The 111,363-nt window shown below is 36.3% G+C and overlaps 3 protein-coding genes across 5 annotated transcripts; 1 reads left to right on the forward strand and 2 right to left on the reverse strand.

The window, feature by feature from the left end:
- Positions 1–4,168: 4,168 nt before the first annotated feature.
- LOC5571747 (inosine-5'-monophosphate dehydrogenase) lies at positions 4,169–39,139 on the reverse strand. The gene is made up of 6 exons (XM_001653725.2): positions 38,938–39,139; positions 38,679–38,777; positions 23,568–23,718; positions 18,100–18,741; positions 4,700–5,256; positions 4,169–4,637 (listed from the first exon to the last, which is right to left on the reverse strand). The coding sequence occupies exons 2-6, from the start codon at positions 38,759–38,761 to the stop codon at positions 4,532–4,534; spliced, it is 1,539 nt and encodes a 512-aa protein (XP_001653775.1). The 5' UTR covers positions 38,762–38,777; positions 38,938–39,139; the 3' UTR covers positions 4,169–4,531.
- Positions 39,140–49,622: 10,483 nt separating this feature from the next.
- Positions 49,623–73,062, forward strand: LOC5571756 (carnosine N-methyltransferase). Its single transcript, XM_001653726.2, has 8 exons — positions 49,623–49,654; positions 49,709–49,909; positions 61,741–61,990; positions 68,211–68,329; positions 68,394–68,534; positions 68,592–68,754; positions 72,575–72,808; positions 72,887–73,062. Exons 2-8 carry the CDS (start codon positions 49,803–49,805, stop codon positions 72,995–72,997), a joined length of 1,125 nt encoding a protein of 374 aa, XP_001653776.1. The 5' UTR covers positions 49,623–49,654; positions 49,709–49,802; the 3' UTR covers positions 72,998–73,062.
- LOC5571753 (protein KTI12 homolog) lies at positions 73,040–100,749 on the reverse strand. 3 transcript variants are annotated; one of them, XM_021849510.1, is made up of 3 exons: positions 100,688–100,749; positions 88,238–88,844; positions 73,040–73,345 (listed from the first exon to the last, which is right to left on the reverse strand). In XM_021849510.1, exons 2-3 carry the CDS (start codon positions 88,799–88,801, stop codon positions 73,064–73,066), a joined length of 846 nt encoding a protein of 281 aa, XP_021705202.1. In that variant the 5' UTR covers positions 88,802–88,844; positions 100,688–100,749; the 3' UTR covers positions 73,040–73,063. The 3 variants fall into 3 exon arrangements, with proteins under 3 accessions (XP_021705202.1, XP_001653777.1, XP_001653778.1); XM_001653727.2 differs by lacking the exon at positions 100,688–100,749 and adding an exon at positions 88,899–88,953; XM_001653728.2 differs by lacking the exon at positions 100,688–100,749 and having other exon boundaries at positions 88,238–88,934.
- Between the last annotated feature and the right edge of the window lie 10,614 nt (positions 100,750–111,363).

Consider the following 111,363-nt stretch of genomic DNA (forward strand, 5'->3'; position numbering starts at 1 on the left):
AGCATTTTCACAAACTGGGACCATTTTTGTAACCTAAGTCAGAAATTTCCATATAACGTTAAACGCCTAGAGGTATGCAATGCCCTACAAATGTTCGTTATTCATTCAATTTTGTTCGATTCATACTCCATTATCAAAGTTACCTCAAAACAGAAAACCGACTTTCAATTATATGAAAAATTATATATCCATTCAAAATAAATCTTTCGGCAAGCTATCAACTGCAATCAATTGCTAGGATGCCAGTACTTGTTTTAAAAATATAAATTATAATTCTTTGAAACAGCATGCATACATATTCAAGTTTTCTTCGAAAAAACTATCAAAGTTACCGCGTTTTACGGTACCTTGTATCTTTGAATTCCGCCCTAATTACTTATCTATCATAGATACGCGTATTTCGACTACCACTTGCAGTCTTCTTCAGTGTCAGTTACTCGTATCTGATACAAGTAACTGACACTGAAGAAGACTGCAAGTATTAGTCGAAATACGCGTGGCTGTGAAAGATAAGCAATTAGGGCGGGATTAAAAGGTACAAGGTACTCCAATCTACTTTTTTGGATGTTTTGGGAAACCCGCGATTTTTGCGACAGAATTTCAGTCTCTCGCGATTTTCGCGCCTGGCGTACCAAATCCGCGAAAATCGCGAAATCCGCGAGGATCGCGAAATTTGCGACTGTTGTAACAGCCCTGCAGGTTTTAGTTAAATAGTTCATAATTGATGAAAACCGTCTACCAAATAATAAATCCAGCCTTCACAACAATTGTGCGCCGCTAGGTTTCTTTCCATTTATGAGAAAATATGTTGGAAATATGATCACATTTGTATGATATTATGCAAAAAAATACAATAAAGTCGCATTTCTGCCTACAGTAAATCTCGAATAACTCCGAAACGCATAAAATTAGGATGTGTGCTCGGCAAAGCTTTTCATTACAAAATTTCCCAATCATAAGTAAAGAAAAATTCTAGCGTTACGTTTGATACCCACTTTTGATGATAAAAAATTAAAATGTGCTGGAAAAATCATTGTTTTAGAACATTTAAAAAATGAATGTGCAAAATTTTCGTTGAAAACATACAGTGAATAATTTTCGTTCACTTAGCTCGGACCCCAAGCTATCTGCAAAAAAATTAACTATGGATTCTAAGTAATTTAGCTGAACTAGAAATTTGAATTTTTTTTTTAATTATCATCGGAGCAACCTCTAAACGTCATTTCTCAGAGTTTCCCCCATACAACAGTTTGATTGTAACATCCATCAAGTGAAATTTTGGGACAGCTTTTGTTCAAGCACCGTTTTTAGAAACGCCATTTTGACAAATAAATTGTCGAACAAAACCGTGGGAAAGACAGGGTAAGGGAACATTAAAAAATACGTCCAACATTTGAGGGAGGAGATCTACGAAAGTGTGACAATCCATGTATTAGGTATTGGAAAAAGCGTGACGGGGCTTATCCGAGTGTACGAAGGTACGGTGCTGCCATCTGGGAAAAGTTTGCTCGATGCGTGAAGCGTCGAAAATTTAACCCGGCAAGGTATAGGAAGTGAAATTTCAAATCCTCATATAAAATTAACTACAATAGTTATTTAAAATCTTTTCAATGTATGTTGATATACTTTTGATGGGCTACATTATAGGCATATAATTTTGAGTTTTATATTTTTTCTCAATATGCTGCTGATTCTATACTGCCCCTCTTTGCACAACAGTCCCATGTTGGAAAACGACAAACTGAGAAAAAGACGATTGAAATGTGGAAACAATTTCGCTCCATTTTGAGTCTCTATTTGGCCTAAATTTAACACAATTTCTACATATCACTGTTTGTTGAGTACAAGAAAAAAAACTTATAAATTTCTTTTGAATTGAGTTTGAAAATTTGCTTTAAAGTGCACACCAATCGTAGCGAGACTGTTATGCGATTATATACAATATAATATACAAATGTATTTGCATACCAGTCCCATCATGTTTATCGGCTCGTTCGACAGCTACTAAAACACTCATTGTTTTTAATGCACTGGTTGTTTTATTTGCTATTTATGTTCTTTGGCCGTAAAAATTAGTTATTGTAGTACAGTCAACTCTCCGTAACTCGATATTAAGGCGACTATCGAGTTAGGGAAATATCGTGTTAAAGAACACAAAATCAGGGTAATTTTGGGTCAAGGGACCATCGAGGTATCCATGAAAACCCACATTTACTACAAATTCTGTAACTCGATATCGAGATACGGAACAGCGAGTTGAGGATAGAATACTGTATGTCCATGGATGAATCACCAGATAAAAAAACGGATTGAATGCTTTCTCAAAACACACGTCATGATGTGGAATGCGCTTACAGTCATGAAAGACCCAGATGATCATCTTTTGGATAATGCGGAAATGGAATCCGATGGAAATGATTCGAGATGTTCCAGAACAACCTGATTCAGGACGAATCTAGCTAATCTGTTATATGGGAAATCCAGAATGACGAAACAAATTTTTCAGGCAACTTCTGTAAGCCGTGACCGCAGATCTAAAATACAGTGGCTCGTGGGATGCGCCGAGCCAAAGTTTTTCTGTATTTTCCCAATAAGCAGATGAAGAAGACGATAATTGCTAATGGTGTTTATATGGAAATCTTGCTTTCGCGTTGACAAGTTCATTTTGCACACTTACAAGCCAGTACTCCTTAAGTCAATTTTACCAGTTATCGAAAAACGCAAAAATAAGTTTTAGTTCGATATTCCTGAGCACCAGCAAAGAATCATTACAAAATTTAAATTAAAAAAAAAATAAAATTAACTTAATTTTTTGTTGTTGCTAATTTATTTTTATTTCTCTCGTACCACCCAAATGATAACCTACGGACCTAAAAGAAGATTAATAATTGCATAAGCCTCATCTAAAATGAAAATCTGTAATGCATCGTAATTGAAAATACATAATTATGTGTGATACCCACTAATTTAAAAATATTTTCGTAACAACGTGAATACATGACATTTACAATACCGTAAGCAAGTGTGCATTAAAAACAGTCAAACCTCCATGGGTCGATATCTGAAGGGACCATAGACTCATGCAAACATCGAGTCATGGAACAGAAATGCTTTGAAAAGCTATTTGAGCGAATAATCATAGTTACCATGAAATTTTGTTTAAGTATGATTCCATGAGTCGATATTAAGACATAGAACATCGACTCATGGAGGTTTTACTGTATAATTGATTTCCCTTTACTTCTCTACACATCAGTGAATAACTAGTAGTACCGAGAGACCGTATGTAGTGCTCGAAGTGGTACCCATTCTGAGCCCGACCGTTGTACGGACTTTGATGTGACTATTATGCGAATATTTTCAAGATGGGACAACACAAATGGGGTTTGTTTTTGTACAAGTTTGGAACAAAGGCTACTTTTTTAGCAGTTTTTATCGATCTTCTGACGATGTTGAGTTGGTTTATGCAACAAACGCAAATCGGTCAAAATTCGACATGGGACTGTTATGCGATTATGGGCAGTATAGTTGATCAATAGTCTAATCCCGTACACTTAACAGAATTTAATTAAAAAGTGTTTTGAGTTGTTTAGAAGCATTTGAAAATTGACTTCCTATGCTTTGCCATGTAAAATAATCGGAGCTTCACGCATAGGGTCAACTGTGGTAATTTCCTTCGTAGACGCGAATTATTATTATTATTAGCTTTATTAGGGAGATTTTCAGCCCGTGGCTAATTCATCTCCATAAAGCACCACCCTTTCAAAGTTTAAATATGCCGAATAATGGACGTAATTTTTGAATCTTCTTTAAAATCCTTTCTTGGGGGGTCTCGTAGCCTCGAGGTTACGCTTTCGCTTCGTAAGCGGAAGGTCATGGAAGACAAGAAGCGTATGACAAAAAAACATTAATATTGCTTACTGAACTACTATTTGTGACCGAACGTTTGATATGCTCACTATGCCCCGCCTACCCATAAGCATTTGAAAGTTGACTTCCTCTACGTTGTCAGGCAAAATTTTCTATGTTTCTTCACTAAACTTTTTCCAGATGGCAGCATCGTACGTTCGTGGACTAGTTGTGCTGCTGTGAACATGAGCGAGGAAGGTGATCCATTGCTTTTTGTTGAAGGGATTTTCTGTCAGAAGATTGGAATAAAGTGCTAACATTTGGATCACATTGTTTTATTTGATACACAATAAAATTATAAAAAATTACTATGAACTGTTACTTCCTTAATGCTCATGTCTAACTAATAGTTTTGCTTTTCAGAATTATAATTCCAATACTTTGAAAATGGTTGGTCAGAGATTTTGAAGCCAAGCGTCTTAAATTTAAGTAGATTATTTCCTGTCAATTTTATACCTAAATAATGTAATTTTACGCTTAAAAAAATCCTGGAAATATCGCTATTTAAACGGAATAATTTTAACATAATTATTTGACACATCGATTCTGCATGATATATTAACTAAACGATATAGAAAAAAACATGATTCGTATCTCTTCAGACTCATCGTTTAACTGGCTTTCAGAACAGTCTCTTCTCGTAGGAAAATAAGCTGTGGACATTGCCTTCAGCTTGCGCCGAATGAGTACGTCTCATAAAACGTAGCTCCCCACTATAAATCATTTTCCTGAAAGAGAAATAAAGACATATTTTAGTATTAGATAACGAAATCTAAATTTTAAAACATACTTCAAATTTTGTAAAGATTTGGTGCCAATGTCTTGACAGCTGTGTTGTAAACCGCATTGAAGATATGGCAAGAATCGTAGAACAGATCCTTTGTCAACTATGCTACCACTAACTCCCTGAGCTACACGCAATTTGTCCATATCAGTATGAAAATAACGTGCACCAGCAGCTCCTTTCGCATCTTTCCGCTCCATCGCTTCTAGACTGCCCATTCCGCGATATTTCTTGAGACGTACGCCATCGCTGAAGAAATATTCACCAGGTGCTTCTGATGTACCTGCGAGAAGTGATCCCATCATGACACTAGATGCTCCCAAGGAAAGAGCCTTCATGATGTGCCCAATTGATTGAATTCCTCCATCAGCGATAACAGGAACACCAAATTCCCGAGCTATTCTGCTGACTTGATACACAGCAGTGGCTTGAGGGCATCCACATGCCATAACCTCTTGCGTAATGCAGATGGAACCGGATCCCATACCGACACGAAGTGCGTCACATCCAGCATCTATCAAGGTTTTAGCCTGTTGTCGCGTTACTACATTTCCGGCGATGACCTATAACGGATAATGAATGAGGATTACTAGGTGTAGGAAGGCAGCAAACAATGGTTTATTCTGTGGATTTTATGCGCTTTTTGAATAGCATCTAAAGCGTTGATTTTAATAATTATAACGATTATTCGGAGAAGTTTCTTAGTAAATTGAAGCGCATCTATAGATCCATTTTGTAAACAACCCACCTAGCAGTTATACTATCGTGCAAAAGTTTGGGATCACCCCTTAAAACACAAAAGTGTTTTGTCCATATCTCTGTGATTACAACTCCAATTGAAATTCTTAATGGCGCATCCGAAAGCCAATGAGTTTTTCTTACTTCGTAGGTATTTTTACAAAAACATCCCACCTAGCAGTTATACTATCGTGCAAAAGTTTGGGATCACCCCTTAAAACACAAAAGTGTTTTGTCCATATCTCTGTGATTACAACTCCAATTGAAATTCTTAATGGCGCATCCGAAAGCCAATGAGTTTTTCTTATTTCGTACAAAAACATTTTTTTTAATTTTGTTTACTAAATTTTTACTTAAATTGTGACATTTTTCAAAAAACACACTGAAAAAACATGACTGATTTCCTCAGCATTGGAGACCAAAATTTTAAATCAATGTGTCATTAGAATCGTAATCTTATATTCTTTGAAGGACGCTCACGAAATGTTTGCGGAAAAATCTAAAAACTATTCAAAATCTGAAAATTATTCAAAATCAATGAAACAATCATCCAAGTCATCGTGCAAAAGTTTGAGTTCATCCCTCAGTACGGTCACAGACAAACAGACGTCACACTCTCACCATTGTCCATCGACCACCTTTTTAACGGTCGATACAAAAATATGCTAGGTGGCCAATCCGCCACCCGCAGCGCTCGCATCGTTTTTGTTCGCGTTTGACGTTTACACACTACCGCCATCTGTTGGTCCGTCGGCCAGACACACTAATTTTAGCATTGGGCGTACATGTCTTCGTGACTATGATTTAGATCGAGATTTGTTCTAAGTGTTACGTCTGTTTGTCTGTGGTATGGTGTTTTTTTTTAGGCACTCCGTGCTCGTGGCCACTACTGTACCGGAATCAATTTGTCTGTATCTACTATACCGATACAAATCTATTTTTAACTAATCTATATTTACATCTGCTTTCACTCTCTTCTACTCTTATGTCGTTTTCGTTTTTAGGAACTGGGTCGGTGATCAAGACATAAACAAACAAACGTCAAGCAAATTGTAGTTCGGTCGAACCTGAATCGGGTTGGGGTTGGAACTGTGATTCAGAACGGGTTGCGCCAGTTCCAACCTAGGTTTAAAAACGAATTCGACATTACTCTCATATCGATCAGGTAGGAGAGAGCTCTGCTGTTCAGTCCAATCGATTTCCATAAGCCATAGTCCTTTGCTCTTGCGGTGCGGTGGTTTTCGTTTTGCCGTGTTCCTAAGTCGTTTGAGGCTAGCTGCCTACGAAGAGGGTCAGTTTGTCTCAGTCACCATCTGATACTGACGGAGGATGGATGTGCTCCCCAGTCCTCCGTGCGGCGTCTTCTGGTGGCTGGAAGGGTTTTTTTTTGTGGAGGGGCTGGGAATTCAACCCATGACCTTCCGCTTATGAAGCGGAAGCGTAACCTCAAGCCTACGGACCCCCCTTTCCTCAGTATGGTGTATCGTGCAAAAATTTGGGTTCACCTGAACTTACTTAAAACACGAAAATTCAGTGAAATCTCAAACCAATCATGTATGCACCGTTATTTGCATTTGAAAAAGCTTTGGAAAATTAAAATCGGTTTTAAAATGGCGGATATATGGACAAAAATAATTTACGTGCGACTCAGGTGATCCCAAGCTTTTGCACGATACACATCATATTAAGGAGTGAACCCAAACTTTTGCACGATGACTTAACCCGTATAGGCCTGAATGAAAGCAAAAATACTAAAACCCTCACCACTCAGCGAATACTTAACGGATTGAAATAATATTTTGTCAGTATACTGGCCCACATATCTTGTTTCTAGAAATGGCCGGAGGAACTCGGGAATACTCATGTAGCCGGAGTTTTTGTGGTGGGTCACTGGGTCAAGTCGGGTAGAAAAAGGAGATTTTTTGGGACATGCCAAGTTATCTTTATTTATTTCCAATGGCATTCATTTTATTTTGCATAAATCATTAAGATCCGATATTCAACATTATAAATGAACGTTAAGCACCGTTTAGAGTGTACCAAATGCGGCAACTCGGGCTTAATGTCCTGAAGAACAGGCTCTAGATTTGTTAGGTTTTGAACCGTTTCAAATCTCTAAAAGTATAGATCGAACATAATAGTTCACTAAAATGCGTTCCCATACGCTTGACACAGATGTTGAGATACAAATTGTACACTTTATCATAAATTTGATGCATCCCGGGGACCCGAAAATGGTCATATGTAGGATCAATCAAATGCAGTTGACATAATCATTCAATTTAATCGATTATCAGATGGTTTACGCTGATGCGTTTTTCTTAAAACTCCTTGATATAGTTTTTTTTTTGTCGGTGGCGATAGGGGTAGTACTGGCACTCTTAACCCTTTCTTTCCCACGAGGTTTTTCGTAGTTTTAAAATAGAAAATGTGATATCTGGATAAATCACCAGAACAAAAGATGTAAAGTTTTACTCGAAAATATGAATAGAAATGAAAAAAATATTTTTTGTGGTGGATCACCTGTGATCCATTGGGAAGATGACTGCAACTAGGGTAAGAAAGAAGTTGATGTGTTTTCATTTTGAGTGTATCCATTTTGCCTTACGCATACACGCAAAAAAATTGTGCGGTAAAAACTACCATTTTAGGGGGTTAACTTAAGCGCTCGCACCGGCAATTTTCAGCAGACCAGAAATGCGCTTGATTTTACCATGTCTGTTGTCGAAATCAGATTGTTGTAAATTATTTCTGTCAAATGTACCAGTAATGTGGTGGGATGTACCGTAAACATAGTAAATTGGTCTGAAATTCCATGGTAGTTTCAAGAATGGGCGTAGTCAGCTACAATAGTAATTTTTACCACAGAATTTTTTCCCGTGTACTCTGATATAAACGAAATGCGATGTTTTCAAGAACAATCAGAAGCGACCAACGAGAGGTCTGTTGGTCAAACGGAAAAGAAAAATAAATCATTACTATTCGAGTGCTAGCAAGAAACAATTGTCTATCTCTTAACCCTATCCCGCCCATGACTTTTATTCATGATTAAAAATAGAAATGTACACTTTTGCGCAAAATCGTAGAACAAAACCTTATTTTTGAACTATCAATTAGTGTTCAAGGTAACTTAAAATCATATATGAGTTGGTGCTCTGATGCACCACCAGGAACTTGGAGTACTTTATGGCTTCATCGTATTTTTTTCAGATGAGCTTTCTTCAAACGCTTTTGTAATTGTTGTTTCTTATCTTTTCATTTACCTAGCTCGTTACATAAGTATAATCCAATACTTCGATGTTTTCAGACAGCGGAAGAACCGTCAACTGGATTACTTCATCGTCATCATCGCTCATATCCAAATTCTCATCTTCTGTTTCATCTCCTTTGGGACAATGATAAAGTGCACGATATCGGAATCTGTAATATAGTTCTATATATTTATTCCGCTTACGATACGATTCTAGTTTTGAACTTACTTCTAGATCTAATCGATTTCGGAGTATGCTTAACGATTTTCGCCACTTTATCGGTAACTTCGTCAAATCCACTCAAAGCATCAGAGAATCTTCATCGGAATATCCGATAAAATCACTTTCCGCACAACTTTTGTAAAGATTTACCTTATTTCATGCCGAATTTTCAGTAAAATTGCAAAATGAGCTAATAACAACAATTTCATGTTTAATGTAAACAATAATGAAATTTGGATATTACGCTTTTTTGTGTGCCGTACGCCCAGTGGTGCACATGTGCACCATACAAGTTCCATCAAATTCAATGATTGCGAATTAAATTGTGCATTTCTGAACATATGTTAGTGCTAATAAAGGGTAAATCTATCGGTAAATATTTTTATTGTTACTTTGAGGATAAATTCTCTTTGTTATATCAGGCTTCGAAATCATGTAATATTTTTTGACCGGTAAAACCCATTCCTTCATACATATGTTTTGTTAAAAAACATGTTAAATTTGTAGGCATCCCTAAAATAAGGCATTGAAGTGAAAGAGGAGATGTGTAATTATGAAGTAGCGTGAAAACAATTTAATTTTGTTTGTTATTTTTGAAGATACAAAGGTTGAAAGTTTTGGTGCTCTACAGACACCATGGGCGGGAAAGGGTTAAGCTTAGTAAAGCAAATCTAACAGAAGTATCAATATTTTTCTATTTCATTGTTTTTACTCATACAATTTATTTGAACAGTGTGTTCGGCACACCTCTCGTCAATTCTGGAATAAAATAAAAAGCTGGGAAATAGTTTTTGTATTTTTTGAGACACAAGCAAACATCACACTTAATGTATTTAAATGAACTGAATGATTATTGATATTTGCACAGAACGGTATTCAACGGGCCAATGTTTTACTCCGTCATACCGTGCTTATAGCTACTGCTGAGTATTTTGGTTTGTTGATCGCCCACAGCGTCTTACAATTTTCTTTCCAACTTAAAATCACTTTCCAAGACATGATGATAGTTTTGTTTTCGAAAAGAGAGGTTAGAACAGAATTGACGAAAATGTCGTTTTATTCCCAATGGATCACCAGTGATCCACCTAATTTTCCGCAAAATCAATAGTTTTGTGTAAAGAATATTCTAAAAACTCAACTGAATCTTGGAAAATTCAATTTAGCTTGTTTTTTTGTTTGATGAAAATCATGTTTATATTTCTAAATATAGAAGTTTGGAAATCCACTTTATTTAAATTAGAAAAAATGCTGACTTTACTTCGGTTATTATGCTTTAACTGAAAATCCAAATGATTATTTTTTATGAAACTTTGTACATTATTTCATGAAACATATGTGAACATGTGGTGTAAAAATGGATATGATCTAACTTGTACAGTTTATATACGACATACGCAAAGTGGTGGATCACCTGTGCTACCATGGGAAGGAAAGGGTTAATCTGCCCTAAGCTCCATCCCAGCATTTGCTTTTATAAGCCTCTATTGCGTTCATCACATAGACGTTCCTAAGCAATGTTGCTCAAATGGTCACTGTGTACGCTAGCAGCAATCAGCCCTTGCCGTAGTTTTGCAGTCTAGTAGTTCAGACTACTATCAAACTATGATAAGGCCTGAAATGCTACTAGAGTGGTTAAAGTGAAGAACGAAATAGTTTTATTAAAAGGTCCTCATTCCCCATTTCATTTCATCACTCACTATCGGCACTTTTATTTTCGACAATATCACGTATATCACCGATTATCACTCATCAACTTTCGTAATACACTTCAGATATACTTTCCATTATATCACTTTTCACATCACACCATTTTCATATAAATACCATTTACCATCTGTTAGCATTACTAAGTAATTAAAAGATATTCAATTTAAATGTATCATTATTTTTGTTGCTGTAGAGTTATTACTTTTCAAACTACGATTTAGCACTATGATCAAGAAAGTTACAGTAAAAAAATCACTTCGATCCATTCTTCTGCACTCGCTGTAATTATTAACACTTTTATTATGCACGTTTAAAGAACTAGGCAATAAAGTTTATATTCAGAGAAATGATTGCACAATGTATTATGACCATTATAAAATTAGTAGAGTTCACATCATTATTTTTTTTTTTTTTTTTTTGTCGGTAGCGATAGGGGTAGTACTGGCACTCTTAATCTGCCCTAAGCTCCTTCCCAGCATTTGCTTTTATAAGCCTCTATTGCGTTCATCACACAGACGTTCCTAAGCAATGTTGCTCAAATGGTCACTGTGTACGCTAGCAGCAATCAGCCCTTGCCGTAGTTTTGCAGTCTAGTAGTTCAGACTACTATCAAACTATGATAAGGCCTGAAATGCTACTAGAGTGGTTAAAGTGAAGAACGAAATAGTTTTATTAAAAGGTCCTCATTCCCCATTTCATTTCATCACTCACTATCGTCACTTTTATTTTCGACACTATCACGTATATCACCGATTATCACTCATCAACTTTCGTAATACACTTCAGATATACTTTCTATTATATTACTTTTCACATCACACCATTTTCATATAAATCTGTTAGCATTACCATCTGTTAGCATTACTAAGTAATTTAAAGATATTCAATTTAAATGTATCATTATTTTTGTTGCTGTAGAGTCATTACTATTCAAACTACGATTTAGCACTATGATCAAGAAAGTTACATTAAAAAAAATCACTTCGATCCATTCTTCTGCACTCGCTGTCATTACATTAACACTTTTATCATGCACGTTTGAAGAACTAGGCAATTAAGTTTATATTCAGAAAAATGATTGCACTATCAGAATCACTTCCACCTTAATTTTCAAATTTTCATCACTATAGATTTAATTATAAAATCACTATTAGCACCTTCACAATCACTAAATTTAATAACGACGAGTGTAACGCACAGTTTCACCAAACACCCATTCTTATGTTGCATTATAAACCGATTGATCACACGTTGGCTTCGAAACTTAACCACCATTGCTGATTAGTACAAAGGATGCTACAGCTCGTGTAAACGAATTGAAACATCAAACAACCAGCACTGGTTTATAAGTAACTAATGAGCACTGGCGGTCCCTCCGTTCGAAGAGGACCTGATAATATGCCGAAACATATTAACAGATCCTCCGCCTGAATGCAGCCGTTTCATGATAAATCATGAACCGTTGGAGGTGTGCCAAAGTATTGGGAAGGTGATATGTTTCACAGACGGGTATTATTATGGTGCACCTTCTACTTTGGCACCGTCAAACCCAGTGATCGTGGCCAGGGGAGTTCACATCATTATTATTATATTTTTAACAAAACTATCAAAATCACTTCCATTTCAAATTTTCATCACCATAGATTTTATTATAAAATCACTATTAGCACCTTCACAATCACTAAATTTTATAACGACGAGTGTAATGCACAGTTCCACCAAACACTAATTCTTATGTTGCATTATAAAACGATTGATCACACGTTGGCTTCGAAACTTAACCCTCTCTTTCCCATGGTAGCACACCGATTTTCAACGAACGCGGGCTAAATCGAATTGGTACGAGCAGCTCAATAATAATTGGAATAAATTTATACGCTCATTTGTCTTATCAATCATCGAAATAAGTGACCTAAGGGTCAAACTATTGAAAAACAATCAACTAACTATTGAAAAACAATCAATTTTTTTTATTGTGGTTTTGAATAATATAGCTTATTTGGAACAACTTTTGTTCAAACACTTTTTTTAGAAACGCCATTTTGATAGTTAAACTGTCAAACAAAGCTGTGGGAAAGAAAGGGTTAACCACCATTGCTGATTAGTACAAAGGATGCTACAGCTCGTGCTCGTGTAAACGAACTGAAACATCAACAATCAGCACTGGTTTATAAGTAACTAATGAGCCCTGGCGGTCCCTCCGTTCGAAGAGGACCTGATAATATGCCGAAACATATTAACAGATCCCCCGCCTGAATGCAGCCGTTTCATGATAAATCATGAACCGTTAGAGGTGTGCCAAAGTATTGGGAAGGTGATATGTTTCACAGACGGGTATTATTATGGTGCACCTTCTACTTTGGCACCGTCAAACCCTGTGATCGTGGCCAGGGTCTTAAAACTCTTTGATATAGTGGCCACATTATTGCCGATTCTTGAAATTATCTGTGACTTGAAATTTGCCTACCTCCAGGGGCACAGAAGCACAAAACCCTAGTCACCCGACCTGACCCAGTGATCCACCGGAATAACTCCGGCCACAGGAACAATCCCGAGATTCTTTTACCACTTTTAGAAACTAGATATGTGTACGAGTATACTGACAAAAATAATTGAAATCCGTTAAGTATTCGCTGAGCGGTGAGAGTTTTAATTATTTTTCTTTTACTCAGGCCTATACGGGTTAAATGACTGCTTTATTGATTTTGAATAGTTTTAAGTCTATCCACCAAAATTTGGTGAGCGCTCTTCAAAGAATATAAGATTACGATTCCAATGACACATTGATTTAAAATGCTGGTCGATCCAATGCTGAGGAAATAAGTCATGTTTTTCCAGCGTGGTTTTTGAAAAATGTCACAAATTTAAGTAAAAATTCGGTAAGGTACTGTGGGGCAAGTGGGTAATGAAAATCGTATAGTTGAGATTCTTCAAGCTCTAAAGACTTCAAATTGAAAAAAAGAGGTCGTGTATACCTAACATAAGCGATATGCTGAAATTGATTTTTATGTAAAATTAAAGAAAAAATACAGAACTAGTTTTTGGAAAACGTTTCACTACTTTTCACTGAAGTGAAAAGTTTGTCGTTTTGAACAATAAATAGATAAACTAACGGTTATATTTACGATTTCTATTAGCTTTAACATTTATTAAGGAGTCCCAATGTACAATAACATAAGTGACATGTAAACAAAGAAAATTTTATGCTTGTCAATTCGATTTTCTTGTGTTCGGTTATTTATAGTTCAAATGATTCGACAACATTATAACTGCAACATTTTCAATGTTAGTTCTAACATCATGGGACAGCAATTGTATTTCTGCTCTGTAGAATTTCCACCGCTCGTTATTTGTTTTTAAGAAAGTCAGATATGGAGAAATCTCTTCATGGAGTGGAATCCTTCAATAAAGTATTTATAATCTTTTTTTTGTGTGGATAGAGCCATAGCCATAGCGTTCTCTTGTATTGGAACTTTTCAATCAACGTCTTCTATTCAATCGGCTATCCGAAGCAGACACATTAATATTGTAATGTTTGGCAACCTCTTTCAGAAAAGTTCCATTATTTCTAATAGCTTTTTACGCTTTGAGTTAAATCAGGCCTGCCCAACCTTTTTGGCTCTTTTTTCACATAAATGGTTGAAGCGTTCGCAAGAATAGACCGATATGAACAAAATTAATCTCAAATGATAGCTTGGTAGTATATTTGTCTATTCCATGCTGCGAATTTAAAATTTATTTCATCCTCTTTACTAACGGTGCAATTTAGTACAAAAAATGATCCGGCCCGCGGGCTTGCTTGCATCGCTAGCGAAGAGTTTTATATAAATTTAAAATTTTCAGCATGGAATAGACAGATATACTACAAAGCATTCATTTGAGACTAATTTTGTTCATATTGGTCTATCCTTGCGAACGCACCAACCATTTATTACGAGAAAGAGCCAAAAAGCTTGGGCAGGCCTGAGTTTGTATTTATTTGTATTTATTATTTAATCCATCTGACCCAAGGTCTCAATGAAAGCTTAAAACTAATTCAAAAGTAATACAACATGACATTATATGCATACAAACCAAAACATCAATAATTCATTATCATAACAATCATCATCATTGAGATTTCACAGAAAAAAAAAATCAGTACATGCAAACATTTACAAACATTCAACGCGATTACTATACAATTTTAGGGCTTCCATGTATCATTATGTCGATTAACAAATTCACGAAATTTGACTCGTTTGGGCCATGTAGCTTCACACATAGCTAACTCTCTATAATGTTCTTGCAAGGGTATTTTAAAAGAAACATAATCAAGTTTAGAGCAAAGCTTTTCTTTTGACACCAACTTTTTAACAACTAAATTTTCGACCGAATTCATACCTAAGCAACGAGCTACCATTAAACTGATTTCTTGTTCGGTCACAATTGGATCAATGTTCGTTAGAAATAAATCGAATGTTTCATTAGAGTCGTGTGGTGCATGATGTTCACTTGGAGCACACACATCAGCTTTAGAGTAATCGCACAATGAATTTGTTGCTTTACGAAGATAGGGTGACGACACAGGAGTAGAGTGACGTTGCGTGTTCCCATCGGATGAAGGCTCCTCAGAAACAGTAATAGCAGCTAAAGTTTCCATTATAGTTGCAACTTTGATCTTCAACTCCTTAATCTCCTCGTCTACGGATCGAGTTGCGATCTGCACCGGTTCCCGACGATCGCGGTATTTGCAAAAATCCGCCATACAACAGTCACAAAGCCAAATGACGTTATTCGACAAAGCATTCCATTGCTGTTCATCGATACCGACACATGAAGCGTGAAAACGTTTGGAACATTTGCCTTCACACACGGTATACATATCTCCTTCGGTGATGATTTGCGAACACTTGTGGCAATCCATTGTAAATAGCGAACACAATGGAGCAGTTGCAGGCAAGGAACGTATACAGCAGAATTTTGGATATTTCAAGCCGAATTTTGATGCTTTAACCACGGGAATACAATTTTCAACGTTTGGTACTTGTAGCTCACATGTGAATAGTTGTTTATTTCAGCACAGTCTTATTAAAATCGGCGTAAAAACTTGAAAAAATAGCGTTTCATCAAAAGCGTTTTGTAAACACGTCAAGCAACAAACAACACACAACATTGATCTATATATATATATATATATATATATCTATTTAAATGTTTCTTGAATAATCAGCACGCTCATTTTTCTTATGATAATTGCGTACTTTGTTTGCTTATAATTACCTAAAAAGCAAACACAAATTTTATTTTTTGAGAAACTTTTCACTTGCCCCACGTGATTAGAAAATCGACGGTATTTAATTTAGTTATTTTTTGGTCAACATCGAAATAATTCTAAAACATTGTTTATTTCAGTTTGAGACTGTCAGAGAGGACAACTTAGAAGTGGTACAGGAAATTATTTTCCGCAACTTTTTTCCACTGAAAATATTAAAATAAGATTGCACGCCGCCAAGTTGTTATTTATCATTTCAGAATTATGATGTTTGACTGTTAGAATCTTCTTAAAAAACTATATTTTCTTGCACGAAGTGTTCATAAATACTAATAAATTTTAAGTGTAGTAACAAAATAGATGAAGTTTTAGATTATATGATATTATTTTGCAACCAAAAATGGGGTGCTCATATCACCCCATCAGTAAAAAATCGACTCGAAGAATGACAAATTTTGAAAAATCAATCATTCATCCGTGAACTTTAAAAAACAAAGGAATTCATGTGGATCTAGTGTATTCATCTAAAATCATGCAAACATGCGAAAAATTTATAATATTTTCAGCACTTTTATCGACTTTTTCTTAAGGTGGCCAAATTGCCCCACTTTTCCCTAAATGATAATGTTGAGTAAGCTTCGTTCAGGATCAGCTTTTACTCTTCATTGGTTTATTTTTACCTTTTCAACAGGGTTCAGCAGCGAGCACCGCCAGTAATGGCTTGCATTTTTTCGATTTGCTTACAATCGAGACTGCAATGTTAGAAGTTTAACTCAACTCAACCCGATAGTTTTGTCAATGTGCATTTGTGTAGAAAAAAAAACATTGTTTTCAGTAAATGTAATTCGGATACCTCCCCAATCAATGAAAACAAAATTCCAGAGAACAGCAATAAATGATCCAAAATTCAACGTCATTTTTATTCAAAATTTCTGAAAAAAAATACTGGGAAATTGTATTGAACTCAATAAACGGCTCAGTAGAAGGTACGCATACAACACGTAGCTGCTACGTGAAAAGTTCATCAGTCCGTGTGTTCATTCGCTGCCACCTGTGAATCACGTTAGTGCTACGTGAAAAGTGCGACCGGTGTCGAATTCACTCGTTTCCATGGTTACATAAATAAAACGGCACCGTTCAAACGTCAAATAGTGAACTAGTGTATTGGTCCATATTTTCACGTAGCCTTGACGTTTGGATTATTTTGAGTGTATCGCCACGCAGATGGAGGGTGGCTTCAAGAACTAGCGCTTTTTTCATACATATAAAAAGAATGTCAAATGTGTCGCTTGTTACCATCACAAATCATGTGAAAATATGAATATTATTGCATTCCGACTATATATCGCGTAATCGGGCATGGACACAAATTTATGTAGGTTATGTTTTTACACGATTTGTAGTGTAAATTTGCGATAAATCTAGCATTCCCTTATGTGCATGTCAGTACTGAGATTATGATGTAAAATTCGAAACTCTCATGGATTCTTACAGAAATACCTTCTCAAAGATATCAAAATAAATTTTAAAGATCAATAGCCGAATCAAATACCGGATTTTTTTTTTAAATATTTCCACAAGAATCCCAGAATGTCTATCGGAATCCCATAATTTCTTCAGAAATACCGGAATTCCAAAGAAAATCCGAGAATCTTGGATGTCACAATTCTGACATAAAGTTCAGTATTACTTTATAAATACCTGAATTTTCACAAACATCCAACGATTCCTAAGAAATGACATAATTATTATTATGCCAAAATGCACGCTAATCTTACCGGATTCGCAAAATTCTTTTGGAAATCTCAGATTTTTTACGAATATCTCAAAATATCTTTCGAAATATCAAATATTCAATAACTATTCAAAATTTGGAGATTTTCAGAAAATTTCTAAACAAATCCGTTTTTTCAATTAACGATCAACGCTCCGTCATCGTAATCATCGTCATCATCGAAACTTCAAAAGCAGTTTTTCTATTCAAAACTAAAAATTATTCGATGTAAATGTGTTCACTGTGTTTCGGTTGGAGAATACAATACAGTGAACACATTATCCTAAAAACATTCTTGATTTTAAACGAAAAAACTGCTTTTGAAAATTCCGAAATCAATGACGGATCCTGCCCCCTTAAATTGGTTATTTTTTATTATCCCCCCCTCTCGACCGTTCGAAGGTCGATGGGACAAAGAAATATTTGTATCGACCAATCAAATAAATTAAAATCCACCTACCTGCAAGTCGGGATACTTTTGTTTGATGTATTTGATCATGTTAATCTGGAAAGAGGAATTTCCCTGAGAGGAATCTAAGACTACAACGTCGACACCATTCTGCACCAAAAGCTCCAGTCGCTCCTTATCATCATCTCGCGTTGAAATTGCAGCTCCCACGAGCAATTGTTTGTTGCTGTCTTTAGATGCGTTTGGGTAACTTCTGGCCTTTTTCAAATCGGTTCTGGCAATCAGCGCGACTAATTCTCCATTTTTGTTCACAATTGGGAGTTTTCCTTTTTTGCTTTTCTCCAGAATGTGGTTGGCTTCCTGCAATGTCACTCCGCTGGGCGCCGTCACCATATCTTCCACCTTCGTCATGATGTCCTTTAACTTAAGGGCGACATCTTCTTCCCGAAAATCTATGTCTCTCGATGTCACAATTCCGAGCAAACGCTCCCCAAGACGGCCGTGCTCAGTTATGGGATATCCGGTAAAACCGTTTTTCTTCTTCGCCTCCAGGACATCCGCAACGTTGTTCTCTGGGCTCATAACCATCGGATCACGGATGAACCCATGTTTGTACTTTTTGACCTTGTGAACCTCGTTAGCTTGAAATTCAGGAGTACAGTTATGGTGAATAATGCCAATACCTCCGCAAAGCTGGAATGAAACAAAAAATATCATTTTTTTCGGTTCAGTTTGTTTGAATAACAAACATAATCTTAAGACACGCAATCCCTCGAAACTTTCGGATCCGTTGAAGAAAACCTACGATACGGGGCGCAAGGAATGCCGTGATCCACCTAGCATCCGTATGAAATTCGACGAGATTAAGGGCAAAGATTGATAGCCTATTTATTTATTTTTTCTCTAAGGATGCCTTCGAAATTAGCCTGTTTCTGAATAAATTCTGGATCTGGTGAAACTCTTGTTGGATATTCCAAGAATTTATTGAAGATTTTCCCAAACATCTTGTTAGAAACTAGAAAAACTACCATCTTAAGACTACCTTAAAGGCATAGCCATCTGTTCATCAAAGATCTCGCCATGAATTCATTGAAAAAAAAAATGAATTCATGAAAAAAAAAATCCATGTATGCTAGACGAGCACTCACCAACTGAGCTACTGATCCGCTTGCTGAACTCAGAATTGGTACCTTCGAATTCAAGTCCCAATGGCCATAAATCCATCCATTTCATCTATTCACACGCGCGCAAGAGCAAGCGACCTTCTGAGTTAAATACCAGCTCAGTAGCTTAGTTGGTAAGGCGCTCGTCTAGTATACCAGAGTCGTGGGATCGAAATCTCACCGAATAGCTTTTAAAAGAAGTATATTTCCGAAGCGCCGAGAGGCGTGTGTCGCTCTCTGATATCAACGTTCGTGGTTCAATAATCTTATAAAAATTATGAAAAGTATTTTATGAGAATTATACATTGTTCTTATAACACAAAACTTTTTCTTGTGTTTAAATTTCATATTTTTTATGATGTTCTTAAGATCGGTTTTATTTTCAGTGTGTGGTAACTCTCGTTTTTGATTTTCAACCTTATAACTTTTTTTTCGAATCAATTATTACAGGGGATAGGCAAAATGATTGAGATAGGCAAAATTTTGCCTAAATTCAAATGCTTATAACTTTATGAAAAATTGATGAAATTGGATGCATCCGAGAGCAGTCGACGGCAAATTTGGTCTACTTTCAGGAACTTGCTTGGCATATTGGCCACCGGACACCGGAGATATTCCGGATTTTCCGAGGTCATGTCCAAATGGCATTTTTTCTGCCGCTTGTATTTTTGTGCGGTGTGAAGTTGTATAGATGTTTACAATTTTCCTAGAAACTAGAACTAATAAGAAGTTGAATGCCGGCGGACGCATTAGGATTCGTTGAAAATCTTCAGAATTATGACCGTTTCCGTAAAACTGGTCCCGGAAAATATGGTCAGTCATGTTAATATTACCAATCATGTAAATATTATTTGGAGCTGTATCCAAGTGCCATCAATCTTCAAAATGATGCTTCCAGCAGCATATTCAGAACCATTAGATGCCCTGACCACTCTATAGTAGGTTCCAGGTGGCCTGGGGGAAGTGGTCAATTTGGAACATATATGGAGCCATATCAATATGGGCATCAAACTTTAATATTTTCAAAGGTGATGCATTTTCAGCACCACCGGCTGCCATGACCACTCTATAGAAGGTTCCAGGTGCCCCGAGGGATGTGTATAATTCGAAGCTTAGCGGGAAACACATCAATATGGGTAAAAAACATCAAGATTTTTGATGGTGATGTTTCTGGAAGCATTTACAGAGGAACTAATTTCTATGACCACTGTATAGTAGGTTCCAGGTGCCCTGGATGAAGTGGCCAATTGGGAATATGTCTGGAACCATATAAATATGGGTATCAAACTTCAAGACAGTGTTGTGAAAAACTCAATTTCTCACAAATCACGGTTGAGATTTTCCATGCGTGAGTTGTCAATCATTCAACTCCGCAGTCAAAAAATTATGGATGAGTTGGCTCACCTTTTAAACTCATTGTCGGGTATTTCCACAGTTTACTCACACACGGCAATAATTTCTTGTTAGTCTGGTAAAATTATGTTAATCCTTTCTAAAGTAAACAACAACATTCGGGTTTCACGAGTTTTTGCCGGGTTTTGCGACTGAATCATTTTTTTTACGGTTTGAGTTGATTGAGTTAATTTTGCATCAAAAACTCAAACATGCGATTTGCGAAGCAGATCTCTAATGAGTTTGCTCTCACGGGAGAGCGTATTGATTGAGATTTTGAGTGTGAGTCTATCAACACTGCTTCAAGATTTTCGAACATGATGCTCATGTGGCAATTCGGAAGCATCACCATCTAAAATCTTGATATTTGATGTAAATCCGGAAATGCTTTCTCGGGGCATCTAAAACCAACTATAGAATGGCCATGGCAGCCGATGGTGCTGAAAATGCTTCCAGAAGCATCACCTTTGAAAATGTTAAAGTTTGATGCCCATATTGATATGGCTCCATATATGTTCCAAATTGACCACATTGGCCACCTGGAACCTACTATAGAGTGGTCAGTGCATCTAATGGTTCTGAATATGCTACTGGAAGCATCATTTTGAAGATTGATGGCACTTGGATATAGCTCCAAATAATATTTACATGATTGGTAATACTAACATGACTGACCATATCTTCCGGCACCAATTTTACTGAAACGGTCATATATCTGAAGAGTTTCAACGAATCTCAATGCGTTCACCAGCATTCAACTTCTTATTAGTTCTAGTTTCTAGGAAAATTGTAAACATCTATACAACTTCACACCGCACAAAAATACAAGCGGCAGAAAAAAATGGCATTTGGACATGACCTCGGAAAATCCGGAATATCTCCGGTGTCCGGTGGTCAATATGGATCGCTTTACTCTTAAATTTATTACGATAAGTAATTCATTTTATTCAGACCTCCAGCCAAATAAAGAAGTGCGATTAGGTAATTACTATTGTCGCAATTTTCATTTTCCACATGAGAAGGTAAATCTCAGAGAAAACATCATGAGGAGCGAAATTACAGATTTTCGGTGATCAATTACCAATCGTTCGGTTATTTTGACAGCTGTGCTCGAATCCGCAAGTTACCGATCAATCAGTAATCGGTTGGTTTACCGAACCGATTACCGAACAGTCAGCTGTTGAGATTTCGGTAAACCAGTTACCGAATTCGGTTATTTGATCTAAGTGTGTAATACATCTGAATAACGCAATAAAGAACTTGAGCAATCAACTAGTTCCATTAGCCCAAAGATTTAAGCAAATGAATAAAGTTTATGATTGCCGAACAATAGAAGACACCTATGACCGTCATTAGGCTGATACAAATATTAATTTTCTTTTATGTCCGAGACCATTTGAAAGGTACGAGGGGGGGGGGGGGGGGGGGGGGTGACAAAAATTAATAAGGAACAAAAAAATAAAATTGAAAAAAAAGTTTTTTTTTTCAAATTTTTATTTTTAACGATAGTTGTTAAACTTTTAGCAATTGTCATCTGGATCATTATTTCACCTATTTTTTTGCATTAAAAATTAAAAAAAAACTAACTAAGGTAAAAAAATGATGAATCTTTTTTTTCTCCCCTTCAAAATTTTCGGATTTTTGAAGGGGGGGGGGGAGGTGACATAAAAGAAAATTATATTTGTATCAGCCTTGAACAACCGTTCGGGCGCTTCATTCGTTCGTGTTTCATTTTCGGATGTTTCTCCCGACGCTATCATCGGGTGATTTTCCATCGCTCGGTAATGTGAATGGTACGATCTACGCTGCCTGCTCTTCGCGAAGAGCAGGAAAATATTCACTTCGATCATCTTCATGCGGGCTCGCAACAAGCTGGTGCGCTATGAAAGGCGTGTTGTCATTGTTATTGCTGTGTGCGTTTGAAATGCAAATATCAAATGCGGGAACACCAAATGTGGTAAGATTTTTAACAAGGAAGGCGATGTCAAAGTTTGATTTTCTTTGCTGGGTTGGCGGTGATATGGATCATGGTTGCTAAGTATCCTTTGGTTACTTTGTGCTACCGCGTTTGAAGCTCAGTTGGGCTGGATTTGCACGTCAAACGCATACAGCAATATTAATTTATTTATTTGAAAGAGAAAATTGAGTTGCATGTACCTACTTTGGTTTATTTAAATACAGTCGACTCTCCACATCTCGATATTGAAAGAACCATCGAGATAGGAAAAGACCGAGGCAAAGAACGCACTTTTAATGAATACTAGATTGACAATCACTCCGTTACCAGGAATATAATAAAAAAGCAGACGTCACTTCGTGTTCCCGAACAATTTTGAATCTTTGAAATTGGGTCTAGTAACCTTGGGGCATGTCGACATATGGAGAGGCAATCGAGAACGAAAATCAACTAGGAATACATCGAGATAGGGAGATATCGAAATACGGAGAGTGGAAATGTATGCAGAATGAAGGGACCAAAGAAATCGTCGACATAGGGAGATATATCGAGATATAGAACATCGAGATGTGAAGAGTCGACTGTAGTAGAAAACCTGAAATCGAAATCTTCCAGACCTCTCATGTTTTTTCAACAATATCTGGGTAAATTTAATTCAACTCAACAACAAAATAACAAAAGCTTTTTTCTATAGTTTGAACAGCGCGTGGATAAATGAATCCTACGAGTGGAAAGGCTTAGTGAGCCACTATCGGTGTGTTCATTTTGCTTCTTCGGCGTTGCATTCGTTCGCTTTTTGCGATGCTATTTGTAACGCAAAAATGAAAAATGTATGTTAGCGAACGTTGGATCGCGAAGATGCGTCGATTATCGTTCGCGAAGAAGATCCATCGCAACACTGTCGAAATCTATAGATCATTTCATAGTTTTACCGACTTGATAAGAAAAAAAGTGCCCCTACGAAAATGAAATTGAGTCACTGTATAACTAAAGAACTTTTCACTTACCGCCATTGATATAGCCATATCAGCTTCAGTAACTGTGTCCATCGGCGATGATACCAGTGGTGCCTTCAACATAATCTTCTTTGTAAGAGGCGACGACAAATCTACATCATCGGCCGTAAAGTCAATGTATCCGGGAAGAATGATGAAGTCACTAGAATAGAATAATTGGTAAATAAGGTTATCATGTTCAACTTTTAGTTCGGGTATTATAATTAGCTTTCCGACAGGGAGAAATATACAGAATTTTTTAGCTTAGGATACAGTGGCCACCTACTGAAACTAGCAAGTTCTGGGATAAGTTTGGTGAAACAATTTCATACGACGAATCGAAATTTTCAAATTTTCGTTTCAGAACAAACATGAAGGACGTTTAAAAAAAATCAAATTCGTTCCGAAATAACGAGCAAGCATTTTATTTTCATTTTGCAGCATTTGGTGGTGCAATAAGATCGCAAATCAATTCAAAGCCGATGATAGGAGGGATAATGGCTGAATAGTCTATGCTGACCACGCAAACGCAAATATAATAAATCAGGAGGTCAAACAATTCTATTGAATATTTGAGAATATGTTTTGAACATATAAAAATAAATCGGTAATGGAAAACTTATATTTTTCAATTAAATTAAATTTATGAAACCAACTAATCAAACCTAATAAATAAAAAAAAACTCTTAGAATAGTAACATGAAAGATGTTAAATGAAAAACATCTACTCATGTAGCGAAACAATTAGTAAATCAATTAATCTGTGATCTCGTAGCTATTTATCAGAACTGATTCCTTCATTCATTCATTCAGAATGTATTATTGTTTGTTGCACAACCTTTTTGATTCATTATACGGAGAGCTTCAAACTCTACTTTGTATGGGAAACATCTGTTGCTTGCATGTTTATGAGCGAGCGACGGAATCCGAATCAATTGTGTCCGGTTCACGTTGCGCTGATGAAAAAACATAGTGTGCGGCTGATAAACAAAACGCGTCAGTAGTGTTTGGCCCGTTGAATCTGTTGCTTGCTCCTTTGTGGGCGAGCGACGGAATCCGGATCAATTGTGTCCAGTTCGCGTAATAATCGCACTATCGGTATCGGTCACCCGTGTATATGCTCACGTATTCGTTTCAAACTTTATCGTTCACCAAAACGAATCCTTTCGCATATCCAAACTCCCAGTGTTTACTTGTATAAGTGCAGAGGACTCCTCGGCTTCCGTAAAGCAAGTAACACGTCAACATTTCCCTCACATTCCCAAATTGACCTGCATTCGGACGCAGCCGGCGCCGGTATTGTTTGTTATAATAATGAGAGCACCAGTACTTACATATTGAAGATGATACTGATCCTGAGTAGCATATGTCGGTTCCCTGTGTAAGTACAGCTGTTCTTACAATAACGGAGTAGCAACTGCGGGCGGTCAATCATGCTCATGAAACATTTCACACGAAATGTTTCGAAATTTGCACAGGGTGTCCATTCAAAATAAGTTTTTCAATTCCCGGATTTTTCCCGGATGCCTAAAAATTCAACACCGGATAACATCATAGTTCTGCGATTGCATATTTTTTAGAATTTTTTGATAGAAAGTTGTGATATCCGATACGAGTTTCAAAAAATCTATTCGTTTTTAAGGTGAAGATGCATCGAAGTCAAACCTAGAATTTTCAAGAGCACAAATTTAGAGAACTAGACAATCATTGGTGTTGAAAATCTGATCGATTGATCACTAGCTGGTGACGACCTGTAAAATTGAGGTTTGGCTTCAATGCATCTTCACCTTAAACTATGAATTTGGAAGAAATATCTTCAAATACAAAAGTTTTTTTTTACTGGTCAATAAGTCTGAGCATTCAGAACACCATTTCATTTCTTTGCTAAATAGGGTTAAATATTAAAACAAATTAGCAATACCATTGCAGTTCCATAGATATTGAAAATTTAGCGGTTAGATCAACCACTAAATCTTAAAAGTGTTTTGTAAATTCACCAGCTGCTTTTGGATATCAAATATTGATCAAAATTTGATGAATTGGATCAAAACATTTGCCACTTTTTAGTTTTGTCTTATGAAACAGTCAAATTTGGATGTCTTACTTTAAGTACATTCTGATACTTTGGGATAAATGTTTTGAATTTTGAAAGAGTTGTGGACACACAGGTATGAAAGACTAATTAAAAATCTAACAGACCAACGCTAAAGATGTTTTACGCAAACTTTCATGAATTTTCAGAACATAATGTTTGCTGAAGTTACCTTTACACCTGGCTTATCGATTTAGATATATAAATTAATTTGTTTGTCAAGATATCGCATTTAACTTTGGAATTCATTGGAAAAAAGTGATGTGATAAGTACAACCTAGAGTATTTATTTTCAAAATACGGAGGAGATGCAAAAAAAAAAACATTTGATTTATTGCTTGCTAAAAAACGACATAAATACAAACAAGCATCTTTCCGGGAATTTATTAAAAAATTGGCGAAGTTTGTCGTCAATAAATAAACAAAATCAGACATACAAAATTTCGTCAAGGACCTTGCAAGTACATAGATAGCGGATTTGTTAAATTAGTAATCCAAACAAGAATTTTTCAAGTATCCAAAAAGCAATTATGTCCAATATTTTATTGGGTAACCACTTAGATCTTCCAATTAATTTCCCAAAAATCTTTGAGCTCAACAAGAACCTAGCTAAGAATCTATATTATGTTTCGAAAGAATTCCTTCTCTTTGAATTTTCTTTTTTTCCAGTCGTGCATCGCTTGGAAAAATTTTCTAATGCTTTTCCCGGTGTGTTCAACTTTTTCCCGGGTATTTCCCGTATTTTCCCGGTCATTTGGAATTCCCGGGTTTTTCCCGCTTTTCCCGGATTTCTCGGATGGATGGACACCCTGTTTGCAGATCAGAAGCTCTCACTTTCGAGGCACTTGTATTAAGAATTTTCCATAGACATCTATGTAAATTTGTCCTGCTTCCTTAGACGTCTCTTCTTCTTTCTGGCGTTACGTCCCAACTGGGACAAAGCCTGCTACTCAGATTAGTGTTCTTATGAGCACTTACACAGTTATTAACTGAGAGCTTTCTTTGCCGATTGACCATTTTTGCATGCGTATATCGTGTGGCAGGTACGAAGATACTCTATGCCTTGGGAATCGAGAAAATTACCTTTACGAAAAGATCCTCGACCAGCGGGATTCGAACCCACGACCCTCAGCATGGTCACGCTGAATAGCTGTGTGTTTACCGCTACGGCTATCTGGGCCCCTTAGACGTCTCATACATAATAATAATAATATGCCCTACTAGTTTAATAATGGCTATAATATTGCTGTGTGCGTTTGAAATGCAAGCATCAAATGCGGGAACACCAAACGCGGTAAGATTTTTCACAAGAAATGAGATGTCAAAGATAGATGTTTCTTGCTAGAGCGGCGGTGATTTATGTAATCGTTGCTAGGTGTCCTTTGATTATTTTGTGTTACCGCATTTGGAGGATGTTTACTCAACATCTTCTTCTTCTTCTTCTTCTTCTTGGCATTAACGTCCCCACTGGGACAGAGCCGGGTACTCAGTGTAGTTCAGTAAGAGCACTTCCACAGTTATTAACTGAGAGCTTTCTTTGCCAAATTTGCCCTTTTTTGCATTCGTATATCGTGTGGCAGGTACGTTTAAACTATATGCCCAGGGAAGTCAATGAAATTTCCATTACGAAAAGATCCTGGACCGATCGGGAATCGAACCCTGACACCTTCAGCATGGCTTTGTTTTGTAGCCGCGGACTCTAACCACTCGGCTAAGAAAGGCCCCTACTCAACATTTACACCTCAAATGCAAACAGCAATACGTTTTGCAATCATTTCTCTGAATATAAACACTATTGCCTAGTTCTTCACATATTATCGTATATATCGTAGTGCTAAATCGTAGTTTGAATAGTAATGACGCTAGCAACAGACAATAACGAACATTTAAATTGAATATCTTTTTATTATTTAGTAATGATAACAATGGCAAATGGTCATAAAAATGAATTAAAATGAAAGTGGTGTGATGTAGTTTTGATAGTTTTGTAGCTGTGATAGTGAAAAGTGATATAATGGAGTGTGGAATCGCATTATCTAATATTGCAACACTCCAGTTGAATATTGCAGCACCCCGAAAAGTTTAGCATCATCTGAAAAATATAATATTGATGATGCAGTATCTCGGAATCCTTATTTTTTTTTTGCAAAGTTGTTCAGAAGCCTTATGGCGTTCATGAGGTGAAATTTTCAGGGTGTTTACTCGTTTACAGAAATGAAATTCCCTTATTGTTCCAGATTTTTCCCAGGTTTTAAGAAATAATTTCAGGTTCAAGAAATACTCTAATTTCAGATGAATAAAAAATAAATGACAACATAGTTTTGATTCAACAGTGTTTAAAGCTTCCATCAATTGAAATTGATAAGGTAACTTTAACATTTTTATATCGTTTGTAAGAGCTCTGATCATCATTGTAAACTGAACGCAACTTTAAAGTGCATCAGTGTACTTCATTCTTCACTGATCACTGGTCTGAACCATTCATTTATTTCATTCATTCTTCACTGGTCACTGAAACTGAATAGTGCATGATCTGTTTCCACACGAGTACCCAAGCAGTAATCAATTAACTAATTCAGGTCAAAAGTGATCAGTGAAGAAACTTCAAATGGTATCCACGGGTCGTTTGGATACTTAAGACAGCTCAATGGGCGCAAAAAGGAAAAAAAACTTATGTTTGTGATAATATTTTGCAATAAAAATTACGTTTACCGCGGTTTTTGAAATTGTATTCATAAAATTGTAATCACCTGCAAAAAAACCAATCTTTTCAAAATATGTATTACCACTTCATTGAATTGTGTTAATGTTACAAAATTATTTCGCTACATATTTGAATAGATTTGAGACCCCGGTTAAATGAGCCCTTGTATAATCGGGTTCAGTCTGTATAACATTCAAGTTTTGTATTTTTTAAATATAATGAATTGATGGCATTTCATTCGAAAACATTCAAGTTTTCTATATTGCTGGGCCAGTAGTTACTTAGTGTCTTAAAAATAGGAACTTTAGAGACCTTTTTCAAAAAAAAAAACAAAACCGGAACCAAAATGAGACCAAACAGGAATAAAAAAAAAACTAAACGAAACCTCACATGATGAACCAGGAGAAAAAAGTTTGATTCCTCATGAAGTCATCCAGAGATTTCTCTGAGAATATTTCTATTTTTTTTCGTAACATGACGACAAAGAACACTGATCGTATTACTGTATGCATTTTTTAAAGATTTTCTCAAAGAATTTCATCAGAACTCATTCCAGATTATCTCAGGTTAGGATTCTTTATTTGAGAGATTTGCAGTCCGAAGCTAGCTTATCTCTAGCATTCCTTCAGGAGTTCATTCAGTGATTATTTCCCATGGAATCCTTTTGAGAATTTTCCTAAGGAATTCATCAAAGAGTTTTGTTTTAAGAGTACAACTGATTAATAACATATATAATAACAGAAACTAACTCTGAGATCATCAGGAATTCCTTTAAAGATTCTTTCAGATATTAAAAAAAACCTAAATCCTCCAGGGTTTTATCCGGTGATTCTTCTATCGATTTCCTAAGGACAGAAATTTCCCCAAATACTTATTTAGTGATTTCATACAAAATTGTCCTTCATAATTTCATTTAGATTTGAACTAGGAATTTCCATGAGGATAACTCCAGGAATTACTCACAGATTTATTTACTTTCTCAAGGAAGTCTACGAAGATTTGTCCAAGTATTCATCCAGAAATTTGAAAAAAAGTTCAAAAATTTCGTTCTGATGAAAGTTGTGTAAGTTCTTAAGTGATCTGAATAAAATCCTGCTGCAGCATCATCTAAAGGAACTCCTTGAAAAACATCAAACGGAATCCCTTAAAAAATGTTTAGGAGGATTTTCTGAAAATAATGCTGCAGTGTTAGCTAGTGGAACATTATATTTTTTTTAGATTCCATGAAATTTTGTTGAGAAACGCTTTGAAAAATATTTCTGGAACTGGAAAAATTCATAGAAGAAATAAATCTATAGGAATGGTGAAAAACAGGGAATTTGAGGAATACTTTGACGTGTCGGTGTCTAAGTGCTAAGATAGTGTTTTTTTTAATAAAGCCTGTGCAAATTACTGGAGATAGCAACTTTGAAGTTATCGAGAATTTCCCAGAGCACATTCTGAAGAAATTGTTCAAGATATTCTATCAAAAAACGCTGGAAGAATATGGGGGATAAATGGTGGAGGAATCCCTTGAAGAAGTTCTGGAGAGATCCCTGTAGGGGTCCCTAAAAGTATTCCGGATGAAATCTCTGGAGAAACCACTAGGATAATTCCTGACGCTTTTCGTCGAAAAATCTAATATGAAATTCTTAAAAAATAGTTTAATAGTCTCGTAACAGTCTCTGAAAAAAGGGACTTTATATGCAATTTTGATTTAAAACAAAGATTTCAGAGATCTTTCATCAATTCATTCATTTAGAGGCTTGTTAGAGACTTGCATTAAAATGGTGACAAAGTCTCTAAAACAGTGGTCTTCAGCCTAACTGGTTGTGCGAGCCACCACTTTGCTCTTAAAATACGACGCGGGCCACAAGATGTTAATAATATCTATTTTATAAATCCGATCACAACAACTTGGTTAGAATTAGTGTCGACCAAAACAGTTTCGACAGTTGTTACACAAGTTGAATGGGAAACTATTGGGGTCGACCTGAAACGAGACTTGACAACACGTATCTAAGTTTCGTGCCAAAATGAACCAGCCTCTGGTTGGTCCGCCAGACAGTGTTACCAGCAATGATGATTGTACGGTAACTGCAGCACCTTCTGAGCTCAGCTTTCTTCTCTTTCCTTTTCAATTTCCAATTATGTGTACCAGTTTTCTGACACCACAAGGATCATACAAGAGAAGCCAGGTGTCACATCTTGTCTTAGGGGTCGACAGGTGTTTTCTGAAATATGCATGTCTATTGCGTCTGAAAGTAACTAGCGATTTCAATAATCTTTCCAAATAACACTGATGTTCCTGGATTTTCAAGAGTTCATCTTTCGTGCAATGGTAAATGTCAAAAATTATTGGATTTTCGAAAATGAAACATCATGATCATAATCAATTCAAAAGAGGCGGGTGGATTATTATGTCAAAGATGAGAATAGATTTGATAAACTTCGAATATTATCAACGTTTTTTGATACAATTATTGTAACATTATAATAATGTCAACAATTAACCTCCATATAATAAAAAAAACCTTAGCCACATAAAAACTATAACTTCTGCGTTATTTTGGAATTATTTTATATACTTGAAAAAATCATTTTCTTACTTGAATTTTGAAAACTGCGCTACTAGAACGTTGAAAACTTTGATTTTTTGAAGAAACGATTATATAAGACATACAGACGTGCCTATTCTGCGCGGCGTGTGAGTCGAGACGAGTCGCTCTCACCGCGAGTGACGTGAGACGACTAATGTTAATTAAATGGGAGCGAGTCGACAATTGTCACCTCATTCGACTCGTCTCACCTCACTCACCGCACACGCCGCACGAGAAACTCTGGGTTATCAAATAAACTCCAGAAATAAGAAATTATATCAACTTCCCTTTGTTTCTCGATAACTATTCCACTGCTTAACGCATGAAAAAGAGAAAATCTGGAAAATTATCGAATGGCTACAAATAAATATTTGCCGGATATTACAGAAGATAATTTTTCAACTTCTAAAATCACAAGATACGGGCCGCACTACTACAATATTCAAAATCACTCCGCGGGCCGCACAAAACCTTGCTGAGGGCCGCATGCGGCCCGTGGGCCGCAGTTTGGTGACTACTGCTCTAAAAAGAGACCTGCTACATCAGCATTAATAAATTGATTGTTTCGACATTCTAAATTTGAGATTACTTTCCCAATGTGCATCCTTCTTCTTCTCCTTCTTCTCCTTGGCATTACGTCCTCACTGAGACAGAGCCTGCTTCTCAGCTGAGTGTTCGTATGAGCACAGTCCACAACCCAGGGAAGTCAAGGAAATTTCCCTTATGAAAAGATTTTGGACCGACCGGGAATCGAACCCAGGCTCCTTCAGCATGGCCGTGCTTTGTAGCCGCGGACTCTAACCATCGGCTAACTGAACTTCTAAGTTTAGAACCAAAACAATTCTATGCAGCGGGTTTATAAATTCAGTATCGATGTAGTAACATTATAGATATTGAATTATGAATAAAAGTTCTATATTTTTGAGAAAAAGCATATACCGCAATAATAGGACAATGAAAATAGCTTTTTGCCTATTATTATCTGTTATTATCTGTAAATCACATTCAAAAATTCGATATTTCAATAGTCATTTGAAATGTAATTGCTGGAAGCATTAATTATATTATTAGGATACTATGTTGTGACATAATTTTGTGTCATTCATACATTTATTTAGTCAAACACAAGATTTCTATTCATCTTTACCCTGTAGTTGCTCTTATTTACAAATATTTTGCAAATAAACACAATGTTTTAGCGAAAAATCATATAAACAGATTGAAAATCGGAACACATGCCAAAAATGCGTTGAAAAACTAAGATACAAGATTATCGCAAGGAAACAATCTTTTAAAATTGCATTGGATTGGTAAAAACTAGTAGAAAATATTTTTAAAACCACCGAAATTGTGGTTATATTTGAGTCAAAAATGCATTTCTTATAAAGCGACTAGTGCACTAGTGCATTATATTGTCCAGCTACGACGGAAGAGGAGACGAAACCGGCAGAAAATCATTCGATTCTGTTGATTTGTTTTCGAATCGTGACATAAAGTAATTAATTAGTTTTATTTATAGATATGTCCAAAGTCACACAAACTGACAGTACCATGTAGTGTCATTAACATGGAGGGAGCATAATTTCAATTCTAGAACACTGTGTGGCATTGAATGTATACTGAATGTAATAAAATCTATGATTTTTGGTATACCGCAATAATAGGACGGCACTACCGCAATAATAGGACGAAATACCGCAATAATAGGACAGAGGAAAAGCTTCAGATATATGTTAAAAAAATGTATGTTTGATTCCAAAATTTCCTTTTTTACTTTACTATACTTCAGATAAAGGATAGTTATAACAGTTCAAAATGCAAAATACTACAATATTTAGGTTTTGGACACTAAAATACGATTTAAATTTCAACACCGTGCTTAAGTCCTCCATAATAGGACGGATACCCTACTGATCAAATTTAGAGATAAAGCAAGTGGGTAAATGGGGTAAGTGAAAATAATTGGCATATTTAACTGAATATGTGAATTATCGTTTTAAACTCATGCGTAAACCTTTGAGGCCATTGAGAACATTACGATAGGTAAGATATTTCTGAGATTTTTCAGCTATTATTGCATAATAGAGCGATAGATTGTTAACCTGTAAACTATCACTCCGAAACAAGTTGGCGGCGTGCAATCTTATTTTAATATTTTCAGCGGGAAAAAGTTGCGGAAAATAATTTTCTGTACCACTTCTAAGTTGTCCCCTCTGACAGTTTTAAACTGCAATAAAAAAAGTTTTAGAATTAATTCGACATAGACCTAAAAATAACTAAAATGAAACACCGTCAATTTTCTAATCACGTGGGGCAAGTGAAAAGTTTCTCATTAGAGATTGAATTTGTGTTTTCTCTTCAGGTAGCTATAAGTATACAAGGTTCGCAATTATCATAGAACAACAAAACGTGCTGATAATTCAAGAAACACTATACTCTAATGGTGGTAAGCTCCATCGAAGTTACGACGCCAATCGTGTATCATCCTCGATTTTACTATAGTAAAATCGAGGATAATACGCGATTGGCGTATTAACTTCGATGGAGCTTACCACTATAAGTGTTAAAAGCTATTATCATGGCCAAATCATAAAACTTCGCTAAAAAAAGTTGCCAAATATTACGATATTAATATGTTTACTTCGGACAGCCGAATAAAAGGAAGACATTGATTGAAAAGTTCCAAAATAAGAGAACGCATGGAAACCTAGTGGAATGCCTATGTGAAGGTAGTTCAAAACATAAAAAATGGGGTATAGGTGTATCCACATAAAAAAGTTTCTAAATAATTTATTGAAGGATTCCGTTTGATTTCTCCCGAAGAGTTATCCGACGTCATACTCGATTTTCATTTCAAATAACGAGCGGTGTAAATTCTGCAGAGCAGAGATGCATGGAAATGTTGTCGAATCATTTCAACAAACATAACTGAACAGAAGAGAATTTAAGTAACAATAATAAAATTCTCTTTGTTTACATGTTACTTATGTTATTGTTCAAATATTAAAGGTAATAGAAATAGTGAATATAAAGGTTAGTTTTTGAATTTATTGTTCAAAACGATAAACTTTTCACTTACCCAGCAAGGAGACGTTTTTCAAAAACTTTTTCTGTACTTTTTTCTTTATTTTACATTAAAATAAATTTCAGCATACTGCTTATATTTGGTGGGAGTCAAGCTAAAAATATACACGACCTCATTTGTTTTAATTTAAAGTCTCCAGGATTTAAAGAATCTCTTCTTCTTCTTTCTGGCATTACGTCCCCACTGGGACAGAGCCTGCTTCTCAGCTTAGTGTTCTTATGAGCACTTCCACAGTTATTAACTGAGAGCTTACTGTGCCAATGACCATTTTTGCATGCGTATATCGTGTGGCAGGTACGAAGATACTCTCTGCCCTGGGAAGTCGAGAAAATTTCCAACCCGAAAAGATCCTCGACCGGTGGGATTCGAACCCACGACCCTCAGCTTGGTCTTGCTGAATAGCTGCGCGTTTACCGCTACGGCTATCTGGGCCCCCTATGCGAATTCCATTACCCACTTGCCCCACGGTACCTTATTCATACAATTCAATCACGTCTTGGGAAGTCGATAAAATTTCATACCCGAAAAGATACTCACTGAACAGCTCAATGAATGATTCGATAGCGGCGCAGCCGTAATTTTTGGCGGGTTTTGACGCGAAAATCCTTTGTCATCAAAATTCTACCATTAATCATTGCCTCGAATGAATTTCCGTAATTACTAATTGTTATCGAAATTCCCTGAGAATCACAGATTTTTTTCAGGTTCAATAAAATTCTCTGATAATTCTAGGATTTACAGGTAGTATACACCCTGTATATTGAAAGCGCATGTTTGCCGCTAGCGTGATAGTAATTTGGTCATATTCTAGCAGGCTCTAGCTCATGATCCCAAGCACCTAGAAAGTTCGTGTCTTCGGTGAAGTTGTTCAGAAGCTTGAAATAAATTTGAAGCAGCACTGTTTAGTTGACAATTCTTCCGCTACGTGGCGCTAGTTTGCATGTATTTTGGTTATATTCTAGAAGGCTCTAGCTCATGATCCCAATCACCAAGAAATTTCGTGTTTTCAGCAAATTTGTTCAGAAGCTTGAAAGAAATTTTAAGCAGCACTGTTTGGTGAGATTTTTTTTTGCTACGTGGCGCTAGTGTGCATGTAATTTGGTTGAATTCCAGTACATTTTAGTTCATGATCCTGACCACCTAGAAAGTTCATGTCTTCAGCAAAGTTGTTATGAAACTTGAAAGCAATTTAAGAAAGCACTGTTTAGTTGGCAATTTTGCCGCTACGGTGCTAGTGTGCATGTAATTTGGTCATATTCCAGAAAAGTGATAACCAAACAGCGCTGCCTCAAATTGCTTTCAAATTTCAGAGCAACTTTGCACGAGACACGAATATTCTCGGTGGCCAGGATCATATGCTAGAGTCTACTGAACTATGACGAAATATCATGCACCTAGCGCCACGTAGCGGCAAAAGTGTTAATTAAACTGTGCTGTGTCAAATTGCTTCCAAGCTCCGTAACAAATTTCCTGAAGACATGAACTTTCCAGGTGGCCAGGATCAGTGTTGTGAAAAACTCAATTTCTCATAACTCACGCTTGAGATTTTTCATGCGTGAAGGCTGGTTTGCTACTGGCAAGAAAAGGAATCGCCTATCTCGATGCGTGGAAAATTTCTTCCCAGAAATAGTACAGAAACTCACATTTTTCTGATCGCAGTACGCAGTTGAGAAGAAATGTCATTTCAAAGGGGACTCTCTGTAGGAACAGCATACTTAGCTTGAGTTGTCAATCACGCAACTCAGCAGTCAACAAATCATGGATGAGTTGGCTCACCTTTTTGACTCATTGTGTCGTATTTCCACAGTTCACTCACACACGGCAATAATTTATTGTAAGTCTGGTAAAATTATAGTAATCCTTTCTAACGTAAACATCAACATTCGTGTTTCACGAGCTTTTGACGGGTTTTGCGACTGAATCATTGTTTTACGGTTTGAGTTGATTAAATGATTTTGCATCAAAATCTCAAGCGTGAGATTTACGAAGCAGACCTCTAATGAGTTTGCTCTCACGGGAGAGCGTATTGATTGAGATTTGAGTGTGAGTCTATCGACACTGGCCAGGACCATGAGCAGGAGCCTTCTAGAACACGACAAAATTAAATGCACACTAGCGCTACGTAGCGGCAAAACTGCTAACTAAACAGGGTTGAACAACTTAACTGAACAAACGAACTTTCTATGTGGCCTATATCTAGAATATGAGCTAGAGTGTACTAGAATATGGCCATATTACATGCAATTGGCGCCACGTAGTGGGAAAGTTACTATCTAAACAGTGCTGTCGCAAATTGCTTTCGAGTTTCTGAAAAACTTTGCCGAAGACATGAATTTTCTAGGTGATCGGGATCATGACCTAGAGCCTGTAGCCCACTTAGTGAAAGACTTTCACTAATCGGGCTGAGTTTCGAGCTGTCAAATAACATAGAACAAAAGAAAAACAGAGCTACCAACATTGATCAATTGTGTCTTATGTCAGAAAACGACGTTTGCCTTCGTTTTAGGTGGGCTATAGCCCAACTAACGGGAGCCCAATTAAAACGTAGCCCACTTAAAGATAGCGCAACGAACGAAATTCGACTGTATTTATTAAAGTTGATGCTAAACTTTTTGTGGAGCTGCTGCAATATTTAACTGGGGTGTTGCAATACAGTAAGGACCCGATTTTGTCAGCCCCTCGATGAATTTTTGGCTGACAAAATGGGGAACCTGACAAAATCGGGTCATTTTATTTTGTTCCTGTTTTTTAAACTTTGACGTGTTGCATGGTTACATGGACTTTTAAGAGGACGATGGACATGGTCGTAGCCAATTTTTTTTATCAGGAGCTACCCCCTCCCTTATATTGGTAATATCTATTTTTAACACTTAATAAAAGGCGTTGCCATTGTCCCCTCTAGCTACGCCCATGCGTGCATGACATCAAACATCATCATCAATTTTAATGTAAACGTGATAAAACATGATGATAACAATTTTTTGACAAATTTAAAATAGGCTGACAAAATCGGGTCAAAAAGCTGACAAAATCGGCGGTAGACAAAATCGGGGGCAGACAAAATCGGGTTAGTACTGTACTAGGTGATGCGATTCCATATTTCAAAAGTTTGCAAAAATAAGGGCGTAAGTCCTGTAGTCGATTTCTCTTCATCGATCTTTTCTTCTGTGAATAAAGGCGACAAGATGAAAGTTTGTTTGCATTTTTTTCATCTTAGGACGCAAGATTCCATCCCTGCCTAGCGTCCTGAAGTGAAAAAATACTAACAAACCCGCATTTTGTAGCCAGAAGAGAGGATCGATGAAGATAAATCGATCATGCGATTTACGTCCTTATTCTAGTCCACGCTTGACTTATGATACTTTCCATTCACTGAAACAAGCATTGAAGTAATGAGAACCATGTACAAGTTTTTAAATGTACTATTCCAATCACGATTGAGCTATAAAGAAAGCTTTTTATTTGCGTTTTGCTCCCTCTCGCGTATCGATAGCCGAGCGGTAAGCGTTCGCGCTTGACAATCGCAAGATCCTCGGTTCGATTCTGGCCTGCTGCAAGTATTTAACCATGGTATGGACCGATGCACAAGTTCAGTAATTTGAGGTTTGAGCGGTGCTGAATTCACTCGTTGTCATGGTCGTCACGTAAATAACACGGCACCGCTCAAACGTCAAACAGTGAACTCTTGCATCGGTCCATAGTAATTTTTACTGTCGAAATGGTGCCATGGAAAAATTGAATGCACAAAATATTTGCAATAAATGCAAATTTAGTCTGCTTGATTTAACCCTCTAATATATGTAATAATTTCAACTGCAACGCTGTTCTCAGTGTTATATCACTATTTACTATCACAGCTACAAAATTATCAAAATTATATCACACCACTTTCATATTAATTCATTTTTGTTACAATATATCATTGTTACCAATACTAAATAATTTAAAATTTCATTACTGTCTGTTGCTGTAGCGTTTTACTTGGCGAGGGCTTTTCGAGTAACGTGCTTATTTTAAGGGAAATTATCTACATTCAGGCGTATTATGCAAATTCAAACAGTTTAACTTTGCAATAAAATGGACTTGAACACGAGTTGTAAGAATTTTGAAATTGTTTTTAGATTCAGGAGACCCAAATTTAGTAAATAGGGATTCTTTTTTTCATTCTGAACCTGCTTTGTTATTATCAATTTCGCCCCAGTCATTTATAATTTTAAAACTAAGTTTATGAAATGTTAAATGTGATTTGATCAAAAATATCAATTACAGAAACAGATAGAGATCAATGAAGTTTCGTCGAAATAAATTTGACAATAAATGAACTCCAAAAAATAACATAGCAAAACGTTGTAATATAGTGATCAAATTTCCCCCGGATTAAGTTATCATCTCTAATTGTTTCGAATATTTTACTACACATATTTTTTGTCGTAAATTGTGAAGGCCCTAAAATGTGGGGGTCATGCCTCCTCATAAGTACGACCCTGATAGGGTGAGAGCACCAGTCTCCGTCCTGGTCTAATTTTGGCCTCTTTCAAACAAATGTTCAAGTTTGCGTCTGCATGGAAGAATAATTCTTATATATATTAATTATTATTAGTGCAGCAAATTAAAGGGGTTGTAAAGATTCGGTTTTTTTTTTGCAACAAAAAACTGCTCTTACTTGTATGTTAATCCATCACTGTTGCGAAATAGGTCTTCACAGGACAAACCATCCTGAAGATTGTCTCCGTTAGCCATTGCCATAATTGAAAGCTATTCCCTGGAAATATGAAAATTATGAAGTTATTTAAATCAACATCATCAGATAATGGTGCATTTTATTCGAAAACAAATTTCACTCCGGCGAAACACGTGGAAATTTGAGTTTTTTCTATTTGCTAAAATATGGATCATTTCCTATAGTTTTAGTTGAAAAGTACCTGCGGTTCGAAGTATTTAGCGGTACGAATGGAATGGAAGCACTTCCAAATTGTCGATATCAAGTTAAAAGCAAATAATGTAAAAATATCCAAAATGAAGATTATTTTATAATAACACTGTCCGTCCAACCGTGACCGTACAACAAAAATGCATGCCACAAACTGAGAACGACAGGCGACGGCGAGATGACAGCTAGGCACTTACTAAAGAGACTGGACAGAGAGAGGTGTAATGCATGCAGGATCAGCAAATAAAAATCGATGAACTATCTACACGGAACAGAAAATGACTACCCAAATAAAAAAACAAGAACCTTCGCATAACTTCTGATCTCACCCTAAAAGCCATTGGTAACCATCACGGTTGTTTGCGAATACCCTTTAATGGGTAAATATATACCCATTTTCGAATAGGGCACGGATCTGTTAAAACATGGGTGAATTTAAAATCTCGCAAGGGGTAAAAATTTACCCATTTCTAAAATCCCCTCTCGTTCGCAATGCGGGACTACACGGTTGTTTGCAAATACCCTTTAATGGGTAAAAAAATACTCATTTTGGAATAGCATCAATATCTGTCAGAAAGCGGGTAAATTCAGAAATGTAAAAAGGGTAAATAAATACCCATTACAGTAAAGCAACTGTAGTTTAAAAATGGGTGTTTAAAAACCCATTTATGGGTGAAAAATAGTTGGGAATCATTTATAGTAATTTGAAGCAGCTGTGCGACGCAGTCTACGCATGCAAAATTAATGAAATTGTAGTTAATTGTTTGTAGGTTTTACTTTTTTTATACAACGTTAACCGATGAAAGGAAACAATGAAGTGGTAAGTTGTGAACTTAAACACCTTTATACATATTAACTGATAATAATCTTGAAATACGCATAATTTTCAGGTTGTCTCGTTGTTCCTGCCACTGTGCCTGTAGCTGACATGATCTACTACCAGCGACCATCGAAAGGAAGTAACTGTTGGTGCAGAAACAGTATAAATATCTTTATACATTTATCAAGCGTATAAAACGATTAATTGTATTAATAAAAACTATTATTTTAATTCAAATATTTATTTATTTCATAAGTTATAATTTGAGGTTATAATTATTTATATCTATTAATCGCAAAAAGGGTAATTTTTTACCCTTTTTATGCCAAAAAGGGTAAATTTTTACCCTTTTTATGCCGTGAGAGAGATTTACAAAGAGGGTAAAAAAATACCCATTCATTGACAGAAACCGCTTTTACCCGTTAAAGAGTAAACCGTGTTTACTCTTTAAATGTGGAGAGGCACTTCTAGCGGAAATGGGTGAATTTTTACCCATTAAAGGGTATTCGCAAACTACCGTGTACGAAGCTGCTGATGTTTTCTTCGGTTTTCTGTGAGAAAAACAAGGAGATATATTTTTTGCTTTTTTTTTCACGCACACGGTGACAGTTCCTTACGAGGTTTTCCATAAGAGCGAGTGCTTTGTAAATCTCTTTTTGTTTCTTAGTCGCGAATAATGGGTGAAAAATAGTTAGAAATATTTCGCTCGTCAATTAGCATTTGTTTACGGTGACCCAGTTATGTTAATGTTTATTAATAAAAGAGTTTAAAAATTAATATTTTACCACGCACAGGGAAGATAAGTGATGCATGTTGTAGATAATGTGGCAATAATATAAATTTATTCTCTTTTTCTGCACTTCTAGGCTACATCAAGGTTTGCCCCGAGAGCATCACTGGCTTTTTCCTGCAGATACATAATGTGCATTTAAAAAAATGCCAAATCAAACGTATTGATATATTTTTTTTAATAAATCGCATGGACATAATGTTTTTGGAGATGTTTATTGAAGCAGAACGAAAATTATCCCTAAATTGTCATTATTCTTAATAGCTCCATTGACCATTCTCAAAATGGGTAAATTTTTACCCTTTTTATGCCGTGAGCGTGAAGAACAAAAAAAGGGTAAAAATTTACCCATCCATTGACAGAAACCGCTTTTACCCGTTAAAGAGTAAACCGTGTTTACTCATTAAATGTGGAGAGGCACTTCTAGCGAAAATGGGTGAATTTTTACCCATTAAAGCCTGATTTGCTGCTGAACAAGAATCACTAAAGAAATTTCTCGTCGATTCCTTGCAGAAATTTTCTACAGCGACTCCCATTTGAACTGACAGTTCTTTTCAACTGCGTACTGCGATCAGAAAAAAGTGCATTCTTGATCGATTCCTTGCAGAAATTTCCCATGCATCAAGATAGGCCGAGAAATTACTTGTCAGCAGCGAATCAGGCTTAAAGGGTAAACGCAAACTACCGTGATGAAACCGAAATTTGTAAACAAAAATAATTTTCGCGGCAACCTGGAATCGAACCAAGGACCTTGCGATCGATATGCTCGTGCGTACACCCCGCGCCTAAGGCGTCGATAGGGTGTGGAGTGATGCTAAACGATACATAAAGCGTTCGTACTGCGATAATCGTTCCGTCTTTCATAAGGCAATATGTACACGGTGGTTTGCGAGTACCCTTTAATGAGTAAAAAAATACTCATTTTCAAATAGCAGAGAGATCTGTCATAAAAAGGGTAAATTCAAAATTCCAAAACGGGTAAATAAACACCCATTATTATAAAGCCGCTCCAGATTAAAAATGGGTGTTTTTAAACCCATTTATGGGTGAAAAAACAGTTGGCAGTCTTTTCATAGCATGAAGCTGGTGTTGTTCGGTGTAAATTGTGTTGGTTTAATTTCTAGTATTTTTTTTTGTATACAACATTCAAAGAAGTGGTAAGTTCTGTAGCATTGTCGACATGAATTTGTATTGATTGCAAAACATTTTGATATTTCAGATTTATCTATTGTTCCTGCAGTCCGCAGCTATATCTGGTTGCAGCAAATATCGGCATAGAGGAGCGACAGTTAATGCAGAAACAAAATCAATTAATTATTAAATTGAAAAAGTATGTAAAAAATAAAATTACTACATTAAAAACTATTGTTTTTGATCGTTTCATTTCAAAGATTCCGATTTTGATTTCGGTTAAAATTATTTACTTTCAGAGTAAATTTTTACCCTGTTTTAGCACAAAAAGGGTAAATTTTTACCCTTTTTGTGCCGCGAGCGAGATTTACAAAAAGGGTAAAAAAATACCCAGCCATTGACAGAAACCGCTTTTACCCTTTAAAGAGTAAACCGTGTTTACTCTTTAAATGTGGAGAGGCACTTCTATCGGAAATGGGTGAATTTTTACCCATTAAAGGGTATTCGCAAACGACCGTGTATGAATTTCGATAGTCCAGTTCGCTGCGTGTAAAAGAGAGGATCGATGAAGAGAAATCGATTATGCAACATACGCCCTTATTCTAGCACACGCTTGAGATTTGCGGCTCCGTGCAGCGTACCCGCCACTACTCCTGCATGTGACAGCTTTTGTACCGATGAACAAAAGAGCAGGGATGCCAGGTTGGAAGACATGTCTTCCATTGGAAGACATTTGAGTAGTGTGGAAGACATTTGGAAGACGGAAGATTTTTGGAAGACTTTTCAGAATTTGTGAAGACATTTGGAAGACAATTTTAAATTATTGGCATTTTTACAATTCCTAGATTAAAAAAAAACATGTGAGTTGGAAAATACAGAATCGTCTATATAAGATTTTTGCACGCCTTACTCCATCTTCAGCTATCCCTCTCCGAATTCCATTGAAAATATTCCATTGATTTATTTGGATATTGATCTTAGAATTCAGTCAAGGATTCTTCCAGAGTTTCTTCTATAAACTCTTACAGAGATTTGGAAAAACATTCTAGTAATGCATTTAAATATTATTCCAGAGATTAATCAAAGGTATTCAGGGATTCCTACAATGTTTTTTTTATTTCTAAAATCTGTTTCAGTGATTCTCGTGTATTTATTTTACGAATTCATAAAAAATATACAGATTTTTATATGATTTTTCCTGAGATTGCTACAATCTTTGCTTCTGAAATTATCCCAGAGACTTTCGGGATATCTGTCAAGGTTTTTTCCACTGGTTTCTCCGGAAACTTCTTCAGAATTCCTTCTACAATTGTTTGATAATTAAGTAGATGAAAAAATCGAACTTAGTACTATACCATTTAATTCCACTAGAGTTTGTATCCTTTGACAGATACGCGTATTTCGACCTCAACTGTAAGGCCGTCTTCAGTGTACTAGACTCGACTTAATAATATTTCAAAAAATATCTGCAAAAAAATATCCTTAATAAATTTCAATGACATTATTTCAGATTTGTTTAAGAATACTCTTAGGTATGTTTCAAAGGAGTGGAGTATTCTAGAAACTTTGGGCTGAAACTAATTGAAGCAATTTTTAGTGAAAAACCCGCAGAAATCTTTTTGCAAGTTCTTAAAACTGTCTGGAGAAATTTTTGAAAGTTTCTTTTTTTTTAAGAATCTGTACATCATTTCTTTATCGATTTTGTAAAATATCATGGAAGTATCATCTTGCTAGAAAGCCTTACCAAAATACTCGGATAAATAGCTCAATGGAATACAGAGAATTTGGGAACGAGATGCTTGGGAACGAATCCTAGAGTACATAGCTGATATTCACATGGGAAGTCCTAGATAAATCCTAAACAACCAGAAGTGAAGGTGTAATAAAAAGTACTTTGAAATTGAAATTTTATTCCATGAAGTTTATTGCTGATTGAAAACACACATCTTGGGTAATGCAAAAATAAACAAGTGTGCTAATTAGAAGTGTCTTAATTTTTTGAACATTCTCTTCAACATGCATTTTAACAGAATAATTTGACTATGCAACAGTTCTTGGAGATTTCTTGTAGTTCACCAAAATAATAATTCATATTCCAAAGATTTCTCTAAAAATAACTATTTCAAAATCTAAACAAGATTTTTTTTTTCAAAAACATGAGTTTTTCTAAAAGTTGAAATATAATCTTCAATTATTCATTCTAGAGTTCCACTAGTCATTACTTTGAACATTTCACTAGAGATTCTTAAAACAATTCTTTGGGCATTCCGTCCTGGAATACTATCCATATTTCCACTATGGAATGTTTAGGATTACTTCCAAAGACTTTTCAGAATAAAAAAGCTATACCGTATTAAAATTTGACTTACACTGCACCGAGAATTTCCAGTGAAATAAAGGCAAGTATTCGTTCACAAATCCGTCCAGAGATAGCACTGGCGATACCTCCATGAATTCTCATAGAAGTTTCTTCAGATTTGTTTGTCTGGAATTCTTCCAATTTCCAACAAATTGTTCCAGCAAATTATGGAGTTTTCTATGAAATTCTACCCAGATTTTAAACAATTAGGGGAAGAGCACCAATGTTCGACCCATTCATACAATTTTGGCTTTATTTGAAAGTCCGGAAATCGGCACAGATTTCTTATAGGTTATTATATATTAACCATTTATCTGGAGTTTCTGTGATGAAAATTTCACTAGATAAAAAACCAGATCTTCATAGATTTTTCAAGAGACTTCTACTAAAACCGTTTCTAGAAATTTTTAGGTTGTTTTTCATTTGTTTTTTGCAGAGGAAAAAGATGCTCAAATACTGGTAATTTTTTGTGTATTTGTCTCGAAACTTTCCATGAAGTGTTCTTTCATTCTCGGAAGAGAGTAGTCCTTAGAAAAATGTCTGGTGAAAATCTTTGAGAATCTCTAACGATTTTATTGGATCATGGTATTCCTGAAAAACAAAACCCCTGAAGATAGAAAAAAGACAGAAAATTCAATGAAATTCCTGCTCTGATTCCCATCAAACTCTTTTTAAAATCCGTAGAAGATTTATTGGGAGATTTTAAAATGAAATATAGTTAAGTTATCATGCGCAAATTATCCAAGTAGGGTACAGAGCTACTTGGGCACTTCCATGATTCACTTTGACATGGGGGTTTTTATCGGCCGACTTGTCTGAAACTTCCCTATAAGAAGCACTTCAATGCTATGCATCGCGTTTAAGACAATTGTGGCCGTATATGAGCTCAGAAGCTTTCAAAAAACCCCACTGCCGAAGTGAATCAAAAGTGCCAAAAATAGGATCCGGCTACCTAATCCTTGAAATCTTGAGAAAAAAAACAATGAAAAATATCAAGAAATATTGAAGCCTTCAAAAAATCTGAAGAAATTTTAAGAGTAATTCATAACCTCCGGACTCAAAGGTAAAGGGAGCCTATAGCAGATTTTTGCAAATAATGGAAATGACTAGGTGGATAGGCGTCGCAAGAGAGCGACAATATTGAAATTTTATTAGGTGGTGAAAATTGAGTAAGCCATTTTAAAGTCAGTAAGCATCGAAGCGTTCTGTGTTCTACTAAGCTTCTCTAATGGAGTAAGATTGGCTTAAAGCTTTGATCTTTGCTACCAACACAGGCCTGAGCATTTTTACCTGGAATTTCTCCGGAGATTTCCTCCAGGAATTCCTCCGGGGAATTCTTACAGGAATTCTTAAGAGAATTTCATCCAGAGACTTCCTCAGGGGATCTCTTCCAGGAATTCCTTCGGAGATATCCAGCTAGAACTCCCCAGTGGATTTTCAATAGCATTTTCTCCTAGAACTTCGTCCAAGATTACCTCTGATTCTGAGGATTTTTTCCATGAATTTCTACGGGGTTTTCCCTCAAGAACTCCTCTGGGAATTTCCTCAAGGAATTTCTTCGGGGATTTTCTCCAGAGATTCATCCGGAGATTTTTTCCTAGCATTCGTCCAGGGATTTCCCCCCCCCAAAAAACCTTTGTAGATTTTCTTCAAAAATTCCTCCGGGGATTCAGTTTAGAATTTTTTTTCAAAGATTTCCTCCAGCAATTTATACATCCTGGGATTTTGTTTAGGGCTTCCTTTGAGGATTTCGTCAAGAATATTTTTTTCAGAGCGTTTCTCCGGAGATTTCTTCCAAGAATTCCTCCAAAGATCTCCTCCAGAAATTAACCCCCTAGGGATTTCCTCCAGGAATTCCTCCGAGAATTCCTTTCAGAGATTTCCTCCAGGAATGCCACGGGGGAAATCTCCCAAGAACTCCTCTAGAAAAAGAAATTCCTCCGGAGATTTTTTCCGGGGATTTCGTCCAGTAATTCTTCCGGCGATTTCCTCCAAGGATTCCCCCGGATATTTCCTCCAGATTTTCCTGTTGAGATCACGTCCAGGAATTCCTCCGAGAATTATCTCCAGGATTTCCTCCAGTTATTCCTCTGGAGATTTCAAGGATTCTTCCGGGGATTTCTTTAAGAATTCCTCCGGAGATTTTTGTCATGAATTCCAAAAGCATTTCATCAGAATATTTTCTCCAAAAATTCCCTCAAGGTTTTTTCTTTCAGAGAATTTATCCGGAAATTTCCTCTGGGGATTTGCACCATCGGAGATGTCTTCAGAATTTCTTCGTAGTTCCTTCAGATTTTTTTTTTCAGAATACTTGCCGGAAATTCCTTCGGAGGTCCATCTGTAATTTCTTCAAAGTTTGTCCGAAAATTCAATAAGTATACTACGGGAATTCCTTTGGAGCTTTACCGAGAACTCCCACGGGTTTTTCCATGAATTTTCATAGAATTATTTCAGTGTTCCTTCAGAAATTCATCGGATTTTCTCCAGGGTATTCTCCAGAGTTCCTCCGGGATTTTATCCATAGTTCCTTAAGGAATTTCTTCGGAGTTTCTCTTGAAATTATTCCTCAGTGCCTCCTCCTTTGGAGACCCTCCATAAATTTCTTCAGAGTTCCTCATGGAATTTTTTCGGAGTTCTTCATTGAATTTTTCTGAAGTTCCTCCGGGAGTTGCTTCAAATTTCATGAGGGAATTCTGTTGGAGTTCCATCGGGAATTTCTTCGGATTTTCTCCTAGATATTTTTTCGGAATTCTACAGGAATTATTCCGAGTTCCTCTAGTTCTTTGAAAATCCTCCGCAGTTTCACTACGAACTATCCTGAAGTTACTTCAGAAAATTTTCTACATTTCCTCCGGGTAATCCTCCAGAGTTCCTCAAAAAAAAAAAAAAAATTCAAGAGTTTCTTTGTGGATTGCTCTAGACGGTAATTCCTGCGGAGTTTCTCCAGGATTTTGTTTAAAGTTCCTCTCTGTGGATTTCATTATGAAAATCTTCCAGGAATTCCTTAGGGAATTTTTAGGAGAATTTATGCGGGCATTTCCTCCAGGAATTTCTCCGGAGATTTGCACCAGGAATTTCTCCGGAGATTTTTTTTCCAGAAATTCCTACCAAGATTTCTTCCGGCGATGTCCACCAAGATCTGCTCCGGGAATGTTCTCCAGGAATTCTTCAGGGGATTTCCAATTAAAATTCCTTCGGGGATTTTGTTCAGCAATTCATTAATAAATTTCTTCGGAGATTATTTCTAAAAATTCCTTCTGAGATTCTTGCAGAAGATTTATCCCGAGATTTCCTCCAGTTATTTTTCTGGGGATTTGCATAAGGAATTTCTCCGGGGATTCTCTCCAGGGACTTCCTCAAGAGATAGCATCTAGGAATTCCTTCGGGTATATAGCCCTATACTGCCCATAACTGCATATCAGTCACATTCGACATTTTTGACAATTTCGAGTTAATACCGTGGAGAGTCATCAAATGATGTATACTTTCGACCAACTTATTAAAATCTGTGATTTTGTTCTAGAGAATTCGAAAAAAATACCAAGTTGTTTTGTCACATTGGTAATTGTAACCGCATAACAGTCACATTGAGATTATGCATGAGCCTTGTGATGTAGTAGCAAAGAAATTTATATCAGAATTATTTTCTGACTGTTCACCCAATATACAACATGAGCTGTACCAATTTTCAGCCGCAAATAAGCACTTTTGAGTTCCTGGTAATTTTTTGAAATTTTAGTTTCTTCCCATACTGCCATAAAATGCAGACTTGGTGTTCCATTTACTCAATGCCTACTTTTGTCGAATGTTACAAATATGCAGTTATGGGCAGTATAGCTCATCAATGGATTTTCAATAGCATTTTCTCCGGGGATCAAGTCCAGGAATTCTATCGGAGATTTCAAAGATTTCTCCAGAGATATCCCCAAGAACTCCTCCGGTGACTTTCTCCAGCATATCTTCAGGGGCTTTTATTAAGAAATTCCTTCAGCATTTCCTCCAGAAATTCTTCCGCTGATTTCCTCCGGGAATTTCAAAGATTTATTCGAAGATATCACCCAAGAACTCCTCCGGGTATTTTATCCATGAATTCCTCAGGAGAATTCCAATAGCAATACCCCCTGGGATTTCGTTCAGAACTCCGCCTGGAATTTTTTTGGAGCTCCGCTGCGATTGCCTCGAAATTCTTCCGGGAATTTATCCTGCTACTCCTTTAAAATTCCTTAGGAGCTCCACCGGAAATTCCTAACAAGTTCCTTCCAAAATTAAACTGGAGTTCCTCCAGGAATTCCACCATACTTCAATCAGGAATTTCTCTGTTAGTTGCTCCAATAATCCCACTGGCAGCTCCACCAAGAATTCTACCGAAGTTCGTGCTGGTATTCCGCTAGGTGTTTCTACTGGAATACTTCTAGGAATTTTCCAGAATCTCCCCGGGAGTTCTTCCATAAATTTCTCTAGAAGATACTCCAAAAATTTTTGAGGCTTCCGTTCCCTTGTTATCGGGAGTTCCATCAAGAATTCCTAAGTTCGTCTCCTAGGTCATAGTTCATCCGGAAACGATAAGTTCCACCAGGAGTTCCAATATACAAAACGTCAATAATTTCTAAGTCCGGCTGAAATTTCAGGATGATTGAATTACCACGGGCTGAAAGCCTCGTTAATAAAGACAATAATAGGATGAATGAACTTTGCCAGGTACTCCTTTGTAATTTTCGCGATATATTTAATGCGCATTGCTTCGCTGGTTACGTTAATTTCTACGGAAATTCCTCCAGGGATTCAGCTTGAATTTTGCTTTTTCAAGCATCAACAACATGTTTGTTTTTGATCACGTTTGAAATTGATCAGAAAATACAACACCGGTGCATCCGCGAGCGGTTTGTTTTATTTTTACTGGTCCAAATAATTTTGACATATTTGGAGTAAATTTGGACCAAAAAATTGATTACCGTTTATGCTGCCCTTGAGTTACCATGATAATTGAAAAGTTTAAAGTGGAAGACATTGGAAGACATTTTTCCGTGCAATTGGAAGACATTGAAAAAAATCACCTGGCATCCCTGCAAAAGAGTCAAATGAAAAGGCCTATTCGAATACCAAACAGTAACTGTTTATCTTTTAGGCAGAGTCTATGAATGGAGAGTTGCGCGAAGAGACTTCTTTGAATGGTTGTTCTTCTTCGTCTTCGAAAACAGCCCCTATCCAAGGGTGGAGGGCGGCTGTCAAATGGGAGTAAAATTGAAAAGCCGCCAACCTAAGTCCAGAACCAGTTTTAAGGCTTAATGCGGATTAGTAAAAAATATTATTCTCAAGAATACAAGTAATAAATGCGCATGAAGGATATTGTTTGCTAGCAATGCTTTGCTACGTGCTACTACAGTGCGCTGTTGGAAATTTAATCAGAAAATTCTGCTGAATTCCCAAAATTGATGTTTTCGACAAAATTGATTACGCCTTCACCATTGCTTGGTCGTAATTTTGTATGGTTGTTTACATTTTAGAACCAGCTACACGATGGGATAGCGATAAAGAGCCGCCAGTACCACCCTTGCCCCTATCTGTTTTGCTGGTCTGCTCGATAGGTAGACGGTTTGACAGTTCGATAGGTAGATTTGGTATCACTCTTCGCGCAACTCTCCATTCATAAACTCTGCTTTTAGGTACTTTCAGTAACAACAGTGTTGTTGTAACAGCCGTGTAAATAATCATTATTATAACGATCTGAATTGTGAAAATATTTAGTGAAGCAGTGAAATGGATGGAGGATTGATTGACGCAAACAATGGTGTGGCATACATGGACGCGGAAGATGAAGAAAGGACAAATTTTTACAACATTATAGCCGCCTTCAAATGTTACAGGTAAAAAATCAGCTACTCTTTCAATCCCATGTAACCAAGAAGCTGTGGCAGTAATCAAAACACATAGGGTAACATGCATTATTTCCTGCCGTTGTGATGTCTTTTTTCATCGTTTGGCTCAAGTGGTCTTATAACACTTCCCCGAAAACCATTACCCCGAAAACCATTACCCCGAAAACCAGTTCCCCGAAAATCAGTAATGCACTTCAAGAAAGGAAGCTGGCGAATTCAAATTCCTAAAATGAGCCTAAAAGTTTTCGGCTTTTGCTTGCTGAAGACGGTGTAAATTGTCTTAAAAAAAAAAAAAAAAAAATAAGTGGGCTTCGTAATTGTAATTGTAATTTATTAACATAACGTAGGCCTGTTAGTTACACTTAAAATCAGGTCAAGGAAGAACCAGGCCTTGCGGTTAGCGGCGTCAGTCGTCTAGGCGTATTGTGCCACGGGGTGTGGGTTCGATTCCCGCTCCAGTCGGTGAAAACTTTTCGTTAAACGAAAAATTCATCACTGGGCTACTGGGTGTTTCGTGTTGTCCGTTGCCTAATGTTAGTGATCGTTCAGTCTGTGCAGCCTATGTGCTGAAGACGGTGTAAATTGTCTTTTTTTAAATAACTATTACTATCCCTATTAGTGATTTTTTATTCTTTCAATCATCGGCTGTTCTTTCGAGGTTGTATAATGGCAGTGTAAAAGTTTTAATCAATGATTTTCTCTTCTTTGAGGCTGTTCTTTCGAGTTGTAACGTTTGAGTTAAAGTTTGAGTGATACCTAGCGGGTAAAAAAATCGACTGACAAAATTCAAAGTTGACAGAGACTTCAGACGACCAACCTTAAAAATAAGCTCCTGCATTACTTGTCTGTATTACATCTTGTCAGTATTACAATTTCCAACAAGAAATTTGTCCTTCTTTTAGTTATCGGCTATTCTTTCGGAAGTTGCACTAGCAAAGTGATTGTTGGCATCATAATTAATGACGCTTTCATCAGTGATTTTTTCTTCTTTTATCATAGGCTGTTCTTTAGCGATGTACTTTTGAAATAGTGGCCTGTTTAAAATCAGTTAACATTTTCATCTGACATTTTTCAAACCATAGTCTAATGCCATTCTAGAATATGTTCAACTCGCATTGCCTCCAGCAATATAAAAATATAATTATGCATTACCAAATAATATAACGCTTTTGAAAGAGGGCGGGATAGGTCTCTAATATTATTTATTGCTGTGAACACAACCATTCTCACAAAATCAAGTACAGTCACCCCACAGTTATGGATCAGCTAAGGGGTATTTTTTAGAATAAAATATGATTACAAATCATGGTGACCTTGTACAAAACAATTTTACCCGCCTGGCAATGTCGAATATAATTGTTTTCGAGAATACACATAAAAAATCGCGGTTATTTACGAAAAAAGTGTCGATTTCGAAAGAAATTTCAAACGTCCATCCCACAGATGTGGATCAGTGGCACAGGAGGGTCCTCATTATGGATCAAATCGACTCATATTATGGATCAGAACACTATAAAAGCAATTTATCTGTGAAGCAAACGAATGGTACTGTTGTATGTATGTTAGTGAAAGTACACGTTTCGGCGTTTCTTTCGGAATCTTTTATCGTTGATTCATAACTGTGGTACGGCCCACAGTTATGAATCTACAATTCTATGACTACGGATAACATTTTATTTTATACGGACGAATAAAATGTGCTAGAAGATGTTATGATTGATTTCAATGCTGTACAGATTTATGGTTCACGTAGATAAAATGTGTTCTGCGTAATTGCAACTCTATTTGATGAGATATTCACCGTTTAATCCAACTTTGATCCATATCTGTGTGCTATCCATAACTGTGGGGTGACTGTACACGCCTGTGAGTGAGATTTTGGTTCTCACTTGGCCCATGAAGAATAGCTATTGATTTAAAGAAGAATAAATGTTTTGATAACAAAAACATGAATTCAAATGAAAATCAAAATTCTATAAAATTGATATATGGGATTAATTTGTCGGATCTTCATTTTGAATTTTTCGTGCCAAGAAAATTCGGGGTTATGGTTTATTCGGAAAAATGGTATTCGGGGTAACGGACTATTCGGGGTATTGGTTTTCGGGGTACTTGACCATTCGTGGTATTGACTTTCGGGGTGATGGTTTTCGGGGTAATGGTATTCGGGGAAATGTTATAGGATCGGCTCAAGTAAATATGGAGCAAATTTCGAAACAGAAAAAGCAGTTTTCTACGTTACAATCACCAAAACGAAAAACATAAAATCTGAATAAATTAATCCATCGATGGTGATCACAGGGCTGGTAACGAGTCAATGTTTAGTGACTTTTTTGACCTGGTCACTAAAAAGTCACTATTTGAAACAAAAAGTTACTTCGTGATCTAATGATAATGAAATTCAAGGCTGGGTCAGCTCTTCAAAATCAAACCACTAAGGGTAGTTATTAATTATTATAGAGACAAATATAACAGTGTGATTTGAAAATCGAAGTGTCATCAATGATAGGAGTTCCTGGCTAACTTTTTGAAAGAATTCAGGTGAAGAATTCAGTGAAAAAAATATAAATCTTTGATCGCAGTACGCAGTTGAGAAGATATTTTATTTCAAATGGAGCTTGCTGTAAACAATTTTTTAATTATTTTTGCCAAATAATAAAAAAACTTTTCTTAAGCGAAACTGGATATTTAGGTTAAAGCTAGGTATGCTGTTCCGCTCAAGAAAAGTAAAAATGTCTGCTCAAGAAATGGTCAAGAAATTTCCTACAGCGAGCTCCATTTGAAATGACATTTCTTTTCAATTGCGTACTGCGATCAAGGAAAAATGCTTTTCTTGAGCATTTCTTGCAAGAAATTTCCCACGCATCGAGATAGGCGATTACTTTTCTGTTGAAGTGCATACTTCGCTTAAGTATGCAAAATTAGTCATTTTGAGGTCGTAGACCAAATAAAACGAGAGGTTACGAGGCATCAATGAGCGATATGATAGTTAGTTGAAATGTCAAGGGCGACTCGTAGCTTCACTTTTTAGTATACTACAAATTGATATTTTTGATTAACAGCATTAGATACTAATATTTTATTACCTAATGTTACTTACATGCTTAATGTCCCATTGTACTTTGAGTTTCTGGGGAGCAAAAGCTTACAAACTGTAGAATTAGCTTCCAAAATAGCGTTTTTTGGCGACCTGTCTGTTATACATTTCGGACACCAAATATATATTTTGGACACCCTCACGTGAATATAATTTGGACAGGGGCGTTATCTCAATATCCATGCAATGGTTTCTTAAAAAGACGATCATTTCATAAAATTTTAGGAGTTTACATGTGACTTATGCATTTTTTCGCTTATCGGATGTGTATATTAGTGATAATCAATAATTTCATGTAATGCAAGCAAATATCATCAGATACACGAAAAACGCCTGCAAGTATGCATGCATGTAACATTCCAGTGTGTTTCATCAGATGGCTAAATTATATCAACTGAACAAAAACCATAATCTATTTTGGACATCACCTGATTTAAGCCTTATATATTCATGTTAAGATTTTAGATGAACTATGCTTAAATTTTAGACATATTTTATCATGTTGCCACTTTCAAACTTTTTATGAATGCCAATTCTGAGCGCTATTATTGCATTTAATGTATGTTCTTGAACTGCACATCCTCTTGCATTCGTAGGTTTCACAGATGTTCTGTTGATACAATTTACAATTTTGATATTTTTGAAGCCAATTTGTAATTGTTATGGGAATGGTCATCATTAATAAGCAGCATAGTGTATTAATAATGCAATACATGATTTCCCATACATATATCCCTCACCATCTCATTGGAAATGAGCAAAGAACGACTAGCCTGTCTAAATTATATACGTTACCCTGAACTTAACCAGTTCCAGTTGGGTGTCATTAATAAGCTTATGAAACTTTGTTGTGAACATTCCAAATTTTCTTACGACTTTTAGTTTGCCTATTCTACAGAAATAATTAACTTTGTAGGGAAAGAGCAATAGTACATTTCTCATGTAAGCACTTTTAGAGTCTTGTTCACTAAGGTACCGTGGGGCAAGTGGGTAATGGATTTCGCATAGTTGGGATTATTCAAATTCTAGAGACCTTAAATTAAAACAAATGAGGTCGTATATATTTTTAGCTTGACTCCAAATATAAGCAGTATGCTGAAATTGATGTTTATATAAAATTGAAGAAAAAAGTACAGAAAAAGTTTTTGGGAAACGTCTTCTTATTTTTCACTTGCCCCATAAGTGGGGTAAGTGAAAAGTTTATCGTTTTGAGAAATAAATTCAAAAACTAACAGTTATATTCACGATTTCTACTACCTTTCACATTTTAAGGCGTCCCAATGAACAATAACATAAGTAACATGTAAACAAAGAGAATTTTATTATTGTTACTTGAATTTTCTTCTGTTCAGTTATGTTTGTTGAAATAAATCGACAACATTATAACTGCAACATTTCCAATGTTGATTCTTACATCATGGGACAGAAATTGCATTTCTGCTCTGCAGAATTTACACCGCTCGTTATTTGTTTTTAAGAAAATCGGATAACTCTTCGAGACAAATCAAACGGGATCCATCAATAATGTATTTAGAAACTGTTTTATGTGGATAAACCTACACCCTATTTTTTATGTTTTGAACTAGCTTTACATAAACATTCCTCGAGATTTCCATGCGTTCTCATATATTGAAACTTTTCAATGAACGTCTTCCTTTTAATCAGCTGAAGTAAACATATTAATATCGTAATATTTGGCAACCTTTTTTTTAGAGAAGTTCCATGATTTTGCCATGATAATAGCTTTTAACACTTCAAGTAAAGTTTTTCTTGAATTATCAGCACGTTCTAAAGCACTACCTAAAGAGAAAACACAAATTCAATCTCTAATGAGAAACTTTTTACTTGCCCCAGGTGATTAGAAAATTGATGGTGTTTCAATTTAGTTATTTTAGGTCTATGTCGAATTATTTTTAAAACTTTTTTTATTGCAGTTTAAAACTGTCAGAGGGGACAACTTAAAAGTGGTACAGAAAATTAGTTTCCGCAACTTGTTTCCACTGAAAATATTAAAATAAGATTGCACGTCGCCAACTTGTTAAGAAGTAGGGGGAGATCCCCCAGTACCGGACACTTAAGCCACTAAATTCATAATTCAAAAACTATTGGTTTTATGTGATCCTTTTACCCATTTATGATAAATGTTACCATTTTTGTAGCTTACAAAAAAAAATTTGAAAACATAAATATGAATCTCGACATTACATTTTAATGATGTATTCTAGTACCAAATTAACCAATCTAGAAAAGTGTCACCCAATACCGGACACACTCTGAAAATGGATCGATTTCTGTATATTTGTACATCATAGGATGTTCTTACTCCAGGAATAGTATTTCATAACCAATTTAATGCATTTGCAACATTTACAAGAACAATTTGATTTTTACTTAGCCTGCAAGGTGTTCATCAAAAACCTCTTTTATATATGATGGAAAATAACACATTTTACAATGTTGTTCTCAATGTTCGTTCTTATTATTATTATTGCATATTTGATACCATGATCGTCGGAATCCATGAAAAATGAACGTATTTTGAGACAATGGTGCAAAAATTACAAAGATATCATATAAAAAATCAAGCTGTCCGAAACTGGGGGAAACGAGGTATTTTTCTAAAATTATAGTTTGTCCACATTTAGTTTAAATATAGTACAAACTAAATCCATACTTTCAAATTATGATTATATTCAATCATGCTTTCGTGATCCAAACTATTTTGCCATATTCAAAATAGTTACTAGTTAGGTTCAAACTTAAGGCGATACGTCAACTTTTTAAAAATTTCCAAAAATTCTTACTTTTTATAAAAAGCATGCATATATCAAGGATGTGTTATTCTATGCAAACATTACTCTCCATAATAGCTTTCTTTTCTTCTAATACACCATCCTGATTGGAACACGATTTCTCAATTTTTCGACTTTGTCCGGTATTGGGTGCTGTCCGGCACTGGGGGATCTCCCCCTAATAGTTGACAGGTTAATAATCTTTCGCTCTATTATGCAATTATGGCTGAAAAATCTCAGAAATCTCTTACCTGTTGTAATGTTCTCAATGGCCTCAAAGGTTTACGCATGAGTTTTAAATCAACATTAAATCACATTGTCAGTAAAATATACCAATTATTTTCGCTTACCCCATATACCCACTTGCCCGCGGTACCTTATATTAAGTCTCTTAAAAGTGTATTTTCGATGTAAGGTCTAGATTCAATTTCATTTAAATGGTCTTTACAGTCACTTTTTGTTTCAATCTACTTGAAGTTAATACTGGTGAAAAATTCTAGAAGTTACAGAGAATCCTTCAGAGACTAGAATACGCTACTGTTTCACAAGCTCTTAATGATTTTTTTTTTCATATCCCAAGGTGTGACAAAATCTCAGAAATAGTAAAAACATGTTTTTTGGACTTAAACCAACGAAAAACATTTAAAATTTGAGTAAACATGTGTTTTTGGCCTAAGTTTAAGCATTAGGTACTAAAATTGGGACAGGGCTTTAGGACCCTATTGTCCTCTGAAATTGTACTACAGTCGACTCTCCACATCTCGATATCTCTCCTTATGTCGATGATTCATGTTATGCCAAATAGTCATTGACCACATGTCGTATGGTATCCCTACGGAACATTTTGTCTATATCGTCAACAGGATAAGACTGAAAGAAGGGTGCATCACTATTTTGTGCAAAATTAAACAAGTCATTTGTATTTTTTAGACTTGAAGTTTATTCCCAAATTTCACAACGCCACAAAAATGGGTATTTTCAACACCCACCCACCCCGTCATAACGCATTTCGTAAGAATATTTTACGAATTTTGTATGACCTGTAACATCTTGAAGACACCCACCCACCCCCTTCAGCGTTATGAAATATGTGAATGGGCCCTTGACGTAAAGAAGGACGTATCATTCTAATTAGCAGAATAGTACCTTTTTATTTTGCCGAATTTACATAATAGCTATATCGGAAACGTATAACATGAAACTACGCACTTCTTTATTCCATTCGGGGTAGCCCCAAAGAGTAAGCTATGATGCACTTTCTTGAAAAAATGATGAAAAGCTGGATACATCACTATATTTGATGAAAAATGGACATACATGTGAAATTATACCTTTGGCAACTATAATACCGAAATAAGGGTGTAGCTCTATTTTGTACAGAAAAGTGAAGAGTTGTATATTCTTTTAAATAAATATTGGATATTGTGTTTTCCCCTAGACTGATCTATCAGTCTTCATAAGTGCCAAAAAAAGTGAAACTACTGTGATAGTTCATTTGAATTATGCGTAAAGTGCTTATAAATAGCACCAATGCTAATCTTCTCGTGTATGTACCGTTACGTCACCAGTCACCGTGCGGCCTCCATTCACCGTGCACATATACAGATTCTTACAAAATATTCATGGAATTTTCACAAAATATTGTTTTGTTGGCTAAATAAGATACAACTGATGAAATGAAGTAGTTCTTGTCAAAATACACTTTGAAAAATGTAGTTTATGAAGTCAAAATCATGTGAATTCTGTTTATTAATGAGATGTTTCAACAGTCTTAGTAGAAACACCAAAAATTCACATTTTTCATTTAACGTTAGAGTATGAAATTTTCAATAATTTCAACAAGTTTTCACTGTAAGTACTACTAGGTAGATGTGTTTCATCGTATGAGCCTTGAGATTTTATGTAAATTAATTTTTTTATTGTGTTTCATTCGAAACACAAATGTACGGTGAATGGACCCTTTTGAGTATGTATGGTTCCTATTACAGTGCATTGGAGAAAAAGGCATGAAATTATTGAAAATTATGTCGGATTTACTGTTATGTCAAGATTTCAATGTTTAAAAATCCAATCTCCCGTATCTTCCTTACAATATGAAAAATAGCGCTTAGAGAAATGTTCCGCTTTTTCTGTAGTTATTAATAGGTTTGGCCAGACGGTTTATGTAGGTTTATATGAAAATTACTATGGAGAAATCTTGAATATGTTCCACACGTAAGTACTGTAATGTAAGAACAAACTTATGATCTCGTTCTTTACACATTTTTCTTTATGTGCTGAAAAGAGCAATTCATTCCAACGGTTGAGTGAAGAGATATTCATGAATTTTAAGACAAATGTCAGCGCATTCAAGAATGGCATAAATTTCGGCCTGAAAAACTGTTGGCCAACTTCCCAGTGCATAAGATACATTTACTCCTGGGCCAAACACTCCTGACCCTACCATGATCAAAAAAGTTACGCTTCAACATATAATCTTCATTCACTAAGTACACTAGACTTATTTTGAAGTGCTTCAATATAGTCATATGTCCTTTTAGTTCACTATCAGCGCTATCTAAGGACCTTCTGACTCTGATAGCCCTTTTAACTGCATCCATTTGTATATAGTCATGCAGTGGAAAAAGATTTAACATTGTTTATACCATTGTTATGGTAGATGTGTTTCATCGTATGAGCCTTGAGATTTTATGTAAATTAATTTTTTTATTGTGTTTCATTCGAAACACAAATGTACGGTGAATGGGCCCTTTTGAGTATGTATGGTTCCTATTACCGTGCATTGGAGAAAAAGGCATGAAATTATTGGAAATTATGTCGGATTTACTGTTATGTCAAGATTTCAATGTTTAAAAATCCAATCTCCCGTATCTTCCTTACACTATGAAAAATAGCGCTTAGAGAAATGTTCCGCTTTTTCTGTGGTTATTAATAGGTTTGGCCAGACGGTTTATGTAGGTTTATATGAAAATTACTATGGAGAAATCTTGAATATGTTCCACACGTAAGTACTGTAATGTAAGAACAAACTTATGATCTCGTTCTTTACACATTTTTCTTTATGTGCTGAAAAGAGTAATTCATTCCAACGGTTGAGTGAAGAGATATTCATGAATTTGTTTGCTATTATTTAGCTACACGTGCAGCAGCAGACTTCTGCGAATTCTACAAACAAAATTAGTTCAAAAGAGATTTATTTCTACAGCTACTTTCTTCATTATGATTTGAAAAAAGCGTTCTCACTATAAGCCAGTTAGTTTGCATTGCAGTACTAACGTATTTGGAACATTCCTTAATATTTCTCCATACTATTTTCTATATAAACCTACATCGTCTTTGGGCACCCTTTAAACCAGTGTTTCCCAAACTTTTTTAACTTTCGTCCCCTTGAGACCAATATTTTTTAGAATCGCCCCTCTGAAACACATGTATACTTCAAAAATGTCTTTGATTGGCATATCCATAGAATGGTTATTTATACAATAACTATTTTTTTCATTTAAAAATATTTAAAATTAATTTATTTAAATTGTTTTCGATACAAGTTCTGCCCACTTTCTTCTATTTCTAATGCAATAAGATTAGTTTGTTGCTATTTCTAAAATAACTGAAATTATTTTCAGAAATTGTGAATAGTAAATGTTGGATGTTTCTGGGAACGCTTTTTTGTCAAATCCAAAACCAAGAATAGATGTATGAAAATCCAGAAAGTTTTCCAACTGATTTTTCATTGCAATAAATAAGAGAGGTATTTTAGCCAACACAAAGACAAACTCTGTTTGTTTTACTGATGTTTTGAAGGTTAAAATCCAACGTATATCTGATATTTCCTCAAATCTATTTTTATATAGAGTGTTTTACGTTTTCGGCATTTATCGATTTTATCATTGGAACCTGATTTTCGTTTGAACTGCGCGCTACCGAAGTATCAAAATGGGTGCTGTAGTTTTTTTTTTTTTTGAAAAAAACGAATGCCAACAAACGAAAAATTAGCTATCTTATCTTAAAGTTTTCGTACTAAAATAAAAAAAAAGTTCATCATATCAAACATTTAATATTTAGAACAATATTTGAAAATTTTCAGACACCTTTCTGTACTTACAATAGTAGTTTACGGAACAAGTTGCAGAATAATGATTTTTACAGCACGAGTCGTAAATTTATCCTACGAGGCTTGCCGAGTATGATAATTACGACGAGTGCTGTAAAAATCGAGTTCTGCAACGAGTTACGTACAATATTTTTTTGCAATGTCGTAGAAGACCACTTGAGGGTATCAGAAATAATATCGGAATGCATTCACCATCATTTTACAATTTCTGAAAAATGGTTTTGTAATGATTCATTACGCAACTCAAAACAGTTGCGTAATGAGAAAGCGTTGCGTAATGAATCATTACAGCACTGGTTTCAGTTGCGTAATGACTATTCCCGCACTGCATACTTCAGTGCAGGAAAGTAGGCCGTTTCATGACAGATTGGCGTGATGAAAATCAGCCTATTACGATGAGCAATTGCAAAAAACATGTTATCTGTGTTTTCAATGTATTCTGTGACTTATCATTCCGATCTTGAGAAAATTTCAAATATCAATTATGGGGTCATGCACAAATTACGTCACGCTCCAAGGGGGGGTCAAGCCAAGCGTGACAAACCTTCCAAAATTTTCGAAGGACTCATACAAAAAACGTGACAAGGGGGGGGGGGGGGGGGGGAGGGGTTAAAAAAAGTCGAAATTTAGCGTGACATAATTTGTGTACCATCCCTATTCTTAAAAGTCCCTTGACATGAAAAAAACCCTGAATGCATAACACAAGCATTTTGGTTTTGACTATCATCAAGTGTTGTCTATTATAATTTCAAGATGACCATGCTTAGTGGTACCGTGACCTGCTCTAATTCCGTGTGTTGCCTAATACCGTGTATTTGGGAATTATGTGGATTTCTATCATATTATATTATTTATTTTTCTAAATGATTGTCACAAACGTTAGCACATTAAGTAGTATTTAGAAAGCCATGACAGACTTGAACTAAAGTTGCACACACAAACAAACAAAAATAATGTTAGAATGTAATCACCTGTTGCTAACACACGGTATTAGGGCACAGTTGCTTATGTGTTCCAAATACCGTGTTTCAGTTATAATTCCAAAATGGCGAAGTGAAATATATATTTTATTTCCCGAATCAATCATGCAAACCTCAATACGTTGTTTGATACCAAATTTTTATTTTTGATGCGCTTCGTTCGGTCAATTGAGAGATGTTTCAAAATGTGACCCAGAAGTCGGGGTCAGATACACGGTATTTGGAACACTGGTATGTTTAACAACATCAACTGTAACTATGGTTAAAATTTTCAAAATGATTCAAATCATATTTTTTATACAAAGTATATAAAACGGTCTACTATACAAAATATGAGAGACTTGAAATGATTATTTTATACGTTATTATACGTTATTTTTATCTGATCGATTGAAACTTGAGTTTTTTTTAACCTCACGGTAATAGAGCATGTCACGGTATAAACGATTCAAGATAAAATAAACTTGAAAATACTTATGTTTCGAATAGATTATTTTTCCGATGCATTAATATTCTTTTAACTTATGTTTGTATCCTTCAAACGTTATGAGTAATTATTTTCAATTAATTCTTATGTAAGCTTGTTCGCCCCCCTTTCTGGATTTTTCGCCCCCCAAATACGGTTTTACAAATTTTCGCCCCCTTGGACCTAAAAATCGCCCCTAGGGGGGGGGGGGGGCGAATTCGCCCACTTTGGGAATTACTGCTTTAAACCAAAAATCAATTTTTTAATTTGGTTAGCAAGTTTTACTTGGGATGATATACTGAGCATGATTCTGTTGCATTAAACTAACTTACAATTATTAATTCTATGTTCTATTACATATTTTCATCGACAGAGCAAACTCGGTGTGTCAAATAAATCGTAGAGAAGCGTACCTGAATTCCCTACCCAGCAATCATCAGGAAATGCTAACCATATATCGTGAGCATCTACAGAAGCTACGTTATTGCGTCGATATGAACTACAAAGTAATAAAAAACATTATTCAGGATGCCGATTGCTTGTTTCACAACGATACGGATAATGTTCGCCAGGCACATCAAATGAGCGTTCCGCCGAAAATTCGCAGTCAAGACGTTCATAAGGTTAGTATCACTAGTATGATGATTGTTTCCGTTTGTGTTGAGAAACCGCCAGGGCTCAGTAGTTACTCATACGACTATATATGAAACTATATTTGGAAATAAAAACTGCACAGGACATACATACTTTTAAATAATAACGTACAAATCTTTCTACTACAACTGAATGTAAAAAAATGTAACCTGATATCTTTTAACAGGAAAAGAAACATTCATAATAAAACAATAACTTTAGGCAATCAAAATGTTGAGAATGTTATAGAATCAGAGACTTAGGCATAATTTGAGATTCAAAACTTATTTTCATTATAATACTATGATAAATTATGCTAATAAGGCCGGAACAAATCTTAAAATCTTCTTTTGTCACTTTCCATCAAAATGAGTCGTGGGGGGGGACAATAAATAATAAAATGGAAATTCAGGTAAATTTATCATTTTTTATTCTCATATGCTGCAAAACTATATTTTGCAGCGTATACCCGCCAATCAAAATGTTTTAAACTATTATCACGTTTTTTTTTCTATTTTTCATAACATTGATCGTATTACATTTTTCATAATTACAGGGTGTCCGCAAATTATCCGAACAGCAAAATATTGGAAAGATGATCTCTTTTTTTTTTTTTTTTTGTCGGTAGCGATAGGGGTAGTACTGGCACTTTTAATATGACCTAAGCTCCTTCCCAGCATTTGGTTTTATAAGCCTCTATTGCGTTCATCACACAGACGTTCCTAAGCAATGTTGCTCAAATGGTCACTGTTTACCCTAGCAGCAATCAGCCCTAACCGTAGTTTTGCAGTCTAGTAGTTCAGACTACTATCAAACTATGATAAGGCCCGAAATGCTACCAGAGTGTTTAAAGTGAAGAACGAAATAGTTTTATTAAAAGGTCCTCATTCCCCATTTCATTTCGTCACTCACTATCGTCACTTTTATTTTCGACACTATCACGTATATCACCGATTATCACTCATCAACTTTCGTAATACACTTCAGATATACATTTCATTATATCACTTTTCACATCACACCATTTTCATTGAATTCATTGTTATTACCATTTACCATCTGTTAGCAATACTAAGTAATTAAAAGATATTCAATTTAAATGTTTCATTATTTTTGTTGCTGTAGAGTCATTACTGTTCAAACTACAATTTAGAACTATCACGAAAGTTACAGTAAAACAAAATCACTTCGATCCATTCTTCTGCACTCGCTGTCATTATTAACACTTTTATCATGCATGTTTGAAGAACTAGGCAATAATGTTTATGTTCAGAGAAATGATTGCAAAATGTATTATGGTTATTAGTATTAAATTAGTAGAGTTCACATCATCATTACTATATTTTTAACAAAACTATCAGAATCACTTCCAATTTCATTTTCAAATTTTCTTCACCATAGATATTAGTATAAAATCACTATTAGCACCCTCACAATCACTAAATTTAATAACAACGCGCAGTTTCACCAAACACCCATTCTTTTGTTGGATTATAAAACGATTGATCACACGTTAGCTTCGAAACTTAACAACCATTACTGATTAGTACAAAGGATGCTACAGGTCGTGGTAAACGAACTGAACCATCAACAACCAGCACTGGTTTATAAGTAACTAATGAGCCCTGGCGGTCCCTCCGTTCGAAGAGGACCTGATAATATGCCGAAACATATTAACAGATCCTCCGCCTGAATGCAGCCGTTTCATGATAAATCATGAACCGTTAGAGGTGTGCCAAAGTATTGGGAAGGTGATATGTTTCACAGACGGGTATTATTATGGTGCACCTTCTACTTTGGCACCGTCAAACCCTGTGATCGTGGCCAGGGAATTACAGGGTGTCCGCAAATTATCCGAACAGCAAAATATTGGAAAGATGATCTCACATTAAAAACAATGAAAAATCAATGTCCATGTACCTTTTATAATACATCTATATGTTAACACAAAATACAACTTTAAAAAAAAAATCGAAATGATTGCTTGTTACTGAGATAGGCATATTTAAATTTTTCGGAGACGTTTTTCCTGAGGGCCGCTAGTCATACTGGGGATGTGTTACCCCTAAAACCTAAAAGAGATGAATCCAAATGTCCTATTATTATTTGAAGTAATCTACAGGTTAGTGGCTTCAAGTTAGACTGGAAATAGAAAATTGTACGGTTCAAATCCAGTGAGTTCTATGGACATTTCTCTTCCGTCATAAAGCTCGGAAAACAGCTCCCTTTAAGACACCTCAACACATTTGGGTTGGTTTTGCAATTATTTGAAATCGGAAATGTGTCAAACTTATTTCTTAAGAATATAATAAGCCAATGTTTAAAACCATGCAAGAATATTGAATTTATTATGCTTGATTGTATAGAGCCAGGTCTTCAAAGTTTGTACGGATAATTTGCGGACACCCTGTAGAATTTTAGTAACAACAATCTCTAAGTTTTGCACCCAAAGTCTTGTTTTTGGTGAGAGAGAATTCTAAATTGATAAAATCAACAAAAACAACTTTAAAATTGTGTTTCAACTAGTGACAATTTTGGGAAAAGTGCGAAAATGTTGCACTTATTAACAACTGCATACGAAATTTAAATTTGATATTACATGTATGTTATATCCTTGTGATTGTAAAAATATTTCACTAGATTTGAAGAAAACTGGCCATTCCACGCCCACTTATGTGAAGTTCTTTGGTAACGTTAGCGAATGTGAGATAATGTGTTCTGAAAAGCAACTTCGATGACAATTAATGTACATTCATCCACATTATATTTATGAAGCATTTTTCCTTATAAAAATTATTTTATTCTTTAACGAAAAATAAATTCATAAAGTTTACACAACGCAACGAAGACTATTACTAGACTAGTTACACATTCGATACGCAGCTTGTGGATGATGATTACGCTTTCAATATTTATACATTTGACAAGAAGTTCTTTGAAGGTTTATAGAAAATCATTGCAATATTTCATTCTGCAAGGCTAAACTGTTAAGCTAATTATGCTGTTCAGCTCAAGAAATGTAAAAAGTTCTGCACGTGAAATGGTCAAGAAATTTTATACAGCGAGCTCCATTTGAATTAACATTTCTTTTCAACAGCGTACTGTGATCAAAGAAAAATGTTTTCTTGTGAATTTCTTGCAAGAAATTTCCCACACATCGAGATAGACGATTACTTTTCTGTTGAAGTGCATACTTACCATTAAGGTAAAAATAGCGTAAATATAATTTTAAAAGAAAATTGTAGAGTTACGTTGCGTGGTACATAATTTTAAAAGAAAAATATTCAAAAAAACTTATAAGCATTAACAGATTTAAAACTAGCAAAAATCACGAAAAAATAATGGATACCATCACTGAAAATAAAACATTTTATTTATTTCCCCCCTCTGACTTTTTGAAAAAATTAAAGGGGGGGGGGGTTGACAAAAGAAAATTTTTAAATTTGTTCCGGCCTAATATGTTAGGCTTCATTAAGTGCTTCTGTTATAACTTTAATGATTCATACACAATAAAAACATTGTTCATTGCCTATGTTAGATCAATACTTGAATATTGCAGCATAATTTGGTCACCTTTTTCAACAGTACATGAAGAAAGGATAGAGTCGGTGCAAAAACAATTTTAATTGTATGCTCTTCGCGAAGTAGGTTGGACCGAATTTCCATTACCATCTTACAAAGCTACACGGAAAAACAGTGTACCTTATTAATAAAAATTCTAGGAAGATGAAAATTTAGATTTTTTGCGACCCACCAGAGAGTTGCTCACGACCCCCTCGGGGGGTCGCGACCCACAGTTTGGGAAACTATGGTCTAGTCGAAATGGTTTTGAATAATTTGTCATTTAAGTGCTATTTTGATTACTCCTGTCTTTTACGTAAGATTAGAGTCTTAAATGTCAATTGTCGTCAGGTCTTAACAAAATTAGGCTGTTTAGTAGTAGTTCTAGTTTATTTATTTTTTTGTTGTTAATAGTAGTTTACGCAACAAGTTGCAGAATGTTGATTTTTGCAACATAAGGCTTGCCGAGTAGGATAATTACGACGAGTGCTGTAGAAATCGAGTTCTGCAACGAGTTACGTACAACATTTTTTTGCAATTTCGTAGACCACTTGAGGGTATCAGAAATTATGTCGGAATGCATTCACCATTATTTTAAAATTTATGAGAAATTGTGTTATGATTCATTACGCAACTCAAAACAGTTGCGTAATAAGAAAGCGTTGCATAATGAACCATTACAGCACTGATTTCAGTTAGGTAATGACTATTTCCGCACTGCATACTTCAGTGTAGGAAAGTAGGCCGTTTCATGACAGATTGGCGTGATGAAAAACAGCCTATTACGATGAGAAATTGCAAAATAGTATTTATTGAACATTACGTTCATATATCCTTAAAGAAAAAGTAACTTTCCTTGTCTGTTCAACAATTTCTCGAAACTAGCAAGTGTACCCTAATGATCAATCTCAGCGACTTACTATCTACTACACTAGAAATATCTTCTGGCAATTTACCTAGGTAACGTTTGCTGGGGCAGTGGCCTGTTAATAAGCCAGTATAAGTACTTAGATCGTGTTTATTGAGGTTTAACAACCCCAACGTTTGAAAAAAAGAAAGAAAAAAAATGATGATGAATCGTTTGGACTGACGAGAGTCCATTGCGTTCTTCCAGTTTAGTTTAATTTTTGCCTTCATCCAGCTGTTTAATTGCTTTTTCAGAGCACAAGAGGCCATTCCGAGGAACGGTTGAGGCCCTATAAATTGCATGGAAGAACCTTGTTTTGCTAACTGATCAGCTTTTTCATTTCCTTCTATTCCGCAATGGCCAGGAACCCAATATAGATTAACCTTATTACGATAGGACAACTGCTGCAGTAGCTTGGCACACTCCCAAACAAGTCTTGATGTGTAAGTTCTAGACTTCAAAGCGTTCAAGGCTGCTTTGCTATCCGAACAAATACATATATTAGCATTCCTGTAGCGCCTTTTAAGACAAATGTCAGCGCATTCAAGAATGGCATAAATTTCGGCCTGAAAAACTGTTGGCCAACTTCCCAGTGCATAAGATACATTTACTCCTGGGCCAAACACTCCTGACCCTACCATGATCAAAAAAGTTACGCTTCAACATATAATCTTCATTCACTAAGTACACTAGACTTATTTTGAAGTGCTTCAATATAGTCATATGTCCTTTTAGTTCACTATCAGCGCTATCTAAGGACCTTCTGACTCTGATAGCCCTTTTAACTGCATCCATTTGTATATAGTCATGCAGTGGAAAAAGATTTAACATTGTTTATACCATTGTTATGGTTATGTAAAACCATATTAAAATAAGATTGTCGCCACTTGTTTCTACTCAGTGAATCTACTAGTCATTTTCCTCAGAGTTATGTTCCCTACGTCGTATATGATAACTATGTATTTAGATAGCTAATAGTAAGAGTGGCTACGGATCATTCTGGTTAGCAAAAAGCAAACTGATCGTCGCCAATAGTATTAATGTCCACTTCGAATAGATTTATTATTTGAAATGGGCATCAATGCTATCAACGACGCAGAACGTCCGTTGGATCACATCCGAGATATTAGTGCGTCTATGCCATATAAATTATGACGCGGCTTTAAGCAAAAATGCCAAAATGTGATACCACCACTACAGGTTACGCCTTTGGTGTCCATCTAATGGGCTAATGGATTGTGCCCTCCCATCGCGGCAAGGTCGCATAACCAAGGGGAGGGTACTACAAGTGACAGTGTTTAAAACAAAAGTGTGGCAATTATGTGACAGTCAAAAGGGGGAATGGAAACCTAATAAAACTATTTTGTTCTTCATCTATAAGTGAAGCAAATGTTGAGAAGGAGCTTAGAACATATTAAAAGCCCCAGTACTACCCCTATCGCTATGAGAAACATAATTTGTTCTCATTGAACTAATAAAATTGAAAAGTCTCTATTTTTCTGGAAAATCAAAGAAATTAATTTTCAAAACCAAGTCGTGAACGCAATCTAGGCCAATTATAAAGAAGTTGTTTGTACCATTGTTGATCCTTTTATTTCAGAAAATGTTGAATTCCAAAGATAAGTAAAGATTACCCTACTACAGATAAAAGTGTTATCATATGCAATATAAACTTAATCGAACAACAACGATGTGGTTTTAATGTGATCGTTATTAAAATACTTTTTTTTCATATCATATAGGTACAAATAACTTTGAAGCAGATCTTTCGAGATTGGAGTGCAGAAGGACATGCGGAACGAGAACAGTGTTACAAGCCAATAATCGACGAAATAACCGATTTCTTTAATCCCATGAAATGGTAACTAATGTTGACTTGACAAACATTTTCTTTAATCTAAAGCTTGGTCTATGTAATGTTTTAGTAATATAGAGAACATCAAAGTACTGATACCTGGGGCTGGATTAGGTAGGCTAATATATGAAATTGCCTTCAGAGGGTACTATTGCGAGGGAAACGAATTTTCACTATTCATGCTTATAGCATCCAACTTTGTGCTAAACAGGTAAAATAATTCGTTCGTTTTTTTTATAAAACTAATATTACTTTCTTTCTTTGTTAGATGCGTAATTGAGAATCAGTGTACCTTTTATCCGTGGGTTCATCAGTACGTCAACAATCTCTCTGGGAACAATCAAATTGAAGCTATTACATTCCCCGATGTAAGTCCCACGAAGTTTCCACCGAAGGGAACAATGAATATGGTAGCAGGCGATTTCCTTCAGGTTAGTGAGAACGCTACACACAACTTAAAGTTCCAGTAAGGATTTTTAACGTTTCGTTGAGGGATTTATCAACTTCTTCACGAATTTCGATTCCTTCAGAAATTTCTCCATGGATTCTTCAAGAACTGTTCAGAAGTTTCCTTAAAGATTCTGTTCGGAGGACAAGTCCCTCCGATATCTTCCCCTTTAATTCGTCAGGCTATTATTGAGATGCCGAATCGGTCCGATAATTCCGGTCTGCTCTCTACGTTGCATACCACTGCTCCTCCCTTCACCATAACTACAACACCATCGAAATTACAAAGTCTGCACAATCTGGTCCACTACCCTACTCACCGTAAATCTGAGCAAAAGCTGCTTATTTCGGTGTGTGATCATCTCGGGGTAATGTTCAATGACAAGCTCAGCTTTACTGAATATGTACGTAAAAAGTCATCTACGTTCATTGAGGCGCTATCGAGAATGATGTCTAATACTTATGTTGTGATTGTCAGTAAGCGTAAGCTAGTGGCAGACGTGACAATCAATACCGTGTTACATTTATTCACATCGTTGCATATCTCTCGAACGGTATTTTCACATTAACTCCGACTCCAACAATAGTTTTCATCAAATTTCCTCACTACTCCCTTGTTTCAACTTCTCCTCCTCCTTGTCTGGCCGAACTTGTGCAAGTACTATCTGAAACAGACATACCGTGACATGCTCTATTACCGTGAGGTTAAAAAAACTCAAGTTTCAATCGATCAGAAAAAAAAAAACGTATGATTATTTTCAAGTCTTTCATGTTTTATATAGTAGACCGCTTTTATACTTTGCATATAAAATATGATTTCAACCATTTTGAAAATTTTAACCATAGTTACAGTTGATGTTGTTAAACATACCAGTGTTCCAAATACCGTGCATCTGACCCCGACTGCCGGGTCACATTTTGAAACATCTCTCAATTGACCGAACGAAGCGCATCAAAAACATTTTTTTGTATCAAACTACGTATTGAGGTTTGCATGATTGATTCGGGAAATAAAATATATATTTCACTTCGCCATTTTGGAATTATAACTGAAACACGGTATTTGGAACACATAAGCAACCGTGCCTTTATACCGTGTGTTGGCACAAGGCGATTACATTCTAACATTATTTTTGTTTGTTTGAGTGTGCAACTTTAGTTCAAGTTTGTCATGGCTTTCTAAATACTACTTAATGTGCTAACGTTTGTGACAATCATTTAGAAAAATAAATAATATAATATGCTAGAAATCCACATAATTCCCAAATACACGGTATTAGGCAACACACGGAATTAGAGCAGGTCACGGTAGCTGACAATGAAGCGGTCTCCTCACCCACATCGACAGGCCTGGGATAAGCCAATGAGTTCATCTGCCGTCGTAGCTTCTGTTACTTTCTGGTTGTGGCAGCACGCAGTTCTTCTGATTCCTGTTATGCGGCAGCCCATGTAGCACTCGCTATCATAATGTAGGCCGATAGCGATCAATCACACAAACTGCTTCTGAGCATGCTTATTGGTTGACTGTACAATTAGAAGTAACTTGGAAGTAGCATACCATATTCGATATACATTTTCGAGAACTCCAAATTCAGTGATGTCAATAACCACGCCGGCCATGTCCTTAAGGTTATCGGGATCAGAGTCTATGAATGGAGAGTTGCGCAGAGAATGTCGCTGGCGTCGCTGTTGTAAAATCTTTTGCTGGCGGAGATATGCTGAGCTATAAATGTCAACGTGAAAATTTATGCAGTTTGACAATTAAAAAATTGAAATTTAGCGTGACATAATTTGTGTACCATCCCTAACTGTTTTTGTACAGTCTATTAAAATTCAGTTATATTTCAACTATGAAACGGTTTTATATATTTCCACTGAAGGATGAAGATTACTTACATTACAGGTAACAAGAAGGGGGTTCATTCACAAACTATAGGCCCTGAACTTGAACAGTAGCATTAACATTTAGTTTCGTCACGATAACAATACCCCTCTCGCACCGAAACGTGTTTGTTTATTTTGCTCGATAGGTAGACGATTTGACAGTTCAATAGGTAGACTTGGTTTCAGTCTTCGCGAAACTCTCTATTCATAGACTCTGATCGGGATAGGAGAGGGATGTTAGTGTTCTATTGCTTTTAGAGACTCAGATCACATCTAAATCTCCATGGGTTTCACAGGAAAGAGCTTGATTAGTTAGAGGGTTCAAAAGCTACATAATCGGAATACGTTTTTCGTAGCCTCAATTCAAAAAGTTATCAGTGCGTTGACATTTTCAATGTCAAACCATTCGATGGCAACTCTTCAGTAATTGCAACAAATAGATAAAAATAAGCACGTGTATCTTACAATTGTATAACATAGGGATGAGGGTTTACGCCGACACTTGTTATATTGCCGTTCTACGCATATTTGTCCCGCGGTCCATAAGATTTACACAGAGTAAGCGTAGAAGGGCAGTATAGTGACGAACTATCCATAGTTTCACTGCACTTTGTTTTTCTTATCCATAGTTTGTTTAACGATTAAATAAATGTAACATTGCCACGATACAAATGTATGTTATCACAGGACACACGCATGAAACGAGCTGATCTCCAGTTAGTAATCCATCCTCGTCTGAAGTCACAATCTCGGCATCAACACGCTTTCGATGCAATTGCGCACTTTTATTAGCGTATCCGCACTTGTAAAAACTTTTGCGATAGTCTAGTGGTGAAAGAAAGTTCTGAGGATTTGTTTTTCTGAAGTTGTATCTTTTTAACAATTAACAATTGATGATATTTTCTATCCATTTCATTTTTTTTTTCAAGAAATTCGGTTAATACTTCACTTGATGGCTCATCCGACTTCTGGAAGTGCTTTATACCGAGACCACTGACTCGCATAATAAAGGAAGAACGTGATCGTGTGGGCTTCGTAGCCATGCGGTTAGTTTTACCAGGCATATAGCCGTATCGATCCAAGGAGTGTGGGTTCGATTCCCGCTTCAGTCCGAAAAACTTTTCGTCAGCAACGTTTTCCGATTGTTACACTGGTCGTTGCATCCTAGTCTAAAGTTATGCTTCCTTCCAAGGACATAAACGTCCACTGGAAGCATTAACGTGTTGGTGTCTTTGAAGTGTCGCAAAAAATATCGAAGGTATGGATAGCCCTGACCGTAGTCGCCTTAATGCCGTAGAACGGAAAAATCTCCATGGAATCCAAAAAAATTGATTTTTTTACATTTTCCTTTGTGTGAAACATAAGGTTTTATTACATTTTATTTTATTTTGTTATTATTCGGCCTATTCGGCTGAATAACGAGTTTCAATATTCGGCAAAATCAAAATAATCGTGATATTCGGCCCGAACATTCGGTACATCTCTACGTGAAAATATCAAGGCTTGCAAGGATCCAGCGATTTTCAGAGCAAGGTTTGGAATTCCGCCAGGTCCAAGGGTTCTTGACGACCTTCGCGTTCGCGGTCAACTCTTTGTTCGACAGTCGTTCTTATTGGTCTTCATCTCGTTCTCCGTAAGGAGTGAACGGTCAGGTCGCAGATGCATGCTTCTGAAACAGCCGTTTAATGATTATCATAATCTTTTCCGGAAAGGTTTTTTGGTGACATTTGATGTTAATATATGTGCTTATTCTGCGTTGCGCGAGTGACGTGAGAAGACTAATGTTAATCAAATGGGAGCGAGGCGATAATTGTCACCTCATTCGACTAGTCTCACCTCACACGCCGCGTAGAATAAGCACAAATGTGTCGAGAATATGACACGTCTCCCTATAAGTTTATTAATCAATGCAATTTTCAGGTTTATCGTGATGCCAACTACTGGGACTGTGTGGCTACAAGCTTTTTTATTGACTGTGCCAACAATGTAATCGAGTTTGTGGAAGTCATTTACAACATATTAAAACCCGGCGGTATTTGGGTGAATCTAGGACCACTCTTGTATCACTTCAGCGACGTCCCTAGCGAAAATAGCATAGAACCAACGTACGAGGATCTAATCATTATCATTCGTTCCGTGGGTTTCATTATTGTGGTAAGTAAACTGCAGAGATTGAACAATTTACTTTAGCAATTTTAATTAATTAAATTTTTTAATTTTCGTTTTTTACAGAAAAACAAAACCGATGTTGTAACCAAATACGCACAGAATCCTACCTCGATGCACCAAAGCGAGTACAAGAGCATATATTTAGTTTGTCAAAAACCTGACTCTGTTGAGTAGTTTGCTGGAAATGAAATCGAACGAAATAAATTGAATGCGATATCAATCGTTTATGCAACAAATTATTTATTCACAATTTGAGTTTAAGAACTGTACAAACATTGAAGGAATTTTATCAATTGTAACTGCTGCTGTTGTGTGCAGTTTCATGTAGTTGAGAAACTGTCTCCTATAACGATTCAACTGAGATGCGTTCATATCGGCTGGTACCTCGGCGAGGATGTCTCCAGCTCCGGATATTTTTACCGAACCAATCAATCCTAGTTTACGTGCCGACAGAATCTGTTCTATCACATTTTGGGTTATTTTATCCATCTCAAACAAGAAGTTAGTCGAACTCAACGGCGGCTGAAAAAAAAAACATGTGAAAACTAGTTATCCAATTCATTAAAATTTTGGAAAAATCGTTTTGACCCCACTATTCAAGCTTGTTCCAATAGTCTAGATGCTATATTTTCTGATTAAAAAGTAAAAAGACATGCTTTCAATTCTTGAGCCCCACTCACTTTTTTATAATTTTCAGGTCACTGCAATTACTTACAATTAAAAAAACTAGATCGAAAAAGTAGTGATTAGAAATCAAGCGTAATGTGAATACATAACTTTTTGTGTTTAGTTCATGTTCCATGGTGCTTTCTTTGCTTCAGGATTTCGTTTTTACTACCACAGAAAAATAGCCATCTATTGCCTTTTAAGTTTCGAATATCGCCCTATTGTGTGTCACTGATCGCTAGTATACGCTAAAACAAAAGGCCCAAACGCAATGGTGACGGAACGGCAACGGAAAGCGTAACCGGTTCGCCAGCGCCAACATGCTTGTCGACTTTGAGTTGGTTCACTTTCATTCGTTGACGGGTCAGTGTGTGTCAGATGGTGTGATTCACGCCGGCGCAGAGTGTGTGCGCCCCCATTAAACATTTGACAGTTCAACAGCCGACTAAATTGGTTGAAAAATCGATCGATTGTTGCACCGACGCTTATGGAAGTTTAACACAGCGATCAACTGACTAATCGCTAGACTAAATCGGGTGACCGAGGAAATCTGATGTTTAGTAGGTCAACTTGCTTGGATTTTACTTAAAATACCGATTTATCCACCTATTTAGTAGGATTGCGTCGGCCCACCCTATTAAATCGGTTGATATTCGGTTGATCCCTACACTCAAAAAAATCCAAACGTCATGGCTACGTGAAAAATCACGTAGATCATTCCAAATTCATTTTGCCTCCACTTCACCTGACTAACATAAAGATCACTAAGCCGTTCATAACCATCAAATAATGGATCGGTGATTGTTACTGAGGTTACCTATCGCACTTACGTGAAATTCACGTAGGTGCCTAAGTTCATTTTGACATCTGCATATTGTACGTACATTCGGTGCTGAGCGCAAATCCTAAGATGGCGCCCGCTTGATTTTTGCAGAACTTCAGAAGCTGCTGAACTTTAAATCCTGTGTAAGATTGATTGTAAGGTAAATATGCTTTGAATACCGAAGAACCCCTGCATTACTTCATATTTTACACCTGATTTATAACCTCTATCAATTATAGCACGCGAAGGCTGCAACAAAACAGAACAAACTCACTACATTCGGGAAACAAGATTGACAATGCTCAGATTGAATATAAAAATATCGAAAATATCACAATCTTTTAGTTTTATTTACATTTTCCAATTGGGAATTAGTTTTCTTCCAAAGCCTATTAGAGATAAGGTTGGTCTTTATTCTAGTTAATTTAATGCAAAACCATCTAGGTCTTATTGAAACGCTTCGTAAAGGCTACCGGAAAATACACGTAGCTCTTACATGTAGCGCCGGTGGAATGAACGAAGTTCAAAAGTTCATGCGTTCATTCTGGGCTACCTATGATTAACGTAAGAGCTACGTGAAAAGTGCGATGGAAAAAAACCACGTATGTTTTCACGTAACAATGACGTTTGGATTATTTTGAGTGTATGTTAATCTTCCATAAGCGTCGGTGCAACAATAGGCCTATTCACAAGACGTTTCAAATCAGCTGATCGGGAAGCTCTTTGACAGTCCTTCTATGGAGATGACAGTCCCGTGTTAGCATCGATACTCCACCGATATAAACAAATGCATAGACGAGCCTGTCACATGAAAAGGCCTATCGACCGATTTTTCAACCAATTTAGTCGGCTGTTGAACTGTCAAATGTTTAACACGCTCGTTCAGATCTACTCAAAAGTGAGTAGATTTCGACTCACTTCGGAACAAAGTGGAACTGCTCAAAAGTGAGTAACACCATCGTTACTCACTTTAGAGTAACATTGTCAAATGTCAATATGGGAGTAACACTTACTCACTTCGTTTAATCTGAAATTTGCGAAAGTGAGTAGATGTCACTCACTTCAGGAAATAATATTTTTGGAAGAAAATGTATTATGTTTTTCATAAAATCAGAAGATATATACAAAGAGCATAACATTTATTCATGATCTCTTACATAACTATATGAATTATACATGATAACAAGTAAAAATATAATATCTGTGTTGAATTTTTCGCTGCTCAGGAATGGATCCCCGGATGCTATAAATCATTGATGGGGGATTGATGACAGTCATGGAGGATGTAGTTTGACCGAGCCAGTAGTCTTCCCAGTTAGACTGTAAAGAATTGATAATTAGTCTAATAAAAAGTACGGCGGTAAAACTTACTGTTTATATTTCTTTCTTGCGGTTGTTCGATCAAAACCTGGACTTGGTCATTTTCACTCCGACCTCGCTTCACTTGATATCAGGATTATTGACTTCGCAGCACGAATCTGGAATTCGCCGGTTGTACTTCCGAAGCGAAGTTTCAAGCAAACTAACTGTCATAGGCCAGGAGAAGTGGATGAACTTGTCATTCATTTTTCTGTCAATTCTTATACAAAATCTACTTTTTTCTCTGACATAAATTCACTCTAGGTGAACCACTTCCCCTGGCCTATGGACCAATGCAAGAGTTCACTAATTTGACGTTTGAGCGGTGCCGAATTCACTCGTTGCCATGGTCACGTAAATAACACGGCACCGCTCAAACGTCAGATAGTGAACTCGTGCATCGGTCCATTGCTTTGTCGGCTAGGCTTTTGTTTCGATTTTTTTGAAAACTGTCCGACATCACCGACAGAAGAAATTTTACCACAACGGAGGATTTGTCAGTTCGAGCGCGCGAAATTTTCACAAGTATTTGACGTTTACAAAGTGAGTCAAATATGTTTGTGTTTACTCAAAAGTGAGTAATGTCGTTTTCTTTCATGGTTGAGTAAAAAGTTACTCACTTTGATAAACAAAAGTTACTCACTTTTGACAGCTAACTTGAAACTTCAAAAGTGAGTCAAAGTTACTCTCTTTTGAGTAGATTTGAACGAGCGTGAATGGGGCCGTTCATTCAAAGCCGGCGTTGTCGCGCAAGACGAACGAGTTGTATCTTGTTCGGCGTCCTGCTTCCTTCCTTCGTTTATCGAAACGATTGGTGTGTGGCGGTGCGGGTGCAGTGGAGTGAAGCTGCTGTGGTGGTGCTGGCAGATTGTCGTGTTCGCTGAAGCGACGATTCCTAGGAGTGTGCCGGGAGGTATTTAGAAATAAGATTCACGAATCAATATTTACTGTTCGGCGTCACTCCTGGTGAATATCGTTGGCGAGAAAGCGACGACCCATACTGATAAAAATCCACACGTTTTATCCGTGTGTTTGAAATTATGGATCAATTCATGAACGTCTATATCGATTTGTTGCGATTTTCTTACAAACTTCGTGTGTATTACACATTCAATTCATTAGTTTTGCTTCATGGACTGATTCATCAACCGACAACATGAATTCCATAGTTTTCCACATATGTTTTCATTTCAAATTTGTATGCGTCAACCTATGGGTGCACAGATCATCACCCAACACAGACTCAGTGTGTTTAACTTATAGTTATCTTGTGTCATGATCATCATGTTCAAGTTGGTCGATTTGAAATCGATGCTGCCTATTTCAGTGTTCCAAATTTCTAAATTGTTAGTGATGAACCCATAGCGAACTAAATTGCGGTCGAACCTTGTGTCGAACGACAGTCATCATCATGTTTCAAAGAGAAGAAGCGTTGCGCTCAGGCTTGATAATTCTCCTCAACATCATCAGAGTTCGGTGACATGCTCTAGAGCAGCGTGCTGCCTTTGCATCTTTGCGAGGGAGCGAAAAAATGCTAAGCAGAGAGGCAACGAAAAATGAGCGAGGAAGATGCAGCACACAACACAACAGAGTAAAATTCCATCAAAAAAGGGTGGTCTCACAACTCCCCGAGGACTGTCTGTTCTGGCGGCAGACTCAAGAGTTCGTTTGAAGTGTGAGTAATGGTGAGCATCGCAACGAGAGAGAGAGAGAGTACCTGAAAAAATCCTCGTATTTTATTGCACTCTCACTCGAATCGCTTGAGGATCTGTGTTGAAAATTTTGAGTTCATTTTTTTCTCCTCAGAAAAACGGCAAAATCGCCTTATCTTTGCATCGACGAGGAGTTTCTATCAAGCCTGCCGATACTCAGACGGACTAGGCTATGGTGCCCACATGAACACTGTTTTTTATTGGTATTGTGACGTGGTAGTTTTTAAAACATATCCATATTCCCTTGCTTCTGAGAAAAGGAAGCATTTTGAAAATCAGCAGCTCCATCAGAATTTGTTTGAAATAGTATTTAGTGTAGTTGTGTCATTACTAATAGGGGAAGACGGGGTAAGACCGCCCGCCTAAGCATGTTAATTCATATGTCAAAAACAAGAATTAATAAATCCTTTTTCGACGCAGCATGTCGTTTTTTGAAGCCTTAGGCATGATCAAAAAATATCACAGGTGTTGTATTTGTAAAAAAATATTTATTTCTTTACGCTTGAAAAAGTGATGACTTATCAAGATTATTTTTAGCGACGGGGTAAAACCAAAGACAAACCGCCCACCCACGGGGTAAAAGCGACCACCACGATTTTCGAACACAGTTTTGAGAAAAAATATATCAGTTCCCTAAGATTCTGAAAAGTATAATGTTTTATGAATTCTAAATTGATTAACGGGGATATTGAAACATTTTTAGGGTTAAATTATTTAAAAAAACTTAGCTGTTTACTTATTTCTACCTTGAGACACCCATATTTTGGAAAAATATACGGATTTGGCTTGTTTTTATAACAAAATTGATTTCATTTTACTTGAATAGTAATGTAAATCGTAGTTACAACTTTTAAAATTATTTGGACATTTTATTGGTATAAATTAGGGGTGGCGGTCTTACCCCATCAACAGTGGTCGGTTTTACCCCGCTTGCGCAATTTTCACAACTATGGCCTCATTTCAAAGCTAAATATTTACAATTCATATTTTACTTCACTGAAGCATATTTCACATTTCTGTTGATGCGTGGACGGGTAATTTGTTATGTTTTTTTCAAAAAAATCCCTTCCGAAATGCTTAAGTGAGCATCTGTTAAATTTAGACCAAATTCAATATTGACAGGCAGAATCTTTGTTTTTGATATTTGGTATCAAACATTTAATGTAAATACCATCCTAAATGGTTCGGAATGTCAAAAATCTTGTATTTATGAAAAGTGCTTGGTGAACTTTAAGAAAACCACCATTTTCATGCCAAACTGAAGGTGGTCCGTCTTACCCCGGCGGGCGCTCTTACCCCGTCTTCCCCTACTGTCTAGTCGAAATGCTTTTGAATAATTTGTCATTTAAGTGCCATTTTGATTACTCTTGTTTTTTTTACGTAAGATTAGAGTCTTAAATGTCAATTGTCGTCAATTCTTAACAAAATTAGGCTGTTTAGTAGTACTTCTAGTTAATTTCGTTTTTTGTTAAAAGTATTTATTGGTCATTACGTTCATACATCCTTAAAGAAAAAAGTCCCTTTCATTGTCTGTTCAACAATTTCTCGAAATTAGCAAGTGTACCTCGATGGTCGATCTCAGTGTCTTACTTTCCATAGTCATTATTATAGTGAATATTTAAGAGTAAAGTTACCTTAGGCTTCTATTACAGTCTCCTACGAGATTCACTTTTCAGTGGCAAATGCAATGGACCTTTGCACGAGTTCACTAATTTGACGTTTGAGCGGTGCCAAATTCACTAGTTACCATGGTCACGTAAATAACACGGCACCGCTAAAACCGTCAAATGGACCAATGCACGAGTTCACTAATTTGACGTTTGAGCGGTGCCGAATTCACTAGTTGCCATGGTCACGTAAATAACACGGCACCGCTCAAACGTCAAATAGTGAACTCGTGCATCGGTCCATAGTGAACCTATGCCAAATGGACCAATGCACGAGTTCACCAATTTGACGTTTGAGCGGTGCCGAATTCACTCGTTGCCATGGTCACGTAAATAACATGGCACCGCTCAAACGTCAAATAGTGAACTCGTGCATTGGTTCATAGGTCCATGCTTCACAACGCCTACTTTCTACTTGTAAATTTTGCGAAAATGAAGCTGGAATTAGATTGTTTATACCATTGTTACAAAAAAGGTATTTCTTGTTATGGTAACTTAAAAACCATAATAAAATAAGCTTGTCGCCACTTGTTTCTACTCAGTGAATCTATTAGTCATTTTTCTCAGAGTAATATTCCCTACGTCGTATATGATAACGATGTATCTGGCTAGCTAATAGTAAGAGTGGCTACGGATCATTCTGGTTAGCAAAAGGCAAACTGATCGTCGCGAATAGTATTAATGTCCACTTCGAATAGATTAATTATTTGAAATGGGCATCAATGCTATCAACGACGCAGAACGTCACATCCGAGATATTAGTGCGTCTATGCCATATAAATTATGACGCTGCTTGAAGCAAAAATACCAAAATGTGATACCACCACTACAGGTTGCGCCTTTGGTGTCTTTCTAATGGGCTAATGAATTGTGCCCTCCCATCGCGGCAAGGTCGTATAACCAAGGGGAGGGGAGGAGTTCATTCTAATTTTCTATAAACAAAATGCATTACTCCCTGCATTGGATATAATGTATGGTGTTAGAGAAAAATCGGCGCCCCGCTTGTTGCTGGCTCACTTGTTTGAGAAAAAAAAACATTCAGGTAAGCTTGCGACAAGCAGAGGTGCCTTGAATCCATATTTTGGAGAACAAGAGTTCTTCTATCAAATTTCTAAAAAAATCTCGCATACTCTGAGATAACGCCCTAAAAGCCATTGGTAACCACGTGCGTAGCTTGTTGTTTCTGGGCAAATGAAAGAAATAGCATTCAAACCAACATCACGGGCAGGTAGATATTGAACCTTTCTTCCCCATAGCGTTGTTAAATAACATGAAAATCCATTCAAATGCTCAGAAACAACGAGCTACACACATGGTTACCAATGGCTTTTAGGGCGAGATCAGAAGTTATGCGAGAAATATACTATTTCGAAATCAGTTGGTTTTCATGATTTGATATTTAGACATTCATGTTTGTTTTATATGACAACCTAATGGTTATTATACCGTGAAGTCAATGACGAAATTCATATGGCTACCTCACTCAAGTGGTTTTCCTCATTGCGCAAATCTATAGGTAAAACACACGACCTTGACGTGTAGATTTTTCTCAGTGTGCATCTTGGAAGCTGGAATTGCGAGTCGGCCTCTCGGCAGTGGTCCTTCGACGGATCTCGGTGGCTCGATCACGAGGTGAGTCGGCGTGTGTGCTACTGCGGAGGTAAGTGCAACGATTTATCTCAGAGTAAAATCCCTAACGAGTTGAGTACACATCACCCATTTTTGATAAATCATGGGTATTTTCCCATTCAAAATAAAACGATAAAACTTCTGCTGATCAACTGAGGACAATAGCAAAGCAGGTAATCCATTGTCACCTCGCTATACGAGACCGACAATTCTCACCTCACGACATTCGTAGAATAAACCCAAATGAGTTTTTTTTACCTTGTTAGCCTCTACTTGTTCTTATCTTCCTGGAGTTACGTCCTAATTGTAACAGAGCCCGATTATCGGCTTAATTCGTTAATTAAATAGGATTTTTTAAAATGCATGTGGTACCCGAATGATTCTTCAGGAATAGCATTCATTCTTTCATTTATTTGGTCTAAAACCATTGATTGAAATGTCACATTTTGAAAGTAGCGCAAATAATGGAATATTTAATATAAATGGTTGAAATAAGCGATTTTAGTGATAGTACAACTGGTGGATCTCTCCAGAAATATCGTGGTTTATGAACAACCCCTTGACCATACTGTGGGGCCGTCCATAAATTGCGTATTTATTTGGGATGGTGGGGGGTTTCTGTTCAAAGATTTCGGTTCATATCAATAAAAATAAAAATTTGTAGAGTGGATCACAAGGGGAAGGGAGATGAAAAATACCAAAAATATTACCACGTGGTTTATGGAGGATCCCTTGCAGGTTATTTTATTTCTTGTTTACTATAATGATTTTTTCATATATGCTTCATTTTTCATATATGAACAGCACAATGACAATACTTCATTTAATCAAAAAAGTGCCTTTTAATTGTTATTGGGCATTTAAGCATTTTTACAAAAATAAAAAAAATAAAAATTTTCAAAACGAATTCATTTATTGTTCACGGAGATCTACAATTCCTTCAGCTAACAATAGAGTTTATTTGCAGCTACATTATCTTCTGCTTTATTTTTTGTAAATCACCTCTTGATACTTTTGCTACAATGTAAATTAGAATTTCGGATTGAGAAAAAATAAATGGAATATATGTTTCATGATACTGTTACTAACATTTTTTCTACATGTATTGAACAGCGAACTATTTTGTTTTGGTGGGTGATTGTCTTTTATGTTCTTCTGGATTTTTTTGTCGAACTAATCCCCAAAAATATGTTCCCATTGCATTGACGTCATTTTTCCCTTTAAACCGTTGTACGATGTACTTAAAATCTTGATGTGCTCGCTCGCCTTGCTCGTCTGAAAAACTTCCAAGGTTTGAAGGAAATATTTCAGGGTAACAAATCAAAGAATGCATTTTCAATGTAACATTAATGTCTATGTCAAATTATAGCTAGCCATCATGTTACTTATAAGTTCTTTGTAGTTGTTAGCTCTATGGTTCCCCAGAAAACCAACACAAACGAGTTTTTAATTTTGGTAAGTAGATTTCTCATCAATATGTTATAAAAATCAGTGATTTTGAATATATCTCGAATATGCCCATCTCAACTTTCATATCATTCACTTTAGAATTTTGTTGAACCATTTTTTTTGAAGAGCTCTGTAACAAGTTCAAGCCTAATGTGCAAAGCTGGATGAAGAATGGCTTCTGGGCGACAAATGGTTCTAATATAGCACTGTATAAATCTAGTTTATTGTCTGGGTACTTGCCACCACGTCGGCCATGCTAATTCAGAATATTTATCCCCTTCATTGTTCCTGTCCCACAGGCAAACAAAACATGGAAGCTTTGGATTACCCTTTCTCAGCCCCATAAGAATATTGATCAGCTTGAAATCCGCAATTATTTTCCATTTAAAATCAAGGTTAAATAATCAAATACAAAATGTCTTGCAGCACGTTATATTCTTCTTTATGTGCTGGGGACGGACCTGGTGTAGTGGTTAGAACACTCGCCTCTCACGCCGAGGACCTGGGATCGAATCCCATCCCCGACATAGTCACTTATGACGTAAAAAGTTATAGTGACGACTTCCTTCGGAAGGGAAGTAAAGCCGTTGGTCCCGAGATGAACTAGCCCAGGGCTAAAAATCTCGTTAATAAAGTCAAACCAACCTTCTTTATGTGCTGTAAGCCACTGGAATACTGGGGTAAACATTCCCATTGTGCAGTTACAAGGCTTTTAAAGACGATACAAAATAACCAGCAAGGGATCCTCCATAAAACACGTGGTCATATTTTTGGTATTTTTCATCCCCCTTCCCCTTGTGATCCACTCTGCAAACTTTTATTTTTCTTGATATGAACCGAAACCTTTGAACAGACCACCTCCCCCCAATTGAATACGCAATTTATAGACGGCCCAACAGTATGGTTCTGCGGTATGGTCAAGGGGTTGTTCATAAACCATGATATGGAGAGATCCACCAGTTGTAGTACCATTAAAATCGCTTATATCAACCATTTATATTAAATATTCTATCATTTGCGGTACTTTAAAAATAGCGAGGGTAAAAAAAAAGGGGATGGTCCAGGCAAATCTTAGTACATCTCTTCATATTGAATTTCCATGTTAAAAACATAATATGGCACATGAATTCTGCTGTCCTGCAAATAAAACACTGTGTCGGGTTATTGATTAGATTATATATTTAAATAAAAAACGCAGATGCAACAAGTTCAAGTATATTTTGAAAACGACCTGGGGCAGACAGGAACATTCTGAAAACGCCATTATTTTTGTTTATTTTTATACTTTCAACCCGGGGTGTCCCGTCTCTGTGCATTTGGATCGACTTTTTTTTGTCGAACTGTGTAATTCAACATGATGGTAGAAAAAAACAAACGGCTAAAACGCAAGATGGCCGTCAAATTTTTCAATCTCAAAATGATACTCCCGAGTAGTGGCATTACGTCCACATTGGGACAAAGCCTGTTTTTCAGCTGGTAAATTAGGCTATTTTTTCACATGTATGTTGGGCGGCAGTTAAAACGATACATTACGGCACCGAAAATCAAGGATTCTTATAGCTCAAAAACTTATGATTGCCACCATAAATAAATGCACCTTTGGCAATGTTCGCAAATTAAAACTACAGATATCAACACAAGACTTACTAATACCCCAACGTGCAATCTATTAAGTTCATCCAATGAACAACAATGGTTAAACAATGTTCGTCTATTCCAAAGAATGGTTTTGGACGGTTTTCATTTATTTATTTATTATTTCTGATCTCAAAGTTATATTGAACAATCATTCTGTTATCAGAAACGCTAAAGAAAAGAAAATTCCAATTTAATTACCTGTTTTATAGCTAACTAGTGGTCCCGGCAAACTTCGTCTTGCCATCAAGTAGGCTGTTGAAAAACGCTATTGATCGTCCCATACAAAATGACAAATTCGTTCACGCTCGTTTTTTCAACTTTCCCGATGAATATCCTGGAGTTTTTACAAACACAAACACGTCGGAACCCTTGAAGAACAAAACGGAGATAGAATCATTTAAATCCGTTGAGCCGTTTGTAAGCCATTTCGTGACATACAAACATCATTCCATTTTTATTTATATAGATTAAGCTGAGTAGCATGCTCGATTCCAGTAGGCACGTAACGCCAGGAATAAAGGAATAAGAAGAATAAGAGTATGCGTAATATTTTTTTAGTGGTAGCCTCGAAATTTAACAAGGTGAAAAACGCATGCTACTACTTAAAATCAAGATGGCGTCAAAATCCAAGATGGCCGTCAAATTTTTTCACATAAATTAATACTCTTTTTCTTCACTCTAAGAACTCCAAGAAAATACCAAAAATTGAAAACTTGTTTCTTTGTTGTACAAAAAATGATGTTTCTAAACGATGTGCTAATGGTGAAAAAACGGTTTTTCTCACAAAATTCAATATGGCGGGTAAATTAAAAAGGCCGCCATCATTGTTTTAGTCCCAGATGAAAGCTATATCCTTCCTCTATCGATGTCACTAAGTTTGCCATACGTTCCAAGTGAAACATGAGAAGAAATACCCAAGATTTATTATAAAATGGGCTTTTTCGCAAACTGTTCAGGCTAGCTGGGTCCACCAATTTGACAAAACCGAAAGGACCACCCTTTAGTTTTAGCGTTTACTAGCGATCAGTGACATAAAATTCAAATTCTTACTATGTGTGCCGATGGCGGCTTGGTCTCAGCGAGAATAGGGTCCTAAAATTTTTAATGAAATCTTGTTTTTATTTAATAAGACAAAAGAGTATGTTCTTACAACCACTTTAGCATTTTTTTCTATTCAAATAACGGTTATATTACATTTAAAATTAAATTAAAAAAAAAGGTTCAACTTTGAACCTTGACACTTGAGATCATGTTTGACATTCACTGAGTCGGCAAAAACGCCACAGGGGCTCATCTTTTTAACACTGGGGTTGTTCCTATTTGACAGTTCGGAAGGGACACGGAAAACAAAATACACCCAGAATTTGAGTTTAAACCAAAGGGTGTGACAAAATCTGAAAAAAATGTTTTTTGGCCGTAAACCAACGAAAATCATTCAAAAATTGAGTAAACATGTGATTCTGGCCTAAACTTAATCGTTTGGTACTAATATGAGGACAGGGCTTTAGGACCCTATTGCTCATTGCGAAAATGACAACTTTAGGAAAAAGCTCTTAGCTAATAACTGTGGAAGTGCTCATTTAACAGCTCAGAAGCAGGCTCTGTCTCAGTGAGGACGTAATGCCAAAAAGAAGATCACTCAAGGAAAAATCAACAGTTGATCATAATTCAATAAATTTGTTTAACAATGGGTTACATGCCTGGCCTGATTCGCTACTCACCACATAGTAACGCACATGCGTTAGTGTCTATGCACGAAAAATCGCTAAAAGGTAACGAGAAAAATATTTGTATGGCGAAAAGCATCTAACGAATTATTTCTCAAAATTGGGAACTATTTTCGAAAAAAATATTTGGTTCCGGTTGTACGTAATCATAATAACTATCACGCCTACCAAATATTTTTTCGATTAATGCTTTCATTTACGAGAAATTTTAAGTTAGATGCCTCTCCCCATACAAAATAAAGCGGTAAATTTCTGCTGATCAACTGTGAACAAGAGCAAAGCAGGTAATCCATTAACAATTATTCTTCTAGAAATGTTATAAAAATTTAATAAAACAAAATTTGTATTTAATATTTAATATTAAATTTTTATAACATTTCTAGAAGAAAAATTGTTGATTTTTGCCAGATTCGCCTATTTGAAAAAAGTTTACACATTTTCCCTCAGGCTGGCCAAAATCGGTGCTTCTACACATATTAGGGGTACCGGGGGCAGTATGGACACCCGGGGCAGAATGGACACCCCCTGTATCTTTGCATAAGCGAATACTTTTACACTTTCAATGCAAACAATATTTCAGTTGCCTGTCGGAAGAGTAAATTATCCACTAAAATTTCAGAAAAAATGTTCAAAACATTGAGCTTGAGCTTGAGCTTGTTTGGCCGCCCGTGGATGCACTCCAGTATCGCCAGATCAGCTGCACTTACACAAGGAACCAACCGAATGACTGCTTGGGACTAACAGGCATCCTCAGTGTATAAGTGCTGGTGATCTTCTATTTTTAGGCAACAATGGCACCTGCCACGTCAGAATGCTGACCAATGAGGAGAAGGGGGAGGAATTGATGATGCATTGAACTGACTCCCACGTAGACCGTATATTCCACTGCATCCACGTCAGTTCATGCGGGAGTGTATGGATTGGGGGAAAGGCATGGCAGAGAGGTTTGCTTTGGTGGTTAGCAGACTGCCTATGTATCAGGCGTAAGAAAGGCGTGCGCGTGGAAGTAGGAAGGAAGCGTTAGGGAAACGGTTTCTTGTCCGTCTCTGGTTCTAGCGTTTGCTATGAACGAATAGTTTGAGTGTGATATATTTAGAATGGAAGATAGAAGCATGTGAGAGATATACAACTACAAAGTACGAGGAAAGGGACGGGCCTGGGATTGAACCCATGACCTTCTGCATATGAAGCAGAAGCGGTAGCCATCAGACCACCAACCCCGTACAGAAAAAATGTTCAAAACATTGATTTTAAACCGAAAAATTGAACATGATTTTATTTGGTTCGAAAATTATAACATTCACACCTTATCAAATAAGGTTTCAGAGACAAATGACTGCAGGTTGACCGATAATGTAGTTCTTGATTGAATCTTCAATTATTTATGCTATATTCAAAAATATAGTAGATTTTTTTCTGGTACTTTAAGACATTGAAAAACTTATATGAAAATTTCTTATACTTTCGGGGTAATATGGACACCGGGTGACAAAGAAGAGCTGACGCTTCAAAGAGAAAGAATTATAACTTCAAACACAAAATTATCCAAAAATATTTAGCATTTAATGCAATGATTATGAAGCGGAACCACAAATCGGTAAAAAATCGTCAATTCTTGATTAAAACTAACCTGTAGGCAATATTGAGAGCATCGCTACGAAAAATGTCGTAAATTGGTTTTAATCATGTTTTCAGTGGCACAGTGACGTGTCACTATGGTTTCATGAATATGTACTCCATTTTTCGGGGTTTTGAGAACGATCACGGGATAATTTTCCTATAAACATTAGGGTGTTCATACTGCCCCATGGAGGTGTCCATTTTGCCCCGCTAGCTTGATGGCGACTACCAAATATAGGCTTTTTTAAAACCTTTTGTTGAAAACAAAATATTTTTTTCCTAATTATGTAACAATGTTTAACAAATGCTTAAGAACTCTAAAAAGCATACTGCACATAAAAAACAGTATAATATTCATGTCTTCATAGTCAAAATAGGCAAATTCCTTAGGGTGTCCATACTGCCCCGTGTCCCCCTATCTTTATTATGAAGACTTTCGGGCGGTGATTGGTTTGTCTCTAGATTGTAATTTGATTTTCTCTCCCAAGCAATTTTTAATTACGTTTTTCTTTCCTTGACCTTATTATTTCGCCCTGAAAGCCATTTCTTTGTAATCAAATGTGTAGGTCGTCGTTTTTAAGCAAATGAATGGACCAATATAAAAATATCACCACTGGAATATATAGGAGGATATTCTCTTGATTGTAGCATTGCCAAATAACGTGTCAATCTATTCGAATACTTAGTAACAACAAGCTACACACTTAATTACCAATGTAATGGCTTTTAGGGCGAAATCATAAATAATTAAATAAGCGAGTTGTGTAAAGAAAAACTAATAGGCCCACGTACCTACGATAAATAAATTACAATTGTAGGGATTATGAGAGGCTGGAAACAGAGTATAGTAAAACCAAGATAGGTCCGTGAGCTAAAGAATTGTTTAGCTAGTACTCAAAATGAAATCAATCGAGATCGTAGTAGGCACAGCTTGACGAAAGAAAAATAGAGATCAGTTTGTTGATGTATTTTGGGAAGAATAAACGTGCTTTTATAATGATGGAAGAAATGTGTTAATTTTAGTCTAACTCGTTAGAAAATCGAAAGAAAGATTGATCGGGAAATGTGTAAAACCGGCTATGTGAAAAGGCTGGTCACTACAACAATCACAAAATAAAACTTACGTTTTGCGTCGACAAATTAGGCACCAATGCACTTGTTGCGTATGTCGCCTTATAGAGCTGGTCATCGTCCAGCTCTTCTTCGGGAAATACGGTAAACAGTGGACTATCCCATCTATTGTTATGTTGTGGTTCTTCATACCGCAGGCACAGTGCTTCAAAAATGTCCTCTCGATATTTTTCCGCTTCTGCCTCCCTGGTTTCGTTGAAGTTCCATGCCTGATCTTTAGTAATGGCACAATAAACGGTGCATTGGGTGGTTCTTGATGCTTTACTGGCGCAGAAAATCTCATACCGGTATCCTTTGATATAGTTTGCACCGTCCACTATTACCAGATCATCCTTGTTCAGAAATCGCAAGGCCTCCGATTTTACGTTCGATCTTATGAGCTTCTCTTTCTGTGGATCATTGAAGTAATCGTTTTTATCATATCCAGCCAATTGGATACACTTCCATTCGGACACCAAATGGACAGTTTTACCGCGGTCTTCAAAGAGGTTTTGAATTTGAGCGGCACGTGTCGATTTGCCACTGGATGGCAGACCAGTTATTACGATCAACGGCATATTCACCAGTAAACAGGTTTTCACTCGAAGACTTTAGTAATTACTAAAAGGCAAATTGTAAATTACTAATTACTAAAAAGGCAAATTGTAAAAATACTTTTTTTTTTCTCTCTTGATTTGTGGCTCAGACCTCTTTGGTCCATAAAGCCAAGGATTGTGACGTTTGTAGTAGTGTTTTAAAATTGATCAAACGGGACGACCGAATCTGATGCCCCTTCAGTAATTTGCTATACTCTAATAGTGACCTGATTACATTTACGTGTTTTTTTAATAGTTAATCTCAAACATTTTTGTTAATTCTTCTCAGATATTCGACTATTTGTTTGTACTCTTTGGGGTTATTTTTGCTAAGAATATCAATTAATGGTGTATTATTGTACAGTATTGGAAAATTTACTCTGTGTGTGTCATAATGTGAGCAACCGTATAGTATGTGCATCAAATCTTCAGTATTCATACAATGGTCACAACGTGAATTGGAGACAAGATTCCAGTTAGCATGTTTCTCTTTTGTAACAACATGTCCAGTTCTAATTCGTCCTATTTGTATTATTTCGTAAGTTGTTAGATTAAGTCCTTTGAACCATGGTCTATTGTTTACTATTCTGGAATGTTCGTAGTGAAATTTACCATTCTCTGTTGAAATTAAATCATATTGATCCTGCCATTCTCTTGAAACTTCGTTTTTAAAAACATTTATTAAATCACCTAAAGTATATCCTATTTGTTCTTCTTTATTTCTAGTAGTACCCAGTTTAGCTGCTTGATCAGCTCTATCGTTACCAATCAACCCTATGTGGCTTGGTATCCATTGAATGTGAATATTGTTAATGTTGGATTTGTGTATATCATTAAGTAATTTAGTAATCAAAAAATTGTCTGTTTTGTGAAAATTTAATAGTAACGTGCAAGCATTTTTGGAGTCTGTGAATATAACTAAATTCTCTATGTTTTTATGATTTGCATATTCTATAGCATTAATTATGGCAACTATTTCTGCATTAAGAATTGTGAATCCAGTTTTGAGCCCACGAACTGTATGAAAGTTTTTCCTGTGTGTCGTAGTAATCAAATCGTACTAAATTATTGATTATAGACCCATCTGTATATATTTGATAAAAGTTATTGTATTTGTTTGAAATTAACTCTAAAACTAATTGTTTTTGTGAACTAATACTTAATGCTTTCTTATTTAGATCTTTAATGTTGTTGGCAATCGATAATTTATTATAAATATTTTCATCATAAATTGGGTCTATTTTTGGAGCTAATTGATAGAATAGGAAATTATTGACTGAAGCGGTTTTTTCTAAATACGATGTGTGTTTCGGGATCGAATCTTGACTCATGACATTATTGAGGTTTTCTATAATCGTACTTTTATTGTAGTAAAGTGTTTTAGCTATTTCTTTCAATGCTAACATTTCAGCTCTATATTTTAAGGGAAGTTCTCCTGCCTCGTATAATACTACGTGATTAGGTGTAGATTTTAAGTGTCTTAATGAAGTTCGGATTGCAAGGTGTTGCGTAGTTTCTAATTTTTGGAATATTGTTTTTGGTGTGGTTCCTATGATTGTTATACCATACTCTAAGTGAGGGCGTACTATTGCTTTATAGATTTTTAACATTTGATCGGGATGTGCACCACTTCGTTTTCGGCTTATCATTTTTAAAATATTTATTTTTTTCTTCGCTTTTACTATACTGTTATCAATATGAGTTTTGTATGAGAGTTTATAATTTAAGTGGATTCCTAAGATTTTGTGTGTTTGGACTATTGGTATTGGTGAATTATTTATTTTTATAGATACTGTTGGGTCAATTTTATTTCTGAATATCATACAAGCTGACTTATTAGGATTTAATTCCATTCCTAATTTTTTGAACTCTATTGCTAATCGACTTAAAAAACTTGTCATTTTTTCAGCGACTATTGCAACACTGAAACCTACAATGATAGCTGTAAAGTCATCAGCAAATTGTATTAAAATTTCCCCGTTCCTAGTTATATTGTGAATCAGTTTGGTGTAAATATTGAAAAGTATAGGTGATAATGGACAGCCCTGAGGTAGTCCTTTATTTGATATTTGTACTATATGCGATCCATCATTTAATTCTAGTATCATTTTTCTCTCTTTAAGGTAAGCGTAGACCCAATTTATAATTTCAGTTGGTATTTCTAATTGTTCCATTATAGATAATAATTTATTTATGTCAACATTATCGAACGCCTTACTAAGATCAAGAAAAGTGGCCGCAACGACCATACCCTCTTTCTTAGCTTCTTGTACTTTTGTGACTAGAGTATTTACACAGTTAATAGCTGACGTATGCTTCTTAAATCCATATGAGTTTGTTGGAATGATTTGTTTGTCTTCTATGAACTTATTTAATCTATTTTTAACTACATTATTTATAAGCTTAATCAATACATTTAGCATCGCTAGTGGTCTATATGATTGTGGATTATCTGAATCCTTTGAGGGTTTTAGGAGTGGTATAACTTTTATTGATTTCCATTCATTTGGTATATTGCATGATATTAACACTTCGTTGAGCAGTTCTGCAAATCTAATAACTAAGTTTAAGTTAAGATTTTTTAAAATAAAAAATGATAAGTTGTCTATACCTGGTGTTGAATGATCTTTTTTTGATTTTATTATTTTTAATATTTCTCTATAGTCTATTTTAATAATGTTTCCATTTTTTGGAGTATAATTGACTGTTTCAGTAATTGGAGGAAAATTTATATTCATGAACTGTTGTGAAATAACTTTATTATTTAAAAGGTGTATATTGTTTTTTGATGGCCTTTCACCACCAACCATTTTTATTGTGTTCCATAGTGTTTTGCTGTTCATATTTCCATCAATTGAGTCTATTAATTCTTTCCAAGTTTTCCTTTTTTCTCTTCGAATCTCTCTTTTTAGTATTGCTCTACTCTTTTTGAATTCAGTAAAATTTTTCTCTGTTTGGTTTTTATAAAATTGTTTGAGATTTTCGTTTTTTATGTCCAGTAATTCTTTACGATTCGTCCACCATTTTTTTGGGTTTTTGTTTTTCTGTTTATTTGTCTTGTATGTACATTCTTTGAATTTCTCTTGAACTATTTCATTGATGTCTTCTGGTACGTGGAATGCATGGGGTTGTAATTCGTTTAATTTTTCTATAGCCTGTTTCTTGTTAAAATATTCTGTTTTATAGTTATAATTATTAACTGTATTGTCTATTACAAATTCTATTACTCTGTGATTGCTAAAAAAATCCTCGTTGATAACATTCCAGTCTATTTTGCAAGCTAGATCCGGTGTTGCAAGCGTTAGGTCTATTGAAGATGGAATGGAGTTTGGGGGTTTAATTAATGTACTAGAGCCGTCATTTAATATTACCATTTCTCGACTATCTAATAAACGTTCTAGTAATTCGCCTCTCGGGCAATTTTCTTGTAATGGATTCCGAAGTTTGTTATGAGCATTAAAATCACCTGCTAATATCACCGAACCTTCAAAATTTTCTATTGTGTCAAATAATTTTATCAGTGGTTCTCTAATTTCACTATTGTTAACTGGAAGAGGTGGTATGTAAATGGATATAAATAATATTTTTGGTTGTGTATTCTGAGTGATAATTGCTATTGATTCTACTGGATGTAATTTTGGCAATGTAAAAGGTTTGAAAGCAATTTCATTTTTAATCAAAAAGCCAACTCCACCGTATCCGGTGGATCTGGCTTCGGTTAATAATTTGTAGCCGGGAAATTTATAACTTTCATCTGGCTTAAGCCAAATTTCGCTCAGTATGACTATGTCTGTACTATTTTGCGAGAGGAAGTTTTTGATTGTTTCTCTAGTATCTATAGGACGTATACTAGTAACATTATTTTGAATAATTTTAAGTTTTTGTAGCTTGTTATGCATGATTGACTATTTACTATTGTATCTTTCAGGTTTATGTACTTACTTCCGGATTTACTATTTTATTTAATTCTTCACTTATGTTTATCAGTAACAGGTCTTGTTCTATTGAGTCGGTTTTTTTGGAACTTTGGATTATGGTTTGTTGGATCGCTTTAATTTTGTTAAGGTTAAACTGTTTAATGAGGTCATCTTTAATCATTTGGGTTAGTTTTTCAATATCGGTTGTTTTGTACGGATTAGTTAGCAGGGTGTCTACTCGTTTAGTGAAATGAAATTCCCTGATATTTCCAGGTTTTTCCAGGTTTTATAAAAATAATTCCAGGTTCAATTTTATATATCTAAAACAAATTAATGACAAATTTTAAAGTGTGTTAGATTTAATAACTATTTATACACTTCTAAACATTATGCAAAGCATGCTGAAATGGAACAGTTCTATATCCAATATTACAATATGAAGATGATAACAATACCAAAGCCACTTTTGGGGCCCAGATAGCCGTAGCGGTAAACGCGCAGCTATTCAGCATGACCAAGCTGAGGGTCGTGAGTTCGAATCCCACCGGTCTAGGATCTTTTCGGTTTGGAAATTTTCTCGACTTCCCAGGGCATAGAGTATCTTCGTACCTGCCACACGATATACACATGCAAAAATGGTCATTGGCATAGTAAGCTCTCAGTGAATAACAGTGGAAGTGCTCATAAGAACACTAAGCTGAGAAGCAGGCTCTGTCCCAGTGGGGACGTAACGCCAGAAAGAAGAAGAAGACGTTTTATTCAAAGGAATCGTGTTTGCCAATGATGATGTCTTTTATTTCGTATGTAAGAGCTCTGTGAACTGAACAAGTGCATCGGTATGTTTCTTTTTTAAAGCATTTTTAGTACAGATTATGTACCACTTATTTCCATCGGTCGTTTGGATAACTAAGACAGTTTCATGGGCGCAAAATTAACTTTATTTGGATAGTTGGCAATATTTTACAATAAATATTAAGTTTGCCGATGTGTTAGCAAGTTATCATACAGTTATGACCTGCAAAAAATAAAACAAATTCTTTAAAACATCTCAAATTGAATCGATCGTGTTAATGATCATCTGATACATATTTAAGTAGATAACCTATTTAAATTAGCACAAACAATTCGTAAAACTTTTGGATCCCGGATCCATTTAACTGTATGAATAAATTATAAATGTTTACATTTCATTCAAAAAAGTTCTAAATTAATCATGATTGTTAAGAAATTTCGAATTTAAAGTTGTTCAAATTCCAGTTTACTTTTTAAAAATCTTTTTTTCTGAAATTAAATATTTTGAGTGAGTGAGTTTCTTGAAAGTATGAAATTTAGAAACCTCTTTCCAGGAAAAAAGAGATTAAAAAGTAAATAATGAAAAAGAGACCAAAAAGAGATCAAACAGTAATCAAAAAACGAAACCTAACAGGAACCAGGACAAAATAGTTTAATCAGACCAGACATTTATCTGAAAATATTTTTAAAACTTTTTTTTTTTTTCAAATAATTTTTCGCGACATTACGACGACATACCAGCACATCTGGTATATGCCAGTGAAGGACAAACATTAATTGATGTATTACGACGACATTACGAGAGGGATGGATTGATATCTATATTTAAAATATTCACTCTCCAAAAATTTTCCTAAGGAATTCTTCCAAAAATTTTGTTTTGGATATCTCAAAATAGAACCAGGATTTTTCCATTACATTATCACAAAAAATACCTCAAGACTTTCATCAGAAATTCCTTCACATATTATTTCAGATATTTTTTTGAAAAAGCCCTTAGACCTCGAGGATTTTATCCGGTGATTCTCCAATCAGTTTTTCTAGAACATCCTCCACAACTCCCGTTTAAAACATGTTGTAATATTCAACCGGAAACTTCTCTAGATGCCTCCAAGGATTTCTCAGGATTTTCTACAAAATTGTTCTTCAGAATTTTTATAAGATTTTGACTACAAATTTCTCTGAGGATACCTTCAGGAATTACTTCCGAGATTGCTCCTAGGATTTCTCCGGAAATTCTTCTATTAATTCTAAGAAATTTCTCAAGAAATTTTTCAAAACTTTTTTCTCAAGCATTCTTTCAAGAGTTTTCACCAAGGAAATTTGAATGTAATTTCCCAGAAAGCTGAGAAATTTTTGAGAAAATTCGTGACGTATTCCTACAGCAAATTTACGGGTATCTCTGTTACAGTTATTTATGTAATTTCTTAGGTCACCCTTGATCAAAGAGGATTTTCTTACTCTTGAAAAACTTTTAGAGGCTTTCCAATATTATTGCTACTATAATAAAAAAAGAAAAATCATAATAGCTCGCAAGATATTGCGCAGGATCTACTGGAACACAGGACGAAATTACTAGAAAATTGTGTAGGATTAATCATTCATACAATCGAAGGATTTCGTAGAAAAAAATTGCTGAGGTGTTAAATTGTGTGGAACCTTAAATGAACTTTTCAAAATTCCATGGAGATTTTTTAAGAAATTCATTGAAAACACGAATAATCCCTCAAGGAGCTTTTGGATCTTTTCTTTGGAATAACCGTAGATGAAATGACGTTGAAATTCTTGTCGAGTTTTCTTTGGAGAAATTCTGTGAGAAACTTCCCAAGTAACACCGAAAACATCTCTTCGAATACCAGATAGCAGATCTGATAAGATAGTTTGTATACATTCTGATTTCTGAGTTTGTGTACATTCTGATAAGATAGTTTGTAATACAAATGTGTCTTTCAAGTTATATAACGTACAAATAACGTCACAACAACCAAAACATTTGCCTGTATTATAAACTGATCATCTTGTGTCATATATATTTGGTTTTCACTTTTAAATAGCTCAATTACGACAAATTAAATATGTCTTTATATACATTTGATTTGTGAGTATTTTGTGCTGAAAAATAACCTAATTATAACAAATGATCATCACAGCTCATATTCTCATCTTTATTATGTTGAGAATATGTTTATAAATCGTCGATTGTATGCGATTATAAATAGTTGCCAGACCTATAAGATGTTATATAAGCCGCCATTTTTTGCGCTGTTTTAGCTTTATAAGTTTTAGATATAAAGTAAATACTACTGAAAAAATACAACGGAATATGTTGAAAATTTGAATTAATTACTCATATATAACTAGCTGTGTTACTTGGGTTTGGATATCTCTAAGATTAACGACTGTAGAATTCGGTTGGATAGTCCTAGAGGTGGTAACGTTGAAATATTCAAGGATTGCCTGAAGCAAATTATGGAGGAACTCCTGTAAGCATCCTATGAAAAAAATGCTGAAGGAATTTCTTGAAGAATTCCTGATAAAATCTCTGGAAAAACCACTAGGCTGTTCTCGAGAAATACGAAAAGAAATTTTGCATCTCAGTAATTGGAAAGCAAGATAACGAAAAAAGAAAGACTTTAGAGACTACTTTGGTTAAAATAGAGACTGCAGATACCTTTTATCAAAAATAGAGACTTTTTAGAGACTTGCATAAAAATGGTATTTAAAAAGAAACCTGCTACCAGCCCTAGATATGTTAATCCTTGACCGAATAAATTTAGATACCGTAATCCGGGGTATCTTTTATCAGCGGGGTAACATTGATCGGAATGACTCATCTCGTAAAAAGTTCGTATCATCATTTATTGATGGAACATTTCCAAATCACGAATGGTGCTTCTCTTTCTTATATTCATAAGCTAATATAAGTGAGGGTTTTTGCGAAAATTGCGTTTACATTATGCGTAAATTTGTAAACTTTTCGAAACAATGATTTCAATGGGTAAGGATGACATTACCAAAGATTCATGTCTCACATAAGTTCTGCAAACGATATTAGCAAGGAAAATGAGGTTCTTACTAAAAATGGCATCGCTAAAAACGATTCCGTTGTCAAAATTTTTAAAAGTATGCTCAATTAAGCAATATTAGCGAATTACTGTAAAGAATATAGAATTCCCTTAGAAAATTGCCTACCTTTAGGCGTATTCCATGGTTCGAAGTGTTTTGACGTTGGATAACGTCTTACGGCAACATACTGGGGTACAATTTCGAAAAACGAAAAATCGCTCGCGTCACGAAAAGTGGTTAGATTTTGACTGTTAATAACTTACTAACACCCGCATAAATTTTCAAGATTCTTGCACCAATCGATTGTAAATCTTTCTACGAATCTACTCAAATAATGAAAACTATTGATTTTCATGACTAAACTATTGAACAATTGGTAAATATCGAGGCATGTCTTATTTTTAATAGAAAAGCACATTTTTCTTGCTGTTATAAGGTTTTGACGTTTTGGAGTTTACTTGTGCCGTAATTAAGTGATAATTGATCATTTTTCATGGTTTTTCTTGTCTGTTTTCAATCATGTTGAAAATGCCAAACAACTGAATACAAGTACGACGGTCAGCCTCTTTGGCTCATGTGCCAAAATTTTATAACAAATGTGGTTTTAGTGCTAAAAATCATCCCTTAAATAGAAAATCGGGGAACCCATTTCGGGGTGAAATTGATCACTTGTCAATGCGATTATTGTTATTTTTTGAAACGACTCTACATAATGAATATGAGCTCCCTGAATTCGAATATGCTTGCAAAATGCTTAATAATGCAATATGTAAAGAAATAATGAATAGTTAATTTCAAGATTTGTGATAAAAACGCCTAGATGTAGGCAATTTCTTAAGGATAAACCTGATATATAACAGAAATTTAATTATTTCAACCGTATGAGCTAATTGGTACCAGTTTAGAAGATGGAATCGGGCTCGGGGATATATTTTAAGCATCCTTACAAACTTTACTTACTTTGAATAATTCCGTTGTCGTCGTCGCTACCTACATGCAAATGCATGCTAGAGCGATCATAGTATTAATTTGTCAAACTAAGAGCTAAAACTAATCAGCAACAGCTAACTAGAAAACTAATCAACCAAAATTATAATTGATAAATAAATAAATAAATTAATCAATTATTAATTATAGATAAAGTGTCTCTGGTTGTAACTCTTTTACATCGAATGACCCGTTTTGTTTGAAATTGTGTTGCAATTCAATTTAAGCGCGTTCTCCACGGATACGACGAGTCAGTTGGATGTCCTTCGGTATGATGCTGACACGCTTGGCGTGGATCGCGCACAGGTTGGTAATCTTAAACAAACCGATCAGATAGGCCATTCGCTTCCTGCAGGACCATGACGGCCGAGCTCTGGAATCGCAGATTTGCCCGGATACCACTACGAAGCAGAAAAGTTCTTCATGGTGCAGAACTTCTTCGAGTATCAAAAGGAACTTAAACATCGATTTGAGCAAAAAGGAGAACATGGAGCTCGCGGACTTCATGGAGAAGTACCTCAACCTCAAACTGGATTCGAAAACTACTAAAGCAACCAATCTTAGTGGATCATGCGTGGACCTAACGTTCGACCGAAATATTTGTTTGGGAAGCAAGAGCTTATTCTTCCATCGACCGAGTCTATCGGTGTTGAAGTGTTAACCGAACCAAACTTACACCAAAGATTTTCTGTGCTAACACACAATGTCCACAATAGGTCAGAATTGCAACAAATAATATGAAAATTGATTGGATTTTTATCAGTAGAAATCTTTCATAAGTTTGTGCCGGTCTTAAGCCAGGAAATAGATGAAGCTAACGTTATCCAACGTCAACTTGGCGGTTGTATCTCGGAAACAACCTCTTACTTTTTAATTTTAAAATAACTCAAAAAGTAAATGACTTGTAAGCGTTTGACCTTCATATTCGGCTTCGGGGGCCATGATTTAAGTAACAATATTTTCAATATTACCGAACGTTGTTTACATAGGTGATCAATGTTACCCCATATCAGCTAAATCAAAAAATCACTTAAAACATTTTTTTTAAACATGCTTAAATCTTTCAAAAAACAAAATGCAGTATATAGTCACGAGCTATGTGTGGCAGTACTTGTTTTAAAAATATAAAATTTGCAATATTTGCATTTTCAAACGAAATCTTTAAGAAATATTCAAAAAATGATCAATGTTCCCCCGGATTACGGTACATTAAAAACATCAATCATGTTTTGATAAGCTGATAAAAATTCTTACTCGAATAGATTCTCACTCATCCAGCTCATAAAGTGCTTGGAGAGCGGCGCAGCCGAATTTTTTTTCGAATGAAGATAGTTTTCTTAACGATAGCTCTGGGTTATAACGCAAAAATCCTTTATCGTGAACATATTCTATCATGAATTACTGCCTCAAAATAATTTCCCTGATTGTGATCGAAATTCCCTGAGAATTCCAGGTTTTTTCCAGGTTGAATAAAATTCCCTGATAATTCCAGGTTTTCCAGGTTTTTCCAGGTAGTAGACACCCTGGTTAGGAATTCGTGTTTCGAGTTTTGTGTGTTGAACCAATTTTGAGGTGTCGGAAAATTTGGTTTAGTGTTTACAATGTTTCGGGTATTTTTGATTTGTGACTTATTCATTTGTTGATTTCCAATTTCCAGTGGTGGGTAATCTCTGATGGAGTCGAGTCTTCCTTGTACGTTATTTTTAGGTCGTTTAGGGTATTTGTCAGATGCCTCGAAAAAGGATGTTTTATTTATGGCCATGTCTTGTCTAATTAGGTCTTGTCTAGCTCTTTCCGGACATTCCTTACTCGATGCTTTATGATTTCCTGTACAATTCACACATTTCGATTCCGTTGTTTCGCATTTATCTTCTTGATGTTCTTGTCCGCAGTTACAGCACCTTATTTCTTTCGCTTTGCAAAACTTTTCTCGGTGACCGTAACGCCAACATTTCATGCATAACTTCAGAGGAAAAATGTAAGGTTCAACATACCTATTCGACCCATAGATTTCCACAGTTTCAGGTAGATTTTCTCCTTTCACAAACATTTTTATCGAATACGTTGGTACAAACTTTCCTTCTCCTACCCGTTTCTTTATTCTTTCCACTTTCGATACCTTAATGTTGTTTCCACATACCATATTCTCCATAATTTCGTTTTCTGTGATAGATGGTGGAATGTCCCTTACTACACCTATGCTCTCTTTGAACCTCATTGGGACAAAGATTGAGTAGCCAAAACTTTCTTTGAGTAGGGTTGAATTTAGTAACTGTTCTGCATCTCTGGGTTTCTCAAAACTAATTTGGAATTTTCCCCTACCAACTCCTTTCATTGCACTGTATTTTGTTACTCCAATATTTTTGAGCATTTTTGCTACCTCCATGGGATGTGGGTATTTCACGTTATTGGTTTTGTCTTCGTCTTTCATTTCCTTTTCAATAATGAATGTCTTGTAGTGTTGGTTTTTTATCCATCCGTCATCGTAAATTCCGTCGGTTTTGTCTTTGTTCTGTCTTGTCGTGTATTTTTCTGACTTGTGTACTGTACCTGTCTGTTTTTGTGTGCGTGTGGTCTGATTTTCGTTGCTTTCAGTAAAATCGCCATTTTGTTTTTCTTGGATTTCTGATTCGTTCGTAGTTGTATGTCCGTTAGCGTTGTCAGTCAATACTCGTGTGGCCTGATATTTGTCCAATTTCCTTGTGTAGTTGCCTTGTTTTTTATTTCTCTTTGTCTCTCTGTCATAGTCACTGTCGTCGTCTGTGTCTTTGTGTCTTGCTTTTGACTTCCGTAGCCCAATCATCATCCTCCATCTTGTCTCCAACTCCCGTCCCCATCATGTTTCCACATCAGAATTCCCTCCCTCCCTTATATATCAATATCCCCAAAAAGCACTTTTATAGTCTTACACCTAATTGAATTAACGTAATGGAGAATACTTACAGTAATCAATAATGTAATCTTATCACTAATATGTACAACTTTTTACTTGAGGTTAGTCAGGCACTTTTTCCTTTTCTCACTTTTCGCTCGCGAACGTGCTTCACAATCCTTGTCAGAGACCGTCTGAACCGATCGAGTGGTTTGGAGAGAATGGTAAAAATACTTATGCGAAATACGCGATGTATTTCTGCAGCGCTGCTTTGTTTATATTTTGATCAGCGAGAGCAGTGGCCGGCTGTCAAAATCTGACATAACAAATTACAGCCGCTCGACATCATAAACAGGGTGGCCCATTGGTCCAATATTCAACACCACCATGGAGATTCAAAACAAATCAAATTTATTTATTGTGCTTTGCTTTGATAAATGGATTATTGAGAAAGTTGTGTACACGCAAAAAAAATGTGCGGTAAAAACTACCATTTTAGGGGGTTAACTTAAGCGCTCGCACCGGCATTTTTCAGCAGACCAGAAATGCGCTCGATTTTACCATGTCTGTTGTCGAAATCAGATTGTTGTAAATTATTTCTGTCAAATGTACCAGTAATGTGGTGGGATGTACCGTAAACATAGTAAATTGGTCTGAAATTCCATGATAGTTTCAAGAATGGGCGTAGTCAGCTAAAATAGTATTTTTTACCACAGAATTTTTCCCCCACTTCGAAGGTCACCAAGCAGTGGTTCCAAATATGTTTCTAAGCAAATGTTTCCATACCCAAAGTTCTTCAAATGTACATTTACGCGACAAATTACACTGGTTTTCCTATCCAAATGCAGATTTGCACTTGACTGCATCATTGCCACAATTAATTATAATCGAACAAGCCTATTTCAAATGGCTGACATACTTTTACTAGTAATCCTTTATAAGAGAGATTCGCGGAAGCTAACATTTCTGTCAAAGTGTGAGCCAATCGAGCAGCGAGAGCTGTCAAAGTATGAGCCAAACGAACATGCGTTATGTTTGTTTTGAACTTTTCTTGAAGAGTAATGTAATCCGCTTAAAATTATTTCGATAAAAGTAATTTTGCATGAAACAAAAAATAAAATATTTTTCTTTTTAAAATTTTTGTCAATGCGATTTTGAGTTATTGATTTTTTGGCTGTTTATTAGTTTGGATATGTAGCTCAAAGATCTATAACGAAACAAAATATACTTTTTAGCAATGAGGAAGTCATGTCCGTGTTACAATATTATTCTCGTTGCCGAGCAAAATCAGCACTACTGGTCAGTTGCCAAATCATTCCATTTTACATCCGCTTATCTCTTTATAAAGGATCACTAACTTTTACAAATGTTTAATAAGCAAGTTTTCGTGAAACAAATAAAACAAACAAACTACACTGAAATCAAACCTCCATTATATTTTATGTGCAGAAACCAGATAGATGCTGATTTTTTGCTTCAAATTTGATTTTATGTGTCGCATATAAATCTTACTAGACAACAATAAAATAAAATGTCAATGCACATATTCTTCACTTGTATTCTAATACTAATAACCTAGTAGGGTGCAAATTGAATTCAAGAAAACAAACTCGTAGAGTCACGGGAAGAAAACATGTCGTCTTGTGCATCGTCTTGCTAGAATGATTTGCGGTTTTGGAGTTAATTTATTCTTCGCTAAAAAAAAGTTTACATTTTCAAATGTTGTATTTGATATGACTTGTGACCGAGAGGTATTTTAGAGTTTTCAGTTATAACGAGATGTAATGAAACACGTCTAGTTTCAGTGGTAGTCACAAAACTTCTGCTTTCTGTATTTCTCCTGTTCCTTACATAGCTTTGTTTCTCCCTAGTTCCCTTTTTCATTTCTTCTCACTCTCTTTCTAACTCTGAGCGAGTTCTCAAGCGTTCGCACTACTACAACTCCTCCATCCTATAGTTCGAAAATAGTTCATTTTATTTCAAACAGATTATCTTTAAATTCACTACTTATTAAAAATCTTCGAATGCACTTTATGCTTAGTAATCAAAAATCTAAATATACAAATATATACAATTAGAAAATACTAGTTAATTCGAATCTACTAATAGTAGAGAAAATCACTCCTCCTACGCTTCTTGCTTCTTCTCTTTGATCTTCTTATCGAAACCACTGGGAGTGGATCTGATTCCTGATTAACTTCAGGATCATCGTTTGAAAATATGAATGAATCGGCCGGATAGCCGTAGAATTCAAAATCTGGATTTGAAACATTTCCGAAATCTTTCTCTTCTTCTTCTTCTCTTCTTCGTTTTCTTGCAGTAGGAACTTCACTATTGCTTCGTACAGGAGACGATGACAAAACATGTACAGATGACGAAATTGGTGCTTGACTTGCTAAAGATGACGAAATTGGTGCTGCTTCCTGATTTGGCGACAAAATGGGTGCTGAATCGTTAACTGGGGCATTCGCACTCTCAATTGGGAAAACTAAGATTCCCCTGCGAATAGTGCCTGTCGATAGCTTAAGCTGACGCTTATGCGCCAACACTATCCTTCCCCCAAGAGAAATCTGGAAAGTAGCATCAGAAACTTGTCTTAAAAATGTGGCTGGTAACCAACGTCTGATGTCTGTGGTGTTTATGTTTTTGTAGTAAATCAGATCTCCATTTTTGAGTGTAGAAAGGCATCAGGCTTTTTATTACCTTTTACTGTGTGTAAATTAGGTTCGTCATGCGAGTTAGTCAAATGGTTTTTAAAATTATTCTTGGGATTAATTAAGTCCAACATAGTCTTTGGTTTATAAGAGAGTAATCTTTCTGAAGGGAATTGGCCTTTGTTGTCTAGGCAAATGTTGCGGTAGTTTGACAAAAAATATGCAATTTGTTCTTCAACGTCCAAACTCCTCATTTCCGGGTCAAGGAAAAACTTCTTCAAAACATCTTTGACTAACCGTACAGTTCTCTCTGCTTGCCCGTTGCTTTCAGGATGATATGGTGGACTTTTCATCACCAAAATCCCCTGGTTTTCCAAAAATGTCACAAATTTGTCAGAGTTGAACGGTGGTCCTCCGTCCGTGACAACAACGTCTGGCAAACCGTATCTGGCAAAAATTCCCAAAAGAACCTTCAAAACCTTATTGCAATCTGTTCCGTTCCGCATGTACTCCAACTCGATCCACTTGGTAAAGCTGTCAACGACAACCAGGAAAACTTTTCTGTCAAAGTGGAACAAATCAGCATGAATCCTGCTGAAGGGTTTCGACGTTGGAATCCATCGGGAGTAGGCAGGTTTCTTGGTGGTCGCAGTCATCTGATGGCATATCACGCAGCTCTTCACGTAGTCCTCCACGTCCTTGTTCAGTCCGAACCAGTAGACTGTCCTCCGCGCGAGTTGCTTGATTTTGCTTATCCCTGAGTGATTCATATGAAGCATTTTAAGTACTTTGTTCTTCATACTCTCAGGAATCACTACTCGATCCTGGAACAAAACGCAACCTTCGATTTGCTCAAGCTCCTGGTAGTGGGAGTACACGTCGACAAAACGCTTTTCCAACCTTTGTGGCCAACCTTCTTTCAGGTATTTTAAAATCGTAAGTAAAAAGTCGTCATTTAAAGTTTCTTTAGCCACCTCTTTGTAATCGATTGGAAATTCGTTGGAAAAATTCAAATTCTTGACATATTCCCGTGCCAACTCTCTGGGAACTTCTTCAGTCAAAGGAAAACGACTGCAAAAATCGGCATTACCCATCCTTGAAGAAGGTCGATAAACAATATCGTAATCGTAAATAGAAAGCTCCATAACGTATCTCTGTAAACGCGTCACCGAAATAGAATTCTTACCCTCTTTACCAAAAATACCGATTAGAGGCTTGTGATCGGTAAAAATTGTAAAATATTTTCCGTAAAGAAATTTATGAAACTTCTTCACAGTGCTCACAACTGCTAGTGCCTCGAGATGCAAAATTGGGTAGTTTTTCTGGGCGTTATTCAAAGAAAATGAGGTGAAGCTTATTGGTTTTTCTTCGTCGTCAACCAAATGAGCGATTACACCTCCTAAACCATAGCTACAGGCATCTGTTACTACAACTATAGGCTTATACGGGTCAAAATATTCCAAAAGGTTTGGGTTTAAAAGAAATCCTTTACAATCGTTAAAAGCTTTCTCACAGTTGTCAGTCCAACAATACGTCACGTTTTTCTTTAAAAGATTGTAAAGGCAGCTGATGCGAGTGGACAAATTAGGAATGAACTTTGAGTAATAAGTTACAAGTCCTAAAAATGCCTTCAATTCCGACACGTTCCGTGGAGCTTTCGCTTCGCGGATTGTTCTCACTTTGTCGGGGCAGGGAAGCAATCCCTTGTCTGTCAAAACATGCCCCAGGTAAGGCAACTGCGTAACAAAAAATTTGCATTTTTTTAAATTTACTTTTATGTTGGCTTTGGCAAGTCTTTCCAAAACCAAAAAAAGTTTCTTCCTGCAGTCATTAAAGTCCTTACCCGCTATCAGCACATCGTCCAAATAAACTGAAACGTTCTCCAAACCACAAAGAACTTGGTCCATGACCTTCTGAAATATAGCTGCGCTAGATGAGGCTCCTTGAGGGAGTCTATGGTAGGTATAGAGGCCCTTTATGGTATTGATTACCATGAACCTCTTGGAACGGTCGGTCAAAAGCAGCTGGGTATAAGCACCCTCTAGGTCCAAGGAACAAAAAACCGTTGAACCCGAAAGTGTAGCGAAAAGATCCTGTGCTACAGGTAAAGGATACGTATTTGGAAGCAAAACTTTATTGATGGAGACTTTGCAGTCTATCACCAAACGAATACTTTGATCCTTCTTCACGATGGCAATAACCGGTGAAGCCCATTCGCTGGCTTCAACGGGTGTGATGACTCCTTGTTTCTCCAAGTCTGCCAAATAGTCAATTACTTGTTGTCTCAAACGTAATGGAACTTCGTAGGCCTTTTTAAAAATGGGTGTGTCTTCCTTCAAGATTAAATCTCCCTTATAACCAACTATTGGACTAGAAAAATCTTTGGTAAAAATTGTCGGAAACTTACTTTTAACTTCCTCAACAGCTTTTTGTTCGCCAGTCAGGTCAATGTTCCCCACAGTCAAAGGGGGGTTGGTAAACGTATTTCTCCAACCGGTGTAAAACTCGTCCAACCATGTGCGGCCAACCAGCGAAATAAAATCGTTTTTGCAACGTAAAACAACCATGCTGAGCTGTTTTCGATTCCCAGCGAGCTGTACCTCCACCAAAATTTTTCCAACAACTTTGAGTTTGTTGCCGTCAATCACAACAAGTTTTTTGTTGCAATGCTGCAGTTCACAGCTTGCAAAATTTCGAAGGTACAACTCCTCTGAAATCACACTCTCCGCTGAACCGCAGTCGATCTCCATGGTCAAACGTTTCCGGTTTACTAAAGCCTCAACATAGCAAGGATCACTGATCTTGTTGACGGACGAAATCATAAGACATGGCATGCCGTCAGAATCATCTGAATTGTAATCTAAGTCTACCTTCAACCTTTTGAAAAGTCCTGAATCTTTGGATGCTTTGGAGCTAGAAGATGGCTTTGGAGTATCTACAAACTTTACACTGGCTTGACTTTTACGCGGGCTTTTGCCATGTAAACGGTAGCAAAACTTTCTAGTGTGTCCAGCTTTCTTGCAAAAAGAACAAACGTAAGTTGGTTTATCACCCGAACCTCTTTTGCCTTGGTATTTGTTGTTACTCCTACTTCTGGACGAAAATGATCGGTTCCTGTCAAAACTACGACTCCTGCTTCGGAATCTGTTCCTAGAACGCGAAACTTCCGGTCGGGGATCTTGCTACTACGCTTACACGCCTGTCATCATCATGCTTCAGTTTTTGTGTTCTATTTGCTGAAATCTCGGAGTTCAAAATCAGCCTTTCCACTTTTGCAGCAGACAAATCTTCCTCATCACACAATCGCTTTTGTAACTGAGGGTCATTTACTCCTATTACAAGCATGTCGCGAATAGCCCTGTCTTTAAAATCTCACATCGTTCCGCTAAATTCTTAACGGTTATTACAAAATCTTCCAAAGATTCATTCCGGCCCTGCCTCTTCGTCCAAAATGTATAGCTGTGCACAACAGCTGAGTCATTTTTATCATAGCGTTTCTTCAATTCATCAGTTAGTTGTTTGTAAGTTAACTCATTAAAATCTTTTCCAGGAAAAAGCCTTTTTAGTTCGGTAAAAACTTCTTTACCGCAAACCGCTAGGAAAGATGTTTTGTATCTATCCTCTGGAAAATCATTGTGCTTAAAAATCCATTCCAGCTGTTCCTGATACTGGCTGAATGGCATAGAAAATGGCACGTAAGGATCCGCAATCGATGTTAAAGTCATCCTTTCCAAAGGAATGCACAAGAAAACAACACAAAAACAAAATTAAAATGGGACTAAACCGATAGTCAATTCAAAATAAAATAAAAAAATCTCGCAGGAAAAAAAATATCCCAAAAAGGTAAACAAAACCACGTACCTGATGACAAAAAAAAAAACGATCCGTGAACAGCCCTGTAGGCCAAAAGTCGCACTCCAAACAAAATCCAATTGGAATCCTTCCCAAAAGCAGCAGCAGCAGTCAAAAGCACACAAAACCTTCAGATGCGCTTGTGCATCCACAATCCAACGGCGAGTTCAACGGCAACAGCAGCAACAAAACGATGATGGCGAATCCAGCTGTAGCACAATCACCACAATCACAATGGCAAATTCTTTTTCTCCTCCGACGAATGGCTCCAGCAGCAGCAGCACAATACACACAATCCCGGTCGTCTGACCACAAAAATCAAACGGCGTCAACTCTGGCGACGGCGATTCGATGGTTTTCGGAGGAAACACCCGAGTTCGATGACCTCCGATGCACTTTCGATGCACTTTTTGTTGACACTTTCGCTTTCACCAACCTGCCGACTGGCTCCGTCGTTCGTCGTTCGGGTTGTCGGTATAGAGGTCCCCAAGCAAACTGCCACGAATACCAACGCACAATCAATCTTACACAAGTCGATTTCCTCAGAATGAAAACGTATCGATGTTTGTTTGACGTCATTGAGCTTTCGGTCAACGGCAGTCCAACAAGGAAGTGGTTGTTTTGCAGCAATTCTGTTTATATTTGGATTCTCACAGCAAACAAAAGCAATGTTGTGACAGTTCTTACAGCAAACAAAGAAAATTTTGTCAACATTGCACTACTACGCAGGCAACTGGATTAGTCTATTGGTGTGTTCGGTCCACTCTGCTTCTTCGGACTTGTCAAAAATCAGCTTGAAATTCCCCTTTGCGTTCCCGGTCGCTGGGATCTTCTGGGGATCTGGTACACACACACTGAGAAACTTGTTGCTGGTGGTTGTAGTCGTCGATAAAAATTTGCTGCAAATGTGTGAACGAAAAATGGTGTGTGTAGAAAAACTATCGTCGACAAAAAATATCCACGTTTTCACAAAATGGCTTTTCTTCAAATGGCTTTTATTTTACACGCAGTTTCAATAAAATGTTGTCGCTTCACTGTTTCCCCGCCAATAAAAAAGAACAAAGCAAGGTTTTGTTCTGGCTCAAAGGATTTTCACACACAAAAGGACACTCAGAACAATGGCAACCAAGCAAAAATTATGGCGAAAAATTCACAAGGAGGAAAAAAATTACTTACGCCGCTCTTTGGATAAAATTCGTGGCAATTCTTTCCGAATCCACTAAAATTGTACTAAATTCACACGCGAAAAAAAAATTAACTTTCTAAAAAAAATTCTATCCTCGTACGTCACTGATATGACTTGTGACCGAGAGGTATTTTAGAGTTTTCAGTTATAACGAGATGTAATGAAACACGTCTAGTTTCAGTGGTAGTCACAAAACTTCTGCTTTCTGTATTTCTCCTGTTCCTTACATAGCTTTGTTTCTCCCTAGTTCCCTTTTTCATTTCTTCTCACTCTCTTTCTAACTCTGAGCGAGTTCTCAAGCGTTCGCACTACTACAGTATTCAAACGATTCAAACGATTGACGCGACGGATTGTGGACCTTCGTTGAACTTTGTCTGTGGTTAGACTGTAAGGTATGTTTCTTTAAGAGAAAATGAAAAAAAAAACTCATTGGCGAATCAGTCATTTCTTTCATTCTAGAAATTCTGAATCTGACTGCACCAGATCCAAATTCTGTGACGGTGGACTACAGTGAAATCAGTGCCACGCTTCAAGGAAGTTTGAGCCGATTCCGAATAAATGCTAGCGCAAATTCTAGCATTCTGTAGCGCTACCCGTACTCCATCAAAAATTATTCATTCAAAATCATTCACATGAGCATGAGCATGATGCTTTTCCCTTTGAAATCCACCTAAATGTTTTCCTTGAAGTGTAAATAAACATGCGATTGAGTTCAATAAACGTTATAAAGTGTCTATTTAGCTTTTATATTATTTTTTTTATTTGGAGAAATAAAGGAAAAACAAACATTTTGTCACAAGCTAAATATATTGGCGTGAGTTATTGAAATTACATGCAAACGCATTTAATTTATAAAAGTGGTGCAATTGGCTTGTTTAGGGGTATCCTGTTTTTTACATATTCTGATTCTACGTTAAAAACTGAGCCAGAATCCAAAGTTTCATAATTTTCCGTGCCCTGGAACTATTTTTAAAACACGTTTGAATTTCGTATGGAAATCGCGTTTGAATCACCCCTCGGCAAATTTTACTCCGGGACGAGCTGTCATTATGTAAATGGAAATGTCATTGAGTCGACGGAATTAAATCCATTTTAATAATTTACTATATCAAAATTAAGATAATAAAGCGCAATAAAATCGTGTTACACTTAGAAAACTGTGCTCTTTCGATCAAGCTACAAAAATCTGCGAATTTTTCATCACTAAACAACCCAATTAAGAACTAAGGGTTACATAACATTTACTTTTATGTGCAGAATTAATACAGTTCAAATGCGAAGCTTGATTGCAAAAATATATGTGCGCTGCACATATAATCTAGCTGCAGATTCAGCTCAGTGTAGCAACCCTGCTGAGAACACATGCTTTTGAAAAAATGTTAACAATTTTCGTTGGCGTGAAACCGATTCACTGCCTTTTCTTGCCCGCCACTTCTGAAGTGCGGGGTCCAATAAAGTGGGAACTGCGCAATAATATACAGTCGTTCGTTGCACTATCTTTACATGCAGTGAACTGGACTATCGAAATTCATACATTTTGCCTTATGGAAGATGGAACGATTATCGCAATACGAACGCCAAGCATGGGAAACATTCACTCGGATATTACGTTTCTCTCGCTCACTTCCACAAGCGGTCAAGAGCGAGATTGCCGTTTCTCCAACCAAGCTGAGTGTTTCAATTTCCAATGCGCTTTCTTCTTGTTCGCCGAGCGACAAGTTACGGTGCGGCCATAATAACGCGTCCGCGAATGCGATGCGATCAAAGGATTTCCTGTTGTTGATATTCTGCTTTGCGGGCTCGCACACGCGCACGCATCGCAAGACGCGTTTACTATGGACCAGTGCACGAGTTCACTATTTGACGTTTGAGCGGTGTCGTGTTATTTATGTGGCCATGGTGACGAGTGAATATGGCACCACTCAAACGTCAAATTAGTGAACTCGTGCACTGGTTCATGGCAGCACCCTTAGACAAAAACGGCAACAGAATGATTCACGACCGATTGCTTGTGGCGAAGGCATCCGATTGCTGTTATATGTGAAGTCAATGAAATCCATATGGCTACCACACTCAAGTCATGTGGTTTTCCTCATTGCGCAAATCTATAAGTAAAACACATGATCTTGGCGTGTAGATTTTTCTCAGTGTACATTCCGATTCCGCACGAGTGGCATTCGTGTTTGAGAGCTGAAGAGCGTTCACTGACTGAGAATACACAAGGCGAAATGATTCAGTGAACGCAAAATCTGTACATTCAGCAGAAAGCATTCAGTGATAGAATGGCGATAGCGTTCTTTCGTGTCTCCCATTTAAGAGCGGATAGGTGCTCTCTCCGCTTCGTATATCTTTTCATTTTCGGTTTATCTCAATCGTTTGCGATTCGTCGGGATTGCGCTCACCCTAGTATTATGTATCCGGTAGAAATCAAGACCAACATTTATTTATTATTATTGTTTTCTCGGGCCCCGTGCGTCGCAGCTAATATGTGAATAGTGCGCTGTGTTCATAAACATCGTAAGAATGCAGCGCCACACATGCCATTATGACAGTTATGTCGGGAACGAGTCACACGTCGCGTGTCCCACACGCGCGTTCCGATTTGGTGGGCGCGCGACAATAGCGTTCGTCAGTCACTGAACATTCGGTGGCAGCAGATACTTAGCAGATATTTTATCGGTAGCGTTCGGGTGAGTGAGTGAATTTTCCCATGCTTGTCGAACGCTTTATGTATCGTTTTAGCATCACAAGGCGTCGATTGGCACGGGGTGTACGCACGAGCCTATCTATCGCAAGGTCCTTGGTTCGATTCCAGGTTGCCGCGAAAACTATTTTTGTTTTCAAATTTCGGTTTCATAAGGCAAATTTATGAATTTCAACCCGATTTCTTGTGGCGAATTTCCATAAGGGGTTCCTATGTTTATCGATAGTCCATTTGCCTGAGTGTAGGGTTCATTCATTAATTTCATTACGCCGAAAATGGCCAATTTTGACACCCACCCACCCCCTCGTAACACTTTTTGTATGGATATTCTACAAAATGTGTATGGGCCGTAACATCCCAAGTAACCACAAGCATTATACCATTGCATTAATTTGGACGAAAGTCAACATTTTTTGCATTAATAATGTTATCATGCATTTATTCAATAACTGTCAAGCAATGATGCATTTGATTAACATTGTAAATGTTTTGTAGCATTATTTTAATATAGCAT

The sequence above is a fragment of the Aedes aegypti genome, chromosome 3 (assembly GCF_002204515.2).
Source record: "Aedes aegypti strain LVP_AGWG chromosome 3, AaegL5.0 Primary Assembly, whole genome shotgun sequence".
Classification (NCBI taxonomy): Eukaryota; Metazoa; Arthropoda; class Insecta; order Diptera; family Culicidae; genus Aedes; species Aedes aegypti.

Excerpts from the sequence above, each read along its gene's own strand:
- LOC5571747 (XM_001653725.2), bottom strand. The coding sequence starts at position 38,761 with ATGGCAATGGCTAACGGAGACAATCTTCAGGATGGTTTGTCCTGTGAA. Across the intron at positions 5,257-18,099 it reads AAAAGTATCCCGACTTGCAG|GTCATCGCCGGAAATGTAGT; the intron begins GTAGGTGGATTT and ends TATCCGTTATAG. Across the intron at positions 4,638-4,699 it reads AAATCTTTACAAAATTTGAA|GAAAATGATTTATAGTGGGG; the intron begins GTATGTTTTAAA and ends TTTCTCTTTCAG.
- LOC5571753 (XM_021849510.1), bottom strand. The coding sequence starts at position 88,801 with ATGCCGTTGATCGTAATAACTGGTCTGCCATCCAGTGGCAAATCGACA. Across the intron at positions 73,346-88,237 it reads CTAATTTGTCGACGCAAAAC|CCGCCGTTGAGTTCGACTAA; the intron begins GTAAGTTTTATT and ends TTTTTTTTTCAG.
- LOC5571756 (XM_001653726.2), top strand. The coding sequence starts at position 49,803 with ATGGATGGAGGATTGATTGACGCAAACAATGGTGTGGCATACATGGAC. Across the intron at positions 68,535-68,591 it reads TCCAACTTTGTGCTAAACAG|ATGCGTAATTGAGAATCAGT; the intron begins GTAAAATAATTC and ends TTTCTTTGTTAG. Across the intron at positions 68,755-72,574 it reads TAGCAGGCGATTTCCTTCAG|GTTTATCGTGATGCCAACTA; the intron begins GTTAGTGAGAAC and ends TGCAATTTTCAG.